The sequence below is a fragment of the Parus major genome, chromosome 1 (assembly GCF_001522545.3).
Source record: "Parus major isolate Abel chromosome 1, Parus_major1.1, whole genome shotgun sequence".
NCBI classification, from domain to species: Eukaryota; Metazoa; Chordata; class Aves; order Passeriformes; family Paridae; genus Parus; species Parus major.
In genome coordinates, this window is record NC_031768.1 from 43889576 (window position 1) to 44033754 (window position 144179).

Sequence of the window (144179 nt, forward strand, 5' to 3'; positions counted from 1 at the left end):
TAACATTTGACAATGAGGGGTGGTCCTTATTTGGAGGTGGGTAACTTTGAGTGTCTGTCTGTATTGCATCTTCACCATGGTTGCTGGTTCAACAGCTGGACATCTGTTTTCTGCCTTTGTTGAGAGCTGCTGTATGGCTTACCAGCTACAAGACACCACTGAGTTCCCTCCCTTGCAAGGATTTCAACAGAGCCTAGTGGTGGTGTCTCCATTCTGCTCCACCCTCCAGTTAGTCCCCTCAGCACGTATTGTGTGTGGGAAGTTGGGCACGCTGATTGTATTCCCTCCAGGGAGTAGCAACTGCACCTCCCCCTGTAATTTTCATACTGTTATAACTCTATATTACTGCATAACTTTCCATTCTGCTCTGTCCTTCGTTTCATACTCCCTTAACCTGCATTGTGTGGGGGGAGTCAGGATTGCTGACTGCAATTTTTGTCACTTCCCAGAATTCTTTAGTTTTGTCCCCCATTCTTCTTCCCACAAATACTTTTTTTTTTTTTAAAGAGTTTTTTAATCTTTTTTTATCTTTTTCTTATCACTATATTTTAATTAGATCGTATTAGATATTTTATAAGTCTTCCTGCATATATATTAAAATACTGTTTGGATTGATAAATGAGACTGGAGATCTGGACTGACTAGATTGCAAAGTGTACTTCAATGCTTCTTTAGTGCCTTCTGTGTTAACTCCATAAACACCTGAAAGGAAGCAAGATTATCACAAAAGCCTCATGACAAAAATAGTTTAATCCAACCCAAAAGTGAAGAATAAGCAGAATAATTTGTAGAAATGAGAAGTTTTCTTTATAATTAATAACCACAATTCCTCATTAGGGCTAGGGAGCAGACTCACAAGATATATTTCCACAAAAGCCCAAAAGCATTTAGGCTATCTCTCTCTCAGCAGTGGAATGGGTTTTGGGGGTTATCAATTTATTTCCACTTCCATGCTGTATTTTAATTTTCACTGGAATGAAAAACATTTAATCTGTCAGGCAGAAGTAGCAAAAGCAAAGACTGAGTGTAGCATTTGTGATCACTAAAAATTGTGGTATTAGAGAATATGCAAGGTACCTGGCGAGTGGTAAATTAGTTATCCATGCGTGGAAAGAATGCAATGATAGCGTGATACTCAGGTTTATGTTCACATGACTGCCTGGGGTTAGAAGTCACACACCTTTCCCAGTAATGGGACATGCATACCCTGTCTTCCTTTGCTTCTTTTGCAAGGGCTGCCAGTTTTGACTGCCACATACATAAAGCAACATCACAGGAACATGTGTATGTAGGGACAAAAAGGAAAAGTCCTGAAAGACTACTTGAAAAGTATTTAAAACTGAAATACATGTTGCTTCTGGAGGAAAATGCAGCCTGAACCCCTTAGAAGACAAAGTTCAAGAAGTAACAAACAGCAGACTTTTGAGGGCAAGGTGAAATGGAAAAACAAACGTTGTACGCTGCAAAAGAAATGGGAAATGCAGAGGAGACACACTTCTGCTAGTAGAAAAGGAGATACATTTTAACAGGGATGGGTTTATAGTCGAAATTTCTTGAAAGAATCCTAAATTTCTAGCTGAGATTGTAGTGTTCCTGATGAAGACCAGCATCAAGGAAAAACTATGCATCAAGATGATCCTACTTTCTTCTGCCACAATCCACACACCTGGGCACGTTAGATGGGAATGGAGAGGACTATAAAGGCAGAACACTCTGCTGTATATTTGCTGCAAGATAGGTCCAACCATGGAATGACAGAGATAGCTGCTCATGAGACTGGTCAACTATCTGTTGACAACTATTTTGATCCAGCTGTGTATCATAGAGGAGAACTTTAAAATCCAAAGGAGTAAAGTCTTACTCACACCGTGTGCTATTCAAGTGGCTTCTCAGTTACAAATAAGAGACAATGTCTACACTCTTTTGAATAAGCTTGTTTTATAAAGACACAAACAAACAGCAGGAATTTATCATGCTGGATGACATCTTTAATTATGCTTAGGCAACACTGATCTGAAGGCCCAGAGTAGCAGACTTGAATGCCATCCTGTTTTTCCAAGAAAGGGTTTTGTCATTTAGTATGGATGTAAAATCTAATCTGATGCTTAGCAAATACAGTTTTTGTTTGATGAACTCCCTAGCAATAAGGTTGTATTAACCATTTATAGCCATTCCTGTAAAGTGAAAAAAGTTCAGGGGCACCAGATTTTCCCAACAGCTGCTGCATGAGGGAATACATGCAGCCCTTACAGATGACAGACAGCCATATGAAAGATCATTTCCTGACAGTTTTCTGGGAAACAATTGCCTGTGGGCTGTACTCTACCTTTGTCTAGTCTTTAGAACAAGAATCTGCTGATCATAATGCCTTGAATAAACAGTCAACCTGAGAGCAAAAATAAATCTTTCACAGTCTTTACTCACCAGAGTTCACACAATCAGATATATCCAGTTCATCTCCTCATAATCCTCAGTGTTCTTCCCTCTCCTCCCCATAGCAGTATGTATCTAGTTGGCTCTTTTGTCAGGAAAAAAATGACCAGATTTTTGCCTAAAAGGTACTACATACCTAGAAGAATTTGTACATATGAGCAGATATTCATATGGAGGCTTATGAGTATCTTCAGATTCTTTAAAGAACCAAGTCTTGTCAAGATTTCATGTGTCCTGTTAAGGACAAAACTTGATTCTTAATTAACCCCATGGATTTTGCTTTTGATGTAAGTTGTGACTGTTACTCTTCAAAAAATGTGCATGCTACATGTTAAGCTTTCAGAGATGCACTTAGAAAAAGTTTTCAGTTTCACCACTCACATACTCAGTTTGCCATATCATTGATCATAACCATATTTATTTTATTAATCTTAAATAAGCTGATTACCATAAAATGTTTTTATATTTCTTCCCCAGATAGGATAAAAATATATTTATAGAGATGTCATGGCAATTGCCAGCAACAGTTTAACACAGAACCCCAAAATGAGTCAGGTTGGAAGGTACCACAGTGGGTTTTCTGATGAAACCTTCCTGCTCTAGCAGAGTCATCCTAGAGCACTTGGCACAGGATTGCATCCAGTTCTTGATCTCTTCATAAGGGAGACTTCACAACTTCTCTGGGTAATCTATTCCAGTGGGTGGTCAGTCACACATTGTAGAAGTTCTTCCTCATTTTCAGGTGGAACTTCCTGTGCATCGGTTTCTGCCCATTGCCTCTTGTCATATTGCTTGGCACCCCCGAGAAGAGCCTGGCTCCATACTCTTGACACACTCTCTTCAGATACTGATAGACATTGTTGAGGACCCCTCTCAGTCATCTCTTCTTGAGTCTAAACAGGCCCAGCTCTCTCAGCCTTAAGAGATATGTCTCAGATCCTTAATCATTTTTGTGACCTGCTCCAGGAGCTCCAGGAGCTTCTCCTCCTCAGTATAAGCTCCTCTCTTATACTGAGGAGCCCAGAACTGGACACAGCGCTCCTGATGTTTCTTCTCTGGGACTGAGTAGAGGGGCAGGATCACCTCCCTCAACATGCTGGCAAAGTTCCTCCTAAAGCACTCCAGCATACTATTGGTCTTTTTGGCCCCAAGGTCACACTGCTGGCTCATGGACAGCTTGTTGTCCACCAGAACCCCTAGTCCTTCTCTGCAGAGCTGCTTTCCAGCAGGTCAGCCCCCAGCCTGTGCTAATGCAGGGGATTATTCCTCCTCAGGTGTGGGACATTGCATCTACCTTTGCGGAATTTCATGATTTCTTTCTGTCCATCTCTCCAACCTGTCAGGTCCTTCTGAAGGGCTGCACATCTCTCTGGGATATTAGCCATTCCTCACAGCTTTAGGTTGTTAGTGAACTTGAGGAGGTCCCTGTTTCTTCATCCAAGTAACTGATTTATAAGTTCAACAGTACTGGGCCCAGTATTGAACCTTGGGGGTCACCACTAGTGAATGGCGTCCAAACAGATCCTCTGTCACTGAACATGACTCTCTGGGGTCTGCCATGCAGCCAGTTCTCAGTCCACCTCACTGTCCACTCATCCATTCCACACTTCCTGAGTTTGTTTATGAGGCTGTTAAGAGATGCAGTGTTGAGAGCTTTGCTGAAGTAAACAATATCCACTGCTCTCTCCTCCCTCATACATGCAAGTAGTTGTTTCATCGTAGAAGACAATCTTACCCTAGTCAGCCAAAACAATATATCAATTATTGTCATGATGCTGTGGGGAAAACTGAATCTCTGGAAGAAATCCCATAGAAAATTTTAAAACACTTAGACAGTTTGTTGTTTTGAGGGGTTCTTCTTTATGCACTCAGTCGCAAAGGAAAGCCTGCTTTTTGCACAAGATCACTAATGGATCAGGGTGTTTTTGTCAGCATCTGTGTACCAGATGGGATAACTTGAAGCTTTCTAATTTTGATGGAGGTACAGCTTTATGTAATCTAAAACAAAAACTACAACAAAAAATTCCACAAAATCCCAAACAAACAAACAAACAAAACCCAAAACCAAACTAAACCCAAACAAAAAACAAACAAGAAATCACCCCAAAACCCCTAAGGAAACCAACCAACCAACTAAAAAAAAAACCCAAAAAACAAACCAAGACAAAACAAAACAAAAAAAGCCACAAAAAACCAACAAAAACCCCAAACAAACAAAAACTGAAACAAAACAACATAAAAAGAAAAACTCACCCCAAACCCAAACCCAAACACTTTGGACTACCTTCAAAATGCTAAGCTTTATATACTTCAAAGCCCTTGTGTCCATCCTCTAGGTCTTTTTTTACTTCAGCACTATTATAGGTATCCATGTATTATGTCTGTAAATGCAGCATCTCTGAAGGGTTTCAGACCAGGTGCAGCACCAGAAGAACTGGTTGCCATTCACCCTGACAGTCCACAAGGAAAAGACCATAAAGTGAATACACTTCTACTTTGAGTGCACCAAAATAGGCTGCTGTGTTGTCAAAATTGTCAGATATGACTTCAGGGTGCCCAGGAGAATATTGTTTTATTTTTCTGCTGAACGACTACAAGCTACTAAATTTCTAGGATATTTAAGTCTTTTCATTAAGGGTTTTTTTTTTTTTTTAATATATGCAGAATTATTTTGCTACTAAAAAGAGCATCACTAGGATTCAGCAATGTAGGCATTTTGTTTATAAAATCTCTTCAAGCTCCCCATCTGCACAGATTACAAATCAACACTGAACTCATTCTTGTGTGAACTACAGGTCTACCTCAAAATTTTCACTTCCTGTTGACAGTAGTAACTTAGTTCCATTTGCAAGTGAACAGCCTTATTAGCTGTGGGCTGTGCAAAAAAATTTCTATTCCTTCCAATCTGTTCCACTCCATAATATTCTGTCTGTGGATGAGGGCCTGCACAGTTTTGATTTTCAGCAGTGTTGAAGGAAATGGAGAAATAACCTTTTCAACTCTCAAATCCCAGTGCTTGGGAAAAGCTGCTTAGTTTCGTGGTTTAAAAATTTAAAGCCTATGAAACATATACTCAGGGACGGGAACTTACATGCACATGAATTCATCATCTCGAATCCTTTGCTACATATCCATTTCTTCTTTCAGAAGCTGGCTAACTAAAAAATAGTCAGCATACCCTTTGGTGTTACACATTTATATGTCTGTAACCACAAAACTTTACATCCATAAGCAGCAAAATAAAGACCACAAGATGCATCATCTTTAAGCACTCATTCACCTTCAGTTTTCCCTTTCACACGTTATTTTCCAACCAATTGTGGTTTTGGTGCTTAGTCCAGAACTAAACTGTATATTCTAGGTCACAAGAAATATGGGGTTTCTTTTCCTTTTTCTGTTTTTCTGATAATAAACATTAACCACCTGCTAGCATCTTTTCAGTACCTAAAGGGGCCTACACTATAACTGGAGTGAGACTTTAAAAGGGCATGTAGTAATAGAACAAGGGGGAATGGATTTAAACAGAAAAAAATGTAGATTTAAACTAGGTCCAAGGAAGAAATTTTTCTTTCTGAATGTGATGAGACACTGGAAAAGTTGCCTAGGGAACTTGTGCCTTATAACTAGAGGTGTTCAAGACCAGATTGGATGGAGCTTTGAGCAAGCTGGTCTAGTGGAAAGTCTCTACATGGTTTTTAATGTCCCTCTCAAAAAACCCATTTAATGAATCAGTGTTTTTAAATATCTAGTCCATTTGTAATTTCTTCTGAATTATATAACTGTTTTCAGAATTCCATCAGTAATTTTCCTGTACAAGCTCATAAGATGTCCTCTTATCCTGGCTTTCCATTATAGCTGACAATAATATCTGTACTATGCAGCACAGCACAAAACTGAGGGGTTTCCCCAATAATTTTGTATGGTCACTCTGGAAGTTTAGAGCTGAGGTCTGGGGCCTCTTGGCCAGACTCCCACACATGGTGTCCTTTTTGCTTGGTGCAGTGTTCAGTAGTTGTTACACTGCTGATCTCACCAGAGTCATCCCTTGACCCACAGACATGTCCAGATTTGTGTATGTTCCTCTTCTCCCTTCAGTGGCATTATACTCATCCCCACAATGGCTTAGGAGTTATTGAAATCTTATGAAGTAGTGAACCCAAGATATCTTCTAAGTTGTTTGATCTTTCCATTCACATTTAGACTTAGTTAAATCTTTCAGATTAAATTATATTTTTAGACATATTTTATTAAATGATAACAAGTGTTTATATTGATTTTATTATTTATTTGTATTAAATGCATAGAAATCATTATTAAAATTTTGTGGATTTATATATATGCAATTATACACATTGTACATCCTTTTTAGGTAGAGACTTTCATACATTTATAAGCTTATACTTCTAATATATTTGAATATATATAATTAAACAAATATATATACTGCATCTAGTTTTATACATGTATATATAGATACATATTTATGAGGACTTTCAGAGCCTTCTGAAGCAACCATGCAATCACAGAAGATTTGTAAACCACATGTGACAAAATAGCATCACACTGGTGGGCCATGGGAGTGAGTTGATGTACTTCTGGGGAAATCTGGAACATGTGGCTTCAATTACCATCCAGTCATTGGGATTTTAGGATCACATGGGGCAAGGTGAGGCGGGTAAGCCTCTCATGTGATGGCAAAGGGGGAAGGATTTCTAAGCCCAGAAAGTCAGGTGGCTGTAAAGGAGGTAATGGTGTTTCTACTTGTCATGGAAATATGATTCATAAATATTACAGTTTACCTTGCATGATAATTTCCTTTAAGAATTGCTTTTGGGTGAACAGGTGCTAGAATGTATTATATTGGCCCTGCAACTTGGTTGACAGCTTTAAGTGGCTCTGTTACACACTCTGATTTTTTTCTTCAGGTATCAACTTGTGTACTATTTCAGAAAAATATGAGAACTAACAATGAGTGGAAATGGACAGCTTCACAAGTTCTTTTTAATGAAATGGATATTTAAAAATTCACTTTAGAGAATTGTTTAATCATCATTTTCTCTATCAAACATTTCTGTCGGTTTCTCACAATTCTCTTTCTATCATTTGCCCTAACTAGCAGATTCCTCTTCTAATCAGTAGTTTGTCCTGCTATGTTTGAAATACAAGTGTATATCCTAAAACTGTTGATTTCTCAAAGAAAAATTAATAATGACACATAAAATAAGGAGGTTTATGTGTTTAAATATATTTCCTAAGGTAATTAGCCATTACATATATTAGGAAGTCACGTGCAAAATCTACCACATTGAAGACTTTTATAACTTCTATTGTTACTTTCTGCTGTGGTGAAAGATTTGGAAACAGTAATGAATTGGTCCAATGAGCAAGCTTTCAGCTCCCTTTGCCATATAGATGATGATAACAGTGAGTGATGGTGTCTGACAATGTTAACTTTTTTAAGTTTTGACTTTAAGTGTAACCAGCCACCCTTTATTGTAATTTGGATATTTGTGTGAGATGCATAAACCCTTTTCACCATTCATGTTCAGTTATAAGCCTCTGGATTCAAGCTGAAAAGATGGCTTGGAAACCAACCATAGGTAGTCAATAGGCCCTACACAGAGGCACAGTCTTACCTTCCAGTGTCTTAACAGAAGAATCTGAAAAGTATTTTCAGGTTGCCATACAGTTATGCAACCCATTTTTCTTCTTATAAACTGAATGAATAAGTGAAATTTTTGGTTTCCAAATAGTTTCAATTCTTCCTCTTTTCCCACTTCCCTGCAGACATTCTTTTCTGTTTTCCATTTCAGCAAAGATTTTATCTGGTACTTTATTCTGGCACAAAAAGGAAATTATTTATTGCTCTGTGCATTTGAGATAGTTTGGGAGTTAATCAAACTGAGGATTCAGCTTTACATGGACCTATACTGAAAAATAAAGATGAAACAAATACTTCTACATGGTCTGCACAGATGCTCAGCAATTTCCCATTAATCAGATTCTTTCCATTGATGTTTTTTGTATCAAGATCATATTTTGCTAATTTGTATGACTTCTTAATTCGGACCTGATTGAGTCATAGTAAATAGACCTGAAGGAGCAGATTTTAACACAGAATTTATAACAGAAGAAACAGGTACTTAGTCATTCAGAAATCTGAAGGAGAATTCAGGGTCCAGAGAGCAGACTTAATATACATGAAATAGCTATTTATGTCATACAGACAACTACCAATGACAATCCTGAAATAACAAGAGGAATGTTTTGGTTGTTTAAAAGATAATTTGATGAGGCCAGATGAGCTCTGATGACACTTCCTGTTACCAGATGCCTGTCAGGTATAGTGGAACAGCCAGCAAGTGAATTTCACTCTCTTAACTCAGTTCCAAGCAATGAATTGTTAATTGCACACTCTACATCCTGTATTGCCTGTGGAAGAAAATATACTGCAAATGTGCAGGAAAAGATATGGATGACAATTTTTGGAGGCTGGTTAGGGAAGTATTCTGATAAGTTGGAGAGCTGAGAGGAAATAGTTTAAAGAGCATTATCACTGTGAGACAAATCCATGCAATAGAGTTTAAAACCAGCTGCTGTGCCTGCAGTAACATCTCATATTGCTTGCATTCCACGAGGGTGTACTGCTATTTTGAAATACCTGCAATTGTTGATCTGCCTCAACAGAAAGGTAAAAACAGCAAGATGCAGTACTTACCTGCAGATGCCAGGAGCTGATAATCCTTTGAAACAGGTGATCACACTTATATAACAAAGAGTTTTACAGCTCAAAGTAATAAAGCTAAGGTAACTAACTAGTAAAAATACAGAGACTGATGGTATCACCTGCCTATAATTATGCAACCTCTGAAGCCACTTGAGCTCCATTGGCTCCTCTTGTTTGTCTTCTAACTGTCAGGAGAAATGATTTCACACATCTTTTGTGTTCCAACTGCCAGCCCCATATGGATAGTTCAGGTACCTATCTTAACTTGCCCCTAGGTAGCTATGTTTAGACAACTAAATTTGACTCACTATAGCTTAAAGAGAAAAAAAAAAAAAAAAAGAAAAGGAAAATAAGTTTTCAGGCATTAAGGTTTTTACATCTGAACAACTTCAGAAACTCAGTTAAAGATCACAGCTAATATAACATAGAAATAAGGGGTTATTTTTAATAAATGCAACCTCAAGTTGATTATATACAATAGATGGATCACAGGGAAAAAATATAGTGACTGAGGTTGAGAAGGGAGTAAGATATGCTTCTGATTAAATTTTAATAGAAGTAGATTCATAGATTCATTGTTTTTTTGTATGTCTAATAGCTGTTGTAACTGTGTAGTCTACTCTGGATATAGTTCACTTTAGCTAGCAATTTATTATTTCAAAGTAGTTAGAGGAAAAGGAATGAATTTAGTTTCTTGTGGTAGGTTCTATAAAATGAACCCCAACAATTAATTAATTAAATAATTAATCATTACCTCTCTGGGTTTTTAGAATATTCAAATAAAACCAGAGTAAGTTACAGTAAAATGTCTTGTATGATGAACATCTGCCATAACATGGACCTTATTTTCCAATATTGTTGATAATCAAATCACCTTCTATACAGCAAGATATTGAGAACACAGCTTGATCCTGAATCTTATCTGTCTTCATCCCATAATTTCATCCTGAGCAGTAAAATTTTACAATAGACATAATAATGTGTCATGTGTCATTTATGGAGGGCCACTCAAATATCAATCATAAAATCATAGATCAGTTTAGGATGGGAGAGACCTTCCAGGATTTTCTGTTGTGACTGGGTCTGGAGGTCTCTCTGATCCCCAGCTCTGCCAGCAACAAGCCCAGATAGATGTCCCAGGAAGGAGCCACCATCCAGGGGTTTCCAGGCAGTTTCCAGGCAGGGGTAACCCTTAGGAGCATGGGCTGAGGCTTCAAGTGATCAGCTCTTTAGAAGTGATTTCTTCTCTTGCAGTGATCTGCTCCGATCAGCCCAGCCAGCTCTTTTCAGGGGTTATCCTAGCCACGTGTACACAAGAGACGGGAAGACCATGCGGCATTCTGCAGGAGTTCTTTAATGCAGGCTTCAGCAAAGAGGACCAGTGATTATCTACCATTGATCTGGGCAAAATATGGGGTTTTTATAGGGAAAGGAAGAATCGGGAAGGGGACCAGTGGTCTGAGACCGGGATAAGATGACCAATAGTTAAGGAGTTAGGGAGGTAACATGGGGTCCTGAAGCAGGAAGGGATCCACAGCTTAGTCACCATGACTAGGCACTTTGTCTTAGGGGGCTGATCTCCAGGGAGGAGGCCTGTCAGAGGACTGGGTTTCCTCCACAGTTTTCTAGTTCCACCCCCCCACCATGGCCAGGGACATATTTCACTACATCAGGTTGCTCAAAGCTCCATCCAACCTGACTTTGTATATTACCAATGATGAGGCACCCACAACTTCTCTGGCCAAACTGTTCCTTGTCTCTGCCTACCCTTATCACAAGTGAGGTGCAAAGCCCCATTACCTACAACAGGGTATCTCCCACTACTAACACTCTGTACTTTCTCCTGGTGCTGTAGTGTAGCTCTGGCTCAGCTGGCTCTGATTTTTCCCTTTAAGAGTGCCTTCAGTTCCTTATCAGCTGTGAGGACATTCTGTAGGTACAAGCCTTCATGAACAGCAGAAGCCATCTTGGTGCCAGTTTCCAGGCTTTGCCATCATGGGAGTTTCTGCTTGCCACCCTACAGAGGCCCAGAAGATAAGCTGATACTGTTATATCTCAAACACTAATAGCTGCAAAGATATGGACCCAGTCAAGAACTGTGGGTGGTAACAGCCAAGGAATGTTGGTAATAACAGTTCTGTGAGAAAGAACAGAATATATAGCTGGAGAAGGGCAGGGGACATGGAGATAGGGCAGGAATTTCCTGGGACAAAAGTCCTTGTTCTAGTTCCTGGAAATAAGCACAACATAGTGTAAAACAAGGGGAAGAATGAGGCTGAAAACAGGGCATGAACATGGGGGGAATTAAGACCACCAAAGATCCCTAGGGCCCTCCAACCCATTTCCAGAAAGGTCTAGAAGAACCGACTGTGAATGACAACTAATTTGCATAGAAAGTGAGAATTTTTTCTCTAGGAAGGTATTCCCACCAAGCCCAGTGCATTTTCTCTGTATGCATGTGCCTTAGGACTCTGGACACCCCAGCTGGATTTATGGATTTACACTACAGCCAGATCCCTCCCTTCCCTCCCTTCCCTCCCTGTTATCCAAAATACATGCTGGTGTGCTTATGCTAGGAGGTCAAGGACTAACAAACCAATTTCCATGCCAAGTGTGTAATTTTCTATAAAACTTTGTAAGCTTTTGCAGTTCATTTCCACCATGAGCAGCTATGAATCTTGGGTTCTCCTTTTCTCTCATGGTTGGGATGTCACACATCCTGACAGGCACACGCTCTGCCCGTCTTCTACAGCTGGAAGTTGGAGCCCTTGAAGCTGCAGTTGCTTGGAAAAGAGCCATTCAACTGCTTTCCTTTCATCTCTGATGCTCTTCAGTCTGCTGACCTCTTCCTGCAGCTCTTTCATTTGGTGGCACAGCTTCTTGACAACTGCACAGCTGCTACAAGCTGTAAAGCCATCTGGCCTAACCTCAGTGAGTCATCCCAGGCACTCCCTGCAGTTTGAGATTTGTAGATCTGAACCCTCTTTCTGAGGATTTGTCTGGGTCAAGCCTTGGATGTCACAGGGACAATAGCTCTAGCAGCAGCTGGGAATCATTCCCTGTCACCTGTGACATGTCACCACCATAGCTGGGGACATATGTAAGCTGCTTGGCACGGAGCTGCTGGCTCTGGGTTTGTGCTTTTCTGCACAAACTGCTGCACGCATGAGCTGCCTCAGCTGCACACACACTGATGTACATAACACAACCTCAGTGCTCACCTCACAATGAGGTGTCATGTAAGTAATGTAATTATTAATGCAATTATTTAAACATTAAACACTTGAGCCCAGTTACTCAAAGTGACTGACTGAAGACTTGTCTTAAGTTCTGGATAGAATAGATAGAATGCTGTAGATACTGCAAAGAGATTCCAAAGCGTAGAACCAGGTCAAACTTCATCTTATAGATGACTAATGTCATGCTAGGCACCACGTTTTGCAGAATGTTCCTTTCCTCTTTTCATTATTTCCTGATATTCTTCTCAGCATAGTTCTCACATGCAAAATTTTCAGTTTGATCTCCTTTTATATCGCTTTCTATCACTTTTACAAAGGAATAGATAATGGCTACCTGGAATGACTGCTCTCATTCACAGAATGAGAGCTGCAAATTTAATTTCACACTTACCTGAAAGGATGTTATTCTGCTCAAGGCAAAGAAGTTTTACTTTTAGTTTTACTTTGTTATCGAGTGAATATTTAGTGAAAGATGCATATATTCTTCTGCTATTAAGGAACCTAATTTCAGCAAACATCATATGCAGGTTAAACAACAAAAAATGATAACTAAATAAATTGCTCTTTTGTTTCTGGGAAATAAACAAATTGGATTCTTGGATGTGTATTGATAAAATTTCACCTGAATTTCCAAAGACTAAAGCCAGCTAACATATTCTGCCACACATAATAACTTTTTATAGATTTGTTGGACAATGTATGCTTCTGTGAACGACATGGATTTCATTTTCCTGTTCCTTACCAGAAGATGTGCACCCGGCATATTTTGCCCAAAAAAAAATCTTATGAATAATATATGAAAAAAATATTTGTATATGTAAAAATTCTAGGGGAGAATTAGTGAAGAAACATTCAAACAGTTAAATTGAATTCACAAAACTGTCTTGTCTTTAACTTGGAATAATTTCCAGTGGTTGTTTTTTTTCTGTGCATGTATGGATAATAAGTGAACTTTGAGCACCTAAATGGAGTTGGCCAACAATTAAAAATTTCTACAGTGTTCTACTGTGTACTATAGATTTCTATAAATCAACTTTCTGAGTAATTTTTTTTTTTTTTTTGTGGTAAGAATTTTAGACATTTACTATTTCAAATTGTGGGTTACAAAGTAGGAACTTTTTTAATATTTTTTTATATATTTTATATTTTTACCTAAGGACGCATGAAACAGATAAATTGATTCTAAAACAGTGAATTCCCTGAGAGCAATTTGTGATACAATCACAAAGATTTCTGTGAGATCAGTTTTGAGATTACTTTTTCTACCTTCCATTGAAGCTGCTCTCTTGTTGAAGATGATTACTCTGAAGAGACTGTGACATAGAAGTCTCTACTTCTTGTGTCACAAAAGCACACATTTTGTCCACCCAGCTAGTATTCCACAGTCTGTCGAAATCGGGTTTTGGGAATTTTTCTCTTGCTCTCAATTTCTCTTTTGCATTCTACTTCCATATTAGTGGAAAACAATTCAAAGTATTTTTAGTCTTCATAGTGGATAACTAGTTATCTAGACACATCCTCTCTTCCTGTTTCCTAAAGCTGGAATGAAGAACTGAATTATGAAATTAGGTGGCTATGAAGAGCATGGGGCAGTCAAATGGCACAGATATAAGTCAAAAAAATATAGCGGATGGGAAGGTTAGCCTGGGTGATTCAAATGATCCACATTTCTTCCAAGATGAAAATACTCCTCATTCTCATTTTGTATTTGTGTTTCGACCATTGTAATCAGAGGAAAAAAATCATGCAAGAAAAGGATTAATTCTACCTCATAGTGGCTAGAATAATCTGCTGACAATCTGTTTATCTAACGTAAACTGCTGTTCATTTAACTCAGAAATTAATTCTGTGAAAGGACTGAAATGCAGGGTTCTTTTCCATACTTTTACACTGGTCTCAGGTTGTTCATTTCCTGAAGCCTGATGGATAAGTTATGGGGGTTTAGAGCTTCTTAAGATTTTTATTTTTCTACAGGGTCTCTTAGTCCAATAAATTATCTTGTCAATGGGTCACAACATTAAACTCAGAAGTACATTTATTTACTTAAAATACGTGAGAGTAGGAGGTAGGCTCTACAATTATATTGTGGCCCAAATTATTACATGATATGTATTTAGTAAGAACATAATGAACAATCGAGAAATTTATTTTCAAACTACCTTTTTATAAATATGGTAGACCTGGGATTTGGGGGATTTTATTTTCCTGTTTGATTCATCTTCTTTAGGCTTCTTTTCATATTTAGTAAATCTTCAATTTAGGGACTAAAAACACTTGGATATTTTCTAACATTTTCAGTAGTAATAACATACTTTAGTTAGATGGCAACAAAATACTGAGATCAACTTAGAGTTTCACTACACATAAGGGTACAATACAGACCACCTGTCTAGACCAAAATGCATCAGCCTCTTTAGAAGAAGGCTGTGGGAAATGGTATCAAAAGCCTTGGATAAATCCAGGTGGACCATGTCCACCCCTTGATTCACATCAACTGAGCAGCTTGCTCTGTTGTAGAAGGCAATCAGGTTACCAAGAATGATTTGCTTTTGGTGAATCCAGGCTAGCTTTCCCCAGCCCTGTATTTCATTTGACTTATGATTTATTCCATAACTTTTTCAGGGACTCTTGTAAGACTGATGGGACTATAATTTCCTGTATCCTGCTTTAAGGATGGGGATGACAGTTGTACCAGCTTTGTAGCTGCATGACTTAAGGCATCTCAGCAAGATGCCTTTCCTGGCATCTGAGGCTGAGCAAGGGGAGTCTGTTAATTGATGACAACAGCCAGGGGAAAGAGAAAACATTGAAGCAGCTGGATGCTGCAGTTGTGACTGTTCTTCTGCTTTTAATGTTCTAAAGTGGAGACAGAATATTTTGGCAACTGCAAAGAGGACCTGCTCCCTGGGCTTCTGAGCAATATATGCTTGTATCATTATAGTTATGGCTGAATTTCCTTGAGATAAAATTGGATAGCAGTAGAATGAAGCAGGTCAGGATGGACTCCTTATTTAGATTTTGGTTGGTTGGTTTTCTTTATTTGTTTCTTTGTTCCAATAAGGGTTTAACTGAATTTTTTTCCCTTGGTATAAAAGGCAATGGAAAGGAATAGAATCAGTGTCAGAGAGCAACATAGATCTTTAAATAAATCCTGTTGTGGTTAACAGAGGCAGAAACAAATTAATATATCCATAAGAGTAATTTTAAAATTTCTCATTAAAAGTATAAGTATAGAAGAGAGAACACTCACCCTTTTCTCTAAATCACACAAATTTTGCCTTCGAGAATTTCTGTATTGTGATATTCAATATTCCTTGATTTTAGTCTGAGAACCCTATGAAGTGATAGAGCTGAGTATAAAACCAAAATCCACAAGCAATAAAAGTAACAAACCTATATGTACAGTATCCCAAATACTCAATAACTGATAATGAGAGAAATTAATGAATACATGTATTTGCTCTTTATTTTTCACAGGTACTTTGGTTTAGAGAAAAATTAAGGCCAAAGGAACCTCTGAAGATCAGCCAAACTTCTGCTCAAAAGCTGAGTCTTGAACCTCAAGGTTGGAGATTCTTCAACCCTACAAGACAACCTTCTCCAGTGTTTGACAACTATGGTTGTAATTGTTTTTCCCTATTATGTGGTGGGAGTTTTCAGTGTTCCACCTTGTGTTTGTTGACACTCATCCTATCCACTGTGCATCTGCCTCACCAAGAAAAGCTAAGAGAAAAAATGACATTGACTTCCTCATCTAAGTTCTTTGTCACTTGTTCTGTGTCCCCTTTCCACAACAGTTAGATACAAGGTCTTTGATACTGCTCACTCATTTTAGTAGGCGATAAGAACTAATATAATTCCTTCAACTGAAAATAAACATAACAATTCAAAAACCCAAAAACCCAAACTGGAAGCTTTACAGCACAAAGAAAATCAACATAGAAAAGCACTTGACATTTTTTTGGCAAGCATGTAAAAAGCTGGAGTTAAGGGAAATAAAAATCTGAAAGAGAAAATATATAATATTTTATTACAGATTCTTTCTCAAATTAGTTGCTGTACATGTGGAAAATGCACCTGAAAAAGGTGGTAACTAGAACACATAAGGGAAGCCATGGTTTTAGCTAGAGTTAGTTCTAGTGCTGCTGGAATATAAGGGTGAATTTTTACAAGACAGTAGAAAAAGAATTAACCGTGGAGCTGTGAAGTGCATTTCCCGGGTTTATTTGTGATATTCTCATTGAACAAGATGCCAAGGGGTTCAATGTTAATGCTCTTAAGCATGGAACAAGAATGTTTTAGTAAAACTGGCAATTAGGCATTAATTTCCTTTCAACACAGATGGACTCATACGTGCTGTTTACTCCTGGTAAGATGATACTGTTTGTACTTGACTAAGGCAACACAGGAGATTTAGCAGAGGTAGACTCAGATAAAACCATAGAATTAATTAACCATTAGACAATATGCATATTTAAGAGTCCAGTGCTTCATCTCACTTCCAGGATCTCTTATTTTGCTATACAGGCTTTGTTTCATAAAACCATTTATATGAATAATTTCTTATGATTGCATTTTTTATTAGATTCATAGACCAGCACCACCATCATTCAGCCTGCACACTCCAAAATGTTTAAGTGCTCAGAAATCATAGAAAACAAGAGCCCAATGTCTAGGACTGTTATTTGCCCTTCAGTAAAGTGAGGCCATTGATGTCAGTGAAGCCAGATTAAGCCAAAAGGGTTTTTCTTTTCCTGCAGAAGAACCTGTAAGATCTGATGGGACAAGATTCAGTTGAGAAATATTTACAATCAAGTAAGAAAGATCTTCAGGATCAAGCCATATGTCACCTTATTGTGGTCTAGTTACCATAGAAACAGAAGAAAGATTTTATACTGTTTTGTACCTTTGGTGAAGCACTGAAAAAATACATGCAAGTACGATTTCCCTGAATGTAAACACTTAAAATAATTATATTTTTCTCTTTTATCTACCTTTCAAATAAATCTAAATTGCAGTGGTTTTTCAATTGCTATTAAAGTGCTTTCCTTGCAGGACACAATAGACGACCACAAACTGTTAAATGAATATTCAGTCATCAAAACTTGTCTGGTTGAACCTGAAAATCAAATGTATTGCAAATGGAAGAGTAAAAGAAAGATTTCATCCATTCTTTGAAAATTTCAGGACTATTACATGCTATTAAGTACTGAATTAGCGCCTAGATTGAACATTTTTGTTTGATAAAGCTCATTAACACAAATGCCCTACATGTTAAGAAAAGTAATGAGACACTTTTCATTTACTGCCGGTTTGTTAACTGCTTTCTTTAATTTTTGTTTTTCATTATTTTTCCCTGTAACCAATCAATGTATTTTTCTTGACTATAACTTCTTCCTTTATGAGTCATTTATTTGACAAAATTACTGTCAAATTAATTAAATAATTAATTATACAACTCTTTTTATATTAAAAATCTTGTAGTTCAACTATTCCTATTTAATCAGTTGTTAATACACTTGTACAAAATTATCATTGACAAAATGCAAAGAAACGGATCTCTTCACATCAAGATAACTAGAAACAAAACAATCTTAACAATTTAAATCATTATGTCCGGAATTTTCTCTTTATCCCTTTTTAAGCTCTGTGTATAGGATCTCATATTTCCAATTTCACTAAGATGCACTTAGTTTTTATCCTCCTAGCAGAGCAGCTAAACAAAGAAAATATTTAATTTAAATTGAATGGTTGCCACATAATATGTCAGAAAATTTATCACATTGTTACTCAATGCCTTAGCTCATCACTACTTCTAAAATGGCAATGGTGAAATTGATTAAAGAAAAAAAATTGCTTATTTACTTTTTCCCCACCATTTCTCATCTGTGTAACCAGGCAGTGAAATGACAGAATGTCACAGAAGTACAGGGACATTCAAACTATGACACAAGATGTTATGGTGAATCCTGACATGTGGCACCTCTGAAAAATAGCGATATGAGAAATAACAGGCTGCTGCAGATAATGAGGTAGGAGTAGTGCATACACAAAGGGCTAGCTCTGACCCAGAGTTCCATTAAAAAGACAATAGCATAAAATACAGCAGGAAACTGTAAGTAACAAAATAAAGCAGTAGCTTAGCAGAATTGCTGAACAAGGTAGAAATTACCAGGACAAACAAATCATAAACACCAAGTAATCCTATAGAGTCTGCTAAACCACAGCCATTAGAAAAGGGGAAAGAAAATTGGGCTGTTTATTTGTAAAGGAATGACAATGGTAAAGGAGGACTTGAAAATGAAAAAAGAGAAACACAAGGTGAAGTAAAACAATGTTTGGGTCTGTTCAGGATACCTGTGGAGCAGCTTTCTGCCTAACCATGTCAGACTGAAGCTAAAGAAAAAATTTATTTTGAGTTATTTTCTCCAGCAAAACTTATACCTGCTTGCACTGTGTAGTCAGGGAAGTGCCAGGCTGGATGTGTTTCCTAACTCTGCTTGGGGTCATTTACAGGAGGTCATGTAAACATCCTTAGTGAAAAGAACAGCAGCATTAAATTATTTGAATTTCAAGAATGATAGAAAATATTACAGATCATTCTAATGATCACCTTTAAATTTGAGAAACAAAATAAGATGATGTATTGATGAACAATTATGAAACAAACAACTAAAAATTCCTGCAAATAAAGGATCTACAGAAATTAGTTCATTCTACCTGCTGAGAGTTCTCTTTGCCAAAGATCTCAGCACTTCACACTAGAAAAATAGAAACTCATGTAGTTAGGTATGTGCAAAGTACCCCAAACATTACAGGAGATACACTCACATGTTCCTGATCCTTACTCTGATGTGCAAGCTTGACCCCAGGTCTGCATTATTATTTCATACTGGATGGTGTGGACCCCTGATTGCATCTGGTAATTCTTCTATCAGCCAAATGAGTAAGAATCCAATATCTTTTGAAACTACACAGCCAAATTCTGCAGAGAATCCAGTAGTTAATGATTATGAAAGATCCTTTGCAACTTAATCTAAGATAAATTAAAAGTAATTGCAAAATAGAAAATTGTGGCCTCACGAGATTATTTAGAATATTCGCTGACTTCAAAGCAGTAGAACTATATTATTTGTAAATTCTTTTATTATTACTTGATTTGATTTTTTTGTTTGCTTGTTTCAGACCTAAAGACACATCGTCAGTTTGAAGGTTTACTTAGTTTTGCAACTGAATGACAGAAATTGCTTCTCCCTGTAAATAATCTCACTGGAATAATTATTAGCAGATATTTATACATTCTGTTTGCAAATTTCTTCTGTATGGATAATTTGTAACTTCTCTAAGTAGTACCCACAGTCCTCATTATTCTTGTCTCTGTATGTTTTGCTTAATGTCTAATTACAGTTCATAACTGTCATGGAAAACAATGTAATCTACATAATGTTCAGCTGTGTATCTTCCAGACTGCCTGACAACAGCTCTGTCCTAGCAAGACTAATGGAGAAGAATCACTGGAGTATATGACTGTGACAGTCCTTCCTTCTAGTGTTAGGCACATCACATAACTGAAATAATAAGTAATATCACTGTTTCTAAAACTAGGTTATTAACCACTTCCTCAAAGGATGCCCGTTGCCTAGATGCTGCAGACATCAATAAAAGTCTGTTTACTTGGATATGTTTTTGCATATTTTACCCAGTGATTCAAGCTTATGAATCATGGATCTCATAAAGAGAATTCTACTCATGCATGGAACAAAGTCATGGTTGATTGATCCAATGACATTTCTGAAATTACATTCACCACCATCAAGTTACTGAAGGTGTATGAGGTATTGATGCTGTGGTGACTTTTTGAAGGAAGGTCCTTTGACAGCAAGACTATTTATTCATAGCAGACTTACCTTTCTACCACAGGCTGTGGAAGATGATTGCCTTCAGTACCTAAGAACTGATTTTTCTGAAACATTTAAGCCACTGCTCATAGAATATAAGTTATACTTGACACTGCTGCCTTAGAATGCTCCCAGATTACAAACATCAACAGCAACTAATGTTAACTAGCATGAATTGAGTGTATGAATATGTGTTTTGACCAAGGTGAAATACATAATTTAAATAATGTCATTGCTCACAAAATCTATAAAAATATTGCAGTTTTCCCTGTTATTTATATGCATTATGGAGACACAGAAATGGGTCAAAACTCAAAAACTTAAAAGTTTTGCTAAGATTTTTCCTCACCCTAGTGGTAGGACATAGACTGTTTTGACTTCACTTTTTCTTTAGTAAGTAGAATCTTTCAGAGCTTTACTTGCCTCTCTCATATGTATTGTGGATACAGCATTATGTATCTAGCTTTCTAAAATGTTCAGGCACATGAAGACTTGTATCATAATGCTTCTTCTAGCAACTCAGCCTTTAAGTACTCATCTGAATGCTTTCATCAAATGCTTAAAATTCTCATTTTTTGGCTATATAGTTTTGAATTGCTGAATGGTGCTCAAAAATCTTTTTATTCCATTTTAATTGCATTGGTTAGCATAAGTGGTCACAAAAATCAAAATTCCTCTTTAATTTTAAAGAAGAGTGTGCTGGCCATATATTTTCTTGGTCAATGCTTGAGAAATATTTATTTGAAAACAGTGTTTAATAAAAAAAGTTTAAAGTTTCTTTTATCTTTTCAGTCAACAATAAACAGATTCTTGCTGTAAATTTAATAAGGATTTTTTTTTCCCCTAGAGGGGACAAAATTATTCTTCTTTCCTGTGTTGCTATGATGTTCTAGCATTTTTCTAGTCATACTCCTGTCTACAAATGAGGATATTTTGAGAGATTAAACTACTGGAGAAAGTATAGATTGACTAAAAAAAAAAAATATAATATGTTTTTTAGTTTTATGGTATGCTGAAATTATTTGACTTAACTTATAGTATATTAATTTATGATTTGTATTTTATCATTAAAAAGCTCAAATATTTTGCTAATTTATGATTAATACAACATTTTCTAATTCTGGTGTTTACTCTAAGAGCAATATCCCTATTAATAAGCAAAATAGGCCGGAACACACTCTTTGGCTCTGAAATGAGTTGGATCATCTTGACATAAGTATCTACTCCAAGCATAGAACATATGCAAAACAGCGACTTTGTCCCAACTGAATGTTAGTTCCCACTCACCCTTTCACAGATCACATCCTGCAGTGCTTCTCAAGCACATCACACCTGCCATGCACTCATTTCACCTACTTCACACACAGCTGGTCCACAGGCACAAAGGCATGAACAATACATGTACACAAAGTCAAGATCAGAACATGGTTTAAGTCAGCACCGTCCCACTGATACCTCACACCAGAACCTGCTGTCACCACTGCAGTCCTTGGTTATTTCTGTCCATAATGCTGTTAGCACAACCTTGCCTTATGTATTTTATTCATTACTAGCTAATCACCTCAGTATCCTCCATTCTCTATGCTAGCAAAACTTATTTACACAAGTATAGGTCTTCAGTATTATTCTAGAATAAACTGTATGTTGAAGAAAATTGACATGACAGATCAGCAAAAGAGACTCACTCGAACAAACAAACAGTTATCAGTCACTGAACTGGCCTGGGAACTGTAGAAGAACCTGAGCACTTAAAAAATGACAGATTTTTAAAGTGTTTCTGACCATCATCAACATGAAGTTTTGGTTTTGGCAGTGTGGAGCTAGGAGGGAGGTTCTGGAGCTCAAGTAAGAGAGATGGGAGTGGTTCCTCTTCCTTATTCTGCTAGATGTGAGGTGGCTTCTACTCCTCTTCTGCAGATCCAGTCTGTGGTAAGACTTGTCGCTCTGTTGGGAATGGTGAGAAGAATGACACACACTCTCTTGGAATAGAACGGGAGAATTTTCCCCCTGGTTTATTACTTCAGATCATTTTTATAGACTGATACGTGAAAGTACAGAAAAGTAAAACTCTTACTGGTTAGTAAACTAACACATCACCATCATTGGTCAGTGTGGTTCACCACCCCTTGACCTTCTCTTGCGAGAAAACAAGGAACAAACAAACAGCACCTGCAAGGCTGTTTTCTGTCTCTGAGGATTGTCTTAATTCCTTCCCATGATTTCCCAGGCCACTTTCTCAGGCAAGACTGAGAAAGTTATGTGGCCTGCTATTCCACAGGCACTGTGCTGCCTGCTTCATAGTTAGCATCCATAAGACTGGTCCCTCAGTCTGCAATCACTGCGTGTTCTCTTTACAAACACAGCCAACAACCAGCAGGACTGGGAAGACAGGCAATAGAGTTGAGATTTTATCAGCAGTGTGTACACACACACACACAGCGCTTACATACACATCACCAATACTATGAGCCTGTTTTAACCACCTGTTTCGTCTCTAATCTGTCTTAGCAGATCAGACTCACATGTACACACACACACACACACACACACATGCTATACATAGCGTGTAGATACATACATACAAGATACATACAAGACTAACCAGTCTGCCTCATAACTGGTTCACTCATGGCTTCCCCAGCAGCAAGCCTTCTCATGCTGTTTGCTGTTAAGTTCAACTTTAAGCTTTCTACTGGCTCAGAGAGAACATACGCAGGAAATTAGTTAAGAAGGTAGTTTAATTTATTTTAAGAATAAATAGATTAGGCTATGGTGATCAGGCTTGTCAGGGCACGTGTACTTGTAAAATCCTTTCTTAAATGCTACTGGTCCATTTCAGCCTCCCTTCTCTTCAATTTACCATTTTTCTTACGAGATCTACCTCGATCCCTCTTTTGAGCCTTTGTCTGAACATCATACAATAATATTTCTTCCTCTTTGCCTCACCTCAGAAGTTTTATGCAATCTCTCAAGCCCCTTCAAATGTCTCATAAAGAGGGCTGGGTATTTGCGGATTTTTTTATGAGACCCATGATAATTTTATCAGTTGCAAAGTATCAAGGTTACACTTGAGTTATTCCTTTAGTGGCCCTTCAGCCAGCATCTATGTTTCTTTTTATTGTCTCTATTTTTTCTCCTGTTCATGAGGGTTTGTGTTTCCAGTTTATTGTTTTTCTTATCCTTAAGGAAATAGCCTAATAAATCAAGTGTTCCTACATTCCACATATCCTTAAATTGTTATATTTGTACAAGAGTAAGGTCTTCTGAGATAGCTTTGGACTTCATATCTTTCACAGACAATTTCACATGGAGGAGTTTTGGGAGACTAATAAATAGCTCAAGAAAAAAATGTGAATGACATCAAATCTGAAAAAGAGTACAGATTACAAGGATCATGTGCCTAGACACGTGACTTGAAGTACTTGTTATACCAGTATATATGTATCTAAAGACTGGAGAACAACCATTCAGTCCAGAGAGTCAAATTTTCCTTCCTGTTCTGACCATCTTCTCTTCTTCAAATTGAGAAATGACAGTCTGTAAGTGTATTTAGAAGCTGAGAATGTCTGCTTATAATAGCCCTTAACACAAAGATGTCTTCCAAAATATTTCATTTTCAAGATGTCAGCCCTCATTTCTGAATATAAGTATATTCATAAAATAGTATTGGTATTCTCATCCATGAGAGAATTAATATTATTTATCTTTCTTAATTTTAGCCATACTTATCCCCATTTGAGCTGGTCACACTAGCAGGAAAATTTAGGATGAATTACAGATATAGATGTCCACAATGTAGTTACAAACGTTCTGATGAATCATATATGTTCTATTTCTGTGTCATAAATCAGTTACTGATTTATATCTAACACATTGTCTACATCATGGTCTCTATCTCACTTCTATTTTATATGTTGTCTATCAACATAGTTCTCTTTATGTTGGAAGCTATTGGTCTCAGATATTCTCCTTGTATTTTCTTTATTTTGAAGTCTACATCTATCCCCCAATGGAATTCATTAAGTGATACAAATCAATTAAAATATTGAGAGAGAAAAGGAAGCAAAAAAAGTTTAACTTTGCATTCCCTGAATGTTCCAAACTAGCCTAATCTTTTTTGATCAGCATATATGACAAAGATATTCTCTATTTTATACAATATACAGAAAATTAGTATAGCAACTGAACAGTGCCAAATTCAAGAGAAATCCTTGCTGCACACTTCCTAGGCTACTTGTGTTTTTGCAAACTGATAACAAATAATTCAGTAACTTAGCTTTGACTATTTCTTTGTGTATCTGTTCCTGTATTTAGTTTTGCTCCTCCACAGTAATTTCCTAACTTTGTATTTCTCAATGCTTATGAGAATGTCAAGTGAGATTATCTTAAAATTCTCTATCAGTCATCTAAAATACGACTAAATTCAGCAGTCAGTGGGGTGCTTTAGAAATAATTTTATTGTGTCTTACAAACTGATGTCTTTGCTTCAACATTTTTCTGCTGAGAATCCCATATTTGTTTTTAAATACAGGTTTTATACTATGTTGTAATTAGAGATCACTTAATAGTGCTGGATGAACTAGGTAGCTTCTCAGTATAATAAAAATTATTTACCATTCATTATTTTTCTGTTCATTATGTGGCATAGATTGTTTGCTAAGTGTTTTATGAATGCAAGTCTGAAGAAAAAATGGAAGTGAAAGCAGCTTGAAAATTCTATACAATTTTCAAATTATGATGTCCACATTTTTATTAGCATTTTAATACCTTAGTATTCTTTCCAAGCAGTTAGTGTTTAATGAAGTGAAATATCTTGAAGACACTTCATAATTGCTGAAAAAATTTATATCTAGTGCTCTTTTTCTGATTTTTTCCTGACCCCTCTTTTCAAGGATATTGAAAGGAAAAGGCATGAATAGATAAACAGAGTTTTCAAAACATGTTTCAGGACCAAAGGCTGACAGTTTTTTGCACTATATAGTGGAGATATGGCCTGGGAAAATGCCTTAAGATTTTGTCCTCACCTCAGGAAAGGTTTTCTGTCGAGTTAAAGGTAAAGCAATCCATTTTCACCCTTATTAAGTCTCCTATTGCCAACAAAATACACTGGTTTATGCTCATATTAGGCTGGCTGAACGACAGATATATTGCATAATACTGCTAATGGTACCCAGTTAATGGAGGGTAATGGAGCAGAAAATATGTTCATTACTGAAAAGGTGGAGAAGAGATGCTTTTATATTGTTAGGCTGGAAAATCCCAAATGACTTGAAGTTATTTGTCTGTAGACTGCAGGAAATGTGATTAGGATGTTGGTGTGACACAATGACTTACTTAAAAGTGCCCTTTCCCATTTCACTTATAAATTTAAGGGCTTAAAGTCTTAGAATGACTGTATTTTGCCTTTCCTTTTTTGAAGATATCTACCTTTCCACTATAGTGTAAGATTCTGAACTTCAGTTTATAATGAAAAGCTGTATAAAAATATTTTTACTGTTTTAGACTTTTTTAATGTATCATATTTAACACTAGTGTTTATCATAATTATGATCAAATTTAAAAAGCCAATATTAAAAATTAAGTTTTCTTCAATATCAAGAAAATGTGGGATATTTCACATATTTATTTCTATTATATAAATTTTTTTTATATTATAATATTTTATGCCTGTATCATTCATAATAAAAAGAAATTTATTTCCTAAATCTAGCAAGCATAAAAGATTGGCTTCCTTTATGTATGTATAACAGTAGCAAAATTTTTATTTGGTTAGCTGTTAAAACTAAGGAGAATAAAGCCCTCATCTTTATGAAAGTGTAATCAAGCATAAGATATAATCTTTTTATATCGCACATGAAAAAAAAACCCAGCAAAATTTTGCAAGTTTCTTAAGCCTAATTTATGCTTCCATTGACTAATTTTGAATAGGAACAGGCTCTGTAAGCTTTTTGACTGTAGGCCATTCTATACAAATAATACTAAAAGTCAGAGGCATTAGTTTTTCATACAAGTCTTTCTTAATCACTTTGTATTAACCTTTTTTAAATGATTGTGGCAAGAAGCTTACAAATGCCTTCAACCATGATCTATTAGCTAAGGAGTCATGGCAAGCGAAACTGCCAGGAAATGGTGCTTTAATGATGCTACTCCTGATAACATTGTTGTGCTCATTGTAGATATTTTATGTTTCATGTTCAACATATATTCATAGATAAAATTAAAAATAAAGACCAGACCCTGAGTTTTTCATAGCCTAATTATAAGAAAAATGTGTAATATTATTATATTAAATAATTGGAATTATTGATCTGTAAGTAATTAATTCTTGCAAGTGTATAAATAGTATATACAGAGGTATTACAATAATATTAATAATGCTGACTTTAATATTTTTCAAAAAAATTTGGGTATGGCTACATCACATCCACTCTTGCATCCTAACTCTGAATTTCAAACCCTCTTTCCCAAGATGCAGCCTTAAGTCAGAGAAATAGTTTTCTATATCTCTTTCTGGATGGTTGATAGGTGTAGCGACTGCTTCGGAATTGTCTGGTTTTGATGGACATAAACAGTCTGTAATGAGCAAACATGTTAGGCCTCTATATTATCCTCATAAAATCATGAAAGTAAACTAGGCTGTCAGTGCAAAGAGCTAATACATTGCAAATTGTAAAAATACTTTCATGGGGATTAACTTCCCTGTGTGCAAAAAATATTTTCATTTCCGAAAGATATTTGGATGTTTAGGTGCTATTAAAACCAGAAATTTTAAAATCTTGTATTTTGAGGGTTTTTTATTTTGATATTAAAGTTATCTTTTTTTAAAGGATTTAATCCACTTTATTTTCTGCTGTGTTATGTTAGTCATTTCCCATATTTTAGATGAAATAAAAATAAAGACTGAAAGATATAATGGGCCTTTGCTTAAGCTCTAGGAATTTAAAATGCCAAAACCAGCATATTTTGAGACTTTTCTATAAATAAAATTTATATTTTCAAAACAATAAATCCAGGACAGATTGAAAAATTTATGAAAAAAAAGGCATAGGAATAATCTATAATACTTTCCAGTCTAGAGACATTTCATTTTCTAGTGTTAAATTGCTGGACATAAATAGAATAAGAAGAAATAAAATATTCCAAGGTTATTGTTGTAGAGCAGTGGAATCCAGATTTGTGTTTGCAGATTTTGTCTGCTTTCAGTCAATGCTAACTGAATTTCAAAATTTTCCTAGGGTTCTTGCTATGTCTAGTTTGAAACATTATGCCTGATATTGAGAAAGAAAAGCCTCATTTCTACAGCAATTTGTATAAACTTAAAATACAGGTTAAATGGTTTGCTTTTGAACTTTATAGTACTGTATTTTCAAAGAGCTAAGAAAAGCTCTAAGATTCAAAAATTCAAGATTCCTCTACAAATTAAGTAATTTCATAATGCATAATGTTGATGAATCATACTTTTCAAAATCTGGCTTTTAATTATTTTATAATTTTTCCCTCTAAAATATCATAATTCTTTCACTTTTTTTCATTTAAAAGGCAGAAACAAAATATGAAAAATTACACAAAAAATATTTTAATTCTTGTATAACCTTGAGGACTACTGAGCAGTTCCTGTAGTCCATAGTGGTTATCTTTTATAAATCCTTGTTCTTCAGCACCAGAATGAAGTACCATATTTCAAAGTCTTCCTAAAATTAATTCACATAATTCATTTGAAACCTTTCAAAAAGTTGTTCATTAATCTGTAAGTTTTTCCAAGATGAATTCAATTAGAAATTCTGTCTGGTAGAGACACTCTTCTTTTACAGGTATAGAACTGATAGGACATCAAGAGTTGCTTCCTATTAGTCTTATGTATTTTGGTTCAGCAAACAGAGAAAAAATAACTTGAAAATTAAAACCATGAATAGGTACCTCAGTTTTTGTAAAGATCTCTGAATTGCAGAAAAAAAAGTTATGTGAAAATCTCTCTATGAGATCAACTTTGAGCTAAGAGGAACTGAGTCTAACTGGATACAAGGAAGACTGTTCTCAGAACTTTAATGCTAAATCTGTAATTTTACTGAAGATGTGTATTAATAGCTTCATTTTCCTAAGCCCTCTAAATGTGAGGAGAAAGAGACATCTGTGCATCTGACTGCTACATTTACCATAACAGCAGCAGCCAGGGTTCAGTTTCTGTTGTTCAATGAGTCTCATTCTTGCATGCCTGTCAAATAATTTGCATAAATTTCCAGCCTTGATGGAACTTATCACTTGAGTGTCCAAGTTGGTTTTCTTCATTCATACAAGAATATTCACTGAATTCCAATTTGCTCACTGTCAATCATACTTGATCTGTAGTCTACAAAAAAAAGGCAGTGTTTTATGTAACATGCCAAGTTTTTGCCTTTATTTTTTTCAGCTTTTCTTTTTTTTCTTCTTCATTCAGGGAAGTACAGTGTATTTGACAATAATATTTCCTATCGTAAATGATAACCAGCATCTCATACTACTCATTAAAATTTATAAAATGTCTTATACTTGCAAAATCCAAATAATTTTTCATCGCCACAGGAGAAAAACAGGTAACAGAAAATTTCAGTCGTAAGCAGTTACAACTAATCATAGGCAGCTATACCCTCTTGGAATGTCTTGTCGCATATTATATCTTTATTGGAGTAATAATGTTAACTGAAAACTCCTTCTGAAAGTTCTTTGACTAATACATAAAGTTAAGCAAGCACCATGCTTTGAAGAGCCCATAGTTCACAAATCACTTCATAGCAGGTATGTAAACATGCCTTGAAAAATAAGAAAAATTGTAAAAATTTTTTTTTCTTTGACACATAAAAAATATGTTTTTCATTCCCTATCTTTTCACTTAGTAAATTGACACTTCAGGCTTGTTTTGATCATAAGTTTTTATAGACTTGTTTATTTAAATTCACAAATAAAATTCATTCAACCAAATCTGAATTTTACAGTATTATTAAAAGAAAATAGTACCCATTTATTGAAATATAATAATAGAATATATTGTGGCCTAAATTTTTAGGCATCAATCTCCATTCACTTCAAAAGAGAGATATTTCAACATCAGTTTTACAAAGGAAACTAGTTGTTTCAAACAGCAAAAATCCCTGCCACTGCATAGCTGTTTAGTGGATCATATAAAGTGAGGAGAGAGTCTGGGGGCCCTTCCAGACATGCACATGAAATCTTGCAGAACTTTGAAAACTGGTAAATAGAAAAAAGAATTCAGACATTTCTGAAAACAATAGGAGGTTTTTACCTGATCTCGTATTTTAATTGAAACCCTGCAAATAATGAGACTATCAGCTTCATATTTTCTGTCCAATTATTTAACTTTTTATTTAAAAACCCAAACAAACCAGAAAATATAAATAAAAAGCAAAATACAAATCTATCCTGTTTATACAGTGCATTTGAATTATAGATAAAGAACAGAAATATGTAAAAAAATAAAAAAGAACCAACCTAAACCACCCCCTCCCAGTCACAGAACAAAACAAAACCAAAGCCTAATATAAGAGGGAAAAAGGAGGAGGGGATACAAGACCAAATTTTAAATACACAGTTCACAGATTTTGATCAGAGGAATAAGAATACTGGCATGGTATATGCTCACTACATGCTCAGATATGAACATTTAAGTTTGTTTAAAGACTCAGGAAATAGAATCCATTTTTTGCAGTTAGTTTTAGTGGAAAAAAACATTCCACTTTGCCTTCAAAGGTAGTACTACCAGACTGTCTGTTAACATCGAAGGCTAAAAGTTGAGTCAAGGGGGTTTGGGAATACTGTAATGTGGAGATAATGTAAGCTCAGTACACTGTAGCAGAGAGAATTGCAATAATCTGTCCTTGAAGCTAATAAGATTGGAAATACATAAATAAATTGAGGAAAAATAGGTTAAATAAAGTAGTTACATGTATAATAGCCCACATAAGATTTGGAATACCAAAATTCAAGATCACAGGCATTTATTGTAGTGAATCAAAACCTGTTTCATATGCTACCTTGTTTTGTGTTATCCAATAAAAAGATTGGCACAACACCTAACTGAATATTTTAAAGTCTTTTATTTAATATAAGTAAGATCTACTCTGACAGTAATGTACAAAACAAGCATTCTATATGTTTCTTGCCCCAGGCAAAATCTAGGCTTTGTCTTATGTTGATTTTAGAGTATTTAATAAAAGATTTATATTTGCTTGTTTCTGAAAAAGCTTACTGAATTACAATAAAAAATGAATGGAATTTGTTGAACAGGAGCAACCTAGATACCAATTAACCTTTTCAGATCACATCTCATCTCTCCAAAAACTTCAAAGGTGCCAAACTGTCTCTCTTCTCTTTTCTAATCTAAAATGTCTTATGTGTTTTTTTCTGGTATTGTAGGGTTTTTTTCCCCTTTTACATAATTTTGAATCTCTGATGCTAGGATAACCAATGTGTCGTATGTTTGAAATTACATATGTTTTACAAGCAACATAGAAAAATACATTAATTTAAGTTCATCATTATTTACTTTTACAAAACTTGAAATTTTGTTTCATATCTTTTTAAATTACATCTCGGACTTTCTTTTGCTTGACCAAATATATCTGAGGAGAGTGAGGCATGTTGGGGTTTCATCTCCAGTTGATGTAACTGCTATTTGTTTGATGGTGTGTGCTGCAATTAAGATGAAATAGAAAATGGATCTAAAAAGCCCCTGTTGACCAGAACGAGAAGGTGAAAGAACTTTAACCTACTTAACTTTTCTTTTTTTTTTTGTTTTTTTCTAAGAAAGTCTTACTTGTCCCACAAAACATTTGCTATCTACAGAACTGAACTTTTGTTAGAATCCCTCTCCTGTCACCAATCTGTAAGAAAGAGAAAAGAATCCCATCTTCCTCTCTCTTGTCAATCCTGTAGGCTTAAACAGACAGGAAAAACAATTATTACTATAAGTGGAAGTAGTAGACAAAGAATACTCTAACAAGATGTTCTTGCCCATCAAAGAAGAGTAATGTGACGTTTCTGCCTTTCCAAACAGCAAAACCCAAATAGGAATGTCACAGCAGATCCCTTTGCCCTGAATATATCCCATTTCCTGCAAAGGAGGAATAAGGACAACTATGTCTCCAGTCATGATGTTACATCATGGTTTGTGAATATGGTAGTGAGTACTCTTCATACCTGGGCATGTCCTGGGTCAAGAAGGCCATTCCTGCGGATGGAGATGAAGGCTTTCTGGAAAAAAACCTCTTCAATAAATGTCTCCAAAATTCCCAAATCATTCTACAGAACCAGAAGGGGTTTCAGGTTTTTTAATGAGAGTATTTATAAAGATGTTGAGATGTGTTATGGATGAAGTTCTTGGTCCAGGATCAATCATACATTACATGGTCCTGGATCTTTTATCCTCATGTATTGAGAAATAGAAGGAACCAATTGATAAATTTTGAATTAATGAAGAAGTCCCTAGACAGTTATCTAAGGAGCTTGATAAATTGTCTTTCAGAAATGTCCATTTCTCTCTGTTGACCAAAAAGAAGTCTAAGCTAATTCTGATTTTGAAGTCTCTCATTGATATGGGTAGTAAGAGAGCTGAGTCCTACCGCTCGCCTTACTTCTTTTCTGTTGCATACATATACATTTTGGTAGACACTCAAAAAAAGAAAAAAAAAGGAAGAAATGAAAGGGGAAATTAAAGACATTTAAAGTGATTTTTCAGTAACTAACTTTTAGCTTATTTAAAATACTTTGCCTTGGAAATTAAAGGACATTTTTGCAGCATCTACTTCTAACCATATATTAAGAGGCTTCATCTAGACATGTGCTCAGAGCCGATGTAGAATTCCTCTGCCCTTGCCCCAAATCAGCCGGAAACTCATGCAACCCCATTAGTGTGTCATTGCTAATATACACTAATGTACTTTGTTTCTTAGCCCTACATGTTTGGTTTTCTTTCCTTTGGGATGCCTCCTTCACAACAAAGGTTATGAACTGACATTCCTGAAAACCTGAAATGTGATTTTGAGGACTTTTGAATTTATTATGGGTCTATATGTGTCAATTTCAATTTGAAAACTATTTATAAGTATATGCACTTGGTACAAGTACTGAAGATATTGCTGAACTGGAGAGGAGGGTCCTGAAATGAAGAAAAAAATGTAACATGCAGAATTTTGTTTTCTTTTAAAATGTGTCATATTTGAAGTAAAATACATAGTTATACAAATTCAAGTCCAGTCTATTCCTGGCATACTGCTAAAATTTAAAATGCATATGCAAAAGAGAAATATCAAAGAAAAGTAGAAAATAATCTGTTAAAAAAGCACACACTCAAATACAAGCTTAAGAAAAAAGAAAATAAAATCAGAGGTGGAAAATAAGGTACAAAGGTTTCCGCCACTAAATTCTATGTTAAAGATAAGCTGAATGGATTTTTCATTCTGAATGTAATCACAAAATAAGACTTGAATAGCAAATTTCCTTTTAGAGGAAATTATATGTATCCTATGAAATTATAGTTTGCAAGAACTTCCTGCAGTCACACCTGAGATCATTAAAGTACTTATTCATGTTTGTCAGATTTAGGAAAATATCTGTTTTAGGAAAGTTGTTTTTTCTATTTGACTTTTTCAGAATGGCTCAGTCAATATAGACGCTGAAATAAAAATAGCAATAAAGTCTTTGTTATTATTAGACCAGTTATGAAATTTCAGCATGATTAAGAAATACGAAAATCAAATAACTCATGCTGGTTTTGATTAACTGAAGATACTGAAAAAAGGCTTTAATTTTTTGTTCCGGTTTTTGTTGTAATTTTATTTTCTTATAACTATCTGAATAGATGTAGCATTTCATGTGCAGTAATATACTTGAAGACAGGTGTCACGATTCTTAAACTACCTTGCATCCTATCACTAGTGTCAGAGAAGTTATTTAAACCAGTATTCCACAGGACTTCCCTAATAGCAATAATTTTAAGTTATTCTCACTCATTAGAGTAATTTAGGTATAGTTTTAGGGGAAAACAAACACATGCATGGATTCTAGTAGTTTTTGGGAATCTGGCGAGGAAATGTGAAATCTGCTGGATTTAGGTGAGCAGCTTTAGGAATGACATGGCAGTGCACAATTAATATTTTTAAAGAAGGGGAGGGAATGGGAAGTGAAAGAAAAGGATGTTACTAAAGATTAACACAGCTAAATTATTTAAATTATTTACATTTCATAGATGATCAGGTTTAGCATGATATAAATAGTTTGGAAATATGAGAAAAGATTATTTGAACTGTATTTATGATATTTGGTCCTTCACCTTAATCTCCAGGTTCTGGAGATTCCGTGACAATATTGGAAAGATTAGCTGATTAGCAAGTACTTTACTCTTAAACTACAATGTGAAGTATGAAATCCTTCAGACTACTAAATCAAAATATAAATAAAAAACCCAAGGACAACATAAAGAAGTGAGAGAATTTTGTCTTACATGAACGTGTGGAGACAACGGAAAGGTACTTGAGTTTCTGTCATAAAGAAGCCAACAATCATCACCCCCTCTGGGCTGAAAACTTGTGATGAATAAGGTGTTCAGACGAACTTTTTGGTATTTCATATTGTTAGGAATAAGAGCTGCAGAAGGCCAAGGAAATACTGAAAGGGGAAAAAATGGAATAATAGTAAATGACAAATAGAAAAAACAAAGGGAAAAGGAAAGATCTTACTTGACATCAGTGGGCGTCTTCACATATTGATTGTAAAACAATTCACATTCTTTCTCCTTCGGACAGGTCATTTTAATTACATATAGGTTAATTGAATCTTATCTAAAATTTCTATTTAAAACAATTTGTGGGATGTGGAACCCGAGGCTTTTATTTGTGTACCTATTTATGTTTATGTCTCTATTAAAAAGGAGTCTATTGAAGTAAAATAGAGGTGGATGTTAGGCATTCTTTGACATGCAATATAATAGGTCAAACAAATTTAATAAAATATAGAAGTTGAGTTCATATTTATTTAAACTCACCATATTATCATGACTGACTTTCCAGTGCTATACATTATTTCCAGTATATTCTTTAGACAACAGAGCACAGTAGATTGTAACCTCCTTTACACTGTCAAGAGAAGATAGTTTAATTCTTCTCAAAGACTATGAGAACTATAGATAGACAGGAAAGACTCTGCAGTAATTTTAGATCATTATTTTTCTCATGCACCATAAAAATCTGGATTCTCAAACAATTTTTTCTCATCCCTGTCAAATTCCTACCACTATGATTTGACTTGCTGAGGCAATTCATGATATGAATATATATATATATATATGATATATAATGAAATTAAAGTATTCAGTGGAAATTACCTCAAAACTCAATATTTAAATAATCAGAATATATTTGAGATCTGAGGATGGTCCTTAACGTCCACTTTAAAATAACTGCTTTGCTGAGAAACACAATGTAATGAGTATCTGTATTTTCTTGCCATTTTACGGACAATTGCAGAGTAAGACGCTCCCTTTCCATAGTGAAAGGGGAAAGATGGAGTGAGAAAGGCTGTGATAAAAATGCAAAAAATATATGAAGGCCAAGAGCCAGCATTGAGAAAGTGGTGGTAGAGAAAGAAATGAATGGAAGCATCTGAATAGTCTCAGTATCAGGAATCAAAGTAGGACAGAGGTAAAACAAAGGCCAGAATCTTTTGGAAGAAGGAAAAGCTATAAAAACAAAGACAGGGATAGCAGCATGTATTTAAGTATGACTTGGCAAGATAAGAGAGAACTTAAACAGTATTAATTGATAGCACAAGATTTACAGATTTACATCTGCAAATCAGTCCACAAGACTAGTTCCAAGTATGTGGTGTAAGTGTATTCTACTTTTTAATTTTTTTTTCCCTTATATGTGGTATTTTTCTTGCAGCAGGGAGGAAGCAAAAGTGAAGTTAGCGCTCTTCAAGGCAACTTTAAAGAGGATAACTCAGGAGACATTTCTGTCTGCTCTTACAAGTCCCTGCCTCAGGCAATAAAAGCCTTTGACATGTTCACTCTTTTTAAAAGAGAGATTGTTCTACATATAATAACCTTTTTCAGTATGCTTATTTAATATATTTCAATATTTATGTCATAATTATATGGTCTTTAATGAAAAAACTCTTAATATATCCTTAAGCGTCATCTGCATTTTCAGATGCTGAAGAAATGGAACAGTGTTTACAGAACCACTATTGATATCATGAAAAAACTTAAAAACATGTTCTAAAGATGCAAGAACTTAAATTTCTGTAGTTTTCAGAATAGTATTTACAGAATTTGGCGATCATACATACTTAGCAAGGAACCAGAAATGTAGTAAAGTTGACACTCTAACAGGCAGATATATCTATATTCAATGCCTATAAGCCAAAGCAGAAAAAATCTAAATTACTAAAATATCATAAACTTATACTGAGTGTAAATAATAATTGAAGCAATAAAGACTTTTTAAGTATAAGTTAATATTTTCAGAGGGTGATGGAGCACCATGTTTCTCCATGCCTTACACATCAGATTTATCAGACTGATTTATTAGAGATCTCTGATACGTCAAAGATATCTTAAAAAGACTCAAATTTTAAACATTAAAATGAAGTAAGATCTTGTTCTTTAAGTTCAGAACCTGTTCTAATCAGTGGATATACTGCTATTTCACAATTTGAAATGTATTTTGCACGTTGCTTTTATTACTGAGGCTAGGGCACATTCTAAATTAGGAATTGTTAAGTAGTGTGGGATCAAAATGGTACAAATTTTATATATCATAATGCATATAAGTACATGATTATTGGGCATGCAAAAATTCATGGCTTTGAAATGTTTTTTCACCATTGTTTCCAACACCTTCTGGAGAGTGCACTAGAGTAAGTCAAACAACTTGCAAAGAGTCGTGTAAAATCCACAAAAAACCACAACAAAACAAACCAAAACCAACCCCCTCAGAAAAAAACAAACAAACAAACAAAACAAGCAAACAAACAACCTCCAGGCAAAGCAGCAAATTAAAAATTAAAACAAAAAACACCCCCACCAAACAAACAAACAAAAACCAAAATAATAATAAAAAAAAAAAAAATGAAAACCCCACCCAAACAAATGTATACTTGCTTTTCCCCAATGTTTCCAAGCCCACAGCTTCTTGGGCACTCTCTGCTGTGGCAGGAAAAATATACTAGAGCACTTCCATTCTTCCATCCTTGGTTAGTGTGTGGTAGTGAGAGAAAAAAGCCAGATGAGGCTGGTGTCAGTTATTGCTGAAATACAGGGATACTGACAGCTTTGGAAGATGGATAAATGTCTTAAATGGTACCATTTCTAGATGCCTAGCTGAGCAATATCTCTGCACTTATTTTCTTAGAGGAGGCAATGTTGTTTCAAAAGCATATTTCCGTTCTTATCATAACAGACTTCTGTGACCCCAGTTGTTTGCTAACCTTGTGTCTTGTCTTCTCTGCAGCTTTTTTCTTTTATCATTGTCTATTACCTTCCCTGAATTTCACACCAATAGCTGTCCTTTTCAGACCTTGATAAAAGCAATACTGTGTCAAATATTTTATTTCCAGAATTTTTAAAAACACGTGTTGTTGATTTCACAAGGAATTTTCTCCTTTGTTATCAGAGATACTGTCTTACTTGAAACAGATATTACCCTCTCTGCCTTACATTAATACACTGATGTGAATTGCTTGGAGGAGAACTTCGCATTGAGATAATTTCCTTATTTAATGTTTATAACATTTGCAAAGAAACATCCATATTAGATTGTTGTCAACCCTGAGAGACTAAATTTATGAGCAGGAACCAGTATGAATTGCATCTTTCATTAGATATATCTGAATTCCATATTCTCATAATAGTAGGGAAAATTAATTGAGTGTATTACACAGGTTAAGAAAAAAAAGCAATATTAATTTTTAAAGAATCCACATTTCTTTTTTGTTATTTCTATAGATATGACAATTTCTTATGTCAATACACATTTTTAGTGGCCTGATTCAGAATATAAAAAGCAATAAATATGTTCATAAAGATACATGTCAGACTACACAAACTTCATAGGTATTTTTTCATATTCTATTTCAGTGACAACCAATTCAAAAATAAGTATCATAAAATAATTTGCTCTATTAAAGGTATTTTTTAGCTCTATCAGTTTTTATGTCTATCCATTAATGCTCCTTTAAAGCTGTATTGCAAAGGAATTGTGTAGAGTTCAGAGGGAAAATTAGGTCGATCAAAACTTAGGCAGCCTTCAAATCCCACATTAGATTAATTTATGATTAATTAAAGAAAAGGAGTAATTTTTCTTGAAAACAATTCCTGTTAATAAAAATATTTTGGTCTTATAACCTTATATCTTTCTGAGAAAGGGCAAAGGCAATGAGTCTCCTTGTTGTAGGAAATGAGACAGAAAGGTTAAGCCATATATCTGTATCCACTGGGGGTTTTTTGGCTTGTGAAACTGACCAGAAAAGATGGATAAGGAACTGTATCTTGTAAAAGGAGTGCCAGTGTTTGTCTATTTAGTATGAATAAAATACCCTACCTTTTATTTTTGCTGTGTCATTTAAATTTTAATTTTCATCTTCCAATATTACTACCACTGAGAAATTTCAAAATATAAAGTGTATCTGACAGATACATTCTGAAGTCCTGAAGCATCAAATTGAATTTTCTGTCAGACAATAATTTCTCACACCTCTAAAATAAACAAATTTAAATCTTCTCTAAGTCAAAACTTCTCACTACTAATTCTGAGTTTCACACTGTTGTCAAATATGTTTGTCTAAGGAACAAAAGCAAGAATGAAATGTCTAATGAAATCAGACAGCTAACAAATTGTTCATTACATAATTTTAACTTTCAGTTGTGGATATGAATGATCTTTTATTGTAAGCTTTCAATTTCATAGAGACAAATGTAAGGAAAATTAGATAATTAAACATAAGATGAGGGTTCAAATTTGTCAGTGAACAAATATAGCTCACTGACATGAATGAGAAGAAAACTTATCTGTAAACCAAAAAGTAACAAAGCTGCTATGTAACAAAAATCAATTACTTTTAGAGGTTCCTTTGTGGGTGGGTGGTTGGTTGGTCACTTCCAAGATCAGAGAAAATAGGAAATCTCATATACACAAAAATTCGTAAATTTTGGAGCTGATTTGCTCTGGATACTACTGATCTATCTTTCCTATATTCACAGTACTAGCTAAGTATTACTGAATTAGTACATTTAGTTTAGAAATATTCTAATATTAATCAAATTAAAAGGGGGAAAAAATAGGTCAATAAATTTTTTTATTTAATATTGTCATTAATTTACAGAACAAAAGAAGGAAAAATACTATAAGAACAATTCTTACTTATTTTCCTTCTTTTCTTTTTGTGAAAGGGAAACAAAACCAACCAACCAGTTAAATAAACAGATGAAAAATCGAGAAAATGAAAGCACCATAATCAAAATTCCCTTAGAAATTAAGGAGGTCTAGCATATCCCTTAAAATATCAAGATACTTTAAGGGATATAATAAAGACCCACTTTAACTGATCAGCTCTAATTTTTTCTTTCGAATTCAGATTGCAAATTTAGTAGATGATTTAATCCAGAACGAATGTGGATCCTATTCCTTTTCAGTCTTTCAATAAAATATCAGTAAGGAGTAAAAATCATTGTTTCTTCAGGAGGAGAAACTGAAAGAGTTGGATTATTTAAAAAACATAAAACCCTTACAGTGCAGCATGCTGTTATGCATTGGTATTCATGGCTTTTTTTTGCAATATGACCCAGTGGACAAAATCCAAGAGTATGTAAATTCAAGATGAAATTAGATAAACTCTGGTAGTTTCTTACAAATTTTCTGTCTTCAGGTTTCTTCCCCAGAGTCAAATGTTATTAAATGATTTTTTCAGCATCCAGAGGTATACTAGCAGCATGAAGCAAAGAGCTACAGTGTAAAATTAAATAAATCCAATAGTTTTGTTGACTAAAAGTTGGTCATACACAATTATATTGTGTAGAATATTGACTAAAGCAAATTGTCAACTCACTCATTTCCTTCGTTGTACTTCTTTTGCAACCAGAAACCTTAATTATTTAATTTCAGACTATATTTTATAAGAAAAGAATTTGTGCTTCCATTGCCAAAATATAATAAAATAGTTTTGTCATTGCAGTATTTTGGCTATTAGTATTCTGTAATGTGATAACATAGAAAATGACAGATGAACATTTCAGTTGGTACTGAAAGCAATATTTTTTTTCTCAATTTTCAGTTAAACATAACTGTAAAATATAATTTATTCAAGTATTTTAAGGATCTGATTTGGTTACAAGAAAATCTGGATTAAATGGCCTTTAATTACAGGATGACATTCTATACAATGAAATACTAAGCTTTTTACTGGAACTAGCTCAGTAAGTCATAACCATGCATTGAGAATCTTGTTTAATTCTAAATCCTAAGTGTACAAACTCTTTGCTTCTTGTTAGCAGTCCAGGACTTCTCTTTCTCCAGTACTTTCTTGATCCAAAGGTTCAAAGGTCTTTCCTGTTCAAATTAAAGATCAATAATCTTTTTTAGTTTTATAGAATTCTAACAGAAAAGGACAGAGAGATCACCAAAAATCATCCTTATGTATTATACCTTACTTTGGGAAGCAATTATTTAGGCCTTAGAGCTCCCAGTATATATCAGTGTATTGTCTGATTCTTCCCCTACAACATTACTTACAGTTCAATGTTTGTTTAAATTTCATAACTGTACTGGCCAATTGTCACAATCCTAGAAAACTTATATATATATTTATGCATAAAATTATGACACATCTGACAATCATATTTTCATTTCTATGAATATTAATGACTACATTCAGGAGTATTCAAAGCCCAAACACCAAAAAATAAATGTATTTAAATATGGCTTGAAAACCTCTTTGTTTCAGGAATGGAGCAGCTCACAGCTTCATATTAAGTGAGACCTAAGCATTCTACTTGCCTCTGATATTTTGATTTCCATAGAAAATAAACCCAGATGCATTGATGTATAATGGCTATAAACTATAGCACTATATCTCTGAATTTACATTCCTTGAAATGCCTGAACTAGGAAGTAGGAAGTAGAAAATGGGAACTAAACTATGAGTGCAATAATTGATAACTGAAGGGTAATTTAGAGCTGAATTAGAGCTGAAGTAATGCTTAACACTTCTGAATCACTGTCTAAAGGTGTTTGTCTTTTCATTAATGCTGTAATATGTTTGAATTAAATTAGGTTTTAAATTAACTAATTTAGGCTAATTTGAACTGTTTAATTAGGCCATGCAAGTCAAAATTATGACTCAAAAATATAGCATGGTATGGTGTCTTCCTAAAACATGTAAAAATTTGGAGAAATATCCATAAATCAAGAAATATTAAGATTGTACTATTTTTTCAGAAAAAATAGAATAATGGAGAATAAACTGTGATTTTGAGATATTTAATGACTTCTGTATTTAAATTACATGAACATGCTATTTATTCTTTGTTAAAACTCATGAAAAAGTGAAAGCTTGAATCTCATTTATTCATTTTATAACTGCTAAGGACCACAGAATGAGAGCATTTGTGTTATTTTAAAATAGGTAGTGAGAATGTGATATTTCATTTATAACTCTAAAATTTTACTTTGTTTTTCTAAGTGGGGTGATTATACATGGATTTTCTTTTTAAAATTTATTGGATATGGCACTTGACAGTATTGAAATTCTACAGAAAGAAATCCCCACTAAACCATAGAACAGAGAGAAAAAAGTGTGAGAAATGGGGAAAAAAAAGTAGGTATATAAAATTATTTTAATATTTATAGTCAGAATAAGCATGTTAAATTGCTGGCTATAAGTTATAAACATTTGAATTGCAATTTAAATTTCAGAGAAAATGTTTGATATATTTAAGGGTAGTTAATTTTCAAAGATATTGTAAACATACATTAAATTGAAAGGGCAAAACCTCGACTTGTCTAAATGTCAGAGGTCAACAGACTGCAGTGTAAGAATGCAATGTATCCCAGGCAACATTCTGCCTCCAAATGTCTTGTGAGACTTGTTGAAAGAACTTGCCACCATCTATCATCCATCTCATGGTATTTTGCATGGGGGAAATGCAAATTTATTAAACAGTTGTTTTTCTCTTTTTCTTGGTGACCTAACAAAGGATACTACAGAATCATTTCTGTCAATCATCTCTTATCATATGCAGTGTATAAATATGATAGCTGACATAAGCTCAGTATAAATCCTTAGCTCTTTTTGCTTACTAAGCAAATGCAACTCCTATGCTGTCCACAGGGAAAAGGTGTGTGGATGAACCAGGTAAGAAATATATTTGATGAATTGGAAGAAGCACTAGGTATGAGATGTCAGATGATTTCTAACAAAAAGAACTATATTTATAGGTAATTGAAAAAACACGGATTTTTTTTTTCCCAGTGTTTTATGATGTTGTAGCAGAAACCTATACTTTTAGAGAATTCAAGAAATATTTTAATCTTCTCACATATTTTTTTACCTTGAAAAAAGGTCCAGAATATATCCAGAATATTCTGTCTAGGGATAAGCATAAAGTTGTTGGGAATTTTAACTACAATTTAGAATTCCTCTCCCTCTTTGTTTCAAGCCCATTCATCCTCTGCTATATAGTGATGAAGACTACATTTGTCTCTGACAACTGCAACACACCTTTCCATTTCTGAGCTGTCTTTCCTCCTGGGTATTGATTACCAGCATGTTACCTTTGGCAGTCAGTATAAAAACCTTTTTCATTTACCCAGGTCTTAGCTAGCTCACATCTTTTCTACAATATGGTCTGTTTAGAAGCTTAAACAGATCTTTTAAAATAATCTGTAACATTGACTCAAAGTGCTCCCTCCCTCTCTTGCTTCCACTAACGCTTTTTGCTGGTGGGATTTCCTGCCATACAGAGGTCACAGTTCTAACAGCTCATGCCGGAGGCCAGCTTCAGGCTGTGCAGCTGGGTTTGCATGTCCTTTCACATTACCTGAGGGCACAGCAATACAAACACAACACATGTTTTTCAGCATTCAGTGAAGATATCAGCATTCTTTTGCAGTGCTTTGGAAAAAAAAAAAAACACAAAAAACCAAGCATATCCAGCTGCTAGACTAAGTACTGTGCTCTGGCTAGGTGAGTATATAAACTTGATTATTTCTTAAGCTGAAGATCTTGTCTCCAGAGGCCATCTACCATCCGGCAATGTGTTGAAATTTCCCTACAGCTATAACATAGTAAGACCATTGCAGAATTTGTCTTCTTTAGTTAATGTCCAGTTCTTCTGTTGTGTTGAAGGGATGGCGGTGTTTTCTTCCTGGTAAAGAGGCTAAGTTTGATCCAAGCCAAATCCCTTCAATGGGTCAAGACCAACATTATGAATGGCAGAAAAATATTCAGGATTCCTTGCTAAAATTTTAAAACTTATACCAGTTTTTTGGAGGTAAAGTTTAATGCTAGTATATTTCGATGACATGTACAATTTCTTTTACAAAATATTATTCATTAAAAGTTAACCTTCATTTCATGTTGTCTTATCTATCAGTGAGGATTGCTTGGAGATTTACTTATTTTTACTGAAAAGGAAAAAGGAAAGAAGTTTTACTCATTGTTGCAAAACATTTTGAAAGAACTTGTTTATAAAGGCCATATATTCCAATGTTTTTCTCCCTTTTATATTCTTAATCTATCTCAGTGCACAAATATTAATCAGGGAACACAAAAACTTCAATCAAGGTTGAAAAGGCATTGTTTATAGTGCTTGTGAGATGTTAACATCTCTCAAGCGTCTAATGATTTCTAATGAGATCTGAAACTCCTAAAGAGACAGTACTACAGCAAATTCAGAGCTGGAGTAATTCAATAAAGGAATAATAGAATCAGAATGGTCTAGGCTGGAAGCAACTGTAAAAATCATTCAATACCCCTGGCATGGCAGGGACACATTAGAAATAGTTTGGGAATTTTGTACATGAGAAAATTTAATAATTCTACCAGATAAGGTTCTAAAGATTTTTATCATGTTTACTAACAACTGACAAATTAAAAGTGCATTTGTTAAATCATTAAAAGAATTTTCTCTTCTCTTAAGGGAGAAATGCCACATAACATATTTCTTCTTTTTCATGTTTATTACTTTTACTAAAATGTTTACATTTATAATTACAACAATAGAATTATGGATATGAAATCATAATGGTCTTGCAAAGCATTACTGTATAGTTAATTCCTAGATGTCTAAGCCTGAGCTAGACTTCTTCAGGTGGCTTAATAGGCATGCACATGTTGAAAATTAATTAATCAGATAATGATAAAAGGGTGAGTCTTCTTCTCTCTTTTATACAACTCCCTTTAAGAGAAGGTGAGTAATACATTACTGATTACTTCTTCATTCGAAGGCAAAAGTATGTCAGAATTAGTAGCCCAGATACAGAATTTAAGATAGGATTTTATTCTTAAAATGTAGATGTTTTAGTGATTTTTTTTTACTGATATTTTATTTGCTGTATGGAACACCCACAGAGCATTGGCAGGCACTGCAGGACTCACGGGATAGCTGCACTCGTTTACAGAGGTAGATTGATGCCAAAATTAATATCCTATGGTTTCTGAGAAGGCATCATGTTTTGTTACAGACCATTCTTAGGTTAATTGGAACATCTTTAGCCAAACACAATGAGATATAAGCAAGTAGAATATGTTCAAGCTGCAAGTACAAAACAATTGTTCATTGGTTATTGCAGATAACAGTTACCAAGGTTATCCACTCTTCAGGCTGAGCATGAGTATGGTCACCATCCCAATGAGGTACCTCCAAAAACTATCTACTTATGAATTAGAATAACTGCAAAATATCTAGTTCAGAGTTGGACTACATTATCTTACTTAGAGTGTGAAGATACAGGGAGGACTGGTATGTATAAAAAAAGGACCTCAGAGACACACAATCTGGAGTGCATCTGGAGACTGTATGAGATACCTCACAGTTCCTAAAATGGGCGTATTCAGGACATTGAATCCCTAAAAAAAAATTGTGCCCTAAAATTGTTTGGATTTTTAAAAAATTTTGCTTTGTCTATAAATGCACTAAACATAATTCTGTTTATTGTTCATATCCTCTCAGATATTTCAAGTACAGAGGTATGTGTGTATATAATGTTACACTGAAATATGGACTTTGCTATTAGTTTTTAAAAAGCAAGCAAATATAAAGACTAAATATAACATAGCTATCATAAACATTGAATCTTTTATTTTTACAATTAAAAAAATTGAAGAAACATAAGGGAAATTACTGCAAAGTTTGCTTTGTGTGTTAATAAAAGTCACACTTAAAAGAAAAGTATCTGGAAAAAAATATATCCCATTATATCCTGTTACTATTTCTTTTTGTCCTGAAGTCTTAAGTGTAAATCCACAGAGCATCAATGATTTTGTGCCTTGTATTTTGTGCATTTAGGGGTTAAGTAACTATGTGCAATTATATATCTCCCTGTAAGAACTTAATCCAGAATATAACCATGGAAAATTGAGTTTACCTACTTCCTAACACTGAAGGTAGATAAGATGGTTAGATTACTTCCAGTAAAATTCCTCAAAGCCTACATATTTGTTTATCTTCATTCTGAAAATTGTCAGGGTCCATAAAACATTTTCCAGAGCAATATTAGTTTTCATTTTAATGATTCAAAAATTTTCATCACAGAAAATTTTATTGCTACTGTCATGAAGAAAAGGAAAAAAAAATAAAAAAGCAAACCTCGTTTGTGAAACAGGGAAAACAATTTCACAGAGGTGGATGTCTTGAAAGCTGTGGCACTTTGTTTGTTTGTTTTATGGATTGATTTGGTTCTTTTAGCTGACGACAGCATGAATTTCTAAGGAAACCACTGAAAAGACCAAAAGTAAGCTGTAACCATCAGAATCAGTGCTGAAGATGTGGCAGCTGATGGTCCCATGAATATCTGCTCAGCTCTAACTCAAACCAGAGCTACTGATGACATGTTTCCATTTGGATTCATCTCTGGATATTTCATGTCTTCATTAAAATATATTTAAAAGCACTGACTGAAAACCTCTCAGGTGAAACTATTCTTTAAGCTGACTGTACTTTCATCCTATAACGATTTACAAGTGATTATAAGAAGGGAGAAAGCTAGAAGAGTCTTCTTGATGTAAAGCAAGAATCAGGTATCAGAAGCAAGAGAATGCTTGAATAAAGTATCTGCGTTGTGTTACAAGAAGAGCATAACAAATTGGATTGCATGATTATGCAAGGAAAAAGAAAACTATTGTTCCTAAAGTTTTTATAAAGCCTGTCTATGTGCAAGTACACCTTAAAAACTACTTTATGTTATAAATTAAAATTTTTCAACTACACATTTCTGATATAATTCTATCTGATAATAAAGCTCCTCAGGAGAGACTTTATTTTCACATACATAGTGCTCATCAAGAAAATGAATGAATAATTCTTAAATAAAGTTCACTTGAATTTAGTATCCATTTGAGGATTTAAAATTAATTAATCAGACAATAACGTAAAGTTTATTAAAAACAATACAAAGGGGGCATATTTTCTTCCATTGTGATTTATCATCATCTTATTTAACTTCAGAATAAATATATTTCAGTCCTTCTAATAAAAGATAGCAGTAGCTATTAAGGTGGAGTAAACCTTCTGGGCCAATTCCTTTATATAAGCTGTGGACTTGTTATATTGCCTGGCAGAATGAAAACATCTTTAAATTTATATAAATATAACAGAAATAAGAATGCCATCTCAGCATTGACAAATCAGTTAAATAGATAACTGGTGCAGATGGGAATTTATACACTTCTATTTCCATTTTTATTTTAGCAGAATTTTGAGATTGGAAGTAAAAACTGTAGAACATATAAATAACACACAACCTGGAAAATGCCAAATGAATAGTTTTTTATTTTAAACTTATCTTGGTGAAAGAGACACCTTAATTACATAAAGTATATGAAATTCTTTTTTAAAAAGTGAGAGATGATCATTATTTGTATTATTAGTACAGTCATCTTGATTCAAAATACTGAACACAGCTGTGAACAGAGATGAAACTTGGAAACATTTAAAAATTAATTTTCTCTTTTCTTCCCAGAAATGACAACCAAATTATATTCACTTATTTTTTTTCATGACCTCCAATATATCTCACCACACTCTTGTTACATTCATTTTCTGTAATTTTTTGTTCTCAGATGAGCAAAAGTTACCCCTCATTTATAACTTACAAAAATATCTCCTGAGGAACACGTGAAAAACACAAATCTCCAAGACTTCCTTATGTCTCCTTGGTGTTCTGCTTTAGTCACTGGCTGTCCCACGAAGGGATGACTCAGGACACATTTTCAGGGAGTAGGATTGTTTATATGCTTCTTCCTTCATGCTCATTATTTTCTACAACCACCATATTCTTTTGGGACTGTTAGCCATAAGACAGATTGTCTCATCTCTGCAACAGACAAATTCTCTGCAAGACAGCAAGAACAAGGCTTCTCAGCAGTGAGAGATAATAATAAAAAAAAAACAACAAACCAGGAAAAGAAACAAAAACCAAACCAACAAACAAAAAAAAAAGCTCCCAATGAACAAAATTACAAAAAGTACAAAAAATACTACAAAAAACTACACAAAAAATACCCAAACAAGAAAAATAATGCCTATATATAACCCTACATGTATCAGTAGGTGTCCCAAAAAAAGGAGACTAGAATCAAGCTTGCAATAGGGATGAGGAATCTAAAATTCAGACAATAAAAAGAAAAGTGGGATAAACAGCAGAAGATTGGCAGTTCTTACTGTCTTTCTCTGTGCCTTTCTTTTCTAGCACTACCTAACAGCCCAAGCACTATTGTTCCTGCTGCTAGCAGCAAGCCAAGCTTTTCAAATCTGCACTGTAGACAGAGTAGATTTGGCCATTAGCCCCTCTCTGATAGGCTTTCTTATAGGGCTGTCTATGGCTAAAGCTGTCTTCTCATTTTGATGAGCTGGGATTTAAGTCAATGCACTTAACTCTGTGAAGTGTTATTTTTTTTATTCTATAATTTTGATTTTTGAAAGTGATTATCTGAATTTAAAGAATACTAACAATAATTTGCAAACAAACTAACCTTATATAATATCTGCAGACATTCTTATGGTATTTTTTTCTGGGACAATTACATATTTCTTCATTAACATAATAGCTTCTCATTTCTTTTAAGATCTGGGGTATGCAATGGCAGTTAAAAAACTAATTAAAAATCACTAAATTACTAGGAAACTGCTATTTACAAATAAATTTTGTTTGCTATTTAAAGAGAGTATTTTGAAAAAAAAATCAATACTTTGATACTTCTGTGCATACATTGAGCTAATTTCTTGTGAATTAATTAGTAGTGTTTTACAGTAACACCTATCATAGGCCCACTCTGCTGTCTTCCTGGCTAAAATTAAGATGAGGTGATCAGAATTCATCATCACAAACTTTCTGTTTAGTTTGGGCAGCTATTTTAGTCCTCTCTATTTGATGATTAAGCAAGGCTAAGTCTCATTTAGAAAGTGGAAGAGTAAATGATTAAGCAAGGCTAAGTCTCATTTAGAAAGTGGAAGAGTAACTTAATCTTTCCATACTTGGGATGCCCCTTAAGCTTTTCTGGTGCAAATTAAAACTGAAGTGTATACTGTTTACAAGGACAAAAACTAGTGAAAATTTCTAGCTGCCGAAGAATAATGACCTTAGTGTCTATTTCCATTGTTAAAAAACAAAAATAAAAATAAAAATTAAAAATAAGCTCCTTTATTATTAATTTTTTTCCTTTTATTTTGTCCCCTGGGAATGGTAGCAACTGCCTTGTGTTGACTGTGTTGGGTTTATTTAGTTATGCATGTCTTTTTTAATGTTGTTACTGCAGGAAACGCTCTAACGAAAAGTTTTTTATATTTGATGAGGGGCTTAATAATTTGAGATTTTTTTCTACCTGTCTGTGTAGGACTATATGACTGTCCTTTATAAAGAACTTTATAGGAGAGAATCATATATGTTTATCTTAATAAGGCCATTTATAGAATAAAAATCTAAATTTAAAATTCCACATTGAATTAGAGAAAATTTCATTTTCTGAGAACTTTTAAATTTTTAAATTTAAAAGAGAATTTTTAAAATTTAAACTGATCTCACTAAAAATGAAGCACAAATAGAAGTAATACAACTTAGGTTCAGTCTGTTACAACTAATAGTATACATGCTTTGCATGAATCATTTAGTAAAGACAATGAAATACCAAGTTTCAGTCTATGGAAAGGACGGATGTTCCTTCTGATCATATGTTGCATCTATGTTCCATAGGACATTTATTATTTTACTTTTAAAAGAAACAGAATAAAAGGGAAGATACAAGAGAAAACCAAGATCTCTAGTGTGATAACCCTGTGTATACAAAGGATTTCAGAAACACTTTTCTCCCTTCCAGTCTCTGAGAAATGAAACTTGAGATCCTGTAAATTGAAACAAAGCAGAAAGGCCTAAAAGCAGTGCACAACTTCACTCAGTGGCCTTGGAATAATGAAAGGTTGAGACCAACGATCATCTGTCTCCATAATTTCAGTCACAATTGGCAAACACAATTTAGAAACTGCCAGGAAGTGAAATTGATCTCACTCCCTGAGAAAGGAGTATTCATCTCCCCTTATAATTTCTTTACCCCACTAGAGGAACAAAGAAATTGAACTACTTTTGTGGTTGTCCTTATGAAGTCACTTCAACTTGCATATTGACACACACAGGTGGTTTTCTTCTACCCCAAAGTTTAAAGAATATGCAATCTAGCTAAGAGAAATACCACCAAGAAATGCATTCAATTGTCTGAGGCTAGAATTGTTAACAGCTTGAGTATCAATATATGACAGTTTTGATGACACTGAATGCCTGATTTCTAGTAATATTTAATTATTTTTTGGCATTGATTTTTTAAATTTTGTTTTCTTTTTTACCAGCATGATAAGACAAAGCTAGAGACAAGAAGCAGGCACTCCACTATAAAATGAGCAGCTTTAGAAAAACACTTATTTTCAAATAAACCAATTGAAAAGAACCTGTTACAGGATTCATCCATTTATCTGCTAAAAAGCTTGGAAATTTCCTTTTGTAAATTAAAATGTAATTGAAATTATTGAAGAAGAATATAAAAATATGGATTTCTATGTATATATTACTGAGAAAGATCACCATTTCAATTTTTTAACACACTTATAATAGCACCTTGTTCTCAGATATATAGCACTGCAAAGTTTATTTATACCAGCTACAATTTTCAGTTTCTGATATATGCTCAAAGCTCAAATTCTGGTGGAAAATTTTAGCTGATATTTTCATGGGTGGGGAAGGTATGGGTAGCATTAACACTAAGAACATGGATAACACCTGAGCTGGTGGAACACTTTCAGGGAGAAAATCAAAGACAGGTTTTTGTCCATGCCCCAGAACTCCCATGTAGCACAGGGTAGGCTGACAGATGTCTCAGGAAGAGGTCAAAGGCACTCTGCATTAAATAAAAGCTCACTAAATGTGCTGGACTGAGCTTGACTGGCCAACAGGTGCCTATCAAGCAGCTCTTTCATTCTTCAGCATGCTTGGGGAAGAAAAAAAATAAACAAACATGAATTGAGATAAAAATGGTTAAATACATAAACACTAAGGCTATATATGGGAAAAAAACCTAAAACATACAAAAAATTATTCTCTATTTCCCATTGCAAGACAACATCCAGCCATTTCCTGGAAAGTAGGGCCTCAGTACATGAAGTCATTTCTCAAGACAAATGCCTTAATAATAAATGCCTGCTTCCCTCCTTTCTCTTAACTTTTTATTGGTGGGTATGACTTTGTATTGGTATAAAATAGCTCTTTGGTAAGACTTTTCCATGATCTTAAGGCACAGAGGTGAGGCAGTTGGGTATTTCCCAGGGTCCTCCTTTCTACCCTTTTTAAATATGGGCACAGTGTTTCCCCTTTTCTAATCATCTGGGACCTCATCTTTCTACCATGACTTCAAATTATCATGGCAAGGGGATTGACAACGACATCAGCCAATTCCCAGTGGGCTCTGGGATGCATCTCATTTCATCACAGACTTATGTACATTTCAGGTTACTCAGGTGTTCACAAGTCTGATCTGTCACTTCTTTTCCTCCTGTGGAAAGAACTTTGCTCCTGCAATTTCCATGCTGCTGTCCATCCACTTGAGAGGTGTTGGAAGAGAAGTTGCCACTAAAGACAAAGAAGATGCTGGGTACCTCAGCCTTCTCTTCATCTGTTGTCACCAGTTTACCAGAATTTTTCATTGGGGGATACACCTCCATTGATCTTCATTTTCTGGTTACCATGCTTGTTATTCTTTGAATCCCTTGCAAAGTTCAATTTCAGCTTCACCTTGGCCTTCCTTACCCCATCTCTATACAACTGTACTTCATATCTATAACCTTTGGAAGGTATTTATCCTTGTTTCCACTGCCTGCACATTAGTTTCTTTCCCTTTAGTGTAACCAGAAATTCCCTAATCAGCTAAGCCAGTCTCTTGTCTTCCTCTCCTGATTTCTTGATTCTGGGGATTGCCAACTCTTGTGCTTTCTGGAAGACGTCCTTAAAGATCTGCACATTTGTTCTGCTCCCTTGTTCCATCTTCATTCTCATAAAACTCTTACCAAACTATCTCCCTGACTGTGTTTACTGCTTTTGTCTTAAAAATATTTTCCTAAGTAAATAAATGTTTTCTGTAGCAATGAATCTATGATTAATCATCTATCTATGAATATAGATACTGAAATAATGAGTTTAAAGTATTTATATCTTATGAAGCTGACAAAATAGTTTCCTAGCTGCTTAGCCATAGCAGCCTAGCTGCTTAGTACCTTCTGCTATACCTTGATGTTTATATTTTGAGATATTCTGCAGGAGTTAGAGTGATCTCACATTACAAAAGAAAAAGAAGAAACTTCCTACAGTTTTTGGTTTGAATTTTATTTTCATTTACTTTTGGATGCTCTAGTATCTCTCAGTTTGGAACCTGGATACTAAATAGCTGTAGACATTCATTTGGGTCAATGAATATACAATGGAGATCAGGATATAGGGAAAAATGAACAAATTAACTGGAAAAAAGAAAAGCGCCTTTAATAATAGTTAATGAATGTATCTGCACACCTTTAGCACCTAAATAAATAAAAATAGGATGGGAAGACATCAAATGCAAAACAAAGGGAAAGATAACAATGAAGTCAATAACATTGTGTCCCTTGATATAACCAAGTGAAAGAAATCAGTTAGCATGAAGCAGTAATCATGGAAATGTTCTCTGATGTGATGAAAAAGCAGTAGAGATGATGCTATCAGAAGAAAACTGAAGATAAAACTAACTACTACAAATATTTATGAAGAACAACCAAATCTTACAAGCTAATATTCAAAAAGAAATTTCAATAATTCTATTAGTCTGAGATTCACTAAATCAAAGGAAAGTCAAGTGTTACATATCTGCATAAGTACTAGGGAGTGTTCCTTAATGAGGTCTAAAGGTATTTAGATGTTAAGATAATTACCAAAGAGAACAGCTCATAAAAAATTAGCTCAGGAAGATCTTTGTAATGAGAAATTTTTTCAGATTAAGATTATGAAATATCGTGTTCATTCAACCTCATTTTTTGAAGCTATTAAGAAACTGACCTTAGCCTGATTAGTTTTAGCTATATAGGAAACACACAATAGAGAAAACTAAATGGGATTTTAATTAACAGAAGGCCTAGTCACAAGAGAGGCCAGACTGAAAAAAACCCAAATATGATAATGAAATCTCTTTCACAGCATTTGCACACTTATTTGACAACTGCTGTTTAACTATGTCAATGCAAGTTCGTATTTCTGAGTATCTTTCTCAACAACATTGATAAACTTAGCATTAGCTTATTTGCAACAATAACCCAATTTAATTTGCTCAGTCTATTACTCAATTAGTATCTTTATTTAATTCATTAATCTCTGATGCTTCATTAAAAGAAAAGCCATGGCTAAGACTACCTATATTTTAGAAGAGTTAAGTGTCTTACATTTAAAGTAAATTTGTGCTGTGCTGCTGTTACACAAATTAATTATAATTAGTGATCTGTACTGTACGTGACTTGTAATTTTATTAATTAAATATTAATTGATTTAAAATATTTGTCATAAGAATATTTTCTTGTAAGAGCCACTTCTACCTCTATCATCTTCCTTTTAGATACTTATGTTATTCTTGTAGTATAAGCTAGCATCCTAAAATGCTAACTAGTCAGATGATATCTGTTTCTTAACAAACTAAAATCATCAAAACTGTCTACTTTCTTGACTATCCACTGACCATGCTGTGATTCCTTTGACAGATCTCTTTCTGCATAGAAATGCCATACACACAGTTAGCAGGTGTTCATATGCTGAGAAATAGTCTTCAGTTATGGAAATTACATTGAGTTCAAATGTCTAAACCAAAAATAGAAGAAGTCTTCTAATTAGAAAGTAGAGCCCCCAAGTTCCTGGGAAAAAAATTAAAAAAAATTAAAAAAAGAAAGATTCTGCTTATTTTGTCTGAAAAGAAAAATATTCCTTTGATAGGAGAAAGAAATATTTTAATGACTTGAGATGCTCTTACTGAGATTGTTTGTTCAGAAACAGCTAGAGAAAGGAGATATTCAAAAGAAAAAAAAAAAGGAGAAAAAAATATGAAGTCTAAATGCAGGAGGGCCTGTAATTCATTCACTTGTCAGCTGCTTGTTCATACTGTTAACAGCATGGTCTTGCTGCTTTTATCTAATAAACCCTTAATGCCTCTGTTGTAGAACAGGAAGCAAAGCCCTTCAGCTACTAACATTTGAGAGCTAAGTTCCCCTGCTGTGACTATTTTTGCCATCTCCTAGGATATATGGAGGTATCTAACTTAGGGTCAAGTAGAAACCTAATTATTATTATCAAAAACTAGTTCTTTTCATATGTGTATGAATGAAAAAATGAAGTGACAGTCTTTGCAGTCAGAATAGTTCTACATTACTGCTAAATTTTATTGACAGAAAGAATAAAATTGAATGACTTAACTTTATTTTTCTAGAAAAAGAAACTCTTCCAATGCCCCAAAAGCAAGAAAACACTCTGACTTTTGAGAATTTTCCAAAATTTTAATTCTCTTCATTATTAAAAAACCCCAAACCAACATCATTTCACTAACATTTTTATACCTCTTGTGTCAGTAAAGGTTCTCTAATTCAAGCCATTCTTTCAGCAGTTTTCATCAAAAAGGTAAAATGAAATTTGTCTTTTGCATGTTAGTGCTAAAAATATATCTTACTTATTGGATATTCTTTCTAAAACTGTATTGTAAATTAATGGAGATCAGTAACATCAAAGCCTATCTAAAACAACAAAAAACATTAGAAGGCACAGAATGATGCAACATTGCTATATGATGATTTTGCCAGAGTATTTAAACTGAAACTATATTTAGATTAGACATGACAAAGATGCAGCAGGTTGCCCAGAGAAGCTGTGGATGGTCCATCACTGGAGGTGCTGAAGGCCAGGTTGGATGGGACTTTGAGCAACCTTATCTAGTGGAAGACAACCCTGCCCAAGAATAGAACTGTTATGATTGTTACCGCTGAAGATCAATTGATCACACAGACACAGGTCGAGGTGTGGTGCAGAAAGAGCAGAGTTTATTTTTCCTCCCAGGATTTATAGGCTTCTTACCATGGCCAGGGATTGGATGGTCAGGATAACACTTTCTCACTCCACTGACCCTGAGAAATGCCCATCAGAAGACTTGTAACAGAAGGAACATACACATATCTATGTTTACAATTACTGTCCTAGGAATGTCCTTAGAAAACTATGTTAGCAAGCTCAGAAGCTGAGTTTTCAGGGCGACATATGATCTTTAAGGTTTCTTCCAACCCAAGCCATTCTCTGTCTCTTTGATTCTATGATGATGCAAGTGTACAACAAATCATCCATGGATGTACCAGAATAGGTCCAGCAAAGTGCCACAAGGGAGCATCTCTCATATAAGAAAAGGCTGAGACATCTGTGACAATTTAACTGAGAGAAGAGATTGTTCAGGGGGAATTTTGTAAATATGCATAATGACCTTCCTGCAGGGACTAACAAATATGTAACCAGACTCTATCCAGTAGAATCTAATGATAAACAAAGAGGAAATGGGCTCAAATTGATGCACAGGCCTCCATGTTAAAACAAAATAAAGAACTTCTCTTTATGTGAGGGTGACCAACAATTGGAATACATTATCCAGAAGCGTTTTGAAGTCTGCACCCATAAGACATCAAAACCCAATTCTTGGCAATCTGCATTAGTTCTCCTATGTGAGCTAAAGAGGTCCCTTAAAACTTCAGCTATTCTGTGATTACATGAAAATTATATAGAAAATTTTAAAGAGAAAGGAACATATGCTGAGTAGACTGCAACAAAATCTCATATTTGCATTTTATTCAGTTAGAAAATAAAACTACAAATTAAGAGTAATTCCAGATTTTCCAAGGGGTAAAGTTTTTCAATTTCATAACCAAAATATCTATCTTTTCTTTTTAATAACATTTTCCAGGAAATTCAGTTTCGTTAAGTATTCTCTTCTGTGTCTCTTCTATAAAGATATTGAAATATATAAGAAAAAAAATTAGTCTAAATATCTTCTAATTTTAGAGTGTTTGTATCAAAACAGAGTACTTCTAATTACTCTATTTTTTTTTTAGTTGCCTTGATTAAATGTCATAATACCTCTGAACTCACATTGAAAGTTCAATTACATAGGAACTGAAGTGTTAAAATAGTTTGAAATATTTTGTAGTTAATTCTTTTGTTTTGATCTTGTATGTATTAAACATAAGTCTATCTTTGCTGAAATTAGACCAGGAATGTAGAAAGAATAAGGATCTGAAACACAGCAATTAATTTGCATTTGCTAGAAAAGAAAGATCAGTCTGAGGTTTTGCAGTTTGCAGCCTCCCCACTCACACTAATGCAGTGGTAGGGGAGACGGACAAAAGAGAGGGAGTTGCAAGCCTGTCATTTCTAGAAACAACCGTACTGGGCAGAAAATAGAGGACATTTTTATTTACTGCTTATGTGACTAGAATTGAAAGCCTCACAGGGAAATTATGTGTTCCCTTCCTTAACTTTGTGGAACAGCTACGTCTATGCAACAATAGATTTTATTTCGTACCAAAACCATTGACTCATTACTATCTATTTTCCAGTGATCAAACAATGTCACTGCATGTGCATAAATCGATCTTCAGAAGAATTACTTACATGACCAATATTCCTTCTTTGTCTTCAGTTTTATGTGATGGTGATCTGCACTGGTTTTGCATCAGTTGATATTTGGTGAGGAGGGAAGAAGCCACGCACGGAAATGATCTTTCTGAAAGAAGCTGGTAAGATCTTCCTCTGTGGCTGGCAAAAACCAATAGCTGGCTAGCTCTGACAATTGACAACCTATTAAAACTTTTAGAAGCTGGATCCACCTCTGTGAAATCCACATTTAAAAGATGGCAAGCCTGGGAAATCTTTCTTGCTTCCACCTTTGAAGAGGTAACTGGACGGCAGTGGGGCTGGCCCTGCTCTGTTGTGGCCTGCATGGTCTGGCAGGGCTGGGCCAGACCCTAGTGGCTCCCGGGCAGGGGACAGGAGGCCATGGGGCCCTGGCCAAGGCTGGGCCAGGCTGCAGCTGCTGACATCTCGCTGACACTAAGCCCTGCCCCACCATCAGCCCCCGCCAGCCAGGGTCTGCTGGGCCCTGGGAGAGGTTCTGGGCCAGGCCAGGACCCCTCCACCGTAGCCAACCAGACCCCAGTAGCTGCCAGGCAGAGCAAAGGGACACCATCTTCCTGCAGCTGAAATTGAAGGAAGCAGGGGCCAGAGACCAGCCATACAGCCAGAACGGCCTCCACCATTCCTGTTCTGGCTGGGCCGCCTGAGATCTTGGCACAGCCCCCAGCTCAGCCTGAAATCCAACACTGTCACTGCTTCGGCCACTGCCCATGACCATCTGGAGGCCTGGGCAAGCTATTGACTCTTTCACTGCACAGACAAAACTTGCAAAACATTGATCCTTTCTCGGGTGAGATAAAAGGACAGAGTGAAGACATGTACAGGACAACATGAAGAAACCAAGGTCAGTAAAGGAGTCAAGTGGCAGATGGAAGGAGAAAGAGGAGATGCCTTAGTATTGGGCTGAAAGTTCTTTTGGTAAGGCCATGGTGATGGACACAATACACTAAAATATCCCCTTTAATTTATGAGAAAGTATGGGGGGATGGAGTGTTCAAACTCTACATGTGAGCAGAGGCATCCATAATGAAGCAAAGCAGAGGCTGAGGGAGCTGTGACCCCATGAGAAGCTTGAACAGAGAGAAAGACAGTGATGAAGACCCTTTGCTCCCAGGGAGAGAAGAAGACCTCTGTTCTCAGAGATGAAGATGATCGCAGAAATAGATGAAGAGAACCCTTGCTTTTGAACAACTAATCCTTAAATATAGTACCCCAAAAGCTGATATGATCCATGAACTCAGCTATGGGAAGGCTGTGAAAATGGGCAGAACTTCGCGATTGCAGATTTTCTGGGCTATTTGTGGAAATTAAAAAGCCATGAAAGAACTGTTTCTTGTGGAGAAGTCTCCATGGCATGGTAAGAGAAAGCTCCTTTCCCTACAAGTGATGAAACACTATTTATTTTAGAGTTGGTAACTGATATAAAATCCCAGGTTTTGTCTCTGCATTATCATTTGGGAAGGAAAAGAAGTCGAGCAGGGTGGGGAGAAGTGTTCTGAAGGTCTTATTCCGATTCTTATTATTCTTTAATTCTGTTAATAAAGTTTTCTTTATACCTTTTAAGGTATTTTCTTTATTCCTTTTTAAAATTTTAAGTCTGCTTTGTTCTCCTCCTGATTCATATCTCACAGCAGGAATTGAATAAATAATTCTAGTAGGTGCATTGGTGATTTTAGCCAGCACTAAACCCACTACATTATTTAGTGCATTAGCCTGGAAACTCAAATTAGCGAGCCTAAACCACGACATGATCAAAAGACTATTTGCATCAAGAAGGTTTACATAAAATCTCACAGGTTAGGCTGTAAAAGCTCTTTTTCTCTTGTTAATTTTTTTGTTGCTTTATCCAGTGTATTGTAGTAAAGCCTAGAGGCAGCTGTTCCCATTGAGATAAATATTTTGCAAGTGGTAAATTTTCTGCAGTTGTTTGAAATAAGAAAAAAATAAACAGGCAAAACAATAGGAACTGTGAGACCTCTCAGTGTAAGAGGTCTTTGAATATCACCATCAGCTCCTATATGGAGAGCTGTGCACTAACCTAGTCCATTATGCAAGTTCCAGCCAGGAAGACTATAGGGATCCTAAAGCCTCATCTCAGGATTAGCCCTCTGTTCACTTAGATGGGTGGAGTGAATCTTTGTATATGATTTCATTGCAATGTCCCAGTGTGATTTGACTAACATTAAAGTACTCTGAAGTGACTATAAATGTCTAGTGAAATTTTAAATTAACTACAAAATCCAAAAACCCTGAAGAAAAACTATCAAAATATAATCCATGGTCATAAAATCTGAGGTAATTTGAGCTGTATTTTCTACTGCTGAAAGACACAAAAACTACCTGATTCAAACCAAAAAGTCTAACAGAGAGGAAAATTAAGGAAAATTCAAAAAATGAAACGTTAAGATTCTTTAGTATGGTTCATCTGATTTTCTGTATTGCCCAAGTACATGCTGCACATTCTCAGATTTTCATCTCTTGTTACACAGCTCACATGATATACCAATTGTCTATTTTTCTAAAGGGCTTTGCTTATTCTGCACATTCAAAACAGTGCAGCAGTTTCCCAATTGTGAGCAATATTTTTCTTAGCAATTCACTTTCCTGTACACTTCTCCCTTGAGCAAACATCTCAGAATTTGTTCTGGTAATCTTTTAAAAAAGGGAGAGGTGAGACTGAATGTGTAATAGCACATTAAAATTCAAAACTCTCAAAAAATGTTGACATAGATTTAATTGTCATGCAGCTGAACTGTTTGTAAACATGTTTGCCAATGCCCAAGTGTATCACACACTCCAGAGTAGAGAAAATACAGGAAAAAGCACCATCTTGACTGTGAGAAAAGGGATAAAGCAGATGTTGCCTACTTGACATTCACATCTACATAATATGTTCATAGATAGCTCTATGTACAGTTTAATCATGGATAATACATAAAATGTCAGGAGTCATGTTCTGAGTGATTAGTTCAGCATATCCTAAGGGGACTGGACTCCATATAGAAAATTTCATATATGCAGGACTTTTCAGAATAGAGGTAAGCAGTTGCATATACATTGCCTGTACAATTTTTCATGTGAATCCTTTTCCTTACTTCTCTTAGAGATATGAATTAAGTTAGAAGTGCTGATATTTAGAGCATATTGATATTCTGAGCTGATCCAAGAGGTTTTGAAGGATGTTTATCAAAAAACAGCCATTGTACTGCCCTGTTTTTTCAGGATTACTTTAACACTCTTGAAATTTACAGAAAAACAAAATAATGCAAAGCGTTTGAAGAAAAAAAAACAGATTCTGGGATGGAAAATAGATCATAAATATGACACCCATAGGACACAGCACTATGAAACAGTCTTGTCTTACTTGTTCAAATGCATAATACAATTGTTAAAAATTTCACTTGTTAAAAAACTGAAAAAGTTTATAATTATTCCTATAAATTTTATTTATTTCCTTCTTCATTAAATGATTGCATAATGGATTTAAAACTATTTAGATATGCTCAGTGTGTATTTTTCACTTTGTCCTATTTGGACTTTGTTTAAACTTGTAGGTTTTTTAGGCGCATTTTATGTAAGTTATTGTTCTGAATTCTACTGCAATACTGTGGATGGGTGTGGGTTTGGAAGGTAATTTTCTTTCTTTACATTTAAATGTCTCAAATGACTACCAATGAAGACAAGAAATCATTAAAACAACATTGTCATATAAAGTCAGGATCTCTCATCTTGACCTTAAGTTTTTATATTGGCTTTCATATCAGATTTATGGAGCTCACTTCTTCATTTCATATGTTGTACAAATGAACAATGAGCATGGTTTTGCTGTGGTTGTGCTTCACATTATTCTGTTCCTTTCCCTCTGGAACTGAATACATTGTCTTCCATTAAAACTTGAAGAAGTTGGATATTATGATCCAGAATTCTGGCACAAACCAAGTCAGACAAAATAAGTCAATTTTAGACCTTCAGAGGAAAAGAGAATAACCATGAATAACGAGAATAACCAGTGTGCAGGGAAGGTTTGAGGCAAACAAGAAGTTGTACAGGAATGTGTCCTTCTTAGGAGATTAAGAAGAAGATCAAGCATTAAAAAATAGGAAAGAAAAAAGTAAATAAAATTTAAAAAATAATGAAGGAAGGGAAGAACAAGGAAAATAAATAATGTGAGCAAAGAAATTATATGAATATACTCTTCATATTGACAACTGTACTCAGACTAAACATATAAATATATTATATTTAAATGTAACCTTTTAATGGAAAAACTTACTAAACCTGAAGGGTCCACTGGGTGCAACAACAAAAACAAAACAAAACAAAAAACAAGCAAGCAAACAATCAAACAAGAAACCAACCCAACAAATGGTAAGCTGCAGCATCACATAAAAAGATTAAGTAAGTATAGGTTAAACAAACCTGTTGCAAGTTAGCCATAAGCCTAGAGAAAAAACTATTTTTTTTTTTATAATTCAGGTAATGTCTATCCATTTTGAAATTCTAGCTGATAGAAAAAAGTCCATAATTCAATTCTAGGTTGTTGTCATAAGAACTGCCAATGCCTATCTGGCTTCAAATAAGCCTCAGTAAGTGATAAAACCAAACAACTGCTTTGCAAGTCTCTTTCACTGTGTGCTGTGTTTCAATGACTTAATGCCATGGTCCAGCATACATTCAGTTATCTACATTCAGCACAATAATATACTCTAGGTGTGTCTGTGCTGAAGGATTTTTGCCTTTTTACAGCTACTCACTTAGGGCCTCTTTTCAAAAGATATCCTGGTACAGGATTAAATCTACTGGTTTAAGCAGGGCTTGCAATAAATACAGAAGGTCTTACATGTGTGCCTACATATTATTGATTTCAAATAATATTTTCAATAATGATGTCAATAATATTCTAAGCTAGTCCTGATCTCTGTTAGATAGATTTATTTTCTGTTTAGAAAAAAAAAATAAAAATTATCCCTATTGTACTTTGATTAGAAACATTTAGAAATCTCTATCTGTGTAAAATTTTAAAACTTTTGGAATCAGCAAATATTTTGCTGGGTTCATTCTCTGTTTTTTATTAAAACTCTTTTTAACAATAATATTGCAATAGTTTTGTTACAGTAAACTGAACACAGTGTATCTATTAAAAAAGAGGCAATCACAAACACTTTTTTAAACTTCTGTGCTCCTATCACATACTAGGAAGGTACTCACAAGTATAGACATTCTTCCAAAAAACATTATATATTGTCTATAAATAACCACTAAAAATTCAATACTGGACACAAAAATATAGAACAATTTTAAAATTATAGCCTCCAATTTTTGTTGCTTTTGTTTTTCTATTCGCTTAAATCAGTGTAACTACTGTGTGGTGTAACATGTACATTAAGGGAGGATACAGAATTGTCATATGAATGCTTTGAAATGTTCTTAAAAATAACTTTTTTGGGTTTTTTAAGTGTTTTTTCATGTTTCTTGTCAATTTAGAAATGAAGCATGCCTCAGAATTCATTCTGGTTTTAACATTATTTTTTTAATAGAGAATTCTTTTCACAGCAGTGTTTCCCAACTTGTAAAATTAGTTTCATAAATGGAAATAACTGATAAATATCTGAGTGGAAGTGGATTTGAGTTTAACTACATGAAAGTATTAAAAAGCATTTGAAAGGATGAGCAATTGTAAATTCTAGCTGGATTATTCACAATGTGTTTATAGCAATGATAGATGACAAAGATAAATTCAGGAGCCTTATGTATGCACCAGTGAAACTTGTGCACAGTATTTTTGCATAATTCAGGACTGTCTAAATGTAAATGAGAATCTTAGTAAGTTATGTGAATCTAACTTTCAAATTTACTTAGATAGATAGATAGGTAGATATATATATATATATATATATATATATATATATATATTTATGCATACAAATACAAATGGATGTTGTGCATATATGTGTGTATGTGTGTATATCTGTATACGCTTCATGAAAAATTGATAATTAAAAAACATGTGATATATACTCAATGTACATCAATCCTGAAATAATGTGGGGTCTTTCCTTCACATGGCTATACAAAATCTGAAGCTGGTTTGGACATACAATACTGGTACTTCAGAACTTTTAGCCAAAAGGTCTACCTGGTGTTTTATAATACTTGAGCTTTTCCTACATGTCCAGAGTGTCTCTGCACATCTCTGGCAGAACAACCATTTTCAGACTTAGCTTGTTAGATGAATCAGATGGAACAGCTATGGATGTTATCTCTCTGGACTTCCATAAGGCCATTAGCATGGAATGGCATATTAGTTTTTCATACCTGATAATTTCTTTAATAGTAGCAATAATTACATCATCAGCCCTCAGTATTCACTGAGAAGTAACAAAGTCACAGTAATGCAGCTGCCTGTCTTTATCTGTCCCAAAGACACTGTTTATAAAGGCAAATTAAACTTACTAACTAATTTGTCCTTAATTTAATAACTTAGGTAGTTGTAATTCTTCTGACTGCATTATTGTTTTGAAACTACTCCATTTAACTTCATCAAACTTCATTCTCTCACAATGATTTTTTTTTTTTAAAATTCGCTTATGCTAATTTTCTCTCTTTTTATCAGTCAGGAATGTTGTTTTAATGATTTTTAGTAGTCTTCACTAGTAATCATTTAAGTTGTTTACACATACAGAAAGAAAATTACCTTCCAGACCTACACCCATATACACCCACTGTATTGTGGTGGAATTCAGATAGAGTATAACTGTCAATAACTTATATAAAATGTCCATAAAAAACCAACAAATTCAAATGAAATACAAAGAGTACAAATGAAAAAAAAACAAAAAAAAACAAAATAAAACCAAAAAATGTGAGCATATCTAAATAGCTTTTAATTCATTATGCATTCAAATGACTACCGTACTTAGCAAACACTTCATATTTACTAACATATAGTGCCTTTAACATTTACAACTGTCTTTGATTCATATTTCCTCCCTGCTAATGGCCCTTTCTTTTTTGTCAAGGCAACCATTCTTATTGTTATCTTATCCAGAGGAGAAAATTAATTCTAGAATTTCTTATCTTTATTGGTTTTATACAATAATTCAGGAGACATAATTTCTGAGACCTGTGACCTCAGTTGAAGTTTATCTGAAAATTCTAAGTTTTCACCTAGATCGATCTATTAATGCATTCATCTTGGTTTTTGTTGCTTGATTAGTTGAAACCTTTAGGGTTTTTTTAAGGACACATGCCTTTCTCTTCAAGAAAACCTTACAGTTTGAACACTTCAGGCTGTGTGTGTGTGTGTATGTGATAGAACAATAATTTGCAAACCTTTTGTTTTGTTACTACCATTATTTGATCTTCTCAATGTCAAGCCTTTTCATGCTAGACAAATCAGAGTGATTTATATGGCATTCTTCTGTTAAGATCAAGTTGCAGATAATCTACTGCTTGAGAGAGAACACTGTTTTCACGCATATCACCTGTAAATTTTTTATAAACATTTCCATGCTTCAAGTTTTAATAGAGCTCAACACAGCTATTTCCTCTCTTTTCCTAAACCAAATACCTTTCCCTTTGACACGGACCTTGATAAAAAATTGTGATAAGGACAGTGAGTTCTCACTGTCTACACAGATATTTTTAATTCTATATTTGGATTAATGAATCCAGTGTAAATGTTTACAGTTTTACAGTTTGATGTCTGTATCTGAACTACTTATCTCAGACTTCCATTAGAGATAAACAGCTTTAGTACACAAATGATCCAGTCAAGTTAAGATATTTACTCTGTGATGACATAAATTGTACCCCAAATGGGACTCTCGCTCTCTGAAATGAAAGATACTTAACCATGTGAAGTAGAGTAGTTGAAGGAAGATTTTCATCCAGGCATGAGCAGTAGGACACAATGATTATGATTAGATGATTATGATTAGAAGTATTGCTGGTACAGTGCCTATATAATACCAATGCAGTGGCATGCACTGCTACAATGAATTATGCTCAGGTTGTATTCCCTCTCAGGTGTCATGAGCTTCAGTGAGATGCCCTTGCTTTCTAAACTTCTCAAAGAAGCCTATGTGTAGCTTGGTCCACTTAGCCTCAGATTAGGTCTAGAGTTTATGTCTAAAGTATTATAATATCAGCAGGTTCTGCTAGAAACATGCAGGTGCCTTGCAGAATTCACAAATAGAAAGCAGAAATGTGGCAGCTTTATTATTTTATCTCTGTTTTTCGCTGAATCTTGGAGTTCTTTTTCTCACCCAGACAAGAGTGAGTATTCCCTGTCTCTGGAATATCTAGGATACATTCTACAGGAGTCCCGGCTGTGGTGGGGCATCCAGCCAGGAGCTGCCTGCAACCTTCAGAGGTTGGGTTGCTTAGTTGGCTGAGTCTTCAGCATCATTTTATACACTTTAGCAGGTTGATGAGTATCAAAGTCAATCACAAGCCTCTCATCTCCGTCATCTCTGGAATGCATTAATTACACCAGCTGTCAGACCATTCCACTTGCAATACCCACCTGGTGGTCTTAAAGTAAATCACATTTCCTGTCAGAGATGACTGAAAGGGAGAGGGTCTGTGATTGTGTGTGTGTGTGTTCAGAAGGAACGTGAAGACCTGACTATCTTTCATCACCATCATATCTTTCTGGAATTGGATGTAAACCTATAAGGTTTATTTATTTTACCACATAGGTTTTGTCTGAGTATCTAAAAGATCCAGATACAAGTAAAAGGGGCAGGTCTTAAACATACACAAGACCCTCCAAAGTGTCACCCAGGAGTCAGGCTGAATATCTTACAGTATTGTAACACCACTAGACCCTTAAGAGTTGGTAGCTGAACTAAGTATATACATTTAGTCAGATAAATTCAGTTTCTAATGTGGAATCAAAAAGAAAGAATAGTAATTTAATTGCTGTGGTTAAAATTATTTTAAGTTGTTTTTTGTAGCAAATCCCACAATTTACCCTTAATCCTTGTCTCCTGCATCTTCTCTCTAAACAATTCTGTATTTCAGAAATTTGTTTGAGTGTTTAACTGTTTAAGTTCCACTCTGACTGAAGAGGGAGTTCTCGGTTGGGCTCTGCAGAATTAAACTACAAGGTGCTGCCTGAAGTGCTCTGGCATTTCTTCTGTTGCCTGCAGAATCTGTCCCTGGAGGGATCAGATTTCATACAGGTTTGGTCTCATTCCTGCAAACATCATGCAAATATTTCCAAAGCCTTATGGCTCCTCAATGAGCATTAGACATTTATGAATGGATAACTAAATTATGCTGTTAAAAATGCAGTCATTGAAGCTTAAAGAGTAACACAGCTGTCTAAATTATTTATTTTAGATGCACTAAACAGCTGCTCAGACCTTAGCAACAGCATTTACATCTCACTTGGTTTAAAAGGGAGCCTAGACATCTAGTTCTGTGTCTGATACATTTTAAGTCTGAATCTGGAGCAGAATCCTGTTTTTTAAACAACAGACACACAACAAACAATTGTCATAGCTTTTCTTTTTTTCTTAATTTGTTAAATCCTTTTTAACTAGCCATTAGTTATGTGTCACATGAAACAAAAACTTTATCTCCATGTTTTCAATTTATTTTAAGGTACTTCTGCATTTTGTTCTGTGTTTAGTGTCATATTTCTTTTCATCCCATCCTGCTGCATACTGTCTTTTCTGTGTTTATTTTTAATGTCTATATAAACCCAGAATTATGGGACAAAAGTCTGTGAATTCATATCAGTATAGGTGTGATAACAAAAATCCTTTTTGTTTATAGAGTTATTGTCTAGAATATTTGAATTCTAGATCAATTTTTTCAGAGTCCCAAGAGAGACATTTTCCCCCACTAAAACTATAAAAGGAGTGACCAAGTAACAGACAAAATTATGTATCTTGTAGGTATGAATAAAATGGACTACATTTTTTTTTAAAGACAGCGCAGAACTAATATGCATAATTTCCTAAAGTGAAAGAAGGATTTTTACACATTTTTCCTATATTCCTCTGAGGGGATTTTTAAGAGGTTACAGAAATAACTGAGGGACACCATATCCATTTTTAAAATTTAAAATATTTTTTTTACCAACACAGGAGCTGCTTAATGTCATCTTATGACTTAACATCTCATATATTCTTATTGGGATCTTTTTCGTTCTTTGTTGCTGGCCTTGCACATATACTGAGGGGAAAACGATTGTCATCTGAAATAATCTGAAATGACTACAGGCTTTTAGACAGACAACTTCAGAACATGAGTTGGGAACACAATGTTGCCATATCAAGCGAGGTAGGAGTTATTTTGCAGTCCACTGTGACACACTAAATAAATTGTTTTTCACAGAAGTAATAAATTGTACTATGACAGTATATCAGAAATTTCCCCCTTCTGCTCCCATTTTTATTACACTAAAGAAATCTAGTTTTGTATACATATACACACACAAACACACACACACACACATTTGTTTATCTATAAACTATAAAACATTTTAAACCTAGATTTTGATCTTTTTATTTTTATCAGGAATGAAACACATTGTATTCTGATATCCATTACATAAATCTGTTTTGTCATGTGATAGTTTTTTATTTAAAATATAAAAATTATGTGCATAGAAAAAGAAAACAAATACGCTGTATTTTTTTTTTGAAACATAATTTTAAAATTATCTCAATTTTCCTGTAATCAGACTAAAATTATGTCATTTTGTGAAAGTACTTATCATCCAGTAGCATAAATCCTTACAGTTGAAATAGTGTATGGTTAGGGGAGTGACCCTGGTCTTTTATAATTTGATATCTTGGGTTTAATCTCCAGCTTCTGGCATATCAGATATGGAAAATATATCAGAAAAGGGAAAGATCCTACTTTGACAAGATTTTAAGCACAGGAGCTGGCAGGACAGACCAACATATCCAAATGCATACTTATGCCTCAAACAACCTTGGTCCTAGATAATATCAGTTTCTAAGCCCACTTTTATTATCAGCTTCAAAGAGGTTGATATTGAAGGTAAGTTACCAACAAGTTGACATTCACATGACCATGTTCTATTTTTCCATAATGTGATATCTGTCATTACATTTAATTCAAATTTAAATTATTTTTGTTTAGAGTTTCTGATTAACTGCTATTAAAATGATTACTGTGAGGTCCACTATTTTTTTTTATAATTTAATTTTCATAATGTGAATTTATGAAGGAACTGGTTACTGTGCTCTGTGTATTTCTTTTTAAAAAATTAGATATGAAAATTTATATGTTTATACAAGTAAATGCCAACAGGAAAATATTAAAACATGCAATAAGAAATTCACTAAAACAATTTAAAAAGTTTGGAAGAAATTTTTAAAAAGACATTAATTTATTGAATCAGTAATATAATGTGGCATTGCACAACACTAAATTTTAGGTTATACTAATATGCAGTTGTGGTGATTTTAAAGCACTAGCTAAAAATCACCAGAAAATTAATCATCTCTTGCTGTGAGATATGGATTAGGAGAAGGGCAAAACAGGCTCAAAACTTAAAAGTAATAAAGAAAGTTTATTAATAGAACTACAAGAATAAGAAACCAGAATAAAACCTCTAGAAACCATTCCTCCCCACCATCCAACAATTCCCTTGTCCAACTGACAGCATAGAGACCTGGTAGTTAAAACAGTACCAACTATACAATAGTCTTTTCATCAGTCTTTGTAGAGCAAGGAGTTCCCTTTTGTCTTTCCATGGAAAGTTCTCCACAAGAAAACAGTTTTCTCATGGCTTTTTATTCCCATGATGGCAGCTGCCTGGAAAACTCTGCCATCATGCCCTCCTCCCATTTTCACACCACTCTGAGGTGTGTTCATGGGCCACGAACTCAAGGGGTGTAATTTTAAGAATAAGTTATTCAAAGGGAAAGGTTCTCTTCATCTGTCTCTGTGATCATCTCTGGGAACAGAGGTTTTCTCTTTTCCTCCCTGGGGGCCAAGTGTCTTCATCAACTCTCACTTCTCTCTTTCTGTTCCAGTATCTCATAAGATCACAACTACTACACTATCTATTCTGCTTCATCAATAAATACCTTTGCTCAGATCTACACTTTGAAAAACTTCATTCCCCCCCAAAATTCTCTTTCATGAATTAAGGGAGTTTTTCAGAACATTATTGTCCATCTCCATGGCCTTACCAAAAGAATATTTCAGCTTATTAAAGCATTTGTTCATTCTCTTTCTATCTGAGGTTCTGACTATGATGGTTTATGTTGTCTCTTTACATGTTGATCACTCTTGCTTCCCTCTCTCGGGAAAAAGGTTTAAATCTGCAAGTCTCATCTGGAGAGTGAAAGCATTAAAATCTGTCCCAAGCTGTGGTGGGTATTTATGTTGTTGGATTTCAGCTCGGCAGCACTGGAAAGGCAGCAGATGGTTTTCAGCCTGCAGCCTGCAGCCGTCCATGTGGGCCATAGGGATGAACAGCTGTGGCCTGCCCCAGCCCAGGGCTGGGACCATGGAAGAGCCCAGCCCCACCTGGGACTGGGAAAGCCCAGTGGACTCAGTCTCCATTCCCTGTCTGGGAGCCACTGGAGTCCAGCTCAGCTCTCTCCTCCCAGGCCAGACAGTCCTGGGGTGGGAAGCTGGGCCAGCCAGACTTCTGTTACCTTTCAAAGACAGAAAAAAAGACAGCCAGAAACATTTGGTCTTAAGGTTAAAAAGGTGGTATTCACAAGGTTGATCTCACTTTCAATGCTCAAAAAAACTGTCAATTCTCAGAACTGGCCAGCTATTGGCCAGTTCTCAGGCAGAGAAGAAACTCCCAGCATCCTCTCTCTCAGAGCCATCATATGCTTGGCTGTTTCTCAATTTTTCCTAAATTCCAAACCATCATAAAGTCACCCCAGGACAGCACTAAACCAATCTAACAGGAAAAAGGAGGGCTTTTAATTGTGAATTGTGCTGTTTCATTTACTAGTTCTTCCTTTATCATGAATTGAAAATCTAGTCCTATTAAGACACTTAATTGAGGTTTGGTGAATAAAAAAAAGTTTTGTTTTTCAAGGATAAATTCTGCTGAACAGTACTGAATAATAGATCTGAGTTATATATTGAAAGATCTGGATTTTTCACTTGTAAATTGTGCTGTCACTAATATATTTCATGTGTATATCTTAATTCTAAGTGCTCAATAAATTATTTAACTCTAACTTCATTTGTATTTCCAAATAATATGCAATGTTTTAAGAACATTACTTACCACTAAACTTCTTTCTCCCCTAGTGTCTTTCTTTTTAACTATACATCAAAGTGCATTATAAATTAATCCTGAGAGCATTTGTTATATATGTACTTGGATACGAAACTGTAATGATAGATTTTATAACAGGAGTTTTACCCACACAATAACCTTCATAAAGTTAAGCAGTTATTCAAAGCTATTTATACAAAATTAGGAAAAAACAAACCAAAACCAATCCCTAAAAAAACAAAAAGACAAAACAAAAAAAACCCAAAAAACCCCAAAAACTCCACAAAAACCAGAACAAAAAAAACCCAAAAACCTAGATTTCTTGCTTACATAAGAAAATCAGAAACTCTGAAGCCAGTCACTATTTCTCTTGAGTAATAAAAAGATAATAAACATTGTTTATTTCTATCTTGTCTCAAAAATACTATTATTTAAAGAAGATCTCTGAAATCCTACTTAGTTTTAAAAGTCTGTAGCAATTTGTGTTTCTTTCAGATTTGAATTACATAATTCACAACCTGTTTTGAGATATCCACAGAGTATCTGTGCCTTGAAGTCTTACATGATGTTCCTGGAAAGCTCCAGTGTAGTAAATGACTTTATATGCACAGAATCAATTCTGAAATGCATTATGATGTTGTTTTAAAAATATTACAAACATGATGAGATATCAGAATTTTAAATTGCAAAAGGCTGTGTAACACAATTTTCTCAAATTGCCATATGGCCATTCTAGCAAAATTCAACGATAATTATGAGGTTTAGAAATTAAATAAAAAAACCAAAACCATGTAGTAACAAATTTTTTTTAGTGTGTGTACAATTTTTATTGTGGAAACTACTCGAAAAAGTTGGAAATCTACTCCCTTTATATTTTTAATATCCTTTTTAATTTTCTATAGCAGAAGGAACAACATTTCTACAAGCATCCCACACACCTCACAGGGAGTGAGGGAGAATTCTGCATAAAGATCCAATCCACCAAAGGTTTGATCTGCTCTCCTTTGATGTCTGAAGGAGACTTTTCTTTTGAACTCCCTCAAGTATCAATTTTTTATTTGAAAATATATTGAATAAACTATTTCAAACAGTTGATAAACTGGTTTTTGTCTTGGAAAAGTATCACACAAACAATTTTGTAACTGCAGCAGTGTTTAGGAAATACCATAAATTTTATGCAAAGACAGCCTGCTGGTTTTTCTGATTAAGATTGTACTAGAAAGTAACAAACTCACCTATATTCTATATTTGCTTCATTTTCATCAAAGTAATGAAATCTAAGAAAGGCTAATGGGAAGCCAATTTCAGCACCCACCAGAGAGTTTATGCTTGTGAAATAGCTTATGACTCTACTTTTGTCTATAACAGTAATACAAAAATTCATCCTAAGACTCTAACATTACTATTTACTCAACTATATCTGATCCATCTAAAACCTTTATCCAAGACTTTTTGCCTGTAAGACACCCTTGACTATTTCAGTTAAAGAAACTGATGATATCTGCAAAATAAACCACATCTTGTCATTGGTGGCTGACCCTGACAGATGGCCTTGTTATGGTTCCTACCTTGGCTTTTATCTTCCAGATGTTGTGATGTTTCTATTGTTCAGCAGAACTTTTCACAGAATCACAGAATGTGCTGATTTGGAAGGGACCCACAAAGATAATTGAGTCCGGCTCCTGACCCTGCACAACACCATCCCCAAGAGTCACACCTTGTGTGCAAAAATATTGAGCAAATGCTTCTTGTTTTCTGTCAGCTTGGTGCTGTGACCACTTCCCTGGGGAGCCTGTTCCAGTCCCCACTCTCCAGATGAAAAACATTTTCTAATAGCCTAAACTAAACTAAACCTCACCTGACACAATTTCAGACCACCCCATTGGGTCCTGTCACTGTCATTACAGAAATCAGTGTCTGCCCCTCTTCCTCCACAAGGAAGTTGTAGCTGCAGTGATGTGGCCCCTCAGCCTCCTCTTTTCTGGGCTGAACAGAGCCTCAGCCATTCCTCATAAGGCTTCCCCTCCAAACCCTTTACTATCTTTGTTGCCCTCCTTTGGACACTCTCTAATTGCTTATATTGTATCACCCAAAACTGCCCCCAGCTCTTGAGGTGAAGTCACCCTTGTACATAGCAGAGGAGGACAATCCCCTCCCTTGCCTGGCTGACCATGCTGTGCCTGATGCACCCCAGGACAGGGTTGGCCCTCCTGGATGCCAGGGCACTGCTGACTCATGTTCCACTTTCTGTCGAAAAGGACCACTAGGTCCTTTTCTTCAGTCCTGTTTCCCACATCTCATTCCCCAGTGGTACATCCAGAGTTGCCCCATCCTGGGTGCAGAATCCAGCATAGCATCTGTATTATCCCCACAGAAAATTGCATATATATATCACAATTTTCTTCTAAAAGTAAAGCAGACCAAATACATGTTAAGTATTTTAACAAAAATCACAGCAAAGAGAACTAAAAACATAATCTGAAGTGTAACTGCAGACTATCTGTTCTACTGATATGGAATGGCATTATCTGTACTACTTCAGTTCTGAAATGTTGACAACTAGGCTGACATGATCCTAGTCAAATCTTAAACCCTGTTTAGTTATTACCAGAACCTAGAACTCCAGTCCTGATATACCTGTATTTCCAGAAAGCTGAACTTCAAATCTTTAATTTAAATTTCTAATGAATTAGTGATCCTTATGTCTGCTTTCAAACTACTCAGAATTAATTGTTTTGCTGTTAAGAATAGGCTAAAGCACATATTCCTGCATTTCTTCATGCAAGAGCTACAGTTTAAACTGAAACCTTGAGAGTAAAGTGAATGCAAGACAAAGGAAGAAAAGGGAGAGCTGGGTAACTGCATATTAAAAAGCACAGTAATTGCACTAACCTACTGGATGACCTTGTAAACTTGGTTTACTCTTTTGTAGTCAAGTTTCTCCTTCAGAAGGATCATGAAAATATTTTCTTATCTTTTTGCTGAGTTTTGAATATCATTCACTCCTAATTAAAAACAAACAAACTAAAAGAAGTACATGAAGAACTTCTGAGAGAGCAAAGGCTGTTAGACCTTAAACTTTTGTGATCCTTAGTGTCTTGGTTTAGGGAATAAAGTTTTACATGAACATTTTAGAATATTCTGGTTTAAAAATCAAGCCATAACTATTACAAAAATTTTCCCTCTAATTATCACAGAGGATAGAGGATGATATGGTAAGAAGGTGATATAGTTACTAAAATTAAAAATATTGATACACAAGTGAGAAACACAAAAAATAGAAATGAGCAGTCAGATTTCTTTCATTTCAAGGTGATCCAAAATTTTTGAAATAATGTTTTGCATTAAGTTTTCCTTAAATACACCTCCCATAAATTCATGTAGCTTCAAAGTTATTAAGTTAAAAGTATTAAAACGTTGTTTTAATGCATACATTATGTTGTTGAATCATAATTAAATCATAAATCAACACTTACATACTAATGTGCATCTCCTAATCTAAAACATAAATTTAGAATGAATTAGAATTAATCATGACATGTTTCAAGTATAATGAGCACAAGAGTATAGACCTATAGCTGTGCTAAAATATTGTTCACCCACACTATCTACATTGAGAGATAGGCCAGTAAAGAGGAATAAATATAGAATGTAAAGCAGTCACTGAAGAGGATATTACACTGTCACATTTCAGGGATGCTGATTTCAGATTTTGGGAGCTGAAGGTCCATTTGTGCTTGGAGTTCCCTGAAGATCCCTTCCCAGCAAGCCTTCTGCTTTTGTTTTATCTAAAATGAATCTGATTAATGTTCTCCAGGATCATACTGTGGACTGAAATAAGGCATAGCTAGAGGGGAAAAATAGAGTTGTTTTGGAAAAACACACATCTTATTCAAACTAAAATTGAAAATGTTGCCCCAAGATTATCCTCAGATTAAAGGCTGTCACTTTTGACCTCTTCTCTCTGTATTTTAAATTCCAAGCAGATTTTATCTCAGAATTCAACTGTTGTCTTAATAACTTTTTTTTTTTGCAGATGACAAATTCAACAAAAAATTAGAAGTTTAAATATTCAGTTTAATAACAAGCTTCTTTACAGAAAGTAGAAGCCAAATAAATTCCACATAAAATGCCTACATTTTCAGAGCTACAATTTGGGTTAACTACTCTGTTTAGAAGAAGGGACTTTTCTTCATAATCCTTTGTGAGAGCTGGGAAGCTTAAGGAAACAAATGTTTCTACATCACACTTGAAAGTTACTTCCATTATATAGACTTCTAATAATGTCATCTTCCTGTTCTGTCAGGAGTGTCAGACCTGCCAAAACATATTTGACAAGCCATTCTACCACCTAGCCAGCACAGCACACTCAGTATCTGGGCTATGTAAGTGTTCTGTAGTCACAGAAGATGAGGAATTCAAACACATATTTTAAGGTGCCAAATAAGTCTTTAATGTGTATCTAACATGCATCTGTTTCCTGTTTTAATCAATTGGTCAATTAAATACTTTATAAATCAGTAGAACTTAATCACTGTGCATTTCATTAACTTCTGAAGTGGCACACAGCATTGGGCTGTTATAACTAGCTTTACGTGATGGTGAAATTTTCTCTGGTTCCATAGATAAGGCTCATAGTATAAGTAGGAAATGCAAATTCACAATAAATACTACCTTTATAAAACAATATGGAAATAATTTTAAAACTCTGTCACTCATAAACAATATATTTTTTTATTCCACTACAAAGTTCTTATGCTTAGAAAACAGACTTGAACTAACATTTAGAGTTAACAGAATTAGCAGGAAAAAGTACACAAGTGCAATCACATTATGTAGCCTGTGGGTTAGCTGTTGAGCTGCCTGATCAAAATAGCATAATATGATAATAATCCTATTTTTCCTGATTATAAATGAGCCTAGGTTTTACAGTCAGAGGAGCTGGGGTGTCCTACATCACCCTGGGGAAGGAGCATTGTGAGAAGACCGTCTGTATGCCCTATTGAAAGAATCTGGAGTGCTTCCCTGGTATCAGTGGGAAATATGCAGAGAGAATAAACTAGATTATGTAACATCAGAAATATTACTTTTTTTCCTTTCATAACCTTAGCAAAATTTCAGCATTAAGACCATATTTTTAATGTGACCTAATTAGAATAATTTTGTGTTGTGATTTTTCTTGATATTTGTTCTTTTGTTTATCGAAACGTAATCACTTTGGGGGTAAATGTATAAGGACATAAACAGAGGCTTACTTAGAAAATAATGGAACTGTCAGATAAGCTGGATATAGACTCATCCATGGTCCTGACAGCCTTTAGGCCTGGCTAACCTTATACCCATTCTGAGGAGCAAAACTGAAGCTGGTTTGTTTTTTTTTTTCCCTAAAGAAAAATACATTAACTGTTTTCATTTAGACTCAGTAGCTCAGTAGGGAGCTTATTTTGACTGATGACAAAATCTTGGTTTTCCGCTTACACAGAAAGTAGGTACAAAAGATTTAGCTAAGAACACATTGTATATTCTCTGATTCCAATTAAATTTAATGTAACTGTGAGAAAGTGTCAGCAAGAGAGCTCTAGAACTGCTGTAAGTTTGGTTTCTTTTCAAACTCTCTAGTAGCAGGTTCAATTACTGATCCAGTATCAATCATCTTGACTGTGTCCCACATGGCCAACATTTAATTATAGGTAATGAGTGACAAGAGACTGATTTTACATAAAGAAATGTTCTGTATAAATAACTGTTGAACCAAAACATGCAGTGAAATAAAATTAATTGTGGGAGTTCAGTCTCTTTAGTACAAAATTACTATTATTAATGAGTTTCAAGGTTTCTGATGAAATCGGGTGGTAGTTTTAGTGGCATATCAAATATTTGACAACTGATATTTATAATGTATTTGATTTTCTTTTCATAATGAAAATCTTTTAGAAAAGATTCCATGGTTGGCCAATATATTTCATTTTTTTATTTCCTCTTGTATTTCTTTCAAGAGCTTAAAATTTACCTTTTCTATCTTTCTTCAGGATGTAGTGTTTTGGGCAAATGTCTTGTGGTCTCTTTTATAATTCTGTCACAATTGAAGGTACACTGAAGTTAGTTAATAAGCTATAGATCTCTTTCAAAAAAAGGCTACAGAACATCTAAATATTATTGTAACTCTTGAATAACAAAACATTTTCCTAACTATCTTTTTAGAAAAATGAAGACTTCAAACAAAGACACTCCCACCAAAAGGAAAAATCCAGCCAAAAACAAAACAAAACAAAAAAACCCCACCCTAATAATATATCCTAAAAATGAAGCAGGAGGGTTAAAACTCATGCATTATTACTGGTCTCTGAAATTACATGGATGTATCAATATTTTCTTCGACACGAATTTTATCTATGGTGTGAATTAAAATTTAAAACCAATAAGATTTTAATTTAATTTATGTTTGACATTTTAGCAATTAATAATAAGAAATTGCTAAATGACAGCTTCCTGAAGGTCTATTAGAATTGTTGAAAAATGTCCAGTTAAACAAAAATTAAGAAATTAAAAAAATTACTAAATAAAATGATTTAAGTTCTTTAGACATCCAAAAGCACCAAGACATTGCAATTATTTAGACATTTTTCAATTGAAATTCAATTGAATAAAAATCTTCATGAAACATAAAGTATTGACCTTAATTATAGACACTTGAAATCAATTCCACCGATGTATCTTTCAGATTATCATCACCCATCAGATGGCAGAACAAGATTCAAATTTTCCTCTAGCATTTCTTGCAATTCCTTTCATTTGGTTTATTCTGCTACTCTGCGAAAAGCCCATCCTGTGGGACTCCTTGTGTATAAATTGCATCAATCCTGTCTTTTGCTCTTTAGCTTTATAACTGAAGAGCTGTTATGCTATGAGGATGATATCATTTTAAGTATGGAAGATTAGACCTTCACAGACTCCCCAGTTTCTCTTCCTGTTCAATTTAACTAGAGAAATTATGAGACAGTAAATAATCCTGTTCAAATGACTGGTTGGCTAAAGTGATTTGGAAGGAAAGAATAAGACTGCATTTACTGCACTGAGTTCTTGGGTTGTTCAAGTTCCAGACCCATACTTATTTTTCCTTTAGTGAAGTAATTATGAATTTTTTTTCATTCCAGATCCTCTCAAATTTTCTGTCCTTTATGTTTCATCCATTTTGGCTTTTGCAACTGGATATATACACATGCTTAAGGAAATTAGAGATCACTTTCATGGTATTATTTAAAAGACATATAAGATAGAGTTAGCAAAAAAATATTGTAGCTTTTTGCTATAAATAGTGCTATCTTACTGGCCTACTGAATACAGAAATACTCATGTAGTTGTATTGGTATGATTACTTTTGGATTCAAAACAGCAAAATGCTATAATTCATTGGCAAATTTCTATATTATAGGTGCAACAGACCTTTCTTTTACTTGTATTTTTTTTTTTAAATTGTGAAAAATTAAATGGACAGAGTAATTGACTTTAAAATAATATACCATGTGGTAAATCATTAATTACATTTAGGAATGATATTAGTAATAATATTTAGGAATAATGAAATATGCAGATAAAGAATGTGGAAAAGCACACTAACCACCTGCTTTGTAAAAAAGGATTTGAGTTCCAGTTAGCACGTATACACGAGTAAAATATTTGAAAAAGGTCAGTAATAAAGCTCTGACAGTTATATTGGTTCTTTTTGAAACATTTTTTTGAGCATGAATCAGAGGTCCAAAACTGAGTTTGTTACCAAAGCTTTTACACAGGTTTTCTTTAGCTCAGGCAGTTTAGCAAGCACCGTGGTTGCTGCCTTTTTCTTGTCAAGCTACCAGCAGAGATCAACTGCTCCGCTGAGGCTATGAATTCAGACTACCCTTTTCCAATGTAGGGACTCCTTTTTATATTATTATTCATTTCAGAATTAGCTGCATCTTACTCTCATGTTTAAAACTTCTGATACCCGTACTACAAAACTATTTTGCAGCATTGTTTGGAAAGTTTAGCTAGATTAGTTGAATTAGAAACATTTTGGTATCTCTGCTTTTCATCTCTAGATATGTACAATTAATATACACAGGACTTAATGACAAATTTTGATTACGTATATGTACAAAACACTTTCAAAAGATATTTCAAATTTCAATGCTATAACATTTAGGTGAAAATCTTTTTCACTTAAGCAAATTTGCTAAGTTAAGCTTTACAGATTCTCTGAAGTGCTACTTTAAGAAGGAGGGAATCTAACTCTACCACATTACCTAGAGCTTTCTGATTGAAAATCCTTTCTGAAAAATGAGTTTACATGCAACCTCCCTCCAAGCTTAAGAGGGCTTAGAGACAAGTCTCTTCTGCCTGAAACAGTACAATAAATAAATACTATTTAAAGGACAGCAGTTGTCACTGACCTTGGGAGACTGACTCGTTCTGAATTCCTTGAGACAGAGCCATCCACTCTCTGGATTCATCCTCTCACTGCATGTGCTTATGGTTTTCCATCTCCTGCTCTGGATGTCTGCACATTACTCTTGCAGGTACAGTAAATTTCACTACAGGATGTCTAGAACTTCTGGACAGACAAAAATACTCTCTTCAGAAAACTACTACCACTTACTATACTATCTGTAAACCCAAACTTTCTTATTCAAGTTTCTCAAGGAAAAAACCTATTTTTAAGACATTTAAAACTCAGCTTGTCCTGAGAAAGAAGATGTGATTGCCACTGTTAATATTTCAGGGACAGTTTTAAAATCCTTTTAGGCCATAAAATAAAATTCTGTGATTGGGAGCCTTTTATCCACAATGGTGCTAGAGAAACCCTAGTCTGAGTATTCAACATCAATATGCGCAAAAGGGTCAGGAGCTCTCCTGAATACTAAAATATTTTAGTAAACATATTAGAAATATGCCATATAGTGGATATAAGCACACCAGAACCTATGTTCTTACATTACTTATATGCAATGTAACAGGCGCAGCAGTTCAATATTAACATAACAAAATTAAAGGGTCAGAAACCAAAAATAAAGGCTCTGGATTTTCTGTGACATTAGGTAGATTTAATTTAACATGTTTCATTTTTCTCTTTTATTTTCCTTATTAAAATAAACCAGCATGGAAAGTTATGTAACAGATCCCAATTTAGTAAAGTCTCATTTACACAAAAGCTTAAAGACATGCTTATTCTATAAAATATTTAAACAAGTAATAATGCATTCATATTTCAGGATGTCAATTTTATTTACTCTGCTTTATAGGATTTACTTTATAGGACAATATATTCATTATTATGTTATATATAATGAAGATCTACTCCACTTTGATAGTAAATTATTCTAAGGTGCTGGATAAAGCAATTCTTAACTGTATATTGAATTTCCTTCCAAAAAATTTTGTTTTGTTTGCTGTAGTACCATTATTTGGTTATGTTGTTTTTTTTCTTATGGGCATTTGCAATATGCACATAAAATCATTTACAAATTATGTTTATGCATTTATAGGCAAACTGAAATTCATTTGAATTGAAAGAACATGTGGTATTATTCAAATTTTTAAGATCTACATTGGACAATCTTTGTCCCAATATTTATGAAGGTGATTCTATTACTGCATTTCTTTTAAGGATGACTACATATTCCCTTTTTTACTGTCATTTTTTTAGTTTTAAGCTTAATTGATTAAAGATTACCCTGTTTATTTGTGAACTGAAGATCCCTATACTCTTTAGTTACTAAATTAACTCTTAGTCTTCCCCTTAACCCTCTAGTATTAAAATCTGGTAAACATTCTATCAGGCTACTTGATTGAATTTATTTTTGTGTTTATTATTTAGAGAAAACTGGGATAAATATTTCAAGAGTGAGTGTTACTTATGACTGCATGCTCCTACTGAAAAGTGAGAAATGAGAAAATCAAGCTGTGAATTTTGCTTTAAAGCAATTTCATGTCAGAGATCATGGTACTGGCGTGAAGAAGCACTACTAAATCACTCCTTGCCTTTCTATATCCTCACTTTTCAAGACAACATGTACTTATATCTAGACGTTCGTCCTGGGATTCATGTCAGAGTAGTTTTACAGGAAGAAGGAGGGAAGCTTAGGTGAGAAGCTAAGGACAGCAAGATTACTTTTCCTGTGGGTATCTCACTGTCACATTTGAGTTTTACTTGAGTCTAGACATGCTATTATCAGAATGATTGCTGATTCTGACTCACAGTGGAATGCTGTGAAAAGTACAGCATTGCCTTTTGCCTTATATTTGACACAATATTCTGATCTGGGTTTTAAAACTACCAAAAAACTAAAGACAAAAGCTAAAATGAAAAAAAAAAAAAAAATTAAATGAAAAAACAGTAAAAGACCTACACAATAAAAAAAAAAAATCAAAAAACCACTGCGTTTATTTCTGAGAAGAGGGAGAATAAAAGGATAAATTACAAATTAAAGAGTTGTAAATGATAGTAAAAATTTAAATGTCAACAGAACATTAGTATGAAATCAAATCATTAAATCTTAGCTTCACAGCTCATACTCCTTCTACTGTGTGACAATATAGTAAACTCATCAGTTAATAGTTCTTTGATTATCCTCTTCCATGCAGAATGTAATTTCTTTTTCCCCTACTGGAACAAACAATAGATTTCTGGCAGGGCTCTGCGTGGAGGTCTCCCCATGTGGCCATAGTTTTCAGTGTTGTGTGGCCATGGCCCGTGCCACTGCCCCAGCCCTCCCAGGGGACAGGCCAGGGATGGGTTGGGACACCAGCCCTCAGGTCACTGCCAGAGTCCATATCCACACCAACAGGGTCTCTGATCACACATAAGCACTGCTGTAACACTGCAGCTGAGGTGGGCATACAAGGTGAGATCTCTGACTTAGAAGCACTTTTCCAGAGAAGGAGAAGCCATTCTTCAGACATCTTCTAAGTCTTTTCATAAAAGCCAAAAAATTTGGACAGGGTGGGATTGGGTTCAGGATCCTGACAAGTTTCTATCTTGGTTTATTTTCTGTGAAGGTCTATTTAAAAATCTGACTTCCTTAGAATATTTTGAAGAGTATGTAAATATACAAAGATGCTTTCATAAATGTTAAATAAACCCACAAATACCACTAACTTTATGTAAAAGAAGGAAATAAGTAAAATGTAAAATAAATTCAAAATGTTTTAAAAGCCTCAGTTTTAAAAACTTAATTCATGCTTCCATGGTGAATAATTAATTTACTTATCTTGGGAATAAAAGACTCTTGACATGAATAAAATTTATTTGTAGGAGTCAAAAGTCCACATTCAACTAAATGTAAGTGGACAAGCAAATTATATGCACGTACACTATCTGTCCATTTTAAATGCATTTTAAAATTTTCTTGTTACTTATATACAGTTTTAGTATGGTTGGAGTGCAATTCTACTCCTCCATTAGAAGACTTTACCTAGAAAGTACGTTGTTCTAAATTGTATTTTTTGCTACTCCTTTTTTCTCTAAGAGTTTGCAGTGTTCAGCCTAACAAAACAGAGTTGCTAAGACTTTTGCCCATAAATACATCAGGAAGGTAAGCACCAGCAATCTCCTGCATTTTCCTTTCAGTTTTGTTAGCTGGGGCAAGAAGTGGCCAGCCACAGAGAACTGTGGTGGGTTGAGCTCAAACTTCAGCCCACCTATCTGCTCTCTCGCTCCCCCACCCCAGCAGGATGAGGTGGGCAAGTACCTTGGAAAAGCTCCTGGTAAGAACAAGGAGACTAGTCAGCGATTATCACAACAGGAAAAAAAGGCTTGGGACATCTAAAAGCTTGGATCCCCATAGGTAGTGGGACTGCTTTGTGTCCCACATTGCAGGGTCCCCAGGTCATCTGGGTCCCCCCATGTAGTGTGGTAGCACAGGTAGGCTCAGGTCTCTGAGTGCACCTGTTCAGAAATGTAAAATGACTCTGTATGTCTATAGCCACGACTTCTATGACTTTCTCCATCACAATATTTTTTTTTTTATAAATAGTTGCTTTTCTAAATGTAGAAACATATCTGTTCTCTAAAAATCTTTTGCATCACTTATCTGCTTGATTAAATATTGTCAAAATATGTATTTCAACACTTCTCTGTCTAGAAACTATCTATGAAAACAGCAGGTAATTTTGTAATTGACTCATTTTATGTTGTTACTACTTGCACTATACACTGTGTTGCTATAATCTGTGAGTTGTGATATGTTTTTTTTCCTTTTCACAAGAAAACAAAATTGACATTAATTTTTCAAATGCACACATACTTAAATTACAAGCAAGCTCTCACCATAGCTGTCTTTTTCACTGAAAACCAATATAAAATATTTTTATCAGGAATTTAGATTCTTGCACTTCATGGTTTCACACAGAAATAAAAAGGATTGCTTTATTTTCAGTAAAAGTTAAGAAAATTTACATTTGTGTTATTATGCATTTATATTAACACATAGGCTCACTTTATAAGTTTCCCCTAGGACCATACATCTTTACGCTAGTAAAACTTTAATCTATAAGTTACTACAAAATATTGATTTCCACACAGTGATGCTGAAATACCTATTATCCTAGATACCTCTTTGCTAACTGAAAAGTTGCTCTTTCATGGAGCCATGCAACCTAGTTTTCAACCAAACTTTGTTATTCCCAATATATAATTATTGGTTTATGAGAATTGCAGTGCTATTTCCCTCTGCCCCCCTTAAATTTAGATTAGATTTTATACTAAGTAGAACATTACTAATTATTTTTTCGAAAATTTGTAGCTCAGATACTGACTGATGGTCTCATTCAAAGATGTAGCAAAATATGCACTACCACTGGGAACAATTAAATGTTTCTTTAAAGACATGTCCTTGTTTGAATGCAGTTCTTCTATCAGGAATATTTTAGATTATGCAAAAATAAGTCAAAGCAAGGAGAAACAGAAAATTATAAGATTCAGCATTGTTATTTAGAGAGAATGCAGTATGTGCTAAATTACCCTATGATTCATTAACCTTGGTAAATCTACAAGAGTACTTTAAGTTCAACATCTGCTCACATACTTTTTGAAGTCTGAGGATAACCACAAAAAGTACAGATATGCTGATTTAGCAGCTGAATCTCTAAGTTAAAATGACATTCAGAGTATAGTTTGTAATTATCAGAAGTAAACCCCTTAGAAATGCCTAAATATGGAAAAATGTATTTCAATCAATACATCCTTCAACATGCATTACATGAATAAAACCATAATTTCATAAATTCTTCACCTAAAAAATTATACTTAGTTACACTTAATTATGTAGTTTTTATTTCCCGTAAATGATACCAGTGTACAGACAGTTTTAGTTTTTCCTTAAAAACATATAAAAAAATACATTAATATCTTCCTATAATTAATAATAGGGAAAATATAAAGAATTATTATTCCAGATGATTAGTTATTAGCATAGTGAGAAGATGAAACATTTGAAATCTCCAACAGATATTTAGATATATTTATTCAGTGTATTTCCTATCAGAGAATATCTCTTCTTGAGGCAAACAAAGAATTACATCAGGATGTCTTCTTCCCTACTCTGTTGTCTTTCTTTATAGTTTAAAATCCATATTGTATATTTCTGCCTGTCAATTAAAAAAGAAAGTCGTACTTTTTTCTCCTCTGTTTCTTTCTAGAATTCAAAGTGTACATAGTAGATAAAATAGCCTGCTGACATATATAGTACGTAGATCTAATGACTGTTTTCATTTAAAAGCAAAGACTTCTTCAATCTGTTGAAATCCTATTCTGTTCTGATTATACACATCTTAATGATGTAGACATCTCTGTCTATGACTTTAAATTTACCTGACTTTAAGAAATCAAGGTGAAAAAAATCCTATCTTTTACTGATTGAATGTAAAAAAGGAACAAAATTTCCTATATCTCCTGTATGCCTGTCTAAAATCTGCCCCTACTCAAAGGTGCATAAGCTTTTCCATTGATTTCAGTTCTTCACAACCCTGCAGTCTCTAGTATAGGCATGCACTGCTCCTGGAATGAAGAAGACTTACATTAAAATTGTTGAGATATTTCCAAGTGAATGAAGGGATATTTTGGACAGAATCTATCAACAGCCTTTTTATTTTTTCTGTGTCTGGCAAAACCAATTCTGACTGACCAAAGTATCTCAAGTGCAGAAAAGGATATTGGTTACTTCACTGAGTATGCTTTCAAGTCTTAGTTTCAACGAGAACTGCATCATATGCAGAAACATGCCAGTAAACACACTTTTTGCTTAAAGATACAGAGATTTTTATTATTTTGAGCCTTCAAAAGGCAACAACATCTGTGAATGACATCTTTTATCATTATAATGCAAAATTGTGCTCACTAAGCAACACCAATAGTTTCATATTTTACTGGGTCACATTGGTGACATTAATGACAGTGGATTGAAGATTAAGAAGTACATATTCACAGTTACCTGCATGACTGGAGTTATTATTATGATTATGAGTCATAAATCCTTGTTTTGAGTATCTCCCAGAAATATGAATGGAAATTTGATGCATTTTAAGTTATTTTTTATTTTGCATATCTCTGAAAACATGACTGCTGTCCTCAAAATGTCAAGTGACAATTCTACAGTCTCCTATTCTACACCTTCTGGTGTCATGTTCTCCTATTTTCATTTTACAAATGTATGTATAAACTGCTCACTACCTGACATGAAATATGGTTTTGCTTCTTCACTTTCCTTTAGCATATCAAATAATTGACTCCCTAATTAATCATTAATTATTGACTCACTAATTAATAATTAATTAGTTTCACAGCATTTTAAACATCTGTGGAAAATTATGTATCTTCTTGAAGCTGTATATGATATATTAGACCTGGCTATATCAACACACATTGTTATACTGAATTAAACAATGGGTTTGCTTCATTTTATTGAATTGTTTTTGTAAGTTCTCACCATTAAGCCTACATGCTCTTTTGTTCTTAAGCTTTGATCCATAACATCTTGACAAATTCTTGTTCTTTCAATCAATTCAGAAATGATAGTCTACTTTGCTTTTAAATTATTTTATCCCTTTTCTCTAAGCAACTTTTCCCCTAAACAGATTTAGACTTTTTCCCATAGATTTCCCTTCCTCTTCTGTTAGTCTAACAAGTCTCATAACACTACTGCCAGCAGAATAGAAAAATCAGAAGAATTTTTAGCATAAATATCTCTAGGCATGTTGTTTTGCTTTTAAGAGCATATGCTCTCTTTTTAATCACTGTAGAGAAATAGGTGCTACTTGAGCACAGATCAGGATCAAAGCCCTGGAACAGAGTCTGTTCAGATCATCCAGAGTAGGAAACTCCAATGTAACAGTTGCTTCTGTATTATGCAGCAAGCCTTTTATTATTTTCCAACTGGGTGCAGAGAAGGCTTGCATCTGGATGTCAGCATTCACACAGTTAGGGTGCATACCTGGAGGTGCAAACCAGGGCATAAAGCTCATATTCCATACATCAGAAGTAACTTTGAAACAATTGAGATAGATTCCTAAACTAGATGGCTTAAATATCCTTTTATCTAGTATGTCCTTCTAGGCACTCAGAGATACTTAATTGCTTTATCTGTTTCTTCTGTAATTCTGAGACCTTGAAGACCAATCACACCCATATTCAGGCTGTACAAGACACATAAAAAACTGTACAAAATAACAGGAGGTTGTACCTGAATGAACTTTGATCACACTCAGAATTTTCATGTGTGCAAACAGGGATAACATCCTTTATGCAGCTAAAAGAATTTACTCATAGTCTAAGCAATGTTTTAACATTGTAATAAAAATACAACAGTGATATCATACCACTGATATTAACAATTTTCAGTCAAGTTGTTAAATTATTCTCACTAGCAATGCAGTTAAAATTATTGTGCACTCAGATGTTCTAGCACATTCCCTTTTTCTTCATTGTGATACCTTTCTAAGCACCTGCAGTCAAAAGTAAAGGCTATTTTTCCTACCATGTGATGCTGCTGTGAGTTGCCAGTACCCAGAATCCTTCATCAAGAGCAGTATGGTGTCAGTAGTAGTGATTAGTCTTTTATCCCTTCTCTCTCCATTTCCTTTTCCTTTTTTTCCTTTTCCTCTTCCTTTCTTTTCATGTTTCCAAGCAGTCTTCTGCTAACACCACTCTTTTTTCCCTGATGCAGAATTTTACCTTCAATGACCATTAAGTTTTATTAAACCCCTACCATATGTGGTACAATTCCTTGGTACAGTTACAAAAAGCTAGGCTGGAGCAATAAGCAAGTTAGAAGACAGTAATCAGATTGCTGGGCAATGTGGTGTTGCAGCTAAAATTAAGCTGCAACAAACTCAAGACTGGACAAGTCCATAAAGTCCTGAAAAGCCATTAGATTAGCCCTTTTATTCCTAAAAGAACTGTGATGGGCTAAGAACTGTGAAGAACTTACATCTGCTCTCTGCAGTGCCATACTTGTAATTGTTCTTATGGGTCCTCTGAATTCTTACAAAATTTAAGAGCTTATCCCTTGTGCCTGGCTTTTCTAACAATTACTATCTTTTGTTTCATTATTTTCCTTTTTCATTTGAAGTTTTCTACCAAGAGTGAACATTTCTCTGAGACAGCGTCTTGCTTTGCTTCTATCTACAAATCCTTAGTCTGCTTAGTGTGCTGAATTCTCTTTGAATGAATAAAATTCTACAAGCATAATGGATCTTTTCTAACCTAAGCTTTAAAAAGTGAGTTTTCTGAGGCTGAGCTATTCATCCGAAGAATGTCTTAAAAGCTAGATATAAATACACACCTTTCCACTTATGTCTGAGGGCACCTCCACCTAGCAGAGGGTTGTAGTTATGTAACTTTGTATAAACAAAAAAACCCAAAAAAGTGTTAGTTTCTGTTGTTTTTCTGTGCAATGTGTCTAAAATAATGTGAGGTTTGTTTTTTGTTTGTTTTTTTTTTCATTTCAGCAGAGCAACATTTTTATAAAATGAAAGCAAGCATATATCTTCAATGTGCTGAGATTGCCTTAGGGCACCTGGAAGTGCTCGTACAGGAAAAAAGCAAAATAGGAGTAAACACATATATGCACACCAAATGAAACTATAGTGCTTAGTGTTGCCGTTAGCATATTAAATTCTCCATAGTCTAATTCAGCTGAGACTTACAATATTCATACAAAACACATATCACTTGGGAAGACCTGTTGAAATTTTAATTTCCTTTCACATCTTTCATCTAAAGAAAGTCACCAAGTCCCAAAACCATAACCTGAATTTCTCTTAATAGGTCTCAGAATCCAAAAACTTATTTTTGTTTTTAAAATGTGAAGTTCTAAAAGTGAAATCTGTATTTTTTCAAGACTCATAAATGTGTTTTTTCTTGATATATAAGACAAAATGTTGGTGTATTCAACCCTACATCTGCATTTGCAATTGAGCTTTCCTGTAGTTGCTGAACTTTGGTAATTCTCTAAAAACAGACAGAGTCAGGTTTATAAATGAGACACTGATTAATTTGCACAGGATGCAAGGTGGAAATGTTCCACAAATCAAACATATCAAGTAAAAATCAGAAGGCATACAGTAAGGTTTACATAAACCCACCTCTCTAGTTCATAGCTATTGCCAATGTAAAGCATAATTATTTAGCTTTTGCAACTTTATGCAATACCTGTGCCTTCATGAGCCTCTTTGGAAGTCTGGTGGTCACTTGAGTCACCACTTTACTCCCTTTCAAACAAAGTTCAACTCAGGACACACAGAATACAAGACTATTGGCCAAAAAAGATGTGACCTACAGCTCCAACTTAACATTTTTTTAAACAATTGCCAATCAGGACATAAAATGCAAAAGCTTTCTATAAGAAACACCTGCTTAACACACCTGATAACATCTGCATGCATTTATTTAAAGATGAGACTATTGCCATCCACTTCCATCTACAACAGAGATCAAAGAAGGGACAGAGAATTCTGCTTAAAGGTGTTTCTATCTGTAGTGTTTTCACTGGTTAATGCTTTTAAAACATAAAGATCTTCATTACTTATATCCTTTTTTATAAGTCATGATTTTGTGATAGAAAGCAACTTAAATTCTTAGCAGTTTCCTAGTGCTTTGTGTGATTCAGTGTGTATCATCCAACTAAAATTTCAGTTGTGAACTGGTAATTGCTTGCCATAAAAGAAGGAGCTTTTTAAGAGATGCCAGTGCACATCAATTTGTATCCAATGAACTTCAGTGTACAATTATAGCAAAGCTGGGTGTGGCTGTGAAAATGTCACCTGTAATGATTTATAAGCTTTAAAAAAATACATATTTTTAAAAAATAATTCAGTAGTTACCCTCTATAGAGTCTTCTAATAAAAGAAGAAATAGCCCAAAACCAGGAAAAAATGAATGCAATAAAATTCAATACAATGTTTGAGATTAAATGGAAAAAAAAGGAAGACTTGATGATTTACAGGAAAGAAAATACTTGTGTATGCACTGTGGTTTTGCTTTGTTTTTTGGTTTGGTGTTGATTTGCTTTTTTCCTTTTCTCTGCCTGATACAGTTTCTTTCTTTCTTTTTTTCCTTTTTTTTTTTTTTTAATGACATACACTGTCACTGTAATATAAAGCCTCTGTTAGTTGTGACAGCAATAATTCAGTGATACTTCACATTTTCCTTTGGGGCCTGATTCATTGAATAGTTACCTGAGTCATTCTGACACCTGCAGTAAAAGTCACATTACTAACAGCAATATATAGCTTAATAAGATCCCTTTTTTTCACTTAGAAAATTACCATACTTTGTAACAAAAATTTCACCACAGGGAATTTTATTAGCATGGGTGAATACAAATAGCAGCAAAAAGCATCCTGAGAGCACTTGAGTAATGAAAAAGACCACAAGACACGATCTATGTAAATTGAATTTGTATCATATTATGCCATGAGCTCTGTTCATACTGAATATGTGCTTTGTGACTTTGGGGTAGCCAGAGATACACTTAAAATGCAATGGATCTTTCATTATGACTCAAAGATTTTCGTTTTCAATTCTACTCTAGAATGACATCTTAAATAGACTTCAAATACTTTTTTCCTTTAACTTCCCCTTGGGATAGAAGGAAAAAAAGCCTTCCTGTTTTTGTCTGACTGTCATTTTCTCTTTTTTTAAAAAAATTTCTTTCTTTTGTTCTTTCTGTCTTTCCTTTATGATAAACTGTACAAAATCTTTTTGCTTTTTCATAAATTGGTATGAGTTCTTTTTATAAAGTACACAGAATGGGATTTCTTGTTGGACTTTATAAGTTGGCAATAGAGACAGATAAATCATCTTTTGTGTTCTTTGATTTTTTTTCTTGTGAGCAAGAACATGCATCTGAATATATGGTATTGTTTTGAGTTGTCCATTGAACAGGCAGATAGAGCATGGAGCCAATAATTCATAAAGAGGAGTTGGCATACTGAAATGCAACCCAGTACTGCAGCAAGTCAGCAGATTTCAAATCAGCTTTTGTCCTACAGTAAGGAATGACTTAAACTTATAGAGAAGTCTAAGCTTCTTTTAAAGGACACAACCACATATTTCTCTTGCTTTGGAGTCTATGTTAAAGTTAGTTTCTACAGACTAGGTTTTTGTTAAAAGGGCTGTAGCTGGGACTTATTCTGACAGAACATGGTGCCATGTTTTAAACCAGAACAGGTTTAATAGATATACAGAGTATCCCACTCCCCAGTAGTGGGACAGGGGAGAAAATCAGAAGGATAAAAGTGAGAAAACTGGTGAGTTGAAAGACTTTTTAATAAACAAAGTAAAAGCTGAATATGCAAGCAAACTAAACTAATTCATTCATTTCTTCACATCAGCAGACAGTTAATTACCATTTTCCAGGAAACTGAGGCTTCTCCACATGTAATATTTGCTTGGGAATAGAAAAGCCAGAGAGAATAGAGAAGAAAACAGGAAAAAAAGGAAAAAAGAACTAGAAAGCTCATAGCTTGAGAGGAAATCAGGAAGATCACTTACCAATCATAATAATCAACAAAACAGACTCAGACTGGGAAAAATTGGTTTATTTCCCATTAAGCAAGATATGGATAGTGAGAAACAAAAGTACCTTTTAAACACCTTTTCTCCCCCTATTCTCTGGCTCATCTTCACACTTTCATCCCCAATTCCTCTATCTCCTGCTCATCAGAGCAGTTCAGGGGAAGACAGGAAATGAGGGTTCTGGTCAGTTCATAACATTTGTTCTCTGTTGTTCCTTCCCCTTCATACTTTTACCCAGAGCTGGCTAGACTATGCACAGGTAGCAGGGAAAATCCCTTCCACCATGGAATTCTTCCTTCTCTTCAGGATTTGATCTTGGTATTGCTCTTTCTCACTCTTTTCTTTTTCCAACTTCACCTCTCTTCATGGCATTTTTATAAATTCTTAAATATGTTTTAAGTAAGGCACCACCATCTGGGCTGAGGGCCTCAGCCATGCCCTCCAGTGGGTCCACTGGAGCCATCTGGGACCTGGTACATCCAACAGGGGCAGCCCAAGCCTCTCCTCACCAAGACCACTCCTGCAGCCATCTCCTACCACAACTTTGGCAGCTAGATCCTATAAACTTTAATTCAGTAAGTCTTTCCTGATTTCATTAAGGGCACAACCATCTCCTTCTCCACTACTTATTCTTGCAGTATCATTTGGTTCTCAATACTTCTTTGTTTTGTCATGTTTGAAAACTGGAAATTTATCTGTTAAACTATCCTCTACACCTGCACACAGAAGGAGAAGAGAGGAGAGCGGAGAAGAGGACAATTGTATTTAATGGCAGCATATTCTTACCTGAAATGAAGTGAATTTAGGCAAAAAAGTATTCCTTATTTTTGACTAAATAGATCCTCATTATTAATCACTTGTCTTGTTTATTCTTTTCTAATTACTTTGTAGGATGATAATTGTATAAGAACTCTCACACAGCACGTATCATCTGGCTTGTGCCTTCTTTTTTCTCCCCTTAATAGATAAAAAAAATTACATGCATTTATCAAAAACACAATTTGTAAGCTCTATGGAAACATTTCAAATCCAGTAAACCAACTTCAAGCAATTTATATTTTCTATTGGAAAGAATAGTAATGAGATATGCTCTGTGTCTGTGATTAATAAGTAGCAGACAAAGATCCTCCATCACAATTTTAAATGCAGGTAGTTCTAATGGTATAATTGAGGACAGGCACTCAGAGGCTGATGAATATAATTTGTTTCTAAGATGAATCACCATTTTTAAGAAAAAAAAAGATAAGGTTACATGATTTTTCATCATAAACTTATCAAAGTAAAGCTTTTCATTTTCACTAAACTGACAGTAGTATTAGAACTCAAACTAGAATCTAATTAAGTCATCTCGTCATTTGCTTTTTATATGGTAGATCTATTCCATATGTTCATAAACATTACCTGTTTGTAGAGTTTGTTGGGGTTTTTTTTCTGTTCACGTGCAAACTCTTCAAAAGCCAAGCCAAACAAAAAAATCCTCCCACTGCTCTCCACACTATTTGATGTCATGCAGGCAGAGAACAAAAAGACCTGAAGACAATCTGTAACTGATATATAAAAGAGGTAACAACTAAGTGGATTAAAAAAAAATAAAAAATGAACACAAGCAAACCCCAGAACATTTATTAATCTATACACAGCAATTAGGACAGCAAATTTCTGACTGTTAGCAACTGTTTTGAAGAGATTACCATAACAGAGTCTCTGGAGGAACACAAAGGAAAACAGTAGGTTGCACAACAGCTGATAGTCTTGACTGGAATGAATGCTGCTCAAGAGGCTGAAACCTGCTCGTATTGACACCCTTGGTCAGCATTTCCTTAAAAGAAAACAAGTTGTCCTTATATGTAATGCCCTTTCAAGACATGTGGCAGTTCGAAAGCCTAAAGATTTTCCGTATTAATGTTAAGGTTCCATAACACTAAGCTTTTAGTGAGTCATTTACAATAACAGCAAATGCAGTCTTATTTCTAGTAGGCCTGTAATACAAATTAGGTATGTTTTGTTGCAGTGTGATACAAAATTTATTCATACAAGTTGAACCTGGTCACACAGCTCACTCTTGACAAAGCCATAGATCACCCATTGCAGGTCAACTTATATTAAACCTCTGAAATATCTGTGGTGGGTTGCCTCAGGATGCCAGATGTCTGCCAAAGCTGCTCTATCGCTCCCTCTTTTCAGAGTGAAGAGAGAAAATATAATGCATACCTCTGGAGTTAGACAGAGGCAGAAAGATCCCTCAGCAATTGCTCTCACAGGCAAACAGACAGACCTCGAGGACAGTAGTTTAATTTATTACCAATCAAACAAGCTTAGGATAAGGAGAAATAAAACTACAGCTTAAAAACACCTTGCTCTACCCCTGCCATCATCCTGGACTTAATTTTAATCCTTAGTTTTCTTTGTGGTAGAGAGGGACAGGGAATGGGGTTGCAGATAGTTCATCATAGGTTTCTGCTGCTCCTTTCACTTCAGTGGGAGGACTCCTCACACTCTTTCCCTGCTCCAGAACAGGGTTCCTCCCAAGGGAAAGAGTCTTCTATGAACTTCTCCAACATGAGTCTTTTCCACGAGCTGCAGTTCTTCACAAACTGCTCCAACGTGTGTCCCTTCCTTGGGGAATAGCCTTTCACAAACAGATTGCTTCAATGTGGGTCCTCCCACAAGGTCACAAGTTCTGCCAACAAACCTGCTCCATCATAGGCTTGTCTCTCCACAGGTTCACAGGTCTTGCAAGGACCCTGTCCCAGCACTGCCTTCCCATTTGATCACAGCTTCCTTTGGTCATCCAGCTGCTCTAGTGTGAGATGCTCCATGGGCTCCAGGTGGATCTCTGCTCCACCATGGACTTCCATGGGCTGCAGAGGCACAGCTGCCTCACCATGGTCTTCACCACAGGCTGGAGGGGAGTCTCAGATGCAATGCTATTCCTCTTTCTTCCTCACTGACCTTGGTGTCTTCAGGGATGTTTTCCTTTTATAGTGGCACTCTGTTTTCCATCTGTAATTGCTTTTCACAGGAACTTTCCTGCCTTCCCTTCTTAAATGTGCTATCCCAGAGGTGCTGCCACTTGTCCCTGTTTTTCTCAGCCTTGGCCAAGAAGGTCCACCTTTGAGCTGTCTGGCACTGGCTCTGTTGGACATGGCAGAAGGTTCTATCACCTGCTCACAGAAGCACCTCTGTGGTCCCCCACTACCAAAACTTCGCCACTCAAACCCAATACACTTTCACATCACATCAAGTGTGAAGTACAAGACACAACAATTTCAGAATATTTTAGAAACAGCCTTTGTGCATATGAGAAGAGCTGAATTATCTCATCTGCTAGATTGAGTATTGCTGCATCTCCTCAATAAAAGCAGTTTGACTTGCAGAAAGACAAATTGCTTGAGAGAGAAAATTTAATCTCAAAAGATCCAGTGAGTTGATACAAATTTCTAGGAATTACCATAAAAATTTTTATGCAATTATAAAGTTGGAAATAATCTTTACACTTCCCTTAAGCATGCCTCAAGAAGGATCTGTCTCTTGAGGGAATTACCTGCAAAATTTGAAACCCATCTTTTTTTCTGTGATGATTATCTACATTATTCCCCAGAATGAAAGTAGGGATTAAAATTTAATATTTTTCAACTGCAGGGCATCTATCATTACTTATTTTTCCTAGAAATACAGTTTTTGGAATAACAAAACACAGAATTCAATTTCTAGCTAAGAGGGCAATATGTGTTTTCTCTAATAAGAAAGAGTGATAGACATGATGGCCACTTATAGCATGAGGGATATTGCATGAGGGAAACCTTAAAAAAAGAGGAAGATGATGGATCTGAAAGCAAGACCCAGATGTGTCCTCATATAGCCATCCTCAGTTTTTATGCTGGTCCACTTATAGACCATTTTGTAGCTCTTGTCAGTAGCAACTCTTCTGCCTCAAAAAATAAAAGAAATACTGCACTCTGATCATGATTACTGTGCTATGCTATAAAACAGGATCTTCATCTTAGGGACCTTAGCCAAAAAAAGAAAGGTCTTTTTAAAGTGCAGCTGTAAAATTACGATAATTCTTTCTCCCACTGTAGTGTCAACCATCACAGAATTTTGCTCATTTGTTTCAAAATAGACAATAATTGGGAATAATGTGTGAAAAAATATTGTGCCATTGGAGATACCTCTTTAAGTCCTTAAGTATTTATAAAATTGAAAAGATTATGTAAATAATAAAATATCTGATATCTGAAATAAATATCTGATAAAACATAAGGCAGATATAATTTAAAAGGAAGTGAAACTCATCTTTTAATTTCTAGCATGCCTTTTCTGATTGAGGAAAGAGTGAATCCTGAGCCAGCCTAACCAGTAAATTTTCACATGTAGGATTACATAAAGTGGATTATTGCCAGTATTCATAACTTGCTTTCTTTCTTGGTTTTTGTCTTTTGCTCATGATCCAGGCTGGTTTCCAGGCTCCTAAATTAAAACATCTTACAGTTGAAGTGACACAGAGATCAGAGTATAAAAAGTCTTGCTATAGCCATTGGAAAGCCAGTCTTAAGATAGTCTTGCTCTGAAGGAGATACATATGCTGAGACTGTTGGGGACTTATACAGGAGATATAATGAGAGGGAGAGGGAACAACAAGGCCCTGAACAACATGATATAACTTTGAATTTAACCTTTGTTTGAGCAAAGTAATGGACTAAATGATTTCAAGTAATAGTTTCCAATGTTAGCTGGACTTTAAACTTTACTGCTTAAAAAAAAAAAAAATTACATTGAAAGAAACCCCGGTATGTTGGGAACCTCTGTTGATGACATTTTCAAGTGACTGAGCTGCACTGTACAGTACAATCAAGTATATATATTGTGGAGCAGCTTTTCTCAGAAATAGCTGGTGGGACAATGAAATCCTGTTTTCACAAATGATATGCATGCATTGGAAACTTGCATTTACCAAAACCTATTGCAATATTTACTGAGTTATTGCTATGCTCTTACCTCAAAATGCAACAAGGCACACATAACACTGTGGCCACCACATAACAGTATGAACAAACATACACTACAGATGTTTTTCTACAAGTGCCTTTGTTAACAAAGATAAGAATACAAGACAGGTACAGCACAGTTTTTCCTTCAAACTTCACTTAAATGATGATTTCTATAAGAAATAGGTCTTTTTCATCTGTTGTGCACCTTCAAATTTTCTACATGGTGTCTGCCACTTAGGATGATTTCTGAGCCATACTTCAGAATAATTCCAAAAAAAGGAGAGATATTTAGGTTTAAATATGCTTTCTGAAGTATTGCATAGCACAAATTATTCCCTCTTTAATTGCAATGATTTTTAATAACTGAGAATTCATAGGGAAAAAATCTCAATACTTACACAATAAAAATTGGTTAGCATTATATGTGCAATATTTTTAATCTTTTCAAAAGGGATTATACATTTTAAAATACTTTAAGAATCACTCTAGATAATGAACCAATTACCAATCATATTTCATTTCAAGGATATTTATTTTCATAAAACCCCCTATATTCAAAGAAGTTCATTTGCAATAAAAGATGAAACTAAGCATTTTAATGTGGAAGATTATAAGGAAAGAGCTATTTATTTGAAATTAAGTTTGTTTACGGGATTTAATAATTAATAGAAAAAGAGGATGTACTCTAGTATTCAGAGTCCTAAGGGAGATAATATTAATGCAAATTAGAATTATAATACACAAAAGTTCTTGCAACATTGTTGAAATTAAATTCAGGATAAGCCCTTTGTATAAGGACAGATTTTCCAATAAATCTGCATGTGTCACTAAATTAAAAAAATTTTAAAAAATTAAAAATAATAAAAATAATAAAAATAAAAATAAAAATAAAAATGGAAATAAAAATAAAAATAAAAATAAATAAAAATAAGAAAACCCAACCACAAAATGATGCAATTCTAATAAACCATAGATATTTATGTTAACTTATGTGATTTCAATTTACTTTTCTTCAGATCATTTGCATTTTCCTATCTTTTAGTGTTAGAAAGTTTTGCTATTTGTTCTCTAGTTTTTCAATGTTACTTTCAGGACTTTACAATTCCCATTTGAATGACTGTTCAGAAATTTGTAGCAACAACAGATTCAGATAGTAGAAATCAGTTTTGATTCTGTTAAGTTCAACTTTTAATAAAGAATGTCAAATGGGCCAAATCTAAGCAGAAACTGTGACCAACACCCCAGGTATTTTGAGGTCACCAGTGTCCAACTTCGGTTTAAAAACAGAAAAGAAAAAGCAAACAAAGGCCACTTACCTCGTTAGTGGAAGTTTAGGTGTTTCTTAAACCAAAGCAACAGCAACAGAACTAAACAAAAACTCCCTAACCTGATATTCACAGGTCGTCCTCCTTCTACTGTTGTGTTCTTTGTATTAGATTACTTCTGTTCTCTTCCCTATCTTTTGAACTTCATACTTTCCAGTAACATGATTCTCATTTTCGCAAGAAAAAATGTGGTTATTTATAATTATTAAAAAATATATGTGTTTTCTAATTAATGATAAAAATGTTAATTATAATCGGATCAGTTTCTGTTTTAAAATAACTAATTTTTTTAATTAAATTTTTAAATTAAAAGACCAAAACAAATATTGGAAGTATTTTACTAACTGTAGAGCAGTTTTCTTTGGGGTCTTTGTGGGAGTGGCAAAAATGAAGTTTAGATGGATGCACAAAGCTGGGTGTAAAGCACAAAATTTATGGAATACTTCTATTTAAAAAGAATCTAAAACATAATTAATAAAAAAATAATATTCATTTTTGTATCCACAGAATGAAAAATAATTTAAAAGATCATTATTTTGGCTTATCTCTGTACCTAACTAATGCAAATGATAAAGTATCTCACATAAAAAAAAAAAAAAGAAAAGAAACAAAGAATCTAGAAAGAGACAAAACAACTGAACACAGTATCTGAGGTGTGATCCCACCAGTGCAGGTTTACAACTTATTTTCATCAAGTGAGTAATTGAGTTATTCAAAAGTGGAAGTGTACTTTTTGGGTTTCTGTTGCTTCTATTTCTTTTTTATTTGCCAGATTCATCATACATTTTACAACCTTTCCCAGAAAGACTAGAGAAGATCATAGTAAAGCAGTTTAGATTGCTTTGTTTTTGAAATGAAAATTGGAGTTTCAAATGCATAATCTAATTTCAATAGATAACATACTTTAAAGAGAAGACATTCCTTACACTGTTTCCAGTTTATGTTCATGTAAGTTTCTGTTAAGATTGATTAAACAGGCTGAGCTTAATGTTCTTTCTTATTCACCTTTTATTGCTATGTATGTTATTGACTCATTCCAGGATATCCTTTATTCCTAGCTAAGGGCTTCAGAGGTATCAAGAACGATGTTTGCTAATACTCCCCTCAGCTCCTAGAGAGGTTTTTGTTATTACTTTACTGCCGCATTTCCTTTTGAATAAAACATGTTTGAAGAAAACATTGCATAACTGGGACTCATTCTACGTTTATCTCTTCCTACTTCTTCTTTACTCAGTTCTTTAAATCCAGTACTTTTCTTTCCCTTCCTCCCACACACTCAAAATATGCAAATTTTGGATTGTTTCATTTTTTCCAAGGTTGAAACTCTTTGCTACCTTAGTCCTGTGTAATCATTATTTTCATTAACTACATTATCAGTTTCAAAATAAATAGACTCAGTAATACCATTAAAATCTGAGCCTTGATACTGAGAATTTTAATTCGGTTCACATATTTTTATGGCATGTTAAGATTTCTTTCAGAGGCTGCTGATAATTAGTGCTCATTAGAAATTCTGACATGTTTCCAAATGAAGAGAAGGGTTTTACACACTGTCCTGGAAATGAACTCTTCATTTATACAGCTTAGATAAATAAGTAACCAAGTCTCAAAACTTGATATATGGAATTAGTTTTTTTTTTTACACACAATAGAATATAGAATGAGGTATTCCAAAATATTTTAAAAGTATTTCTATTTTTATTAATCATATAGATATAATTTCTTTGTTAAATTTCTTTTTAAAATTATTAAAATATGAGGGGGTGGATAACATTATTTTCTTTCATTACTTAGTGGGTTGTAAAAAGATATATTAGTTGTCATGATTGATGATATTGTAGTAATGATTAAAACAAAAATGCACACTATTACCCTAAGAGACAGTATTTTAAGAATTTTAATAATATATTTAATATCTGTGTATTTATTAATATAGGTATATATTAATATTTATTACTGACATATTATTTAATTTGCTGCTTTCTCATCCCTTTTTCCTGTCTTTGAAGAAAAAATGAAACTTTTATATCCTCTATCACTTGCAGCCAACTTATTTTGCCAAATTAAAATTGACAAAACCCTGGTTTTAACTTTCCAAATATTTCTTTGAGAGAAAAAAAAAAAAAGTTTTTAAAACTTACAGAGTTTTTTTACAAATTTCTGTGAGAAAACCACAGTTTTTCCAATTTAGTCTACTGAGCTGAATCTTTTAAAATGGTTTATTTATACACAAACAAAATCTTGTTAACAATTTATTTTAGATATTTTAACTGAAAATTATATTTTATATCATTACCTCTAGAAGCATGTAGGTTTTTTTAGAGAAGACAAAGGATGGATTGGACTTTATAGGAAGCAGTTCTCTTTCAAGAGACACTATGAAAAGGTAACCTTCATCAAAGCCAATGAGAAGGACTATGCTGAAATATGTAGAGGATTGTTTCTTCAGCATTTTGAACAATAAAAGGGTAAATGCTTCATTTTGTTAGGTAATATTTAGTATCTGGACCCTTCAGCGGACTTCAGCGGACTAACAAAAATCCTAATAACTACAGCTGTTATTAATTTTCTGTACATTCTGTGTAGAACATGAATCTTGAACAAAGTAGGACCAAAAGTGGGGAAGACCAAGTAAGGATGCACAATTCTATAGCCAGGGAAAATGAAGATTGTGCTATATCTGTCCATACTCTACATCTTTAACTTTCAGATGACAGAGAAGAAATGCTGTAAGTTCCTTCACAATGATTGGAAGTCACAAGAAAAGGCTAAGGCCAGTGTCTTCACCTGCAAAATTTCAGTTTAATGACAGGTTAATTCTTCTGGGTGTTTCTGTGCCCAGAGGCGTAGGAAGAAAAGTTAAAGTCACTATGTTACTCAGAGCCCATACTTAAAATTTCACTATATAACTATATAAATATAGATACAGATACAGATATAGATATAGATATAGATATAGATATAGATATATAAATATACTCCTGTATACTCTAGTCTCTAATGTCTCCTCAGCTTTATTTGTTTTAGGTGCCACTAAGACTTCCTTAATTATCTCAACATATTTTACGATCTTTGCTGAAGATTTGGAAGGGCATGAGTCAAATAATTCTACACTGAAAACTAAATATAAGAAAGAAATAAATCACTGGATTCAAAACAAAAATTATAACCTTTTATGACAGTAAAATCTCCTTGTTATACCACTCTATTTCTGGGTGATTTCTTTTTAGGGATGCACCTATGGTGGGATGTGTACAAGCCAAAGCTGCAGACTGCTTTTGACATCAATGAAAAGGATAATAATTTTAATAAGTCAAGAGAAGACACATTTTATAATGAAAAGAATCCAAAATAGTAAAATTTTTAAAGAAGTGAAAGTGAAATTATTTGAGAGAAGGCTCTTAATCACTGAGAAGTGAAAATTATGAGAAGGCTCTTAATCAATGAGAAGTGAAAATTATCTTAAAAAAAAAAATCACTAAAGAGATTTCACTGCAGTAGTGTGACATTTCTGGAATCCTTTTCCTGAAACATTTGTTACTCTCCTGTGAAAAACAGATGGACAAAATGATCAGTCAATCTGAACAAGAACGTCTTCTTTAAATAAGGGTTTGGGATGATGATAAACATCTATGTGAGCAGTACTTTATTAATGTAGGTCTTTATCATCTGTTTTGTCATGGTGAAAACTTAATGCTTTTGATCTCTTAGTAGAGGTGACACAAGGTGAAATTCATGTAACCTAAAATCTAAAATAAAGCCTGCATGGAGCACTTGAATTTGTTAATGATTACAGATATTAGTCACAGAATTTTCAGACTGTATCCATTTTTCCTAATAAGCAGAATTGGTAACAAACTCTATAAGGTCTATAGGGGGAATATATTGTAGTCTACTGGATTAGCAAAGGAAGAACTGATATTGTAGTAATAAGCTTTGTGCTAACTCCTGGAAGCTTCAGGATTAAGACTTGTCAGACTCACTTTCTCTGAATTTGGTCTGGCCTGGATTTCCCTAGAGCTTTACTTTAACCTGTTTAGGAACTGAATGTTATATTATTTATTTTTGTTTACTTTTAATATTTTTTTACAAACATATAATAATTTAATCATAGATTTCAAGATAATACCAATACAATGTGGTTATTCTCTGTGGCTTGAATTGCCTACAATGATAGAATAAAATTGCAACTTAAAAAGTAAAGGCATATGATGACAACAAAAGCCTTCAAAGCATGGGCATGGAATAAGAGACCTCAGGGCTCTTGTATTATTGAACAACATACTAGGGGTCAATTACAGGTCACTAAAGGAATCCAGCCTGGGGAGATGGGTAACTAAGATTTTAGTGGTAACAAAGACAACAAAGAACAAGTATCCAATATTTGTAGGAACACACCATTCATAATTTATGTGCATGTTAGGTGGAAGTGCAAGCCACTAAGGAGTGAGCAACAGGCAGAGCATGTTAAAAATATATATATAAAAATAGTCCCAAAAAATGTTATAGTAAGGAAAATTAAAATCTCACTGTAATTATTGCATCTGCTCTGAGAAGGTTTCAGTATGCTGGTGAATTATTACAACTCATTACATCTTCTTGAAGGCTTGAGTGTTGACCTAAGTACATGAAAGGATTTGGAAGAGTGAGCACAACAGTATAAAAAGGTAGACACTAGAAGTTTTGTGTACAATTACTGTAAAATTACTGTTACTGAGACTATTCTTTTCCTGATATAATGTTTTACATTTTCTGTCTTTTTCTGTGATTTTTTTCTATGTAAATTATGAACATGTATACTCATAAATAGCTAATTAAGATTTTGATTGACTACTAATAAATTCTCGACTTTGTATATGAGGTTTGTTCCTTTGGTTCACTTTCATGAATCAATCTAATCTATAAAAATTTAGCTGTAACTATACATGTTGGGATGGTCATAAGTAAAATGAGGCCATGCCAGATTACAAAGGCTCATAATGCATCTACTTTGTGACTGCTGAAAGTATTTATATCCACAAAAAATAGACTAGATGAGAGTGCTGGACTTGTATGTTTACTAGAATCCATAGGTAATAAGGCTATAGGGAATTGTAAACAGCATCACCTCAGACCTAGGTTGTATGGCTGGCGTGGTTACAGAAAATTATTAAGATAACTTTTTATAATTCATCATCACTAAATTAAGGTCTATTTACAGATATTTTTAACAGATATTTATATTTGTATATACATTATGTTATGCATGCTAGGGATATCATTGAGACTTTTATATGATCACAGGATAAAAATGACTGTGTGACAAATTGTAGGCCTGGGAAAATTATGACATTGTTTTGGTTAGTAATGATGTCAGTAATTGCAATCAAAATTCTTAGTTGCTGGAGTTCTTAGGACATTTTAAACAGCTAAGCTGACACAGTCTTTTGAAAGTTACCCATTATAATCAGATGCATAATTTTTACTTTCACCAGCATAACAGTGGTACAACATAAGATGAAAACTTGCAACATATTTTTTCAATAGTTTGCTATAAATTTATAATTTTCATACATTAATGATTTTACTTACATCCCCCCATACTCATCTTCTGCTGAAGAAATTGCTCTCTCAGTGTACCTGTTCCTTTTCTGATTTGACTGAGGGAACTTTTCTCCCCTGTGAATGATTGAGACATAAAGCAAGAACAGAATGAAGTGAGTGAATTGTTACTGCCAAGTAACAATAGAGTATTCAGCTGTTCAGAAGAGCACTAGCCATTAATTAAATAGCTGGCCTTGATTTACACCTTCTCTTTGGAGAGCAAAATGTTGCATGCTTAAGTATTTGTACAGTTACAGGAATAATAAATTTATTGCACAAAGTAAATATAAATAGAATGATAGCACTCTGTAGTTATCAATCACCTACAGGTAAACCATTTGTAAAAGTTGTCACTGTACACCCATTTCAACTCAGTGTTGCTCTTTATTTTCTGAATATAGGAACAAAATAGCTAGCAGCTACCTGTGGTATAAGATCATGCATTTTTTCTACATTCTTAAAGAGATAAATACTCTGAAGAGTAAATAAAATAATTTCACATTAAACTGAGTTTATTGTGATTTTCATGTATTTCTATTATCTTAAAGGCATGTCTTTAATAACATAGAACTAATTTGCTGAAAACTTGCATTTGGCTGCTGATGAAAAAACAACGTACCATCTTACATTAAATGCAACAATAAACAATATCAAAGAACACTGAGATTGATACATTTTTACACACAGGGCAACAATGGACACCTTGATAAAACTGTGAATATATAATGAGTTAATATCAGAAAACTGCCTAGAAAAGTTGTGGTTGCCCCATGGAGGTGTTCAAGGTCAGGCTGAAGGGGGCTCTGTGTAACCTGGTCTAGCAGAAGGTGTCCATGCCCATGGCAGGGGTGATCGTATCTACATGATCTTCAAGTTCCCTTCCAACCTAAACCATTCTATGATATTCTCTATTCCAATTATCAATAATTTGTGATTCAGAATAGGATCTTAAAAAGATTTTTGTGGAATTTCACATGTAATCAGCCTTTTTTCATTGAGAACTTGTATAGTACCTTTTCTTACTTCTTTTGAAATAAATTGGAAGTTGTTTTCAAGATTTCCTATTATTTCATAGGAGATTTATTTTTTCACAAATTTTCAAGTTACCTCAATTTTCATAGGAATAATTGGCTTAAGATTAGTTTCAGGAATTTACATTAGACTAAAATTATAATTTAGTTTTGCAATAAAGCCAGTTATTACCTTAACATTGCTATTTTTGTGTAGAAAGAGTTGAGGACAGATTAGACAGTGAAAGACTATATGGAAAGTGATGAGTCCCTAGGAGAGTATAGACATATAGTACAGATAAAATTTACTACATATACTGCTTTTCTATGGAGAAAAGGTCAATCCCTATGAATATGGCTAGAGCTGTAATCATATTTCTGTTCTTTTGTCTAGGTTTTATTTTCACTTCCATGAACTTTCTTGCATTAATCCTAGTTTTGTTTTGGATATCCATAACTTTGTGTGTGAGCTGAAAAATAATGAATTTATTCTTTTCAGATGCTTTATCCTGAGTGTTCTGCACCCTTTGCATATGTAAAGACCAGATAACTGTTATTTTAATCACAAACTTCTCTTCCAGAAACTCATCTAAATATTCTAAATGGTGGAGCTGATAAACTCATCCTAAAGTATATCCTTTATTGTTAAATGAAAGATTTCTACCTTAAGACTGGAAATCTGCATGTGAAGTCCTCCATAATAATTGCATTTCAATGATCCATAACTTTACTGAAAGGGTTTGTCAACCTTCCATTAACCATTGTATTATTTCCTGCATTTTCTGTAGCAAACTCTTTCTCGTAATAATATTTATCATTTATACCTAAACCTAACTCCAGAAGATGTCTCAAAAAAATTATAATCACATGAAAAATTCAAGTTTTAAGTACTCTGGAAATATTTAATACTGCTTAGAGCTACATACTTAAACACTTTTAAAATGTGATAGAGGATATACATACTCAAATTCAAATTTTTTGCAGAAAGTGGATGTCAAGGCTGCATGGTGATCTTCTAAAAAGACGAATTTTCAGACACATGCAAAGTAAAAATTACATATGTTTGGGAAAAATAATCTTCAGTGTTGTTTACAGTGAAGTAAAAGTAGCGAAAGTGGATAATATAAATCTAAGAAGGATTCAACATGGCAAAAATGCAAGGTTTGGACACTGATTAATAGTTCTGGATGTCACATAAAGTTCAAATTCAATTATTTCAAGCATGTATCAATGTTGGCATAGCATAATTTTAGTACCATCACTGAATAGTCTTGAAGCAAAACAACACTAAATTCAGATTTATTTAACTGAGCTTTGAACTGTAGTCAAAATTAACTTCTGTGTCAGTAATGGATATGATATCCATGAAACTACCATGAATAAGCAGATCAATACAATACCACATGATACTTTCATATAATAATTTTATACTTATCTCAGAAATGGAAATTTAGATCCTGTCATGTTGAATTTGGAAAAGATCATGTTGACCATTTGAGATGAGACTGCTCCTCCATTTCTCCAGATTGCTAGCCCTAAGGTTTTCATATGATCAAATATAATGTTGCAATTAGATAACTACATCTCTAAAATATTTTAGTTTTTTATCGCACACATACATTGGTTTATGCAAATGTTCTTCCTGGTTACATCTTTCAGAAATCTAAATCAACAGTAATGAACCCCTTGCATTTTTTTGTTATACAGATTTAAGACTATTCCCCTTCCCAGCAAAATTTTAAATTATAGGGTAGTGTAATACCAGCATAATTAGAACATATAAAGCAGTAGACAATATAAATAATATATATGTAATCAATATAATGGAGAGGAAAACTGATGCTAATTAAGCATTTGGAAAATACTTTCAAATCTGAATTATGATAATAAAATGTATACAGAGCAAAACAACAGAAAAAATAAAGGCATTATTTTGCAGTCTCTTTTGCATTGTGAGAGGACAAAGTAAATTTGTTTTTCCTGAAAGCATCTCAGTCCTCTGTAAGTGAACTTATAGGTGATGTGTATTCAAATCAAATTCAACGAGGGGAAAAAAAAACCCCAAACTTTTCTGATAAAATTTTAATCCTGAAAACTATTAGCTCAAAAATGAAAACTTAAGTGAAGCAATTTTGTTAAGTTTGTGAAATGCAGAAGATGAAAGGAAAAAAAGACTTACAAACCTCACTAGATATGCCATTTTCTCCTCAGTCTTCACCAACAAGGTGTCTCAGGCTTTTGTGATTAATGAAAGGTGGAGGAAAAACATCAGCAGTGGATGAGGATCAAAGACTGCTTAAGCAACCTTTACCCATGAAAGCACATTGCAACTGACAGACCTATACAGCATCCTGTTGTAAAAGAGGTGGAAGATGTCTTTGTGAAGCTATTGCTTATTATCTTTGAAAGGTAATGGGAATTGGGGAGGTCCCTAATAATTTTAAAGGGGTGACTGCCCTGACTTTTTGCCCTGCTAGATAGTTCTTGACAAGAAGTTAAGTTTGTTATGAAAGAAACCTGAACTTGAACTTGGAAGGAAGAGAGGAAAAAGCTGAGGAATGGGAAAAAAGTATGATGGAGAGGATGATTGTATGGTGCATACTGAGAGGTCAACCCTAAATCTTGTCCAGAGTATGGAACACATATGCACACAGATGATTTGACGAATGATACTTAATTTATGATACTTACGTTTATAAATACAGGGAAAAAAAAATAGGTTCATAATTCTAACAGTGCTTTATAGTGTAAAACAAGGTAATGTTTTCACATTAGCTTCACATCTAAGCTAATTGCTTAGATGTGAAGAAAAGTTGAAATTTTCAGAACATTTGATAGTATGAGAGCCACAGAGGTCAGAATAACACTGAAAATAAGTAAAGTTCAAAGAATATATACAGTGACAAGAGGTACTCATATGAAAGAGAGAAAGAACAGGATGAGAAAGAGAATCAACCAATATCTTACACACCTGAAAAAACCTTCAGATGGTCAAAATCTGTCCTTCTGGTACTCAGGAATGTACTCCTTTTATGTTTTCAGTCACTTTCCCAGAGTATCTCACATCTCTAGAATTATGGAGGCCTTTATTTCAGTCAGATAAAAATGAAAGAGTGATAATGAATAGCTAACCTTTAAAAAGGTTATACATCCATTTTAAAGCTATTTATGCTGCCAGTTTTACTTAGTCTGAACATGCTTCACCACCCTTGCCATGCTACACACTTTGTAACCTCCCATTACATTTTCCAGCTTTCCTAGTCTGATAGCTGCTGGTATGCACTTAAATATCTCCCAATTGCTTCTAATCAAAGGACAGAGATCCTACATAAAATTACTATGCAAGTAAATGATCAAGAAATTAGAAAAGCAAACAAAAAAAATCCATTGGATATTAATTTAGATTTAAAAACTTGGTTAGAGGCACTTGAAAAAGATTGGTGTATAGTAATTTTCAGACTTAGAGAGCATAAGATCATCCCTGATGAGGTGAGCCAAGATCAGAAACAGCCATGGGATGTTGAGGCAAGACCACAGTGATGAGACAGAGCTGAGGTCAAGCCAGAAAAACAGCCTTCAGATCAGGATCCATGGGATCCAGTACTGCTACAGCTGAGATGGAGATCACCAAAATTAAAACAGCATTCAAATAGTAACTGAAGAACCAGGCTTAAATGGGACTCCTGAGCCAATGAGTAGGATGTGTAGGTGAAGGCCCCAGGTTTGCTGCTCAGGGACATTTATGCTTATTGGTACCCTCAAACACCCTACATTTCTCATTTGTCTCTCACCCAAATCTTAAAGTCACATAAATTATCAACTGGTGTTCTATACACATGGAAATATAAAACTGATTTTAAGAATAATGTAGATCTGCTCCCCTCTTAGGGGGAAAAAAGAAAAAGAGAAAAGCTTATTTTTGTTATACGCTTTATTAACAATTGTGTTGAAGATGCAACACTGCCAACAACTTGAAGCACATTTCCTTAACATGTGTTTCTGGAGCAAATAAGGGTGTAAAGCTATTAGATAGTGTCCAAAGGAGGGCAACAAAGATGACAAAGGGTCTGGAGGTGAAGCTGTATAAAGAATGGCTGAGGATACTTGGTCTGTTCAGCCTGGAGGAGATTGAGGGGAGACCTCATTGCAGTCTGCAACCTACTCATGAGGGGAAGAGGAGGGGCAGACACTGATCTCTTCTCTGTGGTGGCCAACAGGACCCAAGGGAATGGCCTGAATCTGGGTTAGAGGAGGTTTAGTTTGGATATTAGGAAAAGGCTCTTCACACAAAAGGTGTCTGGGCACTGGATCAGGACCCACAGGGAAACAGTCACAGCACAAGCCTGACAGAGTTCAAGAAGCATTTGAACAATGCTCTAAGATCCATGGTGTGATTTTTGGGACTGTCCTGTGCAGGGTCTGGAGTTGAACTTTCAATGATCCTTGTGGGTCCCTTCTAGCTGATGATAATCTATGATTCTACGATTCTATTTGTTCTTAATTTATGTTCTGATCTGTATGTTTTTATACAAATGTTTTATGCAAAATCACAGGAATTAAATTTGTTTGAAATGAAAGTAAGTTTTAATGTAATCTTCTCCTCCTGGTTCTTTATAACTGCAAACACAAAAAGATCAGGAATGAATCCTTAACCCTAGGAATACGGCTTGCATTCACTGCTTAAATGTCTGGTATAAACACTTCAGGGGCTGCCTTTTGCAGAGCAGGGTGCTAGTGGCTCTAATGCTACAACAATGCCCTGAGTCCAAAATGACTCTGCACGTAATTATTCTTTCTGTACTTTTCTCATTTTACTTCTCTGTTTTGTTAGTATGATGTTTAAAAAGGACTTGGCATTTGGCAAGGTAAGCAATTCTCATGCCAGCAAGATAAGCAGTGGAGCACTTTTGTTTCCTAGTGCAGTGCATAGGGCAATTTCTTGAATCAGGAAAACCTCACGAGATTCAGGAATGGCCAGGAGCCCATAGCTTATGCAACAGAGTCTGGGGAGACTTGTGCAGGGCCAATATCTCAAAGGCAGCTGTCAAGAACAACAGTGCCAGATTCCTTTCAGTGGTGCCAAACAATAGGGCAGGGAGCAGTGCCCATAAATTAAAACACAAGAAGTTTCACCTCAACTTCAGGGAGAGCATCTTTACACTGAGTGTGGCAGAGCACTAGAACAGGCAGGTAATGGAGTCTCCCTCTCCAGAGACTTTCAAAACCCACCAGAATGCATTCCTGTGTAGCCTGCTCTAGGTGACCCTGCCTAGGAATTAGAGTTGGACTCAATGATTTCCAGAGGTTCATTCCATCCCTTAAAATTCTATGATTCTAAAAGTGTAAGTTCTAATGATTAAGACAACCTAAAAAGTGTGCGGTAAAAGTGTGGTTTAGTGCTCATTCTAATTCTGACTCAGACTCTGGTTTTTGTGAGTCATTTTGCTTATCTTGGTTTTCCTGCTCTTAGCAGAGACAGTCTGTACATCACTGGAGACAGTGTTAGAATGAATACTTAAGTTTCAGCTAGTAGAATAGTAGTATTTAAATACTTGTAGAATCTCATTCAAATTGATATAAATTGTGTTAATTTTTAAATTAATGTTGCACTGAGACAGTGATGAAATATCTACACTTCACACTGGAACAATTTGAATGTGGTAAGAGATAGCTTAAATGCATCCCTCAATTGTGATAAAGCAACTGATTAAAAACAAAAATATGGAAATTGAGACAAAATGGGCTTATAAGTTATTCATTAACAAGCTTAAGGGAAGCTGTATAAACCAGTTAAATGTGGAGAAAGTTATACAAGTAAGAAAAGTAAGAGAGAATGATAAAGGCAGATTTTCTTTAGGTTTGAATCTATGGAAAGAAAAAAAAACCAAAACAGGTTCCTTTCTTCTCAAAATAAAGAAGATTTTTGTATTTAATAGATCTATAATTTCTGTAATATTTTAATTTTTTAATAATTTTTCTGTTCGCATATAAAATTAAAACCCAAACAAAATCACATTCTACATCACTTGATCGAACAAACATCAGGGAAAGTATAAGATTAGTAATAGCATAAGTTTTCCTGTTGTTTAGTTAAACCTGTCTTTCTCTGTCTGAACAGCACTGTGCTATATCAGCTGAAATTACAGTAGGTATCACAGAAAGCTATATTCCTTAAAGTAGAAAACAGCTTGTTACTCCTGTTGAAAAATTTCTGAAGCCTGATGCAAATATGGAGCGACACACTGAGCTGCTGGTGTGAACTGAAATTTTGAATGCAAAATTTTTGATAATGTAACACTAAAAGCTTTTCATCTCATACTTAACATCAACTTGATTGATTGCCTTACTCCTTTGTCTTCTTCATTCCATGGAACAGACCACAGTTTTGGTGCACTTACCCTTTCCTGTCAGCATGACTCTAGCTTCTCGTCTCCTAAGTATCTGATTGCCCTCTGACTCTTCCATTCAGCTGTGTATTAGTATTCACTGCATAGCAAAATGGGGTCAAGAGGGAAGGCAGTGTTCAACAAAGCAAGTTACTGAGAGATTAAAGGATGAGTGTACAGTATGTCAGCTACTCTGTGGTCATGCATATGCCATTACATTTATATACGCACCCAACAGCAAACCAACAAAGAAAAAAGTCACCAATGACTTAAGGTTATGGAAAAATTCTACAAATACACATAAACACAAAAATTGTGTGATAGTTTATGGCTGAGCTTTAGTGAAATGTATGCAAAATATGTTATATATAATGCATTTTACAACCTTTGCTAAGTAATATCAAAATCTTGATTCAGACAGTGTATTTAGACTATTAGTAAGACCAAAAAAATCATGGACTACGTTTCTAACATGGAAATTTATCTCAGAATACTTTTTACTCTATAAAGGCACAACTTTGTATTTCAGGTCTATCACTAAATCAAAACAATCTGAGGTAGTATGGTGCTCAGGAATTAATATATTTCTGTACAAGGTATTTGAGAAAGTAAGATAACATCACCTTCACTTGAGAGAGGACTACTGTATGCACATCAAGAAAAAGAAAGATAATAATGTACAGGAGGTATAGGATAGAACTGGAGTGATTGGAAATAGAAACAGAGATGAAAGGACAAAAAAGTAAAAATTATAAGCAAGAACTGGCACTACAAAACTAATTAAAAAATACAATAAATCTGTGTAGTGTTTTTGCTCTCCATGTTGTTATGTGTGTATATATATATATATATGTACATTTGTTTACATATAGGTACATACACATCAATATATTTTATATATGTGTGTGTGTGTGTATGTGTGTTAAGAAGGTAGGTCAACTATTTATACATTTGCTCATTTCTTTGTATTTTTTCCATTTCTTATGTTCATTTTTTCCAGGGACATGGCTGTTCTTGAGGTGTTTCCTGCTAGAGGAGTATTGTATTCTGGAATATACAACCAAAGGCACCTCTTATTTCTTACAACCATATTTAGGAACTATTTAGGATTCTTCAAACATAACTCCTTCAAGGTTCAACTATGTAAAAAGATTATGACCATCAATATCTCTTTAAAAATCTGATTTTGATTTTCCTGTACAGATGATATTGGATTTGAGCTTCTTTATTACCCTCTTTTCTGTTATGACACACGTTTTGCTCACTCACTTCTCCCACCCCCACTATCACTCCTGTGCCCTGGTTGTAAATCCAAATCTGTATGTTGTTGCAGAAGTCATTAAAGCAATTTTAAAGTAAATCTGATATTTGACAAGCAGTTGCACTGTGGCTCTCCCTCAAGACTGGAGTGACATGCTGAATTGCTTGGAGGGAGTTAAAATTCTGGACACAGCATTTTCAATAACAGGCAGCTTAGGCAGCGTTTTCTTAGACATCCATATAAATAAGATTGAACCCTTTAAAGTGCTCGTGGTTATGGAAGACCAGCACAAGTCTCTGAAAATGCTGGCCATTTTTTTTATTTGTAATAAATTTCCAGAGTTATAGAAAGTCATGCTGCATATTTTAACATAAAGATTTTTAAAGGTTGTTTTAAAAGTAATGTTCCATTTCAGAAAAGTTTAAGAAGAACCTTTAAATTCAGAACTTTAATCTTCCACTATTGTGTGATAAAATCTAAAGAGTTTGAGTGTCAGAGAGGGAAGAAAACTATGACAAGATCTTACATTTTTACAGTGACATAAACATGGTTTTATTGCTTAAAATATTTAAGATTACATTCCTGCTTGTCTTGATTTTACTACCTAAAGAGGGAGGAATCAAATTCTTATTTCTTAACCCCATTTTACATTTAAGTTCTGAGCCAAAAAAAAAGCAAACCAAAAAAATGCCCCAAACCAAACAAAAAAGCCCTTTTATCTACTAAAAAGAGAATTTATCTACTGTTTCACAGAAAATAACTATCCCTAAGCATTTTTATGATCATCTCTTATACTATATATCACCACTTTAAAGTAATTCTTTTTGTTACCCTTCCCTATGGATATGTAGGAGTCCTAGACTGCAGTGATGATTGCTGTTAATTAGACAAAACCAATAACTAGAGAAGGAATTTATGAGGAAGTTACATCTTGCAAACTCTTAGAACTCCGGGAATGTCCTCCAGCTGCCACTTTTCAATCCAGTAATTCCTCACTCTCCTCACAACTACTAATAAACTTATTTGAAGATCCAAATGTTAGCAACCAATAGTCTATGAGATCAAGATAGACTGGATGCAGCTTTGAAACATCAGTAGGACTTCACAATGCTTCTATGTAAATTGGTTGCTATATATTTTGTTGTTTCATTGGTGTGAATTCTGTAAACCTAAACTTCTTGCCTATAATTAGATTTTAAGACAAAACAATGTAATTTCTGATAGTTGAATAACAGGATTTGTTACAAGTAGAAATTTGAATATTTCATAGTAGTTTCTGGAATGAAAATAAGACTTTCTGCTCTTCTAGTACTGTGGGACAGTGCAAATTGGTCTATGATTAAATTAATAAACTGAGGACTGTGGAGGAGTGTGTTTTTTCTATTTTCCTCATAATTCTTTGTTCTCCTTGTGCTATATGTACACCATTATTCAAAAGTACCAGAACTGAACGTATACGAAGTATAGAGCTTGGTTGTATCAGCAAATGAAACTTGAGTGAAATGGAAAGCTAGATCACAGCAACAGGATGAAAAACTGCTTCACAGTGTTCAGTAGCAATAAAATATCTCTGAAAAGTTGCCATAAGAACTTTGAAACTGTGGCATAAATACTTCCATCCTTACTGCAAGGCTAACACAGAAATGACAGAAATACAATATTAGTATCAGTGGAAAAACTGTTCTTTTCTGAAAGAATTTTTCTAAAGCTTTGGTAGAGCACTTCAGAAGATAACAACTTATGATACAACTATGAAATGCTGACAAAGGATGTACATATAACACCTGAGGAAATATTCATAATTTTCCACTTACCACTTGTGTTCATTCATTTGTAAAAATAGTGTAATTTTGGACATGCAAAAAACATTGACTTTTTTGGTTGGTGGGTTGGTTGGTTTGTTGGTTGGTTGAGGGAAGGGGATTGAGAACTAGTTGTGGACTATTATAAAAAATGTAATTTTTCCTCCTGTGTTGTAGGTTTTAGCTCAGATGGAGATGAAAAACAGGCAGCCACTCACTCAACACCCTTCTCTTTCTCCCTCACCTGGTGGACTGAGGAGAAGAGTTGAAGTAACATCTTAACATCTTGAAGGACATCTTAAGAAAATGGTGATGACTGATCCCATATTCCTCTTGATGGATTATTTTAACACTCATTTTTAAGTTGCTACTATTTTTCTCTAAAAAAGAAAATAAAAAGAAACCAACAAACATAACTAAAAAACGTTTCTTAATTAAAGGTACCTTGCTTTCCTCATGTTTTTCAGCCTGAACAAAAGCACTCAGAGGACCCCTGACTATTCATGTTGCTACAATGTGGGGGAGCTCTCCAGATTTATTCTGAAATTCCACAGCTACTCTTTCCAAAAAGTGTCTGTCATATATGAGATTATTCCCAAATATCATTGACATAAACCATTCAGTATCACATAGCCTTGGAGCAGATCACTGTTCCTTTCACTAACCATTACAGACACAGCATATTGCATATTCATAATTTCTATTTAGGGAAGAAGATCTGACCCATTAACATTGCATGTAAAACAATCGTTATGCACATAAAGCAGAAATTTTTAAGGAAACTCCCCCTATAACCCTTTGAAGGAACATTTCACTAATCTAAGTCCTCTGCAAAGCAATGTAGCACCCTTCAAGCTCCAGAAGACAGAGATTTTCTAAATTTTATATGTCACATAATTGTCTTTACGCGGGGATTTGCTGCACTGTATATTCATTAGATTTTCCAGAGAATGCATAAAAAAATTATCCATAAAGATATTTTTAGGTGGTAAAATAAAGTCCTTTACAGTATGGAAATTGAGGAAGGGACTTAGCACCTTGGTACAGGCAAAAGTGATTAGTGGTTTTCCATCAAAAGACACATTTTTTGGTTTTTTGGGTTTTTTTTCAACAGTGGGATGTTGAAAATCTTTCCTTTAAAAGGGGGTGGGAAGGAAAGTTTTAAAATGAAGTTATGGAAAAGAAGATTCTAAGATTATCTCTACAGACAGGTAAAAGAGGCATTTATTTTCCTTTGAATATCAGCTTTCCAAGGAAAAATTTATCTGTTCTTGGTGTTGAGGAGAGGGAACTATGGTTCCCACTTTATGTCTCCTTTTTAGATCCTTTGTTATATGTTTTGCTCATATAATATATTTGTACCTAATCTATTGATTTGTTGGTGTCTATGCTAGAAATATCTACTGTTTTTATTTGACGGCCATTATTTTTCTGTGGTGTTTCTTCAGGTGCAGACACCATCTCCCTGAACATTGTTATTAATTACTTTGTCATGAAAACTCTGTTTTCAGAAAGGAGGAATAAAGAGTATAATTTAAAAGGCTAAGATTAAAGAGAGGATTTAATACAGGAATAAGGTAGCCACGTAGGGTGAGTCATGTCAAGGGTGAAGAAGAACAGAGGTGGAAACAGGCTGGGAAAAGAAACACATCAAGGGTTACAGGACCAAGGAGGACCAAGGAGTGGACAAGGTGGGCAGCAGCACCGTGAAAAGTTTACACCTTTTTGAAACTTTCTTGAAGTATCATCCATAAAAACTGGATGTGACAAAAGATTTCTTCATGAATGTTTGAAATTTTAAGAGATATACAAAAATTCATTTACTTTGGTTTCAATCCAGAGCTTATTTTTTTCAAATATTACCATCACCATCACATTACCATGTTAGATGCAAACTGATAAATACCACAGCATAGCTCAGTAATAAATTCTAATTTGGGGGAATCTATGCCTGAGAGAATTTGACAATAAGAAGTTGTAAATTAAAATAAAATGAAACAAACTCAGAAAAGTTTCCTTCTTCCCTCAATCTTCTATGTTTTTGAGACAAAATTTAAATGAGTGTAATAGAAGACAGAAATATTGCAAGGTGTGATTTGATTATTTCCAGTGTTTTTTAATAAGAAAACTAAATTTTGCCTCTATCACAGCATGTGGGTGCTGGAGTTTTCTTTTTAATTAAAAATAAATTATTCAAAAGAAAAAGTTATTTCACTAAATAAGACACACCAACCTAGATTCTATTCTGCCTGATCTGTGAAATCCATAGTATGTTTTAGTCACATCGCAACATTATTTATCATTTACTCTACAACAACAAAAAAATAACGAATAGAAGTAAGCTTCAAATTTCAAAAACAAAAAAATGTTTAATGTCAATACAAATAACATTTGTGTCATTACCATAGTGGAAAGCATCAGCATAGTGGTGATTTATTCTTGTCTTTTCAAATAGAAATCAAAATCACTGATTTAGAGCCCCAGTTAGCTACAATTACAATTGAAATAAGTTTATATGTCACAGAAGGTGTGGTACTAATCATAGATATTAAATAAAGTGTTCAATCCTCAGATCTGTTCTCTGTTTCAGTTGTGAACATCTTTCAAGTCAAACCATACATCTCTAAATTTTAATTGTAATAATTTTACCACTTTCCCCAAACTATACGCTTGTATAGACAATATTTGTTTTTCTTTGGAAGCCTAGTGGACTTAGCACCTAAAAAAGCTGCATTTCAGGTTTCTTTGTAAAAGCAGGATAAAGGGAGTCAGGTTTACCAAGGTAAATTGATATTATCTTGGTCAGAAGTTACAGGCTTCCCCAAAAAATTAGAAGATTCAGTCAAATATACATTTCCCATCCTTTTGATAAGTCTTTATAGAAAATGACTTTGCTTTAATTTGCACAGTGTTTTTCAAAACCAGGATTGGATCTGAATCCATGGGTCATATTTTGATGAGTGATTCTCCCCTAACTATAAATCTACCTCAGATTAAGCACTCCAGATAACTGTAACAAAGACATTAACACTTACTGAGATGAATGCTACCCCCATAACTGCACTACAGAAAAATATGCCCGCACTGCATCTGCCTTATTCCTGTGTCTTTTTGTTCATGGCAAGTCTTATGGTACAATTTAAGTATTTTTTAAATGACTGAAGCTAAGGCTGAGATAGGTTAAAGCTGAACTCCTTTATAAGCCAGCATAATAATCAGTTACTTCAAATGATTCTCAGATGAATTAAACATTAGTTTTAGGTATGGATATTTCTATTTTACTATAAGAACAAATGTGCATCCTCATTAATTCTTTTATTTCAGTACTCATTAATATTGTCTGAGTATCCTAGCTTATTAAAAACAAACAAATAAAAAAAAAGTCACAAAAAGCCCAAAACCCACAAACCCAAAAGAAATGCAGACTCAGATATTTTTGACATTTAATAATTTTATCACTTTTAAACATAATGATATAATGAATATATAATATAATAATGGAGTCCATGGTCTATATTGATTATTTTAATGTGCCAATAAACAATAACTTTTCTTTTAAATCCCATGCCTCTTTCTTACTCTATTTCAGCCACATCATTTTGTCTTTCTACTGACTTAATAGATGAAGCCAAGACCATGACTTTAAACCTCTAAATCATCTAATGGAAATCTTACATGTTGAATCAGATATCTAAAGCTGCTACAACTCAAAATTCTTTTAAAGTCGTTGTAGAGAAATTGAATTCTCCAAATATAGTTCAGCTGACTTTACAAGAGATGCTCTTAACAGTTGACACATCAATCAACCTTTAAGGTGTTTATTTCTCTATATTGATTGTATGAAGAAAATAAAATCACAAACTCAAACTTAAATCTGACATTGACAAGAGCTGAATTCTATGACCCTTACATACTGAAAGGGGTTTTGATTCTTTTACATTTTCCCACCCCTATTCCCTTACCTTGATGGAAAGGATAATGGGCAAAACAGATGATGTGCAGTTTTGGGGAAGGAGAGACTGTTGAATTCCCAGAGAAATAGTTTGAAAAAGGGAGTATTTTTAGCTTGATATAAAGAAGGTTCAGAAGGTAAAGTGAGCAGCAATGGCCTAGACATTGCAGAGGAAAGTGATAATTTAAAAATAATTATTTGTGGCTTAACTGAACAAGGAACAAACAAAAAAAAAAAAAGCAAGTGATTCAAGACAGTACTTGGAGTTATGATCCGATATACTTCTTTATGACCTGTATTTAATTCTGAGAAGAGAACACAAACCAAGATAGAAATGCAATTTGTCAAATTGTTTTCTTCCTTTATGTGTGAGCATATAAATATTGCATTATTTTGTAGGTTGCTAATGGAATTTTCCTGTAATGTCTGCACTGAATTTAGAGGAGTTCGTTTTCGTAATTATAGATATGCCAATCTACAACCACAATTTTATGAGTCATTAAAATATTGTAGAATCTTCCATAATTCCTTCTTTTTTTTTTGTAATCAGACTACAGCATATTAGGTTAATAAAACTAGCTGATCTCTTGTTCTAGAAATTCATTACAAGCTGAACCCTTGTGTTTATAAAAGATTAGTCTTGAGAATTAATGTGCTGAAAAACATCAACTTTAGATGTAAAATAAAAAGAAATATATTCTTCTCCTATTGATGGTGGTGTTTCTTCTCCCATTTTGAAGGGAAATTTCAAACCCAGGCTAAGAAATTACTCAGCTATCAGCTTTACATATCTCTCTCTCTCTCTCTCTCTGTATATATATATATATATATAAGATAAAACAAAGCAACTAGATAATAAAAATTTCATAAAATGTGTGATTTTACTGAGTATTAAAAGGTTGCCTGTCATGTCTGGTTTACTTTTTTTTGAATGTATGAGGGTTTGCACAGATATCTCTGTGTCATTCTACACATGTCTATTTATTTGTCCACTTTAATGCATAAATTCAGTAGGCTATGGATCTGCTTCTGCAGTTTCAGGGGTTTTTTTGTGGGGTTTTTTGTTTTGTTTTGGTTTGGTTTTGTATATAGAAGACCCTTGTGTCCTGTAATTAAGTTTTTTAAAACTTTGGAATAAGCCTATGTTCAGTAAGTACCACTTGGGTTCAGTTCCTGATTTAGACACCTTAAATTAAAATGAGCAGCTAGCTGTGAGGTAGGTATCCAATCACCCACTATATAGAGTGAAAAAAAGGGGTCATTTAGATTTGTAAAGAAGCTTTTAAAAGATTTTAAGGCTTAGTCTTCTTATTCCATTTGAGTGGCTATCTATGTAATTATTTTTCCATTCTTTAAGATGAAGTATATGAGCAGACTCCTAACTACTGTACTTTTATCATTACTTTCAATCCAGGTTTCCCTTGTATCTGTGTTTTGGTGCCTGGGTGTATTACTATCCTCATAAAATGTAAAAAGAACAGAAAATCTTCTCCTTCCTTTGTGTGAAATTTTTGCGTTTTCCTAACTACCTGTTCCAGGAGCTGCCACCACGGTGGCTGCTGGGCTCAGCTGGGCCCTGTGATGGGACTGCTGGAGCCAGCTGTGAATGTCTGTGTTTGGATCAGGGCAGCCCCAGTAGCTCCTAGCAGAGGCCATTCCTGCAGCTCTCTCCACATATCAAAACCTTTACACCTGCACCCAACACAGCATCGCAAAGGAATTTGAACCTGACATCCATTAAGTGACACCTAACTAGAAATATGTTCCAATTACAAAACATTAAGTAACAGTCCTGTCACTTTCAGAGAAGAAAAACAGTTCCTTCACTTGTGTTCCAACTGAGCACATTTTAGCTAGTAGTTACATGAGTCTGTTTTCAGAAAAAGCTACAATTCACATTTACAAATTACATGATCACTGGTATACATTAAGTCAGGGTGATAAGGTGATTTTTTTTTTAGAAGTGCTATCTGCATTGAATATTTTTCTCTGGCTACAAAAAATGGGACAATTCTTACAATAGGGTTATACAATTTGGGTGTTCTTTATTCTGAATTGTATTTAAGTATTTAAAAGAAAGAAAAAATATGCATAGCTATTTCCCTGCTGTCTTCTAATTATTTTTTCTTCTTGAGGAAGGAAATCAATGAGATTTTAAAATGGTGAAAGCTGCTTGAGGGTATAGGACCTTATTCTAGTCCTGCTGATAAGTAAATGCTCTCAGGATGCCTAGGACTTTCTCCCATCTGCTCCCTTCTTTCTGTCTCTTCTTTGCTTGGGGTTTTTTGTTTGTTTGGTTTGTTTTGTTCTGTTTGTTTGTTTTTTTTCCGTTTGGTTTGGTTGGGTTGGTTGGTTGGTTGGTTGGTTGGTTGTTTTTTTTGCGTAGAAAATACTTCAACTTTTGCCTTTTCTGACTTAATAAGGTTTTGTTCCTTCTGATGGCAGTGTGTACTTTCCAAAATTTAAGAATATCTGTGTAAATTTTTCATTAATAAAACCCTGATGATTTGAAAGTACAACAAGTGAATTTGCGGATTTTTCCTTTTTTTCTTACTCTTTTGCTACAGATATATTTACAGAGCAGTGAAAGTTTGGGTTGACCTACTAGTATATTTGATTTAAGTTTCTGTAACCTACCTGCTCTGTTTTGCCCTTTTAAAGGGCAAAGAGACTCGGAAGTGCTGGAGTTTGTGCTGTTCCTCAGCTTCTGTGGAAATGGATGTCCATGAGGCACTGATAGCAGTTACATGTCTTGCATGACTGCAGCTTCCTATCTGACATCAGCGTGACCAAAATGCTCCCTGCTCAGTAACACTGAATGCGCATTGTGAATACTTGGACACTGTGACCTGACTGTTGCAGGCAAAGAACAAATGCCTGTTATAGTCATGGTTGTCGTGTTATGCACAGAGCATAACAAATGAATTAAATTTTCCAGAAGGCTGAGGCCATAAAGAGGTGACTATGACTAATGGTAGTCATCATGCATTGGGATGCATCTGAATCTGTTTATCCAGTCAGAATATATAAAATATTTATCAGGCTGCTGCTATGTTACCTCATTTTATGTACTAGTGTGGAATTCAGAAATATACTAAAATGGCAGATAAAATTTATTGTATGAGGCTTTCAGCTAAAGGAAATTGTACCAGAACTGTAAGTTATTTTTACTGTTGCCTAGTGCAGTTCATATTTGCTTGAATTACATATGGAAGCCTATAATGTTACTTCATTTTTTCAAATACAATAATGATGCTACTACTTAGACATTTTATATCCCAAAAAAACAACAACAACAACAAAAAAACAACGAAAAAAGCTCTCAAACACCTTTTTATAAATAAAACCCCACATATTTAATGAGACCCTGAAGGAAGGTCCTGTTATAGAAATATCTGCTATATCTTCAGTCGTAATCATTCCAGGAACATGGAGATGGTATATTCTTCTGGTATGTTTTCTTGCATGTCAGGATAATGATGCCTTATGATCAGCTGTGTTATGTGCCGCTGATATGCAAGAAGAGAGCCTTACTTATTTATTGTCTTTAATCATTCATCACTGCTTCTCAATTTATTTCTCTATTGTGCTCTCAGCTGAATCAAGATAGCTGAATATAAACAATGTGAATGTGTAGGAGTGCAGTGGTATATCCTGATACAGAAAAAACCTTCTTTCATCACTACGCAATTATTTCCAGGAAATTATTTATCTTGGGGAACCTAAGACAACCTGAAAAAAAAAGGAAAATATAGATAAAAATCGTACTGATTAAATTATTTGTGCACAGTTTTTACAATAATAGATACAGTTAGAAACATGTACAGGCATCACTCATGAAGAAAATTGAATGGGAAAATAAAAAGAAATAATTTTGGAAAGTTTAAAGGTAGGAAGAAATAAAATCAACAACAAAAGTCCTGTAATTAAATAAAGTTGGAAATGTATTCAGGGACAAGTAGGATTTTTCACCAAGTGTAGACAGATATACAGTAGACACTTATATGTGAGGTAATGTAATAGTTTTAGCTGGAAGATAGTTTTTGCCCACGAGAAGCCTGTGCTGGGGCAGGCTCCTGGCAGGAACCTGCAGACCTGTGGAGAGAGGACACCACACTGGAGCAGTTTCCTGGTAGGGCTTGCCACCATGTGGGGGACCCATTTTGGAGCAGGCTGTGCCAGAACGATGGTACCCCATGGAAGTGTGACCCAAGCAGGAGCAATTCTTGGAAAACTTGGAAGAGGTACAGGCTGGGAAGGAGGAAGAAGTGGCGGGAAGGTGCTTTTAAGATTTATTATATTTCTCATTATTGTGCTCTAACTTTTTTATTAATAAATTTAGTTAAGATCCCCAAGCAGAGTCTGCTTTGCCCATGATGGTATTCAATGAGTGATCTCTACCAGTCCTTATCTCAACTCATGAGTTTTTCATTATATTTTTTCTCCCCTGTCCAGTTGCAGAGGGGAGTGATAAGAGCAGCTTTGGTGAATACCTGGCATCCAGGCAGGGTCGACCCACCACAACTGACTGGGAAAAAAGTTCAGATGTGGGCTGGTTCAGATGTAGGCAGTAATTCTTGGTGGAATGAACTCTAACCAGAAGGCCTGAAAACAAGAGCACACTCAGGAGGGGAAATCAAATATTATTAATTGAGCCTTATTAATTCTTTTAGATTGATTCTCTCAGTTTATCCCTAATTAACTATAGTTTACTTAATTATAACCAAGCAACATATATAACCCTTGAAATATTGTCAATGATGACACAGTCAATATTTTCCTTATCTAAAAAGATGAGCTTCTTTCTGAACCTTCTGTTTCTGTGTTGTTTCAATTCAAGGTCATTGTAGTTTGCTCCACATTACAACTATTGCTTTTGAAAAAAATTATTCTATTCTATTTGACTTGAATGTGAGCATTCCAAATAGTGATGGTTTTGGTGTAACGATGTGAAAATAAAAATGTACACTGATGAAGTTAAAAATAATTTCTACAAAACGATAGTGATTAAGTATTTGACAAGCCACAAAGGGAACAATGAAAATACGTCAGGTCAGCTCAATATTTCTTAGTGGTTCATAGAGGTTAATGAGGAATGAACAGCATATTTTGTAATCAGCACACAAGTGATTAGTTCAATGCCACTCATTCTCAGTAATGAAGAAGAGAATAGTAACATTATATACATGTTAAGAATAAAAGGGGAGAACACCTCTTCTGAAGATTGTTAGAGTTAAAAACTAGGTACACTAAATCCTGGTTCTTCACTCACAAGCCTTTTGCTATATTTTCTCTCCTCTGTCCACTTGTGGAAGAAAGTAATGGAGTAGCTTTGGTAGATGCCTGATATCCAGCCAGGATCAACCCACTACAATATCTTTGTATAATTTTCGTTCCATTTTAGGCAGAAAAAAAATAATTTCTTTTTGCCTTGCATTTTGAAATACATATATATATATGCACACACACAATTATATATAGCTTTGTAAGACTGACAGATGCCAGTAATAGAATTAGAAGAAAGAGTACATAAACTGTCTCTGAGATTTCTGGCATATTGTCAATGGTTCAATAGGGTCAGTGAAAGGGTTAGGCAGTAAAATAAACAAATACTCTTCAGCTTTGAAAAATTATTGTAGCTTCCTACAAAGCTTTGAGAAGCTGATTCCATCAAATAAGCATATTAATACCAGCAGACTCTGAATCCTAGTATTTTAGTCTAAAGTTTCAGGGAACTTCTGAAGAGAATTTGAGCTACATTATTTGCTTGGGACTGAAGTAAGATGAACACAGTATGACTCTGGAGATTCTTTACAATCTAAATTATTCAATGATCATATGATGAATACCATCAGTAGCATACTATGAAGAAGAATCATGACAAATACTGGCAAAACACCTGTACATTGCTTATTCAATGAATTTGGGCTGTTGAAAGAGTGTGAAATTCTTTGTAGTCTCCCCATTCAGGAAATACTAGAAAAACAGAGCTGACATTAATATTTGAGTGCACATCTTTCTTTCTCCATCTCAGCCTGACACCAGTTTTTACTGAATACGCGTGTCAACTGATCACCTACCTCTGACATTCTGTCCTGATGCTGTGTTTGGAAGATTCACAAGAGAAAGTCCAGCAGTGCACTGCAAGCATGGTCATTTATACTATTCACAGTAACTAGTAGTGCATTCTCTTCAGAGCTTCACTACATTGGTTCTTCAGAGAAACTGGTTCTGAGGGAAACAAAAGTAAGGCGGTATTGGCAAGTCTTTCTATTGCTGTTCCCTCAAGGATCCTGTTTGCCTGTTCACCCACTCACTGCAATCTTTAATGTTACATGATTTTGAAACACCTTAAGTCTCCTCTGATCTCTTCCTTCTTTACTTCAGTTTTATAGGTTTTCCCATCATGTTTGTCTCATTAAATTCTAGGCAATTTTTGCTTTCTCAGTAAATGAAGTTATAAAAAAGAAGTGATTCTTTTTTATACGATTTGTCATATATTTTTGATATAAATGCAGATGTTTTACTGTTTTCCATTACCCTGTGCCTTCATTGTAGATATGTTGTATGGGGTGGTATAGAAAGGATTATAGAATGTAAGATTTCATGACACTTCACTGTCTCTCAGACTATCTTAAGATGTGTCATGGTTTAACTGCTGCCATCAACCAAGCCACATCCAACCACTCACTCACTACCCCACCAGCAGGATCAGTGGAGAATCAGATGAATAACATCTGGAAAACTCATGGGTTGAGATTGGCAGTTTAATAAAGAAAGCAAAAACCATGCACACAAACAAACAAACAAGGAATTCATTCACTGTTTCCCATGGGCAGGCAAGTGTTCAGCCTTTTCCAGAAGAGCAGGGCCCCATCACACATTAACAGCTACATGGGAAGACGAATGTCATCACTACAGACACCCCACCTCTTCCTTCTATTTCCTCCCTCACTTTCTATAGTGAGCATATGGTATGGAATATGCCTTTGGTCAGTTGGAGTTACCTGTCCCAGCAGTATCTCCTCCCAGTTTCCCCATGCACCCACAACTTCCTTGCCAGTAGTACAGCATTAGCAGCATAAAAGACCATAAAATGCCTTGGCTCTCTGTAAGAGCTGCTCAGCAATAATAAAAACATTTTTATATTACCAACCATATTTGTTCAACACAAATCCAAAACACTGCCCCATACCAGCCACTGTGAAGGAAATTAACCTTTCCCCAGACAAAACTAGCATGTGCTGTGAAGAAAAAATGTTAATTTCTCTTCTCTTCTCTGGGGTGAGAGGTAGGGTTTTTTTTTCTTTGAAGCAGAATGTGTGAGCAATTACAAACTAGAAAAATATGGTCTTCTCTACAAAGGGCACTTCAGCCAGAAGCTGACTTAAGTAACATAACAAATTGATCATTTCTCATAAGAACTGTAAAGGAAAGGGAATAGAAAGATGACAGAAGTTTTTGTTACAGCTAGGGAGAATCTAAGGCATTTTACTGAAGAGCAATAAAAATTTACTTTGTGATCTTCAGGGCTAATTAACTGCAACTCCCTCCTTAGTCATTATGAAGTTGTTTTAGGCCCCCAGAGAGAGGCCAGACAGAATTCAGCAGCTTCTAAAGAATTGCAGAGCAAGCAAAGCTTGCCTCATTCTCTCTCCTGCTTTCTCCTTGGCATACAGCAACCACTTTACTAATACACTTTCCCCCAGCTTACTGCTTGATCTTGTAGGAAAGCTGTCCTTTTCTACTGAGACAGCATTCTCAGGCACATGATCCTATGCTGAAATGGTCAGAAAAGATAGAGAACCAGAGAACACAGACAAATTTACACAGATGTCTCTGCAAAGATTGGTAGATAGGTTATAAAGAAGAGAAGGAAATGTAGGAGAGGTGGATCTTATTCTTTTTTAATTTTAAGCCCATATTTTAATGTATTTATAATTCAAGCTGATAGAATTTTCTCAAGAAGCATGCAACAAAAATACTGAATAATAATTTTAGTTTATTACCATGACTTTTAGAATTGGTTGTGGATAAGGTTGTATTGTTTCCATCCAGATCCTCCAAACTAGTCTAATTCAGGAATAAATATATGAGACAAAGCTATAGTTTGATACAAAGAACAGAAAGTAATTAATTTTCATTAGATAACATTTTAGTGTTATTTTATTGGAAACGAGACTCAATTAAGATCCATAAGAACACTCAAAGAATGGAGGTATTTTTTTTCCTCTCCAAAGCTGGCATCCAGCCTTCACAATTCAGTACAGTAAAATTGAGTCTATGTCAAGAACACTCTCTCTGGCCAGAAAAAGCAGATGACTCATGATTCAAAGTGTCAGTTTCTTCTTGTATAAAGCCAAGCTACAGCTAGTAGCTACAAATCATGGACTCATAGAATGATAGAATATCAGGTTGGAAGCAACCTCAAGGATCATCTAGTCCAATCTTTCTTGGCAAAAGGAAAATCTAGATAAGATGGCACAGCATGATGTCCAACTGAGTCTTAAAAGTGTCCAACACTGAGGAATTCACCACTTTCCTGAGGGCATTATTCCAATGGCATTGTGAAAAATTTTCTTCTGTCCAGTCAGAATCTCCCCAGACTTGTGCTCATGACCCCTCATCTTTTCCGCATGACTCCTTGAAATCTTCTTTGTAGCCATCCTTTAAATTGTGGGACAGGGTGACAGGGTCTCCCCAAAGCCACCTTTTCTCAAGACTGAACAAACCCATTTCTCCCAGCCTGTCCTCATATGGCAGCTTCTCAGTCCTTGGATCACCTTTGTGACCCTTCTCTGAATCCTCTCTAGTCTACCAACATATTTTTGCTTGGTGGGGACCAAACCTGAAAGCAGCAATGCATGTGTGGTGTGACAAGCACTGAGCAGAGGCAAAAAATGTTTTTTTTTATCTCTGCTGGTGATGCTGTTGTTGATGCACCTCAGCATCCTGGCCTTTCTTTGCCACAGCAGCTGCACACTGTTTGCTCATATTGAGCTTGACACACATTGGAACCCCCAGGTCCTTTTCCACAGAGTGGCTCCCTTGCCATGTAGATCCCAGACTGTTCTATACTCCCAGGCTCCAAAATGAAACCAACTTCCTTACATAATTTGGAGTTAGGTAGTAATCTAGACTTTATTTTGAAGACTGTGATTTTAGATGGAGTTTCCATGTATCATTCAGAAATCCACAGATGTGTCTGCACTGGAGTACTGCAGAGAAGTTTCTTCATCTTTCTGCTGGGAAGAGACCTCCACATTGCAAATGGGCACTTTAGAAAAATATCGGCCAAGTTCAGCCATGACTGAGAAGAGAAACCAAAAAATAGCTTTATGAGCATAAGTAGTGTAGTGTGAGCATGATGACTTGAAATATATGACAAACTTTCACATTCCAGATCTCTAGATAATTTAATAAGGAAGTTCAAAAGCTCTCAGAGGACTAAAAAACGACTTTCCAAAATTTTGGCATGGAATACATTGAACATAAACGGTTTGTTTTTTAATTAGTCTAGAAACTTAGCTTCTTGCTATTCAATGTAGTTGCCAGCAATTCGGCAGAATAAATGAAACATACACGTAGCTGGGATTCACATACCTGAAATTAAATTCAAGCTGTATAATTCATATTTTATTTGAAAATTAGGGGTGGATTTCACATCATCTAACTCCAGGCTTTTACCCATGTGGATATTTACATCTGAATGAATATCTTTTATTATCAATGAAGAAATCAAGATTTTCTAGCTTATGTCTGAGACGCACAGACATCTGCATTAAGGGTGTCATAATGAAAGTGGTGAGGTAGGAATCAAAAAACACCTTGAGGGTTGGGACTTCAGAGACAACTTTTGAAGTTCACCTCCTTTAGGCATCTTCTGTTTAGTGTACTGAGACCTGTGAATCCAAGCAGGTTTGAATTCATACTTACTAGACTGCAGGGTGAATTAGAACTGAGGTTTCAGTCTCCAAGCTCAGGCCAGTGAAACAGGTATGATGCCGTGAAGTGTTCTTAAGCTGACGTCCTTTTGTGTAACCTGTCCTTATCACTGATGATGACAGAGAATTCAATGGAAAATGTTCCATTAGAAATTTTCCAGATTAAATCTCAAATAATAAAATATAAAATTAATTTTTGATGTCTTAAAATAATTGTACTTTAGTTGAATTCTCTTCTCTGCTTCTGAAAAAAAACTCCTGAGTACTCTCTGGTTAAGGAAATTTCTAATTAACTAGAAAATTCTCAATCTCTCACATTTCCTGTGGACACATGACATTGAAAACCAGTGTAGTTTTTTTCTTCAGGCTAACTGGAGAAACATACATTTTAATTTCTTAGTTTATGTTTCATTCTGGTTTTTGTTCATACAGGTGGTTGTTTAATATGCAATTATTAAATTTAAATTTTAATTATTAAATTAAATTATTATTAATTCTATTGTTGCTAATTAAATTATTTTCAATTAAATTCAAATTATTTAATTAAATTTAAATTATTTATGTTGTTTTTGGAAGGTTTGTTCTTTTGGGGTTTTTTGTTTCCTTTTCTTTTAAATGAGATTTTCCATACTAAAATCTACTCATGGAACCCCAAGAAATTCAATAAAGAGTGTATCTTTTAAGACCATGCAACATTAATCTGATTTTGGAGTACAGTTTAACAGGACAGCTATAATCATCTTTTGCTGTACACAACCAACGATGAAAATTCATTAGGATAATATTAGAATACTTTATGGGGAAAAACATTAATTTTCAAAATCTCTCTTGAAGAGGTAATTTTCAGACTAAGTTAATTCATATCTATATACACATTGAAACAGATATATAGTAATTCCTAAATATTTTTTTTTAAAAAAAAAGTCTGAATAAATGCTGAAATACTACTCTACATAAATTAGAAGAGTTTCTGTCAAACAAGCAAAAAAACAAACAAAAAAATGTTTAGGAAAGATTCTTCAGGAATATATTATAATATGGAATTTAGAAGACCTGGAGTGAAATGCCTTATTTAGCCAGTAAAACTGGATTCTTGAAAGAGAACTTTTTTAATATTCCATGTAAGTGCTCTCCTCAGAGATACATGTAAAGAATAGAGATATCAGTATTTAGGTTGTAAACTAGGTTGATAAGCATGTTTTACCACCAAAAAATAATTAAAATTTCCAGATTTTAGAGGTAAAATAATTAGAGGCCACATTAATCATTCCTGTCACTGTCTGTATGTCCATATATAATCTCTGAAGAAGAAATTACATGCATCCAGAAATGGTGTAATTTTGATTCATTGTTGCTTAAGAATAGTTCTGTTTCTTACATTGAAATGGACACATCACATGTTAAAATTTAAACAGGAGAATTCCATCTTTTTAAATTAAACTTGCAATTTCATTAAAAATGTCATTCATTTTGGTAAGAGTTATTTCATACAGATAAAAGTTTATACCTGTTTTATTATATTTTATTGTTGAGTTCTGCCAACAGTAAAGAATTGCCATATTTTGCTAGAAATAAATACTAAGCTGACAGTTCCTAAAATAACTTTCTTTTGAAAGAGTTTCAGAATTTTTAGAAATACTAATTGGTTTCTTCAGACCTTCAGTGTTCTTATAGTGTTACTGAAAATATGTACTGATAATTTAGAGTTTCTTGGCTGAAGTATGTATGCACAGAAATATGTATGTATATGAATATGCATGCAAAGGAAGCTGCACCTGCAGATTAAAAAAAAAAGAAATTAAAAAATCAAACTTCACTTATAAAAATTCTACTTCCTGAATAGATTTATTTGCATTATACATGCTGGCATATTAAAGAAAAATACTCCAGGTGAAATTATAATTATTAATGAGGCCATAAGAAAAGAGACTGTAAAAATAATTTAGCCCATGAATGCAGAGAAATTAGTTGCTAGTAGAAGAAAGATAATTTTGAAAAGTAGTGACAGCATTTTTTAATGTCTTCCACCAGAGGACATGGGACAATAATGAGAGAAAGACAAATCTCACACCTCAGGCTTCATGAATGAAGTTATTGCCAGTAGAGTCAGGGATTAGGTTCACAAGAGGTCTGTCATAAGAAATAAGAGTTTATAAAAAAAGTTCTGCTTACATTCATCTAGATGAGTACAAGTCATCTTTGAATTTGAACTGCTTGAGCACTGGAAAATGACAGATTCATCCCTAGAAAATATTATCTGGAGTACTCAATGACTGACCCGTTGGAGTAGTGAAGGCACAATAGGAAAGAAGAAGACACTGCTAAATTTACAACACTGATAACTCCCACTCCTTCCACTAGAGAAGTATTGGAATAATACTTAAGAATAATGAGAGGTATCCAAGTGAACTTTCAGCTTAATGTATAATTGTTAACTTCTAAATGCTTTAAAATGTAATACTTTAAAAGTCTTGGAAGGATTTCTGTTTCTTTCCTGCTTTACTGAAGATCAAAAGAAATAATTCCTATCCCTTTCAATAACATACAGAAAGTTCCGACATTGAGAGGAAACTGTGAATCCCTTGGCCAAGTGCACTTCAAGTTCTCAGGAAGCCTTTAAAAAAAACTCCCTTTAATGATCCATTACTCAAACTCAGTTCAGCTGAGTGACACACATATCTTGGGTGGAGGATAATAAGATTGGTGTTGTTAAGTTATAAAATATTTACTCCCAAAAGTGACATGCATTCATGAATTTCCAGCTTAATTGCACTCAGGTGATCACTTTGTAACCTCAAACCATACCCAAGCAATACTAGTCTGCCAGGGTGTTTTAGCAATTTTCTTTTGTAACTTCTCACTAAAATGAAGCCCAGTACAGAATCAGAAAGCCCTTTACCATCAAACTCTATTATACTTATAATTTATAATGAATTATAACTATGTACTTTTCTGTATTTAACTCTGTTATTGATAAAATATTTTATCAATATATAACAAAAATATTATTTTATCAATATGATAACCAACACTAATAAATCATGCTTCATTATAGAAATTTGAATTAAATAATTTCAGTTCAAAACCATCAAAATATTGTATATCCTATATAGAATATAAAATATAGAATATCCAAAATAGAAATGTTTAGAAATTGAAAAAAAGAAGGAAAAAATTGCACTTACTATCTCTGGACCAGTTAGAAGATGATGTTTTTATAAAGCTAGATTTTCAAAAAAGTAAAGATACTAGATAATCATATCTTTGATAGAAGAATGCCTATGTGTGTGCAAGTGTGTGCATTTGTGTCTGCATACAAATATCCCAGACAGCAAAGTGACAGAAGAAAGTTGACAAGAGATTCTTTTAAGACTTTTAAATCCTCTGTAAGATTCCATATCAAATTCTTTCCCTGTGGTTTTTATTTGTGTTAACGAAATGGTTTTTCAGCAGCAATTCCGGCAATTTTCAAAATGTGTTGCACTAAAATGAATTTTTCAGTCTTGCAAAATAGGAACAAGTTATGACAGAAGCCTATCAGGACTTGGGACCTCTAGAAGAGTTGGGATACTTAGTTTTCTACTGGCATTTTATTAAAAAAAAATAATTTCAGTCCCTAGACTTGTCCTGGTATTGCTGAACACCATACAAAAGCTGCTGAGTACCTTTCTTCAATTCATAGACTGCCATTTAAATTTCTAAAGTGAGTTTTAAAAATAAAAATTACTCTGTGTATATACAGTACCTTGACCATCTATCTTCACCATTTTCTGCTCTTTTAGTTTCACCTTCAGTTGAATGTCCTTACAGCTGTTCTTGGAAAGCTGTATGCTAGAAAGACAACAAATAATAAAATGCTTGTTAGAAAAGTCTCTTGATGATCTGGGTGCTCATTTAGCTATCCTTTTTTCAAGTCATATCACAAAAATGTTCCTAACAACATGAAAAAAGTACAAAAAAATGTTTTGAACCAAGCAAGATAATAAAATTTACTGCAATGTCTAATGGCAGTGAAATGCTGAAAACTATGTGTTAAAGTGTTAAAGACCATGAAATAGAGATTTGATATAAATATAAGCTTTTCTTTTATTGCACAAAATTTTATACAGGTTGCAGGGCTTTACCAATTGATTTTTGTAACTAGCTTTTCAGTTTTCTGTAGAAATTTGAATGCCTTCTATGGAAAACATTTTCCTAAATGGTCAGAAGAAAATGATATGAGAATGTCAACAGGAATGTTATTAGATAGTGTTGTTTGCTCATTTCATCTTTATCTTGTACTGGCTTTCATGAGCTTAATTAAAGCACAAGGTATTAATGTTAATATGATACTTTGATACATATCAAATTAATTTTAATAACTAATAGCTCATTATTTTATTAGGTTCTTTACGTAGTCTGAGTTACATTAACAAATAAAAGAATTTGCAAGTACCTTTTTATTCTTCTTTTTGGAAGAATTTTTAAAATGCACGCATTAAGCTAAATATTCTAGTGCAGCAAAGACATAAAAAAATATAAACCCCAGTATGTTAATAAACACTGTCTACATCACAGTTTCTAGATTTGCTCTCCCCTCTCACCACAAAGAACATTATTTGAAGCCCTGTGTCTGATGTCTGACTACACTACTATGAAACATAATTTTCTTAGAAGCATTACTGCAAGAGTACATAACATTTTATGTACTGTGAGCTCGAAACTAAATTCATATTCCCCATTTGGATACTATTTGAGGAATTTTCAAATTCTTTCATTGTTTCTTTTGGTACATCAATTTTCAGTTTAAAAGACTAAAATATCTATCCATTTCTTACTTGAAAGCTGTGAGTATTCTCCAGTGTTCCTGAAAAACATTGGAGAATACTGAGAAGGAGAATTGGAGAAGATTGGCTTCTAAATCTTTTGAAAGGCACACTTCTAACTAATATGACATGCTGTTAATATTAGCCATTGTATCAAGAAGCATTATAATGCTGTAAAAGCACCTTGGAAGATCCTTGTGCTATAAAACTATTGGTGGAAAACCAAATACCTGGGTCACTCTTTCTTGCCATCCCAGTTCCAGATCATCCATGTGGCAGGACCAATGTGGCATGTATGGACTAGAGATATTTGTCTTTTTCCCGTGCATCTCCTGGGCAAAGAACAGCTATATTCTAGTTCATACTCTGTTTTGAGCACTGGTGTAGGAATGAGAAGATTGTGGGGGTGTGTGTTGTGGCTTGTTAGGCAGCACCCTTTGAGTATTTTGTTGTGGCTTCTGAGCCAGCACCTCTGAGGAGATGGCAGTGGTAGCTGAGAACTTACTGAAGTGCACTGTATGTTAAAAGCATAACAGTTCTTGACACATGGTCTGGTGTATTTGTTCAGCCTGATGAGAAATTGTAATGAACATCACACCCCTTACCCACCGGTCATGACACCTGGTGTGTGCCACAAAGCAGGAGAATTGCCACAATACTTCTTTTGTGTAGCAGCACAGGTACTTCTCATCAGATTTATATTTCTGACAGTCATTCAAAACATAACTGGAAAAAATATTTTTTAATCTGGTAAAAATAAAATAAATATAAAAGTGTAAAATTATAATAAACAAAAAGCTCAAAATCACACATTTTCTTCTATTTGAATACCTTTGATGTAATCCACTAAAGAGAGATCTTTTTCCTTGCTCCTGTCATCATGATCCTGACAAATAGAATTTGGGCCAGAAATGTCCACATTTATTATTGTCTCAGAAGAGTAATTCAGTTTTGCTCACAAAGAATAAGTTCAGTGCTTTAACCCCAATTATAATTTTTTTTAGAAAATACTAAGCTATGTTTATATAGACTGTAAAGGGCACATTGTGAAAAAACCTAATTTTGGAATTTCAGCTGCCTTACAAGTAGGTTAGGACTTAGCCAAGCACCAAGAGAATACAAACTGACCCTTCTTACAGATGAAGAAGGCAATAATTGCATAACCATGATAGAATCTGTACAATACTTCAAGATAGTGTTTGGTTATAAAAGAAGGCAGGTTTACAAATTTCAGTCGCATCACATGAAAGTAAATCTTTGGGGCTGCATCAGATCTGAGTGTAAATCCATGGAACTCTGTATGTATTTCACATTTTTTACTAACCTGGGTAAAAAGAGAAAAAATTTTGGAGATTATCTAAACCAGATGAATATTACTGTATTTTCACTCATATTTAGGAATTTCCCAGTTGGAAAACTTCCTGTTGCAATGTTTCTAATGCTAAAAAGTAATTAGTAGTCATTTAATACTAGATATATTTGCAGGTGCAGGTAGTCAAAAATCTTTTCTGTTTAAGCCAAATTTGATGTTTGACATGTCTTATGTCTGATTTGGGCACAATAGAAAAAACAAAACAGTTTTCATTTTTGGCTTTGTTTTGTCATGGTTTTAGGTGAAAAATGAAGTTTTTACCATTTCTGTTTTTGCATAGAAACCTGGCACTACTTTAGGATAGGTGATGGTGTTTGCATAAAGGGTGACAATTTTCTTAGTACACAAAACTAGGATGTTAACTCTGAATATGAAGCAATATGTTGAAAACTCTTTAGATAAATGCAGAAAAGTTATTTTCATCTCAGACCGCTCTGATAATCGGAAAAAGATTCCTTTGTATCCCCTGTATTGTAACTGATAAAGCAACTGTTCTTCTCTGAAATTAAACATTCTCTGTCCAAATGTTCCTTGGCAAAATAATTTGTCTCCATAAGATATCTTATTCTAGAAAAAATGATAAATCAATAAACACATTTAAAAAATGTCAAAATAATTAACTATATTTTCAGTTCTATTTTTTTTTTAAATTTCATATAGTTTTGAATGTTTAGTATTATTGAAGTATTTTTTCATAAATACTGATCATAAGCAATCACTTTGTCATTTGTCTTATTTTGGGCATTGATTAAGTAAATATTTCAACTGAATAATGAAAACATGCAAACTTTTGTATATTATCATGTGGGATTTTCTAAGTATATCAACTTTTGCCCTCAAAATTGCCACCATTTTATTATGCTATGAAAGAATTTAGTGAAACAGGCATCAGACAATGAACGTACAACATTTTTACCAGTACTGCTGTAGGTACAAAACCACAAAAAAGTCATATAATTTGTTACAAGTTATAGAATCACAGAGTGGTTGAGTCTGAAAAAAACCTCTGGAGGTCATCTGATCCAACACCCTGTTCAAGCAGGGTTATCTACAGCTTGTTGCCACAGACTAGGTTCAGAAACAACAAAAGAAAGAATGAAGCTTTTATGAAACAAGAAGCAAGAATTTTTGTTCTTTCGAACAAATAGAAGGGATAACTTTTTTCTTTTTTCAACTGTTAAATAATTTAAGTTTTCACTATAGAGGTAAACTTCATATTTTTTTCACCTCCTCTGAATTTGCCCCAGATTTGTAGCCCTCCAGATGCAAAGACTGCTTGTTGGCACCAACTGCATTAGCTGATCCAACAAAAAATGTATATTTTACTCATGCAACTTCCTCAAGAGTAAACTCAGAAATGCCTCTGAGACTAACAAAGCCATTTGAAAAATAAGAAAACTTGAGCTTATTTTAATAGTTGAACATCGCAGAAGTGGATGTCATGGATTTGATTTGTACCATGCAACAGAAGATAATTATTTGAGGTTCCTAAACCGACAGTGAGAGAAATTTATAAGAAGTCCTTAGGCTGCTACAGGAGTCATTGAAGGCAGTGCATTATCTTCAGAAAGCAATCAAATTCTTGGCTAATTTTTATCCTCTTTTTTTTTTTTTTTTTTTTTTATTGGCTGAACAGTAAAGGAGCCCTGGGGCTCATTCATCTTATTTAGTTTAGCCTAATCTATGCTGAAAATTAGCTTTATGAACAAGGTACATACTATACCTCAGTTAAATACACAGTCATATTAAATCAGTTTGGATATATGAATACTATGTCTATAATCAGAAATTAAATATGGCCAAGGCCCATTCTCTGGACCTTGTGAAATAGCAAAGAACTGTTTTTACCCACTTTAATAAACTTTCTCCTCAAAAAAAAAAAAAAAAAGAGTTGTCTTTGCCATCTATTGCAGTGATCTAACTCTCGATATCTGTGAAAAACTGACCAGGAATAACCCAGGAACATGTGATCCCTGAGAGAGAGAATCTATGTTACAGGCCATGCTAACATTTTACAGCTTGGACACTCACACCTGGGGAGAAGCTCACCATTTCAGCACTATACTCATAGCTTCCAGGTCAGATTTACTAAATATTAATCTGGGACGGCAGGAGATGCAAATTTTCTTAATGAAAGTCTATGATTTCCAAGCCTGAAATCTTTTTTCAACTTATTTCTTTTTCAAAATCAGGTTTAGTTCCTCATCTCAGAACATGCAGGTATTTAACATAGGGTGAACAGTGGAGTCCCGAGAAAGAAATATACAGACTGAAGTCAATGTCTCTCTATTTTGTCTTTATCCACCACACTAGTGTGAAAATTTAAAAATTACCTTCTAAAATAATTCATTAACAGTTCTCATTTCAGTGGATATTAATTAAGATGTTCCCCTTCTAGCTTTTTATTATAATGTGACAATTTAATAGGCAGGAAAAATTTGAATAGACAAACAATTTTGCAAGGATAATTTCAGATACATGTGCAGGGGTGTCTTTGATACCCTTGAGGATTTGGTTTTACAATTACATGGAAGTCCTAATTACATGTTTTGTAAGTGAGAATTTTTCTAGTTGCTTCTCTCTGTACTGCAATTTTTGTAAAAATTTGTTGTCCTTTCAGCTATAACTCACTGTGTTTTGGAGTGGATTCCTACATATTCATGAATTTAAATATACCAATTTGAATAAAATTATTTTCATTAAGCTGTAATAGAAACAAAAGACCATTTCTGTCATAACTCAAAAGCACAAAAGAAAAAATTATGGGTTGAGCAAGGACATAGAGTTTTGAAATAATTTATATTTCCGTTCAGTTGTACTAGCAACTGCTATCTACGTTTAATGAATACTGCTCAGTTCTGATGTGTTTCACTTAACTTCCTTTTTGTTAATAATATACCTGGCTTATTTTTTTTTCACCCTCATGCCTTTAAGAGTATAGAATTGCAGATCAAATCCCTTCCCCACCCCAAAATACAAAAGTTTACTTGTTCTTTGTACCACTGATCCCTGTAGTTCAGCCAGCAAGTAACTAAAAAGATAAAATTTAGTTTAATATCCAGAGACCCATCCTCAAAACTTTTGTCATCTATAATTCTGTTCTTCCCTCTTCCTCTTTCTACTTCTACCTCTTCCTTTTGTCCTGTGCTCTTCAGCATGTTGGTTTTCTACCAGTTAATCTACTTCTGCTTTCCTGGTTTTGAATAACACACAAGCCACTGCTCTTTAAACTATTGTGAGGACAGATTCAAGAGTTTCTGAATCTCATTAAATATCTCAAAATATTTTCCCTAGTTTTTGTTTCTAGTCAAAAGGAAAAGACCAAAAATATGAAAACGTTGTAGATCAGAATTCAGTTTCTTAAGGAATTAAGTTCACTATCTAATGCTCTAATAGCAGTAGAGTGGAATTAGATATCTAGAAACTTGGAGTCCTTGGTATGATTCCCAATAAACCCACATTTTTACTACTCATTACAATTATCCTAGTTAATAAACTATAAATTTAGGCTGTAAATTGTGATGTTATAGAAGTTTTCATTATCTCAGTGTACAAATATTGTGGCCCTTGAGACTTCTGGCAATTAATTTTAATTTCTCTTCAAAACACAATTTTAAGGAACATCTTATTCCTCGTTTTATGCACAGTGGAGATTTAGATGAAGAAAGGAGCAGGAAAGAGGAAACTTTGTGTGTTAGAATTAACTGCTGTTAGTTGATAAATCATTATGAAGGTTAAAAAAATATTTGTTAAATTGAAATATTTAATCTTATATTTTCCATTAATTCAGTAGATTAGTACACTTCAAAACAGCAATTACAAGATGAAAAAAGAGACAAGCTGTTGAGGTCCTCCCTGGCCATTATAGCTGAAATGTTTCCTCATATTACACAATCTCTGTGAAAAGTTTACAAAAAATGGCCTCTTTGGAGTAGTTCATTAGTTTTCTTAATCTTAAGCAATCTTAATTTTTTATAGTACTTAAAAAAGAAAATACTAATTTGTCTTTCACTAAGTATGTATATGTATGTCTGTCTCTGTCCATGGTGACTTTGCTAACTGATTTTAAAAATTTATTATAAATTTTCATGACCAGATTCAGCAAGGATACAGTCCTGATCTTCTAGAGTTAATATTAACATAAACTAAGAAACATTACATGTCATGAGGAGAAACACCTGTAAAAAAATTGAATAATCCATTGAATTTGCAAAATGATTCTTAAGATGTGTAAGATAATATTATTTCAAGATTCCAAGTAATTTAAAAAAAATAAAAACACTCAACACCCTTGCATAATACAAAATACAACTCCAAAAGAAACCCACAAACCAAACAAAAAAAAATGAATCAATCAATCAGAAAAATTACCATAGGCTTGGTAACAGTCATGGTTAACAAAAGTTAAAAGAAAATGTTAAAAAAGAAAAAAAAAAGTTACATTTATTGTTTTTATATGTTTTTCTATGCCTTTCAGTTTTCTTCTGAGCTTGCACAGTGCACTAGGTAAGGATTTGTTTGTCATTATCATCCCCTGTAAATAAATGACACCTTAAATCCTACTTGAGCTGTTATTTCTTTGATGGATATAAATGCTCAAATGTAGAATAGAACAAAGTATGATGAACAATGCATGATCCTGAGGATGTTACAGTTTCTTGCCCAGTGATTTATAACAGCCATACAAAATGAAGTTTATACCCTATAAATTCCAACACATGTTTATCTTCGGAAACTCATTTAATTTCTATGACATGTCAAAACAATTTATCACTTCTACTGTGTTACATTAAAATTGGAATTTATTGTTCATTTTTTCCTTTATCTTTTGCAGACAATGCAGCAAGCTCCAAAGATCAAGTGAAGAATAATGAAGTATGACAAACTTAGGGCTTTGGAATACAAGAACTTCAGAAATAATATTGATGAATGTAAAATAATAATGGAAAATAATAAATAAAACCAATGCTGAAGTCCTTGACAATTTATTAATCAAAGATTGCAAAATGACTGACTCAAATCCAACTTCTGTTCCTTAAAATTAGCACCACATAAAAGAAAGACGATGTATAGAGGACAGGAAAAGTGGAAATGTCAGCCATGATTTGGTTGTAATACATTATAGAATGTGCTGTTCTGATAGTATAATAAATACAGAACAGAGGTAATGGTGCAGTGGTAAAGCACACAGACTAGTGTTTCTAGTCGAAGTTGCTTTGGCCATGTTATTTTGGAAACTGTACTACCTTTCGTAATCATGGGTCTTATTATTTAGCCCATACAGAGCTAAATAAAGGATTAGTTATGGTGGACTGTGGTGTCTTTATGTTCTGAATCACTTCTCATGTGTTTTCACACAAATTGTTATTTTTCCCAAGTAGTCAATTCTGTACTAACAAAGAAGAGTTTTAAAAAAGAGCCCCAACAACAGACAGCTATTCAACTACATGGCAATACAAATGAATGAACAAATTCTGAAAACTAAAATAATTGCAGGTAATGACATTTCAACAGAATATCTTCTTAGCTTCCAGCTAATAGCGGCTCAGAAACCTTTTGAGCAAAGTGTTGTGTACTCTGGTCATAACCTTAGATATAACTTATTTTTGTGAATGGTTTTCAATGCTGTAACTTTCTTTCTTCAAGGACTTTCATATTTTAATTGTGTGTTTTGTGAAGAATCTGCTTTCTTTTTCATTTTGAATTTGGCCAGTTCTTGTTCGTTGAAACAGATCTTTTGTGGAAAAACAAAACATTGTTTCCTATTTCTCATGGTTCTTTCAAAAAATTTTCTCTTGCCAATACTTTATTTTCTAAACTCAAGTGTGTTAGTTTAATTTTTCCTTATACAGAAGTCGGCACTCAATTATCCTTGATTTTTTTTTTAAAGTTTTTCTACTTCTGTCTTTTCTGTGTCAGAAATACTGTCCACTGTATTCAAGGATTCTTTAACTCTGCAGAAGTTTAACAATATATGTATGAAAAGAATGGCGCATAAAATAGATAAAAACTATGTTGCACTACAATTATTCAAGCAAATTTAAAGATGTAAAGTGTAATATTAGCTTTGATCATTTGTGGCCATCTAGTATATCATGCTTTTTCCCTATTTAAAAAAACAAAAAAAACCAACAAAAATTATTTCCCTTTGTGCATTTTTTATTTTGGCTTTTGGTCAAAATATTTGAGAACTGCATTATCCTGTTTCTTGAACCTAATAGATGATTCAATTTAACCATTCATACAATTTTATGTGTTTATTGTTCTAATTGTCAGCATAACTCCAGCTTTTTGCTACAGTGTGGGAGGTGCATATTTCTGACTTTGATTTAAGGTTATTACCCTAAATTGGTCCTAGATGATAATGTACTTTCAGCTAAAAATAGAACAATTTCAGTTTCATTTCCTCTCTTCAGTGTAGAATACAGAATACATCATATCAATCTGAATTCTCAAGAGGATAACCTTATATCAAAATCTTGGATCAGACAAGATGAAGAGTTTTACCTAGAAGCAGACCTGGTTTGAAGACATTCTAAAAAGAGAAAGAATCATAGAATGGTTTAGGCTGGAAGTAAGATCATGTGGTTCGGCAATGGGCATCTTTAGATCAGGTTGCTAAAATCCCCATCCAGCTTGACCTTGCATACTTCCAGTGATGAGTCATCACAACTTTTGGCAACTTGCTCTGGTTTCTCACCACCCTCAGAGTGAAGAGATTCTTCCTGGAAGTTTCTACCCTCTTTAAATTCATTCCTCCTTGTCCTGTCCTTGCATGCCCTTTTGGAATACCCCTTCACTTTTCTTGTAAACCATCTTTAGCTGCCAGCAATCTGCAGTAAGGTCACTGGAGCCTACTCCTCCAGGCTGAACGACCTGGAAGCTCCTACAACCTGTCCTCATGGGACATATGCTCTGACCATTTTCTCTGACCATGACTCTGGTCATTTTCTGACCATGGCTGTCCCCTGGAAACTCTCCAACAGGTCCATAGGTTGTCCTGGGGACCTCAGGGCTGGACGTAATTTAATTCTTTAATTGCGAATGAATACAATATAAAAGTGTTTAATAAAAAGATAGTGGTAAGTTAAAAATATAAAGTAGAAGTAGTCCAACAAACCTTTTGGACTGAATTTATTACAAAACCTACAAGTAGCCATAAGAACAAAGCTAACTGAATTGATGTAAATACTTAAGTTATTGTGTAATTTGCATCTACACAAAATATAGATTCCTATTTAAAAAATAAGGCTAACTTTTAATTTTTATCTCACCTTTATCACTTCATGTTGTCTATATTACAAAAAGAAATTTTCATGCTTAAATTCTACTGGCATAATATTTTCTGTGCTTCCTTTGCCTGGACAGTTATGGGTGTTGTGCCACTAAGAGCACTTTTCCATATTTACTGCAATGTAATTAAAATTAAGTTAGGAAAAGCAAATAAAATCATGTAATATAAACATAAACAGTCCACTATGCTTTTTAAAAATTTTCATTAATATTTAAAAATATTTCACTTATAATTAATAGATTAACTAATTTCCTTAGAATAAAATATGAACACACATTTACTTCACAGTATACTCTAAGAACTTGTCTGTCTGAATAAAACTACACAAGACAAGAGAAGCCAGACAGTGTTTACTTTCCTTTTTGCCATGAACTCAAAAGGCTTAAGGAAAATCAAAGACTTTCTGAACATGTTCTTCCTGCAAGGGCATCTTATTTCTTTTTAAACCTCGCAAACATTGCTTTCAATCCATCATTTTAATTATACTTTGGAACAGAATTTGAAATGTTCTCATGCAAAGTCAGAAGTCCCCAAGACTAAGATGTTAGAAATATTTTGAATTAACTGCAAAAGTACTGATGTCAAGAAAGGAAGAAACTTTATGCCAGTGTCATGATAGGAAGTACTGTAAATGTGCTTACTTGAAGAAATATTGAGCGTCTATGATGAGAATCTTCAGGTCAAAATTACATGAAAAGTATATCAAATTGATGTGCAAGGGAAAAATGCAAACACAAAATTTATGATAGATGTAAGGATGTTAAGCTGTGCATAGCTGGTAAGTAAATTATTCAAGAGCAAAAACATTGACATGAAAAGGTATAAAACTACTTAAACCTAAATAAGAACAAAATGCAGCCTGTAGCTTGGAAGAACTGAACATCAGGCCACTTCAAACAGCAACAGGATGCAAACAGCTTAACAGCAAGAATCTAGTCAACTCCTAAGGTGTCTTTTAGGAGGTGATGACAATATTAAAGCTCGTCTTTATAAGTTATTAGGCTTAGCTTTCTATTTTGAAGCTTTGTACCGCTGATACTGCCTTGTATTTTTGTATTTAGTTAACATAAATATGCTGAAACTCAACAAACCTCAATCCTCCAGAGAAGGCAATATCAAAAGGGATTTTGAACATCATATATATAAATACTCACTAATTCACATCTGTTAAAATCATTCTATTTAGCATAATATAATTTTAAATTTGGAACCAAATACCCTTTGTTCTTACCAGATTTTTAAAATAACATACATCATTTGGCAAAAGCCTTTTTCTTTCACCTACTACCTGGCTCCTTTTTCAAAACGGAAAAAAAACCATTAAAAATACCAAGGTGTTGTGGGGAGAGAAACACAGTTATGCTTGTAGTTCAAGCTGATTACTACAGACAGCAATAGCACAGCAGAAAGCCACATTAGTGGGGTATTGGGTCAAAGTTTACATGCTCTGCAGGGAAAAGTCACAAATGTGCATATTTAAATATATAAATATTGTGAAAATTCGTATCAGAATTAGAGATGTAAATGCCTCTTTCATTGTTTCCATTGACTCAGAATGACTACATGATCTATCTGTGCAAGTCAGATTCTGAAAGGTGAGGAAATTCAGAGAAGTGATGCCTTTATGAGTTAAATATCATGGACCTCAAACTGGTAAAACATTTACCCAGAAACAAAGGAGAAGCATATAGTTAATTTCATGCAACGAAATACAATGTTAAACCACCATCTCCTTTTTAAATTCCTTTCAGATTTGTCATATTATATGTACTGTAGTTACGTAAAGAACTGAAAAGTGGCTCAAACAGGAGTTATAACAGAAATCTTTAATCACAAGCCTCAGCTGAGTTGCTCCTGAAATTAAGTGAGATAAATATAAAACGTCTTTGACATACATTGAGAAGTACAGATAGAAATGCCAATGAGATCATGCTTTTTATTTCTGATCTTGTAACTGTAATATAATGATTGCATATCTGCTACTTTTATTTTTTAAAAGGAGTAGGGTTTTTTTAATTTGAAATTTTCAGCTAATCTCAGTTTCAAATACAACCAATAACTTAAACCAGTCTTTTGATACATTGAAATTTTCTACATTCCTGTCCAAAAATCTCAATTGATTTTTTTTTTCAAAAGTGAATGTAACATCAGCAACTTAGTTTGATCATACTACTTCTCAGATGAGATTAAATCACATGTAGACTTTGAACATCATTAAAGTCAAAATGACCTTAGAATTAACCTATTTAAATTCTTAGGATCAAACTATCTTAACCTTAACAGTAGTGGTTATATAAAAGAAAAAAAAAAAAGCAATTGTACCAGTACAGCTAATTTGTTATAAAGGATACTAAACTACATCAAAGCAGATAAAAAACTTCTGTGCTGACTTTGCACCACAGGAAGGGAAACCTGCCATTTTTGAAAATAATTAACTCCATTACCATTTTTAGTATGGTACATAAAACAAGTACAAATACTTGCAATTAAAATATATACTTTTAAAGGTAAACTTTTTTTGTTAAATTTTGGCAGTGCTGTGGGGCTCTCTAACACTCAGATGCTATTGTTATACTGATGATGATAAAGCCATACAATTGCCAAAGACACATTAACAATATAAAAATTGTATATTAATAGTGCTAATAGAAAGTGATAATTCTCATAAGTTAAACAGCAATATATCCAGAAAGTTCATTAAAATAAATAGCGTTTGTATTGAATCTAATTGTTTATCTTATGTCAAGGTTTGGATCTCTTGAGAAGTAAGGACAAACTGACCTTCATGTGTTAAGAGCATTATAAATCACAAGGAATAAGGTGAGAAAAGAGAAGAGATGGGTTTAAAACACCTATGACTCAATTTAGTTGTCTAAACACAGATGTCTCATGCAATTTGAGATTTCCTGGCTGGGTGGAACCCAGATGGCTTCAATGTGCTACTTCAAGAAGACTGTGGTGTCTCACAGGTATTGTGTCTTAACTTTCAGACTCATACATATGTTTACACACTCTGGCACGTTATAGCATCTTTTACTCAGATATAGACTAGGTCACAAAGGACACCGCCAAAAATTCCAACAATGCCCCATACAGCGCAGCTTAGAGAAAATATATGTCATTTTGACTTTAAAGGTGTTCAGAGTCTACATGTGACTTAATCTCATCTGACAAGGAGTAGGGTTTTTCAGCAGTTACACAAATTGGTGAATAAGGAAATTTGAGCATGGAATCTCTTAAACATCTAATAGGCTGTCTGAACTTGCAAGTATATGAGAAACAGAGTAATGCTGTGGAGTTCTATCCTTACCAATAAAATCTGACAGTACTATAGCTAATTGTCTGATAACAGCATAAATGTTCTTTGAGAGATTAATTATAGTCATGCATACCAGAAGGTGGGTGAATGAGAGAAGTATTTAACACCTTTTAAAATTAAATACCTTGCCAACTCCTTATCAGTTCAAATATAATTATCTTCATTTACATTTAGAAGAAAGACAAGTAGTTTTATTTCATGTTTGCACAGATAAAGGTTGCAAAAGTGCATTTTTAATTCACGATTGATACTTTTGAGACTGTATCTGTTTGATATTTGTTCAGAGTTATTTGAATCTTTAACAATTGAAGAGTAGTAGCATCTTACGATCTCTGTGCAACAGCCAATACCACAGTTGCCAACATATGAACAAGACTCATCAGTTCAGCCTGGTTAAATTCTCATTTAATGTCTCTCTTACAGTGTTTAACTTACAGTTAATTTAATAAAATGCTGAGATAAAAATTTTAGTCTTAGTAACAAACCAGTCTGTCTTAGTAACCCTGAATAAACATCCTGAGAGTGAGGCAAAGATCTGGCATTCCAACTAACCGTAACACACATTTCCATACCAATTAACCACAGCACTAAGTCCATTTGTTCCTTGGCTTATGTGGGCACACTGTCAGCTCATCTTCAGGGGCTATTGACCAGCACTCCAGGTCCTTTTCCTCTGGGAAGCTTTCCAGTCACTCTGCCCAAAGTCTGTAGCACTGCATGGGGTTGATGTGAAGACTCAGTGCAGGACTCAGCACTTGGTGTTAATGAAGCTTATAGTGTCGTCCTTGTCCCATTGATCCAACCTTGCCAGATCCCTCTGCAGAGCCTTCCTGCCCTCCAGCAAATCAACACATCTTCTCAACCTGATGTAAATCTTACTATCTGTCTATTAGTGGAACCCTCACCTCTGAGTTCGTCGCACACCAGATCAGGAGAACATGGACACATTTAAATATTCAAAATAATGTGTCCAAAAGTGCTGAGCACAATTCTTGAGATGGCACAAGAGGTAAAGCTGACCAAGCACTGTGAACTAAAATATAAGTCTTATGGTAGGAATGCACCTAATTTTAGAACACTCTAATGAAATTATGTCTGAAAATTTCAGTAGCTCAAAAAGTAGTTAAACACTAATCCAAGACGACACTTTCACTATAGTAATTTTGGATAGATACTGACAGTAATGCCACTAAAGATATTCAAGGTTCAGGATAGTTTTATAGCCTAAGTACCTCTTCCACCCCCTTTTCAGGGACTTTCATGGGCCATGAAAAAGTCTTTGTTGCTCTAGTGCTAGTGTGTGATGTCCTAGTGGTGCCTTCCTAGAATGCAGTAATCTTAGCAACATCTGAAGGCATAAGAAAATATTTAAGATTACACATAATGAAGTTAATTGTGTGCTTCATTCTGAACTAGAGATAATTATAATTTTTCTCAGGTTTCTCCAATACTGCTTCTCTGAAAAAGTCAGATATCATAATCATTCTCGCCTTTTCAGAAAAGACAAATTAAAGAAACAAGCCAGTTAATGGAGAACAGCAAGTCTCAGATATTTCCAGGAGGACAAACTTAGAGAAATAAAACAACACTCACAGCAATATAGACATTTAGTGTCTGAGAATCACAGCTCCTGTAGATGGCTGCTCCCCAGGAAGACAACAATATTCTCAGAATGTTGTGGCTTACCAGACTCATTCTGAAAACAGCAGTTGGAACACAGAGGCTAGATATACAGCATTTTATCAGCTTCTTAATATATTGTGCGCTTCAAGAGAAAACCACAGTACACAAAAATATTTCATAAATTGAATAAAAATGGAATACAAAAGTTTCAAAGCTGCAAAACTGTCATTGCAGTTTCCTAATTCTCTGAATATGCCATGAAAATAGCACTTAAAATAATAGAAACTACTGTAAGTCAGTGCTTTCCTTCTGGAACAACATATTTGTCATTTGTTATAGCCTGCTGGTTTATATTACAGAACAATTGTCCTTTCCTGTAATTGGTGAAACATTGACTATGAAACAGAAGAAATAGAAATATCAAACAAAGAATATTATTCATAGTAAAAATACTGTA

General features: G+C 34.3%; 1 long non-coding RNA gene across 1 annotated transcript; it reads right to left on the reverse strand.

Annotated features, from left to right (window-relative positions):
- Window positions 1–124477: 124477 nt before the first annotated feature.
- Window positions 124478–127769, reverse strand: LOC107200480. Its single transcript, XR_004496260.1, has 3 exons — window positions 127482–127769; window positions 125302–125419; window positions 124478–124675 (listed from the first exon to the last, which is right to left on the reverse strand). It is a non-coding gene; the product is annotated as an uncharacterized LOC107200480 (long non-coding RNA).
- Window positions 127770–144179: the final 16410 nt, after the last annotated feature.